Genomic DNA, 144,179 nt, shown 5'->3' on the forward strand with positions numbered 1-144,179 from the left:
GTTCCTGAGGGGGGGCCAGGAGGGCGTGTTGATCGACCAATGAAACGCAGCCAGAGTCTCTCAGGTGTTTCAGGAGCAAAGGCCCAGGTGAGCTCTCTGATGGCTGCTGGGTCCTAGTGCCCTCTAGCTTCCTCCCCCTCCACATCAGTAGCCCTCCTGACAGACTGACCCCCATCAGCCTGAACTCCTCTTCCTCCTCACAGGGAACTCTTTAAATTAACCTGCACTCTCTCTCTGCTCGCACAGCTCGGAGGCCATCTTGTTTCCCAGCTTTAAACAATCACACGTTCATCAACTCAAGCGTTTCTGCGACCACAACAATCAACAACATCAACCAATCACAGCTCTACTTACTGAACTGTTAGCCGTGAGATTCATCAGTAGCAGCCTCGTCTGAGCTTCATCAACTTCAGGGTCCATCAGACGAAGTGAAGTGAAGGCGCTTCCTATCCTGTGTGTATGTGTGTGTGTGTGTGTGTGTGTGTGTGTGTGTGTGTGTGTGTGTGTGTCCTCACCTCACTTTTTACAGTTAGCAGTCAGACTGGTTGGACTGAGTCTTAGTCTGTGCTGCGTTCACAGGATCAAATGTTTTTGTGAATAGAATTATTGGGAAGGGATCTTTAACAGAGTTTCCTGCTATACTAACCTGCAGTGCGTTTGATAAAAACAGGAAGTCATTCCTTTTTTGCAATTTTGCAGAATAATGTCCGATTGAACTCTTTGCAGCCTCTGTTGTGTAGAGTTCTGCTTCCTGGACACAGCTTGAATAACTATATTCATTAAAACGACACAAAGTGATCTCTTCACTGCTCTTTGGTGATCTGGTTTTTCCTTTGTAGAGTAACCGCAGCTGTCAGATAAGTGTAGTCCAGTAAAAAGTACAATATGTACCTCTGAGATGAGTACAGGTATCTCACACTCATTTCTGGTGTAACATCCTCTCGACCGCTCTTCCAACGTGTGTTATCTCCACCATCTCACCCACATTTCCGTTCCTATTGCCTCACACCAAAGTTCATTTTGTCATGCTGGGGATTGTCAACTTTCGGACTCTTAGACATCCATTGACCCCTTGAGCCACACCATCCGGACAGATTCCAGTCAAATTTTACCGGGTGGGGTTTTTCGTAAATTAGGGTGATGGAATGCTCCGGTTTTGGGACAAAATTAACATGGGATCACTCCGGTCATTGTACGTACTTCGTCTCACTGGAATATTAACGGACAGATTGAATACAACATCGACCCCATTTCTCCGGTCAATGACGGGAGAGTTTTGAAAGTGACAAAACACTGTTCCACACATTTAAAAACACTTAAACAATTAAACAATGTTTACCCAGGATTCAGGCACCTTCCCTGGCTTGTAAAATACGGTGATGCGCCCTGGAGGTATCAGACTATTTAAAACATGTATACCCAGGATTCAATCACTTTTCCTGGCTTGTAAAGTGCTGTGGAGCAGTCTGTTCTCTGGGTAAACTCTCTTTGCATTGGAATCACTATTTCTGCTATCACTATCACCACTTTTCCCCGCCTTTCAAAGACTTATTCCTGGGTAGAAAAGCCATGTGCTGCATGGTGCTCTGTGGGTCTCTGTGAGTCTCAGACCCTGCTAACAGCAGAGACCCTGCTGCCAGTACTATGAACAGATTGATCAGTTTCTAACAATACTTTAGCCCACATCAGAGCCCTCCCAGATGGCAAAAAGTCATTGAATCAACATTGAGATATTGTCACGCTGAAGGCTGCAATCAACATTGATGTCGGACATTGAAAATAAACTAAAATCAACAAACAAAAAAAGAGCCCATTATTTATTCAGTTTCTTTATTCAGATTCAATGATATGAACATCTTGTAACATCTTTTGTCCACAAGCACGAAAAACATTCTCTCTTGAAGGTCCCATGTCATGCTTTCCTGGTTCTTACCCGTCCCCTTGTGTGTTATGAAGCTTTTTCTGCATGTTAACGGTCTGCAGAGTCACAAACCCTCAAAGTACACCCTGTAGGGAGTAAAACTCTAACACAGAGAAGACCTGTCTATGCTGCCCCAGAACGCCTCGGTGGACATTTCTCTTTTTCCATTGTTTACTTCCTGAGTAAAGTGACGTAACGGATTTCCACACACACACACAGCCTGGCTGTGAGAGTGTGTGTGCTCAGGCTGAGTTCCTCTGTGTCTCGCAGACCCCATGCCATCATCATTTTCTGTTTAAAGCAGCTTTGCTAGACGTTGATAACATGCATTCTTCACATGCTGAAGATATGGATTTGAAAAAATGCACGTTTTGCAACATAGCACACGTTAAGGACATTTATTGACATAATAAACATCTAGCAAAGCTGTTTTAAACAGAAAATGATGATGGCCTTTTGAACACAGATTCTGAGGATCGTTTCTGCTTCTGCTTTTATCCATCAGGTCAAAATAGGATTCACACACCTGACATCAATGTGATAGATTAGGCCTCAGCCTCTTCAGCACATCACAATCAAAGAATTTAAAAATAAACAAATATAATAATTACAATCCAGTGCCTCTTGTCAACTGGCAACTCACAATTCCACACATTTCAATTTCACAGGCAAATGGGACTTCATGCTTAAAATGACTGCATGTGCAAGCATGTACATACATTGAAGTTTTATCTGATCACTAACAATGAACTTGAACAGTAGAAATACTGGATATGCCCCTCTTTTGAACTGGCAACTTACACATCCACACATTCTTTGATTCCCTATTTCAGAAGAGAACTTATATGCTTAAAATGAAATGAATGCTGTGAGGTTTTACATGAGCACTAACCACAATGCACTAGAACAGGCGAAACATAGATTAAAGTCATATCTGGCTTCCCCATTAACATTCACAGCAAAAGCTTTGTTTTCCGAGACCTTATGCGCTGCGAGCATCGAGAGCCAAGCTCGTAAAAGATCGTCTGAATGGCTTCAAAGGTATACCTCATCTCCTTTGGATAATCCATGTTCATTGCATGAAGTAGGCCGAAGAGGAAAGGCAGTAGAGAGGTCTGGCAGGTCATGCAGTACAATGGTCCCTTCCCACACAACAGCCACGTCTCGCACATTTGGCGATATGGCGGCATCATCATCTTCAATGACGGTGAGGATGGCCACAGACACACCTCTCAGCAATCGTTCTTCATGGTCAGTGTCCTGAGGAAAAGTCAAATATGCATGAATGAATGCTATGGAAAACTAAACGGCAAAATACATATCCACTGATTCTAGCTTTAGCACCAAGCTACTGAGTCTTAGCATTCAGCTTGTGGAAGTTATAATTGCAACTCAACAGCACGGCGGCTATCACCCACCAACCTTGTTGTGCCGAGTTCTATAAAGAAGTATTTTCTGATAAAGAACACCAGACAACAATGGCCAGATGTATCGGGTTGGCTGTTGCTCAAACAGCGCTGATATTTATTTTAAATTTTGGGTGAACTCATCGCGCTCGAGTTCATGAGGTGAAAACATCTCTGGGCTCAAAATAAATCTTACACAAAGTGTATTATGCATAAATGATTAGCGTAAGCTATGAAGTCATAAAATGTTTAAGCTACATTAAGCAATATTACTTGTATTGTGTTAATAAGTTTATTTCCTACAGTTAGTATTACTTACCAAACACTCCAGAAGAAACTTGGTTGTGTCATCTCGGCAGGCCTCTCAGTGCTGCTGTCTTTCGGTGAGACACAATGTCGGATGTTTAAGGAGTACCCAGTGGAAACACACAAACATATCAATGAGTTTAGTGCCGTAGTGAATTTATACAAAATCCGACGTTCTGTATAGTAATGAGGAGGATAAAGAACAGCTCAGATCCCAGTAGCATGCTTCAGTAAAAGACTGGCAAAACAAAACAAAACAAAAACTGCAATCCTGCCGTCAATTCTACTTTTAAAAATTAAAAATACTGTTATAGTTCTCAAATTGCACCAACTAAGAACACCAAGCAATGACTTTTAACATCCATTTTTACTGAAGCCTTTCCATCAAAGCGTTTTCACTCCTACAAATGTTAGGCGAAGGGCATTTCATATTTTCAAACAGGGGATAGGGCTTTGGTGGACCCGGCTCCGGCCATTCTCCCCTCAACTTTTGCATGCTCTTAGATTGAGGCACTTCACTCACTTTTTCATCAATTTTTCCAAGAGGTCTTCCATCTTCTGTCCAAAAGCTCCCTTCCTAGCCCGGTACAGTTTCAGCAGGCAAGGCACATGTTTGTCAAAGGCTGCCCCGAAGGTCCCCAGGAGGTCTTTGCTGGTGATCCGGTGAAATTCTTCAGATATCTGAAAAACAAAATAATAAAACAATGTAATTTGATTGTAACCACAATGTCATGTTTTTTCTGTGCAGCAAATTCCTGGGTAGCTGTCTTGTTCAAAGTCTGCACCATCTTAAGGGGATAGATAGTTTGGATTGTTTTGAATTGAAAAAAAACCTGGTATTACAATTTTGGGGACTGATTGGAAAGTGGGGCGTATTGTGTTGGAGGGGCCTGGAGTGGAGTGGTAGGGCAGGGTATAGTATAGTTTGCCAATTGACTGACATACACAGTCAGTGTGAATACAGGGCCAGTTCGCACCTTTTCCGTGACAAAGGCGACAATGTTTTAGAAGAGTCTCTTGATTGGAGCTTGCAAATCTGCAAAATCTGCACTGCATGTGATCCAGCCCTGAAAAACAAGAGAAACATATAGGACATTCAGTTCAGTCAGCACTCGCAGAGATATCATTTTTGAAACTTTTAATTTGTTAGTTTTCATCCTTTCCTCATATACTTAGTCGGACTTAACAAAAAAACGATTTAAAACTCAGTTAATGGGGTTAATTTTTAAATTGCTTCAGTTTATCATCGTAACAGATCAAAACGTTTGGATTCATTTTACAATAAATCAATAAATGGTATTCTTCTACAAACAAAAAACAAAACAATGAACACATTTAAACAAACCACTAATAGTATATTAACTACGTTATTCAAAATTAACATTCACTTTAGATAATAACACCGGTATAATAAACGGAGCGCTCTCTTTTCCTCTCTCTCTCTCTCCCTCTCCTGACAGCCCGTCAGTATCTCATGCAGCTCGCTACTCCAGTAACGAGTGACCCGACAGTGAAGAATAAACAAATGTATAACTAGTTTAGCTAGTTCCAGAGGTAGATAAAATAGCTAAGTGTGTTTGGTCTAACTTGAAACGTGTGTTTTGCTCCGCTCATCGGACCGTTACAGCGGCTGAGCTTCAGGTGATCACGGAGCTGCGTGACCTAATCAATAAGTGTTGCTTGGCAACGGGGTGTGGCGGCAAAGTATATATTTTTTCTCTCAAGTTTTAGATGTTTTTTACCCTCAACCAAACAACAAGACCTGTAACACAACAATGTCAGAGTCACCGGCGGCCGGCTACCCCAATAAACAGACGTTACTAACCGCTTAACAACAATGCCCCCCATTCCATGTATAGTCACACATACACACAAGTTCTTTATAAAACGTACGAACACGGCCTCTCAGCGAAAATGTATAACACATACATTTCCGCCATGGTCTACATGCGCTTGTACGTCGCCGCCATGTTTCAACGGTTAACCGTATTCAACCCAACATCGTACAAGGCTGCCGCTGGCCTGTAAAAATACATGTCAAGGCTAAGTTTCAACACAGCAGCAACGTTGTCTTATCCCAATCAATGCTGTGTGTAAAGTTATAGCGTTATACGTCTAGTTCGGTTTACTATAACACCGGTCGTCTCACCATCAAAATGCATTATAAACGCCTTCAGGTGCTTGAACATAAATTCGACGCCATCTGTAGCTAAGCTAGCAAAGCTAACTGTGGTGGGTCAACCCAGGCTCATGGCATTTTGTGTTATAGTCACAAAATGTAATCCATTGATTCGTGTTCACCAACACAATTATCAAGTAAGGGTTACGATCCACCCGCTGTGAAATGAACTTAACTTCCATATTTGCCGTACACTTGTGTTTACGGAAGTTGAGATGTTTCTCGGTTCTGATTGGTTGTTCCTCGTCACATGACGAGCGGTGCGCTCTGCTGCAGTGCACGTCTCCATTGAAACCAATGGAAATGAGCTCCCAACGCTGATGTGCATGGCTCCGTACAAAGTTGTACTCATTGCATTAGTATAGGCAACTGTAGCTTTTTACACTGGAGGCGCCCATCTCGGCCGAAGTCGGTTCATATTAACCTAAAGGTACATCATTAAATGGTAAATGTTGCCTTTAAGGAGCAGAACATTTTTGTTTTATTTGTTTGTGAATAATGAAATAATTTCAAATCAGTTTTTCTGTGATAGGTAATTGGTGTGGAGAAGATTGACCTCAGCCTTGCTTTGAACATTGTTCCAAAGGCTCCGTAGTAAATGGTGAGTATTCAAATGTTTTCTGTGATTTACTTGACTAACTTAAACTTGATCTTTAACTCATTGAAAACTGATATTAGTCTGACCATTTCTGAATATTTATTCATAACATTTACATACTGCAAACATTGCAGGGATATACACATGTTCTGATTTATTAGGCCAAAGTGATTCAGAAAGTGAGAGGCAAAAGCCAAACATTCTGCGATCAAGCCTCCTTCACAAAGTGATCATGTTTTGTTTGTTGAAATGGCTATAAGGGTGTTTCTTATATGTAGTCTTACATCAGTAATACTTATTTTAAGTCGCTTTGGAAAAAAACGTAACTAAATGAAATGTAATGTAGTCTAACCTGGTTGTTCGTACTTGATATAAAAAGTTATTCTCACTATAGAGCCAAAACAGGAGTGATGTGGTCCCTTCTCCGTGCTCTGGTCAATACATGTTGAATCAGCTGAAGCAACTTCACTGAGTTTTTGGTACACCCTGATAATAAAGAGTTACAATAAGCTAGCCTTGAAGTAACAAATGCATGGACTAGTTTCTCTGCATCGTTTTGAGGCAAGCACACAACTACAATCATGACATCATTAGAAAATGAAATGATTTCATGATTTTTATGACTGTGATAATTTGTTTTCTTTGATAAATGTGGAGTTTAAGCGTATAACAACCCTGCCCCTCCAATCAACATTTCTCTCTCAGCTGGATGTGCTGTCTGACAAACTTCTGAAGGTTTATGAGAAGAGAGGAGGACAGATAGGCCAGCGTCTGAACTGTATTATGTCAAACATGACTCAAGTAAGAATTCATTTTAAGGAAATTATACATCGAGTCAATAGTGTACACATTTCATTGAGCAAAACAGATTCTTTCTTTTCTTATTCCCCTTCACTTAGGTTGATGATGTCGATTTAGGCCGGGATTGTCTTCTCAAGGGGCTGTGTGTGTACCTCTGTGTGTGTACCTCTGTGTGTGTACCTCAATGAGAGAGTTTGTGGTCAGTAGAAGTAATATTTGACCTTTTGATTTTTTTGTTTGGCTTTAAAATATGTATTTATTGAAACACCACATAGTATACAGCCTAAAGTAAGTGAACATCCCTGTTTTTGGTTTAATAGCCAGACTACACTGAAAAGCTAGAGGCCTTTTAATTTAAAATGGATACAGGAAATGAAACATTCTTTATCAGGTCAGACAGGAGTATATCAGATAACAAGGAGGCTTAAAAGTACTGAAATCTGACCAAATGTACTTGTTAGACACAGGGACTTAGTAATGGGTATATATATGTATTGATTTGTTAGATCTCACTCTGTTCCTTTTGTGACTGTGCGCTCTGCAGGCAGAAGATGAAGACGTCATTCTGCGGTCCATTCAGGGGATTACGGTGGGACTTTATGTTGTCAAACACAATTCCACCATGAGAGCAGAGGACAGATGAGACCAGAGGACATATGAGACCAGAGGACAGATGAGACCAGAGGACAGATGAGACCAGAGGACAGATGAGACCAGAGGACAGATGAGACCACAGGACAGATGAGACCAGAGGACAGATGAGACCAGAGGACAGATGAGACCAGAGGACAGACGAGACCAGAGGACAGATGAGACCACAGGACAGATGAGAGCAGAGGACAGACGAGACCAGAGGACAGATGAGACCAGAGGACAGATGAGACCAGAGGACAGATGAGACCAGAGGACATATGAGACCAGAGGACAGATGAGACCAGAGGACAGATGAGACCAGAGGACAGATGAGACCAGAGGACAGATGAGACCAGAGGACAGATTGTCCTGGAAGGCCAACAGGTACTAACTGATGTGGACAACATTGCATTAGCTGCTACCATGCTGTTTGGACTAATGTATGCAATGAACCTGAACGACCCCCCTAAACTGAAGTGCACGTTCGAAGTGCTCCAGCAAATGTTAATGGAGCTAGACGGCAACATGTTCTCCAAGAAAGCCCAAGCGTTTAAAAACAAACTGTTTGAGTGAGCTGTTGCCATGGACCATTGTGCACTTTTACAGCATTCATACTGGACTTTCATCGATACAACTGTCTTGCACTTCTTTTGCTCATGCTTTTTGCTGTATTGATTTGCATGTTTCAGAAATGTGGGTTTTTCTTGGGGTCATGTGTTTTCAGAATGTACCACTTGTCATGTGTTTTCAGAATGTACCACTTGTCATGTGTTTCAGAATGTACTAATTGCACTACTTCAAAATGTCAGTTCTTGTTTTTATTTGTAATACTTTCTTTAGTGCATATGTGGTGAGAAACCAGGCCATTATTATACTGTCATGTATTTTTCCAAAGCAATGCCATATCTTTTTTGTATTAAAGTGCCCTTTCATATTAGCAGGGTACTATTTAAATAATGGATTTGCAAGAACGTTTCCTTTTTTCGGCTAGGCGTTGACATTTTCCGTTAATTGTTTACTATGAATGAGTTACAAAAATAAGCCTTTCTTTGCCATTTGGCCCAATAAACCTTTCTTTTGGTCGGGAGAATAGTTTCCTGCTTGCTGTGTTCTAACACAATAATGTATATGTACATGCATCACAAACTTTTTCTATTTCTTCTATTTCTTTATTTTCAATGTATTTGTTAATTCTCCTGGGGCTGCGTGATGGAAAAACCAAAAGCTCATCTGGATGTGTGGTGGTTGTTAATATTGTTTTATTTTTTGAGAAAAATACATGAATGTTGTTCAAAGAAATGTGTTTGTCTTTATTGACTATTTGTTTAAAAATGTTATGATAAATGCTGTAGATATAAGAGATTAGGATGGATCCTGTAGAAGAATGTACGACATGCCTCTATTCACATGAAATAAATAATCTTATGTACCCCTTGAGCACTAGGTAGATTAAACAGAAAACTATAGCATGGAGTTTAAACAAAACATTCATGTGGCTTCAACAGGTACAAATGAAATGAGTATATTAAAAGCCTATAATGAACATAAAAAGTCATGTTGGTTAAACATAGGGTAAATGAATATATCTGTATTAAAGGAAATATTCACATCAACATATCAATTTCATGTTTCTTTGACATAACATAGTTGTGTGTCTCTAACATAATGGAATAGTTTTGAGTACACATGATCTTAATATGTGCAACCGATCTCCATGTTTTTTATTACTTAAATCCAACAGACTTTTTACAGTGAAGCTTAAATAAAGAAATCATGTTGCTTTAACAGGTACAAGTTAAATATACTGAGCATATTAAAAGCCTAAAATGAACATAAAAAGTCATGTTGGTTAAACATAGGGTAAATGAATATACCTGTATTAAAGGAAATATTCAAATGAACATAACAATTTCATGTTTCTTTGACATAACATAGTTGTGTGTCTTTAACATAATGGAATAGTTTTGAGTACACATGTTTTTAATGTGTGCAACCGGTTTCCATATTAAAATCATGTTAATCCAACTGCCTTTTTTTTCAGTGCAGTGGTCAACTTTGATGAAACTGAAAGTAAAGATGCCAATGAACCAGATTCAGCCTTTGCTGCCGCCAGTGAGAGCTCAGATGAAGATGACCAGATGGAGCCTGAACCTCTGTCAGATTTGAATCATCCCTCTCTCCCCCCTCACAGAAGGTGCATGGCTCACACCTTGAATCTAGTGGCCAAAGATACAGAATTGAAAAATGCTACAAAGCAATGTCGAGGGCTGTTTTTGCAAAAGCATCTGCTCTGTGGAACAAGGTTAAGCGGAGTTCAAAGGCTTCTGATACTGTGGAGGAAAAGCTTGGGATTAGCTTTGTTGCGCCAAATGACACAAGATGGAACTCTGTATTTCTTTCCATGGAGCGACTGTCTCGCATTGCAACACTAACTACCAAGGCAGAAATGAATGTGGATGAGGTCACCTCTGCAAATGATGCCACTCCCCTACATGACAAGCTGCTCCTGCGCGATGTGAGTGATGAGTTTGGCTTTCGTCGATTCTCACCAGATGAAGTCAACTTCATACACAAGTTTGTGGATGTGATGAGGCCTTTGGCACTTGCACTAAACATCCTCCAAGCAGAGAAGAACATCTTTCTTGGGTACCTGGCTCCAACCATTGTGCAACTGCAATGTCATATGAATGACCTGTTGGATGAGAGCACAAAACCCACTGCTGCAGAGGGTCTCATTACATGCCGTCCCCTCATAAAGAGCATCTTGCAGTCACTGAGCACAAGGCTGGCAGGTCTTCTGGAGAACAGGGAGCACATACTGTCCGCTATACTGGTGCCAAGATTCAAGCTTGACTGGGTCCAAGATGAGGAGAAACATGTGCAGTACAGATTGATGCTGAAAAGAGAATGGCAAACCAACTCTGATGACTCGGATGCAAGAGACTCAGGTCAAACCCAGTCCAGTGGGGAAAGTAACAAGAAAGATCCTGCAGCTTCATTCTTCAGATTTAACAGAAACCCTCAGGTTCCTCAAAAATCTGATGTGGACACGTATTTGGATGCCCCAACCACAGATGGGTTTGATGAGTACATGCAGTTTCCAAAACTCAAAAGGCTGTTCATAAAACACAGCACTGCCCTCAAGCGCTCCGGTAGAGAGGCTCTTCAGCATCGGTGGTCAAATATTCAGGTAGGGATGAGCTGTGATTATATTCCTCATCTCATTATTTCAGTAATTGCCATTTGCCTCAGTACACAATTCCTTTAATACAGATTACTGTTACAATGTTTGCCACAATAATCATGATGTTAAAATGCCTTCTCTTCTTCTTCTTTCTTCTTCTTCTTGCATCTCATTCAGGCCCAGGAGAAACCGGCTGGGAGATGACAACTTTGAGAAGCAGCTGATCTTGAATGCCAACAAAAATATTTGAAGGTAGATATATTATTGTTGTGAGCTGTTTTTTGGGCTATAGAAGTACAATGTATTGCTAATGGAGATGAGTATATTGGTGTGCAGAGGTGAGCTGCATACAAATAACAGTCAGAGCATATCTTGTTTTTGTTTTTACAGGAAGCAAGAAACAGCAGATCCACCAGGGAGTGACCAGACCACTTTGACCGAAACAGAAGATCCACCAGGGAGTGACCAGACCACTGTGACCGAAACAGCAGATCCACCAGGGAGAGACCAGACCACTGTGACCGAAACAGCAGATCCACCAGGGAAAGACCAGACCACTTTGACCGAAACAGCAGATCCACCAGGGAGAGACCAGACCACTGTGACCGAAACAGCAGATCCACCAGGGAGAGACCAGACCACTGTGACCGAAACAGCAGATCCACCAGGGAGAGACCAGACCACTGTGACCGAAACAGCAGATCCACCAGGGAGAGACCAGACCACTGTGACCGAAACAGCAGATCCACCAGGGAGAGACCAGACCACTTTGACCGAAACAGCAGACCCACCAGGGAGTGACCAGACCACTGTGACCGAAACAGCAGATCCACCAGGGAGTGACCAGACCACTTTGACCGAAACAGCAGATCCACCATGGAGAGACCAGACCACTTTGACCGAAACAGCAGATCCACCAGGGAGAGACCAGACCACTGTGACCGAAACAGCAGATCCACCATGGAGAGACCAGACCACTTTGACCGAAACAGCAGATCCACCAAGGAGAGACCAGACCACTTTGACCGAAACAGTAGATCCACCAGGGAGAGACCAGACCACTGTGACCGAAACAGCAGATCCACCAAGGAGAGACCAGACCACTGTGACCGAAACAGCAGATCCACCAGGGAGAGACCAGACCACTGTGACCGAAACAGCAGATCCACCAGGGAGAGATCAGACCACTGTGACCGAAACAGCAGATCCACCAGGGAGTGACCAGACCACTGTGACCAAAACAGCAGATCCACCAGGGAGAGACCAGACCACTTTGACCGAAACAGCAGATCCACCAGGGAGAGATCAGACCACTGTGACCGAAACAGCAGATCCACCAGGGAGTGACCAGACCACTGTGACCAAAACAGCAGATCCACCAGGGAGAGACCAGACCACTTTGACCGAAACAGCAGATCCACCAGGGAGAGACCAGAACTCTGTGACCGACACAGCAGATCCACCAGGGAGTGACCAGACCACTGTGACCAAAACAGCAGATCCACCAGGGAGAGACCAGACCACTTTGACCGAAACAGCAGATCCACCAGGGAGAGACCAGACCACTGTGACCGAAACAGCAGATCCACCAGGGAGAGACCAGACCACTGTGACCGAAACAGAAGATCCACCAGGGAGAGACCAGACCACTGTGACCGAAACAGCAGATCCACCAGGGAGAGACCAGACCACTGTGACCGAAACAGCAGATCCACCAGGGAGAGACCAGACCACTGTGACCGAAACAGCAGATCCACCAGGGAGAGACCAGACCACTGTGACCAAAACAGCAGATCCACCAGGGAGAGACCAGACCACTGTGACCGAAACAGCAGATCCACCAGGGAGTGACCAGACCACTGTGACCGAAACAGCAGATCCACCAGGGAGTGACCAGACCACTGTGACCGAAACAGCAGATCCACCAGGGAGAGACCAGACCACTGTGACCGAAACAGCAGATCCACCAAGGAGAGACCAGACCACTGTGACCGAAACAGCAGATCCACCAGGGAGAGACCAGACCACTGTGACCGAAACAGCAGATCCACCAGGGAGTGACCAGACCACTGTGACCGAAACAGCAGATCCACCAGGGAGAGACCAGACCACTGTGACCGAAACAGCAGATCCACCAAGGAGAGACCAGACCACTGTGACCGAAACAGCAGATCCACCAGGGAGAGACCAGACCACTGTGACCGAAACAGCAGATCCACCAGGGAGTGACCAGACCACTGTGACCGAAACAGCAGATCCACCAGGGAGAGACCAGACCACTTTGACCGAAACAGCAGATCCACCAGGGAGTGACCAGACCACTGTGACCGAAACAGCAGATCCACCAGGGAGAGACCAGACCACTTTGACCGAAACAGCAGATCCACCAGGGAGAGACCAGACCAGACCACTGTGACCGAAACAGCAGATCCACCAGGGAGAGACCAGACCACTGTGACCGAAATAGCAGATCCACCAGGGAGTGACCAGACCACTGTGACCGAAACAGCAGATCCACCAGGGAGAGACCAGACCACTGTGACCGAAACAGCAGATCCACCAGGGAGTGACCAGACCACTGTGACCAAAACAGCAGATCCACCAGGGAGAGACCAGACCACTTTGACCGAAACAGCAGATCCACCAGGGAGAGACCAGACCTCTGTGACCGAAACAGCAGATCCACCAGGGAGTGACCAGACCACTGTGACCAAAACAGCAGATCCACCAGGGAGAGACCAGACCACTGTGACCGAAACAGCAGATCCACCAGGGAGTGACCAGACCACTGTGACCAAAACAGCAGATCCACCAGGGAGTGATCAGACCACTGTGACCGAAACAGCAGATCCACCGGGGAGTGACCAGACCACTGTGACCGAAACAGCAGATCCACCAGGGAGAGACCAGACCACTGTGACCGAAACAGCAGATCCACCAAGGAGAGACCAGACCACTGTGACCGAAACAGCAGATCCACCAGGGAGTGACCAGACCACTTTGACCGAAACAGCAGATCCACCAGGGAGAGACCAGACCACTCTGACCGAAACAGCAGATCCACCAGGGAGAGACCAGACCACTGTGAGCGAAACAGCAGATCCACCAGGGAGAGACCAGACCACTGTGACCGAAACAGCAGATCCACCAGGGAGTGACCAGAACACTGTGACCGAAACAGCAGATCCACCAGGGAGTGACCAGACCACTGTGACCGAAACAGCAGATCCACCAGGGAGTGACCAGACCACTGTGACCGAAACAGCAGATCCACCAGGGAGTGACCAGACCACTTTGACTGAAACAGCAGATCCACCAGGGAGAGACCAGACCACTGTGAGCGAAACATTAGATCCACCAGGGAGAGACCAGACCACTGCGACCGAAACAGCAGATCCACCATGGAGTGACCAGACCACTGTGACCGAAACAGCAGATCCACCAGGGAGAGACCAGACCACTGTGACCGAAACAGCAGATCCACCAGGGAGAGACCAGACCACTGTGACCGAAACAGCAGATCCACCAGGGAGAGACCAGACCACTGTGACCGAAACAGCAGATCCACCAGGGAGAGACCAGACCACTGTGACCAGTGACAGAGGATCTTCATTCAGATAAGGCCTTTTCAGGATGGACAGAAAGTAACAATGTCCTTGCCCCTGCACACTTTTGGACTCTTTTCTTTATTTTCACAAATTATGATTTGTGATTTAGTTATTTTAGTTATTTATTTGAACTGTAACCAGTGGTGACAGATCTTCACTCAGTATTTTCACTCACACTGGACAGAAAGTAATAGCAGTACTGTCCATGGGCCTTGGGCTCTGACTGACTCTTTAAGTTATTGGGTTTTTTTACCTAATTTTTTTACCTTTTTTGCCTCATTCATTTGGGCTGAATATTGCACCCAAGTTATGACCCAAGTTATAGAACTTTTTGTTCTTTGGGCAAACAAGTCAGGAAAAAAAAAGAATGCGACTGACTTAATGAAAAGAGAATTAATGTTTAAATGTTTTGCACTTTGAATATTGAACTTTGAGGTACAACCTTAGTTTCATACCTCAGCCTGGTTCCTACCTCGTGTTGTGTTAGTACAGAGTTATGTCGGCACATGTTTATATGTTATATGTTTGCACAATGACTACTTTGACTTTTGGTACTTTAAGTATATTTAGATTATTATACTTAATAAAGACCATTCAAGCAGCAGGTTTTTCCTCATGTTTTTGAAAATATAATGTGGAGATGAAAGCTGCAGCTGCTACTAGTGTGGACTGAATGGGCGGCAGCAAAGCGTTATGGAAATGCCAGTATTCTGATTGCTGTCTGTGGTTCTATATGGGTTATGGCAATCATTTTGACAAATAATAGCTCGCAGCAACGTATTGAAAAAATAACTATAAACTATAAATGAGTTCATTTTTGAAACCATGAACTTTAGTTCAACATTTTGAATTGTGAACTATGAACTGAACTAGTTCATTTAAAAATTTGTGAACTGTGAACTGAACAAGTTCATGTAGAAAGTGAACTTTCCCAACACTGCTCTCAATGCTCTGTGGTCTTCAGGACGGTTTGAAGACTTCAGGAATATCCTTCATGTGGATTATTCTTGGCCTTTCTGTGCAGATCACTTCTATTGGACGGACTCTGAAGAGCTCAGCAAGCCTTCAAATCTTCCTCTGTTTCAGAGGTTCATACATTTTAAACAGCCAACAGGAAACTGTGTTTGGAGTTCAGAGCAGAAGATTTGGAGGGTAAAAAATAAAGATGAAGAAAATAAATGTTTTTTTTTTTTTAAACGAACAATAAATTGATGTTCTGTATTATTTTAGGTCCTTTAATAAAGGAACACACTAGTAGTTTGTGATTGGACAGAGAAGAGTCTGTGAGGACCAATCAGAGCAGAGGAAGCTCCACCAGATGGAGCTGATGCAGGATTTCACTGCTGCACCTTGACTCAGGTGTTGTACTTCAGTTCAGCTTTTAGTTACTTTAGTTCACTTCATTACCTGCTACATTATTCTTCTACCATTCTACATTTTAGAAGCAAGTATTCTACTTTTTCTGCAGTACATTTAAGTGATAACTTACGTTAAGAACATGTTGTGTAAACGTTTCAGATCTAGATTAATAACACTAAATATAATCACCAAATTGTCCTGCCTTAACTATATATTAAAATATGATTCCTTGGTGAAAATCACGAGGCACAATGTACTGTATATGACCTTTATTTAAAAAAGAAAAAGCTCCTCCTTTACCAGCTGTTACATTAAAGTGAACAGACGGATTAATTAATTATTATTATTAAATAATGTGAAACATATTATCATGAACTGGTGCAGAATGAGTACTTTTGCACTTTAAGTATATTTTGATGTTTAAACTTGTACTTTAGTGAAGTGTTGAATAGAGGACCTGAAACAGATTATTATCACACTGTGGTTTCACTAATGTTTCTGAAACTAAAGATCTGAGTCCTTCGTCCTCCTCTGTGAGAAACCAGAAACCAGCTGCAGTTCCTCAGAGTGACCACTGGAGGTCCTCCTCCTCCTCCTCCTCCTCCTCCTCCTCCTCCTCCTCCTCCTCCAACACCTTTAGCTTTTATTTTTGGCCCATATTTGAGCTTCCCGACTGAATTGAACACACCTTTTCTTTTCGTTTGTTGACGTGTTTGGACTTGAGTTTTTTTTTTTTTACAGCAAAGACTAAGAAACAAAATGGCTTCCGTCCTGCTCAGCTGGTGTTTAACACAGAACACCTGAAGAGAAGACTACAACAGAGAAAGAGTCCCTCACAGTTTCATCAGAAACTAAAACCTTAATGTGCTCTGTGAAAACAGAAAACTTAGAAATATGTTAAAAGTCTGTCAGCAAAAGTAGTTAAACAGTTCCCGTTGAATGACAGTTTATAGAATATATTCTAATGCCATCAGATACAGATATTGGCTGTAAGTACATGTTGTAACTTTACAGTCTATTACAAGTACACTTCTTCATTATCAGGACACATGTAACAAGGTGAGAATACTGCATTAAGACGTTTGAGTTTCACTGTTTAGACTTTAGATCAGAGTTCCTGAGGGGGGGCCAGGAGGGCGTGTTGATCGACCAATGAAACGCAGCCAGAGTCTCTCAGGTGTTTCAGGAGCAAAGGCCCAGGTGAGCTCTCTGATGGCTGCTGGGTCCTAGTGCCCTACCGTTTCCTCCCCCTCCACATCAGTAGCCCTCCTGACAGACTGACCCCCATTAGCCTGAACTCCTCTTCCTCCTCACAGGGAACTCTTTAAACTAACCTGCACTCTCTCTCTGCTCGCACAGCTCGGAGGCCATCTTGTTTCCCAGCTTTAAACAATCACACGTTCATCAACTCAAGCGTTTCTGCGACCACAACAATCAACAACATCAACCAATCACAGCTCTACTTACTGAACTGTTAGCCGTGAGATTCATCAGTAGCAGCCTCGTCTGAGCTTCATCAACTTCAGCGTCCATCAGACGAAGTGAAGTGAAGGCGCTTCCTATCCTGTGTGTGTGTGTGTGTGTGTGTGTGTGTGTGTGTGTGTGTGTGTGTGTGTGTGTGTGTGTGTGTGTGTGTGTGTGTGTGTGTGTGTGTCCTCACCTCACTATGACAGAATGCAGTCAGACTGGTTAGACTGAGTCTCAGTCTGTGCTGCGTTCACAGGATCAGATGTGTTTGTGAATAGAATTTGTGGGAAGGGATCTTTAGTCAGGAAAAAAAAAGAATGCGACTGACTTAATGAAAAGAGAATTAATGTTTAAATGTTTTGCACTTTGAATATTGAACTTTGAGGTACAACCTTAGTTTCATACCTCAGCCTGGTTCCTACCTCGTGTTGTGTTAGTACAGAGTTATGTCGGCACATGTTTATATGTTATATGTTTGCACAATGACCACTTTCACTTTTGGTACTTTAAGTATATTTAGATTATTATACTTAATAAAGACCATTCAAGAAGCATGTTTTTTCTCATGTTTTTGAAAATATAATGTAGAGATGAAAGCTGCAGCTGCTACTAGTGTGGACTGAATGGGCGGCAGCAAAGCGTTATGGAAATGCCAGTATTCTGTCTGTGGTTCTATATGGGTTATGGCAATCATTTTGACAAATAATAGCTCGCAGCAACGTATTGAAAAAATAACTATAAACTATAAATTAGTTCATTTTTGAAATCATGAACTTTAGTTCAACATTTTGAATTATGAACTATGAACTGAACTAGTTCATTTTCAAATGTGTGAACTGTGAACTGAACTAGTTCATGTAGAAAGTGAACTTTCCCAACACTGCTCTCAATGCTCTGTGGTCTTCAGGACGGTTTGAAGACTTCAGGAATATCCTTCATGTGGATTATTCTTGGCCTTTCTGTGCAGATCACTTCTATTGGACGGACTGTGAAGTAGTGATGGCAGTTTGACACTGAAGCTTCGAACGGAGCTTCAACCTTGGACTTCCAATTCCATAGAAGCAGTGCTTCGAAGCTTGCTTCAAATCACGTGACATGTGACGTCCGAAGCAGCAACTGCTTCAAATCACGTGACATGTGACGTCCGAACCAGCAACTGCTTCATTTCCTGAATGAATCAACTCACTGGTTCGCCGTCCAATCAGGTGATTCAATGCACTGCCTCGTCTCGATTCTGACAGGTGACAGTTTCAAATTTGAGCGCTTCAACACTTTATAACCGCTCTAAACAATGCGCAATGTATGGGTTGTTGTCGGAGTTTGCATTGTTGCTGTTGAGTTGTTGTTGGCATTGCATTGGATCATTATAGCAACCCACGAAGAAAAACAGATCGTTCTGGCTCGTGAAACACTTCGAAATGTGGAGAAGTTGTGAACAAAAAGACAATCAGTAATATAAAAACACTTCAATGGTCTAAGGAATTGATAGCCCAGTGGATAGAGCTGGCGGCTAGGATGTGGCGATATCCTCTGCACAGCTGGTTCAAAGCTCGGAATAGTTTAACTTTTAATTTTAATACTTTAATAACTGATAAAGGGCCGTCTCCGCCCAAATAAATGTCAAGCACTCTCGAGTCTCTTCTCAATAACCCAAGACACACTATTATCAATCTTTAATTGCAAATAGAACATGATATTCAGTCTTAGTGTGTGTGTGTATCAAATATTTTTCAAGGCAAAGATGCGTTAAACCCACTGCAGCCTTGCACTTCGCCAGGAGAGGTCGCTGTAACTGAAGCTTCGAGAAATGAACCTATTTCCGACACAATTGTCCAAGTGGTTCGACGCTTCATTCAAAGCTTCATTTTGCCATCACGACTAGAAAGGATCTGTCTAGTGTAAATATGACGTCACGTTCTCGTTGTAACTCTCGTTGTAATCGGAGCGGCTCGGAAACACATCTTCAGCAGTAACATGATGCAACATACACATTAATGCAGCAGCAATATTAATAGAGAAACATCAGACTTAATAGTAAAACACTGCAAGGGAACATTTTATTGCACCAGGAGCTATCTTGGGACTTTTACTGCGACAACGTTGACTTGCCTGTGAATAAAAAATAAACCAGTGTTGGTGATCTACAGTGTTGTCATTCTTCTTTGAACACCAACAAGACCGCTTACATCCTATTTCAATAATCACACTCCCTGTCATTGACATAATTAATAGATAGTTTAGCTTCTCACCATCATTTGCGGTGGCCAACTGATGTTAACGATCGTAACTGAAAGGCTGCCTGCCAAACGTAAACATTCAGCCACGTGACATTCAGCCAAACTCTCCCGAGAGTTTTACACAAGACGGATCCTTTCTAGCCACAGGAGATGCGAGCGGAGGAGTGGAGGAGGGGAACCGAGGACAAACACCATGTAAACACCAGTCTTTAGTACATTAGAAGTTTATTATGTTACTGCCAACGTTAGGCAGAGGTTAAGATCTGTACAGTGGTTCCACTTCATGGGGGAGCAGACGTGTCCCCTATCCTTTTCTGTAGTTCTGGCCAGAGAGATTTTATTTGTATTCAGAGTCCAGTATGTGTTCGTCTCCCTGGCTCAGGGTTTGAGCTCTCATTCACACAGCAGCACTGGTTATGGGCTGCACTGTTTCTACTATATTCTATTTTATTTTATTTACTTGTACTTTTGTATCTGTGTTATTGTGTAGCTCTGATGGAGCAGCCTGTGACCTCAGATCTTCGTTGTCATAACTACACGGTAGCTATGCACACGTGACAATGAAAGCCTTGAATCTTGAATCTGCGCTAACCACTGAGCCACAAACTGGTTTCTGTCTCTTTCTGAAAGCAGCAGACAGAAAAGCTTTGTACACGACTGAGTGGCCAAAACACAACACATCTTTATTTTGAATGTATTTTATTAGAATGATTGGTTTTTAAATAATATTTTGTAAAGTTTTTATGTAATGTTTTATCATATTTATTTATATTTTTGTCTTTTACACTTTAAAACGAAAAAAAAACACTTTAATATTTGTTTGAAAGTCTTTCTATTTAAATGTATTTAATTTGTATTTGTATCACTATCTTGTTTTATTTATTTTTAATTGTTTAAATTCGAGTGTTTATTATTATTTTTTATTTTTGTATTATTATTTCTTACTATTATAATTGTGATTATTTTTTTATAGTATTTCTATTTCTGTTTGCTTCTCTTTAAATCTTATTTATTTTTCTGTATTTCCATGTGTTTGATTTCTATCTGTATTTGTGTGTGAAGTGATGTTTGTTGCACTTTCCTGAATCACAGTGAAGATATTGAGTCTGAAGCAAAAGCATATTTTCAGAATCAGAATTCCTTTATTTGTTCCGAAAAGTGGAAATCTACATTATTACATCAAAAGATGTATAGTGCAGATAAAGTGAAAAGAGTAGACTGTATATTCAAATATTACAAAGCAGGAAGACATTATTAATAATAAAGAAGAACAATAAGTAAAAACACATAACAAGTACACCACGGTTAAAAACAAATAGATGGAAATATATTTTTTAAACAACGTTGGTCTAACATCAGCTGTGATCCTGAACAGACTGAACTCTCTGGGCAGCAGGGAGGAAGTCTCTGGAACAGGAGGAGACTCTTCCTCCTACAGAGGAACCAGAGACGCTGAGGAACCAGGTGACCAGAACCTAAACCCAGCATAGAGAGGTTCAGTGAATGTGGTTCTGAAGGTGTGGAGGTGGATCAGTGTGTCAGAGGAGACTCTGTAGAAGGAGAGAGAGCCAGCAGGATGATCCAGATACACTGCTACTCTACCAGAGGAGGAGGAGGAGGAGGAGGAGGAGGAGGAGGAGGAGGAGGAGGTGTCTGTTACTGTGTTATTGTGATAGACAGAGTAACCACCACCAGAGCAGCTCAGACTCCAGGACTGATCATTCCTTCCAAACCTACAGTCCTCTCTCTCTCCTCTCCTCCTGATTCCTCTGTAAGTCACTGATATATGAACCCCTCCTCTCCTCTCGACCTCCCAGTAACAGCGACCAGTCAGAGCTTCTCTACACATCAGCTGACACCAGAAATCAAACCTCTCTGGATGATCAGGATATGGCTGCTCCTCTCTCACACATGTCACCTCCCTATTGTCCTCAGACAGTTTGAGTTCTCTGTTTGCTGTGTTTGTGTCGAGTGAGAGTTCACAGGAATCTGAGGAGAGGAACAGCAGCAGTTATTCATCTATCAGCTGTTCATTTATTGACACTTTGATGATGAAGGTTACATTTGAAGATGGTGGCTGCTTTGTTTTCATGAATCAAATTAAACCAAACTCACACTTCCTCAGACCGGGTCTCAACCATCGGACTCCAGCAGGCTCCATCCTGAAAGAAGAGGGGGGGGGGGGGGTCAGAGCAGCATGGAGACATGGACATCACTCTCAAACTCAGAGCTTTGTTATTCTCCACAGATGAAGCTACATGTTCACGATATCATTTTAGATCAGTCGATAAATAAAGCTCATTAACTTCAATGATTATTTCTCAGAGAATAAGATGTAAGAGTTGATCAGTGTTCAGTTAGTGTTCCCTCAGCATCTGCTAGCAGCAGTCAATGAGTGTTTCTCTTACCTGGAATCTGAAGAGGAAAATCAATGAACTTTATTTAAAAGCATCTTTCATGCAACGCACTTTGGGTTTGCTTTGAGCAATGAAAGGTGCTTTGACCATACCATTTATTATTATTATTATTATGATGAATTCACAGGACATCTGATAGTTCATCATTGTGTTTAAAAGAGGGAGGGGCCATTTAGTGCTTTAAAAATAGGAGAAGCACTTCAGAATCAATTCAGATACAGGAGCCAGTGCAGATGGTGTCCATCAGGAGTGGGATGATCTCTGCTGTGTTTAGGTTGTTGGATGGATTTTGACTCTATTGCCAAAATGATAAAAGCAGTTTTTGGTCAGCAAATTAAAATGAGCATTAAAATGGAGATCAGAATCTAAAATGATAAAGATGTATTTCTTGTTGTCGTGTCTTCTCTGTAAACACAGAGCTGCTGCCTGAGTCTTATCCCGTGTCTTTAGTTCCCTTCAATGTTTTTGTCTTGGCATACACACAGTGGAGGAAATACGTATTTGATCCCTGCAGACTTTGTAAGTTCACCAACAAAGAAAGGACCAGTCTGTCATTTGAATGGTAGGTTTATATAAACAGTGAGAGAAAGAATATCAATAAGGAAATCCAGAAATGTACATTATATAAAAGATAAAAATGTATTTGCATTTAACTGAGTGAAAGAAGTATTTGATCCCCTTGCAGAACATGTGTTAGGACTTGGTGGAGAAACCCTTGTTGGACACACAGAGGTCACACAGAGGTCAGACGCTTCTTGTAGTTGGTCTCCAGGTCTGTGCACATCTCAGGAAGGATGTTGGTCCACTCCTCTCTGAAGATCCAAATCCTTCAGGTGTTGAGGCTGATGCTTGGCATCTGGAAGCTTCAGCTCCCTCCACACATTTTCTATGGGATTAAGGTCCAGACACTGGCTAGGACCCTCCATCACCTGAAGGTGCTTCTTCTTTAGCCTCTCCTGTGTTGCCTTGGCCGTATGTTCAGGGTCCTTGTCCTGCTGGAAGACCCCTCCATGACCCATGGTCAGTGTCCTGGCTGAGGGAAGGAGGCTATCGACCAAGATCTCACGGGACATGTCCCTGTCCATCCTCTCCTCGATGCAGGGAAGTCCTCCTGTCCCCTCAGCAGAGAAACAGCCCAAAGCAGAATGTCTCCACCTCCATGCCTGACGGATGGTGTTCTGGGGTTATAGTCAGCATCTCTCTTCCTCCAAACACGGCGTGTCGAGTTGAAGCCAAAGATCAACATTTTAGTCTCATCTGACCTCATCCGCTTCTCCCAAGCCTTCTCTGAATCATTCAGATGTTCGTTGTCAAACTTCAGACGGCCTCTCGTGTTCTTCTTGAGCAGGGGGCCTTCAGGCACTGCAGGATTTGATCAACTATGGTGTAGTGTGTTACCAATAGGTTTCTTGGTGACTGTGGTCCCAGCTGCCTTGAGATCATTAACAAGTTCCTCCTGTGTAGTTCTTGGCTGATCCCTCACCTTTCTCATGATCATCAATACCCCACGGGGCCAGATCCTGTGTGGAGCCCAGACCGAGGGCCATTGATGCTCATTTTGTGTTTCTTCCATTTAGAAACACACACATTATTCTTCTGAATAATGGCACCAAGAGTTGTCTCCTTCTCACCAAGCTGCTTTCCGGTGGTCTTGTAGCCGATCCCAGCCTGGTGCAGGTCTACAGTCTCACCCTGAGGTCCTTAGACAGCTCTACAGTCTCACCCTGAGGTCCTTAGACAGCTCTACAGTCTCGCCCACGGTGGAGAGATTGGAATCTGATTGATTGATTCTGTGGACAGGTGTCTTTTATACAGGTAACAAGTTGATTAGGAGTACTTTTTTAAAGGAAGATGAATTATTTGTCTGTGGGAGCCAGAATCCTTGTTTGTTGCAAAGGGATCAAATACTTATTTCACTCAGTTAAATGGAAATACATTTTTATCTTTTATATAATGTCAATTTCTGGATTTTCTTTTTGATATTCTTATTCTCAATGTTTATATAAACCTACCATTACAATGATAGACTGTTAATGTATTGTGTGGGCAAACTTAAAACATCTGCAGGGGATCAAATACTTATTTCCTTCACTGTATATGTTTATAATACCTGAGAGTGTCCAGTCTCCAGAGAGGACCCTCCAGTCCAGCAGACAGCAGCTTCTCTCCTGAGTCTCCTGGATGATTGTAGCTCAGGTCCAGCTCTCTCAGATGGGAGGGGTTGGATCTCAGAGCTGAAGCCAGAGAAACACAGCCTTCCTCTGAGACCAGACAGCATGACAGCCTGAACACACACACACACACACACACACACACACACACACACACACACACACACACACACACACACACACACACACACACACACACACACACACACACACACACACACACACACACACACACACACACACACACACACACACACACACACACACACACACACACACACACACACACACACACACACAAGTTCAAACAAGAGTGAGTCAAAAAACAATAACAAATGTTATTGAAGCAGATGCAACAAAAGGTTATGAGTGTATCCATCATTAATGTACATCACAATTTAACTGGCTATAAGTTTAACATGTTGATGAATCCTGACCTGAGAGTCTCCAGAGTACAGTGAGGACTCTTCAGTCCAGCAGACAGCAGCTTCACTCCTGAATCCTGCAGGTCGTTGTTACTCAGGTCCAGCTCTCTCAGACTAGAGGACTGAGAGCTGAGGACTGAGGACAGAGCTGCACAGCTTCTCTCTGACAGCTTACAGCCACTCAGTCTGAAGAGAAAATAATAAACAACAACATAAAATCAATAACTTCAGGGTGTTCTTTTTCATTAATGACTGCCTTATCGCATATTATTCCTTATTCAAAATGTGCAACTCAATACTGCTTCACATCTGTGATGCCAATGTTCATGATGTCTCTTCTCCACGATGGCATTAATCAGTAACAGGATGAGTGTTTTACATCAACTGTATTTTATTAATGTTTAATACAAAAGAAGACTTTGCGTTTGGTTACCTGACTGATTTAAAAACAGGAAGAGAAAGAAGGAGATTGTAAATAAGCAGAGAGAGAGAGAGAGAGAGACAATAATTTAAGATAAAATAAGAAACCTGACCTGAGAGTCTCCAGAGCACAGTGAGGACTCTCCAGTCCAGCAGACAGCAGCTTCACTCCTGAATCCTGCAGGTCGTTGTTACTCAGGTCCAGCTCTCTCAGACTAGAGGACTGGGAGCTGAGGACTGAGGACAGAGCTGCACAGCTTCTCTCTGACAGCTTACAGACACTCAGTCTGAAGGGACAAACATTTAAATTAAAATTTCGGCATTTACTCCTTTTTACAAATTCAAAAACAAAATATTAAGACCCTATAATCATAAATACGAGGAATCCTACATTATTTGAACTGATGGCAAAGATTTTCAATACATGGTGGATTGAAAGCCAATGTTAAAAATGTGTCAAAAGTAGAAAGGGAGAAGAGTGTGTAGATTTGCACCTGAACACAACAGCAAAGAATAATTTAACTGGTTTAAAAATAGTTCATTTACTATAGTAAGTTAAATACATCCAAAAAAGGAAGCTCAACGTATTGATTTATCCTGACCTGAGAGTCTCCAGAGTACAGTGAGGACTCTCCAGTCCAGCAGACAGCAGCTTCACTCCTGAATCCTGCAGTTCGTTGTTACTCAGGTCCAGCTCTCTCAGACTAGAGGACTGGGAGCTGAGGACTGAGGACAGAGCTGCACAGCTTCTCTCTGACAGCTTACAGACACTCAGTCTGAAGGGACAAACAAATAAATGGAAGCAAATGTTAAAGTGAACTATGTTTTTATATAACATGTTTTCCTGGGCAAAACAGAAAAACTGTAAAGTATATTATGTTACACAGGGTCTGAAAATTGACGATCACAACTGGGTTGAAAAATAACTTGAGTACAGTGAACTTAGAAAACTCATCCAGTAATCATAGATGTTATTTCAGCTTAGGCTTTTACTGAAGCAACTAACAAACACTTCAATACAATGTCTAGAAAATAATTTGAGGTCAAGTATCTTTCCCAAGGACACTTTGACATGTTAACCTCAGGGAGAGGGGATCTAATCAATAACCCTCCCCTTGGTTATCGCCTATTTCCCTTCTGGGCAACAGCAGCCCAATATATCAATACATATTCAAAAGGGAGCTCAACATGTTGATGAACCCTGACCTGAGAGTCTCCAGAGCACAGTGAGGACTCTCCAGTCCAGCAGACAGCAGCTTCACTCCTGAATCCTGCAGGTCGTTGTTACTCAGGTCCAGCTCTCTCAGACTAGAGGACTGGGAGCTGAGGACTGAGGACAGAGCTGCAAAGCTTCTCTCTGACAGGTTACAGCCACTCAGTCTGAAGAGAAAATAATAAACAACAACATAAAATCAATAACTTCAGGGTGTTCTTTTTCATGAATGACTGCCTTATCGCATATTATTCATTATTCAAAATGTGCAACTCAATACTGCTTCACATCTGTGATGCCAATGTTCATGATGTCTCTTCTCCACGATGGCATTAATCATTGCTTTTCCAATCAAAAGTCTGAGTAACAGGATGAGTGTTTTACATCAACTGTATTTTATTAATGTTTAATACAAAAGAAGACTTTGCGTTTGGTTACCTGACTGATTTAAAAACAGGAAGAGAAAGAAGGAGATTGTAAATAAGCAGAGAGAGAGAGAGAGAGACAATAATTTAAGATAAAATAAGAAATCTGACCTGAGAGTCTCCAGAGTACAGAGAGGACTCTCCAGTCCAGCAGACAGCAGCTTCACTCCTGAATCCCGCAGGTCGTTGTTACTCAGGTCCAGATCTCTCAGACTAGAGGACTGGGAGCTGAGGACTGAGGACAGAGCTGCACAGCTTCTCTCTGACAGGTTACAGCCACTCAGTCTGATAAAGAAAGTACAAACAATATTTTAAAAAGATGAGCATAATATTTACTTTACATTTCATTTAGCGGACACTTTTATCCAAAGCGACTTACAATTACATTCTCCCTGGAGAAACTGAGGACTAAGTGCCTTACTCAAGGGCACACAAGTGGTGGTGTTCCTGGCGGGAATTGAACTCACAACGTTCCAATCTTCATCCCACTTCACTATCCATTAGACCACCACTACTTCATGATATTACATGGCTTAGTTGAATAATCGATTCTGATTGGTCAATTCAGAACACGTGACACGTTGTTAATACCGAACAGACAGGCCGCTTTCAAGCACTTTTTGACCGTTGTTAAGGACGCTCACATCTGCACAAACAAGTCCGTTCGATTTAACTATATACAGTTTGGCCGAAAAGCAATCTGCATGCAGTTTGCTTTCTAACTGACAAGACAAGAGCGACAAGAAAACAGCGGAGAAGTAACGGGCAGAAATCCTCCTTTTACGCAGCGGTCCAGACACAGACATCAGACGGCGACACATTTTCAGTGTGCAGTTCCTTTGGCATTAGGGCAGGGATATCTAGATACTCCCCAAGGTTTGACATCATGACTTCTGCTACTTTTAAAGCAAGCAGCGATGTTTTCAAATCTGCAATCAAAAAGCTCCTCAAAAACGCTATCGAAGCAGTTCCTGCCGTTGCTACGTTAGTTCAAACGGTAACAACGGACTATTTTTCTTAGCGGATGCATGTCAATTTAAATCAATACATACAACTACTTTTTTAAATCAATAAAATCATTTTCTAAATCCATAAAAGCATTTCAATTAATAGTGGGAGTCATAACGTTACTTTGTTGAGAATGTGGCCGTGTAATAAGCGGGATAATGTGCAGCGACTTGGTCATGATGGGGAAAAGAACACCGACAGGCCGATCAGGAGCCCGACGCGAAGCGGAGGGATCTAGATCGGCATGAAGGCCGCGTCGCAGCACATTATCCCTTACATATTTGAATGTTTCTGTACTCACAGAGCCTTCCTGGAGGCTTTGACCACTGGCAGCAGCCTCAGAAGAGCCTCCTCTGAAGCAGAGTATTTCTTCAGGTCAAACACGTCCAGATCTTCTTCTGATGACAGTAAGATGAAGACCAGAGCTGACCACTGAGCAGGAGACAGATTATCTGAGGAGAGACTTCCTGAACTCAGGGACTGTTGGATCTGCTCCACTAGAGAACCATCATTCAGTTCATTCAGACAGTGGAACAGGTTGATGCTTCTCTCTGGAGACAGATCCTCATCCATCTTCTTCTTGATGTACTGGACTGTTTTCTTGTTGGTCTTTGAGCTACTTCCTGTTTCTGTCAGTAGACCTCGTAGGAGTTTCTGATTGGTCTGCAGTGAAAGACCCAGGAGGAAGCGGAGGAACAAGTCCAGGTGTCCGTTTGGACTCTGTAAGGCCTGGTCCACAGCACTCTGGTAGAGATGTGTTAGTTCAGGTTTGGCTCTGAAGACTTTAGGACGCCTGGAGGTTGTTGGTTCTTCTGACAGCAGGTTGACACGAGAATTTATATATTTTCGATGGACATGAAGAGCAGCCAGAAACTCCTGAACGCTCAGATGGACGAAGCAGAACACCTGGTCCCTTTGGTACAGTCCTCTCTCCTCTCTAAAGACCTGTGTGAACACTCCTGAGTACACTGAGGCTGCTCTGATATCCATGCCACACTCTGTCAGGTCGGACTCATAGAAGATCAGGTTGCCTTTCTGCAGCTGCTCAAAAGCCAGTTTCCCCAGAGCCTCCATCATCTTCCTGCTCTCTGGACTCCAGTGTGGATCTGTCTCAGCTCCTCCATCATACTTGATGTTCTTCACTTTGGACTGAACCACCAGGAAGTGGATGTACATCTCAGTCAGGGTCTTGGGCAGCTCTCCCCCCTCTCTGGTTTTCAACACCTCCTCCAGAACTGAAGCAGAGATCCAGCAGAAGACTGGGATGTGGCACATGATGTGGAGGCTTCGTGAGGTCTTGATGTGGGAGATGATGGTGCCGGCCTGCTCCTGATCTCTGAATCTCTTCCTGAAGTACTCCTCCTTCTGTGGGTCAGTGAACCCTCGGACCTCTGTCACCATGTCCACACACTCAGGAGGGATCTGATTGGCTGCTGCAGGTCGTGTGGTTATCCAGAGGCGAGCAGAGGGAAGCAGCTTCCCCCTGATGAGGTTTGTCAGCAGCACATCCACTGAGGTGGACTCTGTGACATCAGTCAGGATCTCAGTGTTGAGGAAGTCCAGAGGAAGTCGACTCTCATCCAGACCGTCAAAGATGAACACAACCGGGAACTGATCAAACCTGCAGATTCCTGCGTCTCTGGTTTCAGAGAAGAAGTGATGAACAAGTTCCACCAAGCTGTACTTGTTCTCTCTCACCACATTCAGCTCTCTGAAGGTGAATGGAAATATGAACTGGATGTCCTGGTTGGCTTTGCCTTCAGCCCAGTCCAGAGTGAACTTCTGTGTTAAGACTGTTTTCCCAATGCCAGCCACGCCCTTTGTCAGCACTGCTCTGATTGGTGCATCTCTTCCAGGGGAGGCTTTAAAGAGGTCTTCTTGTCTGATGGTTGTTTCTGGTCTGTCTGGTTTCCTGGATGCTGTTTCAATCTGTCTGACCTCATGTTCATCATTGACCTCTGCAGACCCCCCCTCTGTGATGTAGAGCTCTGTGTAGATCTGGTTCAGAAGGGTTGGGTTTCCTGCTTTAGCAATGCCCTCAAACACACACTGGAACCTCTCCTGCAGGTTAGACTTGAGTTCACGCTGACACACTCCAGAACGACTTCCTGAATGAACACACAACAAATCAGATCAATGAGTCAAATACATCCTTAAAGAATGAGGATCTGAATATACTTTGTTCCATCTCTTGAGACTTTAGTCAACATTTATCCAGCTTGTTAAATCTCTATAGAAACCCTCTTACTGCTCTGCAGACGGTCAGCCAGCTCCTCCTGCTCCATGCTCCTCAGGAAGTGCAGTGTGATGTTCAGAAATGCCTCTCTGCTGCTCCTCCTCTGCTCTTCATCCTCACCGTCCAACACCTCCTCATCCTCCCTCTGACTCTCTAAGCACTCTGGGTAATCTGAACTCAGAGCCTCCTGGATCTTCTTCAGCTCGTTCTTCACAAAAGTGATGATGTTGTCCTCCAGCAGCTGGAACAGAATACATGAACAACACAATCAAACTAAAGTCACCAAACATCAGATCCATGTTGGACAGACTGACCATCCACTGATCTACAAAGTGCATCATGGAGTTGACTGTGAGCAGAACAGATGTGAAGTAGCTGTAGTTCATGTACAGACCATAAATGTGATCTTTAACTAATTGAAAACTGGTATTAGTCTGACCATTTCTGAATATTTATTCATAACATTTACATACTGCAAACATTGCAGGGATATACACATGTTCTGATTTATTAGGCAAAAGTGATTCAGAAAGTGAGAGGCAAAAGCCAAACATTCTGCGATCAAGCCTCCTTCACAAAGTGATCATGTTTTGTTTGTTGAAATGGCTATAAGGGTGTTTCTTATATGTAGTCTTACATCAGTCATACTTATTTTAAGTCGCTTTGGAAAAAAACGTAACTAAATGAAATGTAATGTAGTCTAACCTGGTTGTTCGTACTTGATATAAAAAGTTATTCTCACTATAGAGCCAAAACAGGAGTGATGTGGTCCCTTCTCCGTGCTCTGGTCAATACATGTTGAATCAGCTGAAGCAACTTAACTGAGTTTTTGGTTCACCCTGATAATAAAGAGTTACAATAAGCTAGCCTTGAAGTAACAAATGCATGGACTAGTTTCTCTGCATCGTTTTGAGGCAAGCACACAACTACAATCATGACATCTTTAGAAAATGAAATGATTTCTTGATTTTTATGACTGTGATATTTTGTTTTCTTTGATAAATGCGGAGTTTAAGCGTATAACAACCCTGCCCCTCCAATCAAGATTTCTCTCTCAGCTGGATGTGCTGTCTGACAAACTTCTGAAGGTTTATGAGAAGAGAGGAGGACAGATAGGCCAGCGTCTGAACTGTATTATGTCAAACATGACTCAAGTAAGAATTCATTTTAAGGAAATTATACATCGAGTCAATAGTGTACACATTTCATTGAGCAAAACAGATTCTTTCTTTTCTTATTCCCCTTCACTTAGGTTGATGATGTCGATTTAGGCCGGGATTGTCTTCTCAAGGGGCTGTGTGTGTACCTCTGTGTGTGTACCTCTGTGTGTACCTCTGTGTGTGTACCTCTGTGTGTGTACCTCTGTGTGTGTACCTCAATGAGAGAGTTTGTGGTCAGTAGAAGTAATATTTGACCTTTTGATTTTTTTGTTTGGCTTTAAAATATGTATTTATTGAAACACCACATAGTATACAGCCTAAAGTAAGTGAACATCCCTGTTTTTGGTTTAATAGCCAGACTACACTGAAAAGCTAGAGGGCTTCTAATTTAAAACGGATACAGGAAATGAAACATTCTTTATCAGGTCAGACAGGAGTATATCAGATAACAAGGAGGCTTAAAAGTACTGAAATCTGACCAAATGTACTTGTTAGACACAGGGACTTAGTAATGGGTAAATATATGTATTGATTTGTTAGATCTCACTCTGTTCCTTTTGTGACTGTGCGCTCTGCAGGCAGAAGATGAAGACGTCATTCTGCGGTCCATTCAGGGGATTACGGTGGGACTTTATGTTGTCAAACACAATTCCACCATGAGAGCAGAGGACAGTTGAGACCACAGGACAGATGAGACCAGAGGACAGATGAGACCAGAGGACAGATGAGACCAGAGGACAGATTGTCCTGGAAGGCCAACAGGTACTAACTGATGTGGACAACATTGCACTAGCTGCTACCATGCTGTTTGGACTAATGTATGCAATGAACCTGAACGACCCCCCTAAACTGAAGTGCACGTTCGAAGTGCTCCAGCAAATGTTAATGGAGCTAGACGGCAACATGCTCTCCAAGAAAGCCCAAGCGTTTAAAAACAAACTGTTTGAGTGAGCTGTTGCCATGGACCATTGTGCACTTTTACAGCATTCATCCTGGACTTTCATCCATACAACTGTCTTGCACTTCCTTTGCTCATGCTTTTTGCTGTATTGATTTGCATGTTTCAGAAATGTGGGTTTTTCCTGGGGTCATGTGTTTCAGAATGTACCACTTGTCATGTGTTTCAGAATGTACTAATTGTGCTACTTCAAAATGTCAGTTCTTGTTTTTATTTGTAATACTTTCTTTAGTGCATATGTGGTGAGAAACCAGGCCATTATTATACTGTCATGTATTTTTCCAAAGCAATGCCATTGCTTTTTTGTATTAAAGTGGCCTTTCATATTAGCAGGGTACTATTTAAATAATGGATTTGCAAGAACATTTGCTTTTTTCGGCTAGGCGTTGACATTTTCCGTTAATTGTTTACTATGAATGAGTTACAAAAATAAGCCTTTCTTTGCCATTTGGCCCAATAAACCTTTCTTTTGGTCGGGAGAATAGTTTCCTGCTTGCTGTGTTCTAACACAATAATGTATATGTACATGCATCACAAACTTTTTCTATTTCTTCTATTTCTTTATTTTCAATGTATTTGTTAATTCTCCTGGGGCTGCATGATGGAAAAACCAAAAGCTCATCTGGATGTGTGGTGGTTGTTAATATTGTTTTATTTTTTGAGAAAAATACATGAATGTTGTTCAAAGAAATGTGTTTGTCTTTATTGACTATTTGTTTTAAAATGTTATGATAAATGCTGTAGATATAAGAGATTAGGATGGATCCTGTAGAAGAATGTACGACATGCCTCTATTCACATGAAATAAATAATCTTATGTACCCCTTGAGCACTAGGTAGATTAAACAGAAAACTATAGCATGGAGTTTAAACAAAACATTCATGTGGCTTTAACAGGTACAAATGAAATATACTGAGTATATTAAAAGCCTAAAATGAAAATAAAAATGTCATATTGGTTAAACATAGGGTAAATGAATATACCTGTATTAAAGGAAATATTCAAATGAACATATCAATTTCATGTTTCTTTGACATAACATAGTTGTGTGTCTTTAACATAATGGAATAGTTTTGAGTACACATGTTTTTAATGTGTGCAACTGGTTTCCATATTAAAATCATGTTAATCCAACGGCCTTTTTTTTCAATGCAGTGGTCAACTTTGATGAAACTGAAAGTAAAGATGCCAATGAACCAGATTCAGCCTTTGCTGCCGCCAGTGAGAGCTCAGATGAAGATGACCAGATGGAGCCTGAGCCTCTGTCAGATTTGGATCATCCCTCTCTCCCCCCTCACAGAAGGTGCATGGCTCACACCTTGAATCTAGTGGCCAAAGATACAGAATTGAAAAATGCTACAAAGCAATGTCGAGGGCTGTTTTTGCAAAAGCATCTGCTCTGTGGAACAAGGTTAAGCGGAGTTCAAAGGCTTCTGATACTGTGGAGGAAAAGCTTGGGATTAGCTTTGTTGCGCCAAATGACACAAGATGGAACTCTGTATTTCTTTCCATGGAGCGACTGTCTCGCATTGCAACACTAACTACCAAGGCAGAAATGAATGTGGATGAGGTCACCTCTGCAAATGATGCCACTCCCCTACATGACAAGCTGCTCCTGCACGATGTGAGTGATGAGTTTGGCTTTCGTCGATTCTCACCAGATGAAGTCAACTTCATACACAAGTTTGTGGATGTGATGAGGCCTTTGGCACTTGCACTAAACATCCTCCAAGCAGAGAAGAACATCTTTCTTGGGTACCTGGCTCCAACCATTGTGCAACTGCAATGTCATATGAATGACCTGTTGGATGAGAGCACGAAACCCACTGCTGCAGAGGGTCTCATTACATGCCGTCCCCTCATAAAGAGCATCTTGCAGTCACTGAGCACAAGGCTGGCAGGTCTTCTGGAGAAGAGGGAGCACATACTGTCCGCTATACTGGTGCCAAGATTCAAGCTTGACTGGGTCCAAGATGAGGAGAAACATGTGCAGTACAGATTGATGCTGAAAAGAGAATTGCAAACCAACTCTGATGACTCGGATGCAAGAGACTCAGGTCAAACCCAGTCCAGTGGGGAAAGTAACAAGAAATATCCTGCAACTTCATTCTTCAGATTTAACAGAAACCCTCAGGTTCCTCAAAAATCTGAAGTGGACACGTATTTGGATGCCCCAACCACAGATGGGTTTGATGAGTACATGCAGTTTCCAAAACTCAAAAGGCTGTTCATAAAACACAGCACTGCCCTCAAGCGCTCCGGTAGAGAGGCTCTTCAGCATCGGTGGTCAAATCTTCAGGTAGGGATGAGCTGTGATTATATTCCTCATCTAATTATTTCAGTAATTGCCATTTGCCTCAGTACACAATTCCTTTAATACAGATTACTGTTACAATGTTTGCCACAATAATCATGATGTTAAAATGCCTTCTCTTCTTCTTCTTTCTTCTTCTTCTTGCATCTCATTCAGGCCCAGGAGAAACCGGCTGGGAGATGACAACTTTGAGAAGCAGCTGATCTTGAATGCCAACAAAAATATTTGAAGGTAGATATATTATTGTTGTGACCTGTTTTTTGGGCTATAGAAGTAAAATGTATTGCTAATGGAGATGAGTATATTGGTGTGCAGAGGTGAGCTGCATACAAATAACAGTCAGAGCATATCTTGTTTTTGTTTTTACAGGAAGCAAGAAACAGCAGATCCACCAGGGAGAGACCAGACCACTTTGACCGAAACAGCAGATCCACCAGGGAGAGACCAGACCACTGTGACCGAAACAGCAGATCCACCAGGGAGAGACCAGACCACTGTGACCGAAACAGCAGATCCACCAGGGAGTGACCAGACCACTGTGAGCGAAACAGCAGATCCACCAGGGAGAGACCAGACCACTGTGACCGAAACAGCAGATCCACCAGGGAGAGACCAGACCACTGTGACTGAAACAGCAGATCCACCAGGGAGAGACCAGACCACTGTGACCGAAACAGCAGATCCACCAGGGAGTGACCAGACCACTGTGACCGAAACAGCAGATCCACCAGGGAGAGACCAGACCACTGTGACCGAAACAGCAGATCCACCAGGGAGTGACCAGACCACTGTGAGCGAAACAGCAGATCCACCAGGGAGAGACCAGACTACTGTGACCGAAACAGCAGATCCACCAGGGAGTGACCAGACCACTGCGACCGAAACAGCAGATCCACCAGGGAGTGACCAGACCACTGTGAGCGAAACAGCAGATCCACCAGGGAGTGACCAGACCACTGCGACCGAAACAGCAGATCCACCAGGGAGTGACCAGACCACTGTGAGCGAAACATTAGATCCACCAGGGAGAGACCAGACCACTGCGACCGAAACAGCAGATCCACCAGGGAGTGACCAGACCACTTTGACCGAAACAGCAGATCCACCAGGGAGAGACCAGACCACTGTGAGCGAAACATTAGATCCACCAGGGAGAGACCAGACCACTGCGACCGAAACAGCAGATCCACCAGGGAGTGACCAGACCACTGTGACCGAAATAGCAGATCCACCAGGGAGAGACCAGACCACTATGACCAAAACAGCAGATCCACCAGGGAGTGAGCAGACCACTATGACCAAAACAGCAGATCCACCAGGGAGAGACCAGACCACTGTGACCGAAGCAGCAGATCCACCAGGGAGAGACCAGACCACTGTGACCGAAACAGCAGATCCACCAGGGAGAGACCAGACCACTGTGACCAGTGACAGAGGATCTTCATTCAGATAAGGCCTTTTCAGGATGGACAGAAAGTAACAATGTCCTTGCCCCTGCACACTTTTGGACTCTTTTTTTATTTTCACAAATTATTATTTGTGATTTAGTTATTTTAGTTATTTATTTGAACTGTAACCAGTGGTGACAGATCTTCACTCAGTATTTTCACTCACACTGGACAGAAAGTAATAGCAGTACTGTCCATGGGCCTTGGACTCTGACTGACTCTTTAAGTTATTGGGTTTTTTTACCAATTTTTTTTACCTTTTTTGCCTCATTCATTTGGGCTGAATATTGCACCCAAGTTATGACCCAAGTTATAGAACTTTTTGTTCTTTGGGCAAACAAGTCAAGAAAAAAAAAGAATGCGACTGACTTAATGAAAAGAGAATTAATGTTTAAATGTTTTGCACTTTGAATATTGAACTTTGAGGTACAACCTTAGTTTCATACCTCAGCCTGGTTCCTACCTCGTGTTGTGTTAGTACAGAGTTATGTCGGCACATGTTTATATGTTATATGTTTGCACAATGACTACTTTCACTTTTGGTACTTTAAGTATATTTAGATTATTATACTTAATAAAGACCATTCAAGAAGCACGTTTTTCCTCATGTTTTTGAAAATATAATGTGAAGATGAAAGCTGCAGCTGCTACTAGTGTGGACTGAATGGGCGGCAGCAAAGCGTTATGGAAATGCCAGTATTCTGATTGCTGTCTGTGGTTCTATATGGGTTATGGCAATCATTTTGACAAATAATAGCTCGCAGCAACGTATTGAAAAAAGAACTATAAACTATAAATTAGTTCATTTTTGAAACCATGAACTTTAGTTCAACATTTTGAATTATGAACTATGAACTGAACAAGTTCATTTAAAAATGTGTGAACTGTGAACTGAACCAGTTCATGTAGAAAGTGAACTTTCCCAACACTGCTCTCAATGCTCTGTGGTCTTTGTTTTTGAAAAGGCCCCCAGATCTCCCCATGTCGCCCGACGACTTCATGGTTATACAGAGATCCAAGGAAAGGCACGCGCACTAGAGGACGTGTCGGCTCATGCCCTAGCTCAGCATCATGACTGAGTCATAAGTGTGTAAAGGTGAAGTAGACAGAGTAATTAAGCTTGAAGGACAGAGACAGGGAGGTTAGTAGGTGGTTACCAACGGATGCCTTCCCCTTGCCGCAATGGCCGTATCTGTTTATGGCCCGTTTCCTTACGTTACACCCAAAAGGGCCTCGCCCAGAAAGGGGTTGAAAGAAAGATCAGGATGAAAAAGTGGGGAGAGAATGTGGTTTAGGTTTAGGCAAAGAGCCAGAGTGGTTAAGATTAGTGGTCAGATTAAAGGTAAAGTAATAGGCCTGCTGATGTATATTTAAAAGGAATGAGAGGCATGGACCTAGTATTTATGTTTAGGTACCAAACCCCAATAGGTTAAGTCTAGGGGTAAGATTAGGGTGAGGTAATAGGTCTGTTGTTGTATATTTAAAAATACTGAGAAGCATGGACCTAGTATTTGTGTTTAGGCACCAAATCCCAATTGGTTAAGTTTAGGGGTCAGATAAAAGGTAAGGTAATAAACCTGCTGAGGCATACTAAAAGAATGAGAAGTATGGACATAGTATTTATGTTTAGGCACCAGATCCTAACCGGTTAAGTTTAGGGGTCAGGTTAAAGGGTAAGGTGATAGGCCTGCTGATGTATATTACAAAGAATGAGAAGTATGGACATTGCAGTTATGTTTAGGCATATGACCTCAAATGGTTGAGTTTAGGGGTTAGATTAAAAGGTAAGATAATAGGTCAGCTGAAGTATACTTAATAAGAAGGAAACGCATGGATAATGTACTTATGTTTAGGCATATGACCCCAAATGGTTAAGTTTAGGGGTCAGGTTAAAGGGTAAGGTGATAGGCCTGCTGATGCATATTACAAAGAATGAGAAGTACGGATATAGTATTTATGTTTAGGCACCAGACCTCAATCGGTTAAGTTAAAGGGTACGGTGATAGGTCTACTGATGTATACTACAAAGAATGAGAAGTATGGACATTGCAGTTATGTTTAGGCATATGACCCCAAATGGTTAAGTTTAGGGGTCAGGTTAAAAGGTAAGGTGATAGGTCAGCTGATGTACCCTCACAAGAAAGAAAAGCATGGATAATGTACTTATGTTTAGGCATTTAACCTCAATTGGTTAAGTTTAGGGGTCAGCTTAGAATAATATAAAATAAAGATTTATTTTTCAAACTAAACGATCCGAAAATTGTGTTCATTTGCATGTTGTGACTCCCATCCTCAGCCACTGGAGTGGTTTGCAAAAATACTGTAGCAGTCAGCCATCCATTCGTGGTCTCCTGCCTCCATCTAGTGGTGACAGGGGGTAGTGCAAGTATCCTTTTCTCACATGGTTTGTTTATTAAAAACAATTTATTATTATTGTAAAGGATACCAGAGGGATTGTCATAAACCCTGAGTGACCGGAGAGGTTCCTTTGGATTAAGCTTGTGAAGGGGAAGAGTACTTTATTGGTTATTTTTAGTGGTTAAAATTGAAAGACAAATGGTCTTTGAATCAGAAAAAAACCCAAAATATTAGTCAAAATAATCCGTTTTGTTGTCTAAAAAAACCAGGATTATCTGAAGATCAAGTTGCCATAGTTTGTCATTCATCTAAAAACAGAGAGAGTACTATGTTTTTTTAAAAAGAGGTTTATAGGGTCATGTACTAATGACGCTCCTATTTGTCCAGTGCAATCTTCATGAACGGCAGCATAAAAAGCTCTCCAAATAGAGAGAACAATCATAGCCATTAGCCTCCCTAGGTTTTGACTCGTGTTTTCAGTAGCATCATTAGCATAGCATGTCGCTCCCCAATAGCCGTGGGCTAATGGTATCAACATCCGGTCCGGGGTCATGGTTCATATACTCCTGAGCTCATGACGGCATCCGTTAGCACTCTATTAGCTCCGTGGTAGCACGGTAAAGGTTGTTATCTGACCATTTTTGAGGGGAATAGACTTTTTATTGTTTTTTTTATTTTTATTGTTTGTGTCTATATAAAGGTGAAACCAAACGGTATCATTTATAATAAATAAATATACATAGATCCTTTTTATAGAAAAAGAATCCCAAAATTAAATAGGCTACTTCTCAGAGAGGTTATGTTTGCATTTGCGTATTACAAGTCTTTAATATTAGGAGTGAATAAAGCGGATGTTACAGCGCCTTCACTTAATAAAATTAGTTAGTCAACCGCTTTTTGTATTATTTTAGAATAAGTAAGAGAGTTAAAAAGGATTGGAATAAAGTAGTTGTATTAAGGGTTAAGCGACCCACCTATTAAAAGTTCTCTTTTAGAAATAGGGTGAAGATAGACGGAGAGAGGGAGAGAAAGAGGTGTATCTCAGGTGGGATACTGGTTAGAGAAGTTCAGAGGTCAGGAGTTGGGCAGTGCATACGTTCCACTCTCCCTTAGCCGGAATAGGCTTTCTCTGTAAACCTGCTACCCTCTGGCAGGACCCCGGAAGGCCTGAGAGGGGAAAGGTCTGGGTTAAGTTTAGTGAGCAGAGAATCCTATTATTATGTCATATGTAGAATAAGAAAGTAATTAATAAACATCATCCTACTGTAATTATTATTTGTGTTCTGTATATTAAACCTGTAGTTGAGTAAAAAATAAGCATCTTTATTCAGCATCATTACTAAGAAGAAAGGAGGGAGGGAAGGAACAAACCGAATCCAATTATTTTTGGTGTTTTTATTAAATAGAAAATGATCAATCAACGTATATATACTTTTTAAGTATTACAGAAATAACAATAACTTGTCATTCCCTAACATCTTATTTCAAAAAGGAAAACTATAAAGAAATAATCACAATAATACTAAATTCTGTCTAGTCTATCCAAGGGGATGAAGTAATAAACGATGAGGAAGATATGAGAACAAATATATATAGTGTTTATATTTTATCTTTCTCTAAAAAATATATAGGACCCCTATCAAGGATTATGTTTTTTAGTTAGACTCCCCTAACAGGAAACACTTAAAGTGATTGGTTCCTTACCAGTAGATAGATTTGGAAATATACTCAAGAAACATGTATAGTTTTAACTTTAGACACTCTAAAAGGAGTGTATATATGTACATAGAGGATTCCTAACAAAAGGATTTAAAAAAAGGAAACAAAGGGTTAGACTCCTCTATAGAGAAACCACTATGGCTGCTTAGTGCAGTTCAAGTCAATACACTTTGGAATAATAGGAAACATGTATAGTTTGACCTTTTATGTATTTTTTTGAAAATATATACAAATATGTGAAAGACCCCCTATCCAAAGGAATTACTTTGTAGTTCAACTCCTCTTGTTTTGGAGACCCTCTAGGTGCCTTGTTACCTTGAAAGGAGTAAACTCTAAAAGGGAAAATGATTATGGTCAAATTACTGTTTAACAAGTCCCGAAGTATAGTCCTGTCCCTCGGCTTATTTTATAGGTTTAGGAATGATTTCCAGTGTTCCCACATTTTTTCAGCCGTGTAGGGGGTCCAATGGATACGGTCCCCTTTGGTGGAGAAGTATTTACGCTCCAGTTCCGGTATGTAGTTTGGGGTTTGAATGATCAGTTTATTAAGGGTTCTGATGTTTCTGATGGTGCTAAATGACAGTTCCGGAGCGTAGTTGATGCTTGTCATACGTACTGTGGCATTGGGGAAGGTATCTCTGGTGGAAGCTAAAAGCTGATCCAGATTATTTGATACGATAGCTCTGTTGCTATTGTCCCTATCGTTGAGGCCAAAGCACAGAAGAACTTTTCGGACCTCTCCTGATGTTGGGGTCATGTGTTTGATAAGAAAGGCGGCCTGGCCCAAATTGGCCCCTGGGAAGCTATCCACCTGTATTTTGATATTCTCTATCGGTTGGAGACGGGAGATATTGGAGTCCCCAATTATTAGGACCTCACGTTTAGGGTTCAGGGACCGATTCTTTTTCTTATTTCCCCGGTGTTCATGGCGTGTGGCCAGACTTGTCGGAGGAGAAGGGGAAAGATTGAAGTCCTCCGTTATTAGAGGTCTGGAGCGTTCCGGTCTAGGTTCCGGAAACATGTGTGTTGTCAGAGATGTGTTGTCTAGCATCTCAGTCCTAGGAGGACGGGTGGTCGGAGTAGAGGGACTAACCGGAGTTAAATCTCGGTTAGGGAAAACCACATTCTTGGCCATTAATTGTGGCTGAGGGATTGATTGGTTGTTGGTGATAGTTAGGGGGGTAGGTGGCTCTAAGGGTGTCCTATTTTTCTCCGGAGGTTGTTCCCCGCTTAGGCCTCGGGATGCTCCAGTCTCGAGTTGGTGGACTGGAGTGGTAATGTCCCCCAGAAAGGGGGGTCTGTGTACATCGATCCTGATGTTCATCAGATTGAGGTCTTCTGCCGTTTGGATAAAAATCCAATTTTCTGTTGTGTGGAATTTTGATTTTATCCAATGACAGGCTATGTCCCAGGCCCTTTGTTCTTCTCCGTCTGTCATTTTCCTTCATTTAGACAGCAGATCTGTGATTGTTTGAGTGTGGTGCTCATCAGAAATCTGTAAGCCAGTCTGCAACCAATTAGTGGCATTGCCCTGAAGCAGATGGGAGGTTTCTACCGTTGGGGTGTAGGGCCGAAATGTAGTTGCTAATTTGTCTTTGGCCAAGAACAAATGTGGAAGGAGGTTGTTTGCGCCCTGTATGGTCTTCCTAATTTTTCCTTGGTGGTGGTAGGTACGCAGGATCCTAAAGATGATTCTTGTGAGAATCTGGAAGTCATTGTACTCCCTGGACGTCATATTGGCCGTTCTCTATTCTTTCCTTCTTTTCTTAGATTCCAAATCTATGGAAAGGATAGAGTAAATATTGTGGGTTAAAGACTGATCAAATAGGAGCTTGTGATTAGAACAGAGAAAACGAGCGATTCAATCAATCAAACCCCGGTTCAGAATAAGTCCCCCGTTTCTCCAGGCACTGGCTGGGAATCGGTTAAGTAAAGCCACCGGACCTCCCCATGTCGCTCGACGGCTTCATGGTTATACAGAGATCCAAGGAAGGGCACGGGCCATAGATAGCGTGTCGGCTCTTATCTTAGCGTGGAATCATGATTGAATCAGAAATGTGTAAAGGTACAGTAGACAGAGTAATTTAAGTTTGAAAGACAGAGACACGGAGGAGGGTAGCTGTGGTCACGGCGGATGCCCCCTCTTGCCGCTTTGGCCGTATCTGTTTATGGCCCGTTTCCTTTCTTTATCCCCACATAGGGCTCGACCGGATAGGGGCTGAAAGAAAGGTCAGAACGAAAAAGTGGGGAGAGAATGTGGTTTGGGTTTAGGCGAGGAGCCCGAATGGTTTAGTAGTTGTATTTTAAGGGAAAGATGGTTAATGTATTTTATAGAATTTGGAGTTAAGCCCCTGCTTCCAGCTCGTAAGGTTGAGGGGTCAGATTAAAAGGTGAGATCATAGGTCAGTTGATGCACACTCACAAGAAGGAAGCGCATGGATAATGTACTTATGTTTAGGCATTTAACCCCAATGGGTTAAGTTTAGGGGTCAGATTAAAAGTTAAAACAATAGGCCTGCTGATGCTTATTGAAAGGAATGAGAAGTATGGACCTAGTGTATTTAGGAACCTAATAAAGTTAGAGATCAGATTAAAGGTCAGGTAATAGGCCTATTGATGTCACTAAAAATAATGGGATTAATACAAGAGGGATAAAATAGAATAAAATAGAATAAAGAATTATAAAAAAAAATAATGATCCGAAAATTATGTTCATTTGCATGTTGTGGCTTTCATCATCAGCAACTGGAGTGGTTTGCAAAATTACTGTAGCAGTCAGCCATCCATTAGTGGTCTCCTGTCTCCATCTAGTGGCGGCAGAGGGTAGTGCGAGTATCCTTTTCTCACATGGTTTGTTTACTAACTTTAGAGGTTCATACATTTTAAACAGCCAACAGGAAACTGTGTTTGGAGTTCAGAGCAGAAGATTTGAAGGGGAAAAAATAAAGATGACGAAAATAAATGTATTGATTTTTTTTTTTTAAACAAACAATAAATTGATTTTCTGTATTATTTTAGGTCCTTTAATAAAGGAACACACTAGTAGTTTGTGATTGGACAGAGAAGAGTCTGCTTATTGTCCCGAGTCAGTGGTGAGGACCAATCAGAGCAGAGGAAGCTCCACCAGATGGAGCTGATGCAGGATTTCACTGCTGCACCTTGACTCAGGTGTTGTACTTCAGTTCAGCTTTTAGGTACTTTAGTTCACTTCATTACCTGCTACTTTATTCTTCTACCATTCTACATCTTAGAAGCAAGTATTCTACTTTTTCTGAAGTACATGTATGTGATAACTTACGTAAAGAACATGTTGTGTAAACGTTTCAGATCTAGATTAATAACACCAAATATAATCACCAAATTGTCCTGCCTTAACTATATATTAAAATATGATTCCTTGGTGGAATTCACGAGGCACAATGTACTGTATATGACCTTTATTTAAAAAAGAAAAAGCTCCTCCTTTACCAGCTGTTACATTAAAGTGAACAGACGGATTAATTAATTATTATTATTAAATAATGTGAAACATATTATCATGAACTGGTGCAGAATGAGTACTTTTGTACTTTAAGTATATTTTGATGTTTAAACTTGTACTTTAGTGAAGTGTTGAATAGAGGACCTGAAACAGATTATTATCACACTGTGGTTTCACTAATGTTTCTGAAACTAAAGATCTGAGTCCTTCCTCCTCCTCTGTGAGAAACCATAAACCAGCTGCAGTTCCTCAGAGTGACCACTGGAGGTCCTCCTCCTCCTCCTCCTCCTCCTCCTCCTCCTCCTCCTCCTCCTCCTCCTCCTCCTCCTCCAACACCTTTAGCTTTTATTTTTGGCCCATATTTGAGCTTCCCGACTGAATTGAACACACCTTTTCTTTTCGTTTGTTGACGTGTTTGGACTTGAGTTATTTTTTTTTACAGTAAAGACTAAGAAACAAAATGGCTTCCGTCCTGCTCAGCTGGTGTTTAACACAGAACACCTGAAGAGAAGACTACAACAGAGAAAGAGTCCCTCACAGTTTCATCAGAAACTAAAACCTTAATGTGCTCTGTGAAAACAGAAAACTTAGAAATAAGTTAAAAGACTGTCAGCAAAAGTAGTTAAACAGTTCCCGTTGAATGACAGTTTATAGAATATATTCTAATGCCATCAGATACAGATATTGGCTGTAAGTACATGTTGTAACTTTACAGTCTAGTACAAGTACACTTCTTCATTATCAGGACACATGTAACAAGGTGAGAATACTGCATTAAGACGTTTGAGTTTCACTGTTTAGACTTTAGATCAGAGTTCCTGAGGGGGGGCCAGGAGGGCGTGTTGATCGACCAATGAAACGCAGCCAGAGTCTCTTAGGTGTTTCAGGAGCAAAGGCCCAGGTGAGCTCTCTGATGGCTGCTGGGTCCTAGTGCCCTCAAGTTGCCTCCCCCTCCACATCAGTAGCCCTCCTGACAGACTGACCCCCATCAGCCTGAACTCCTCTTCCTCCTCACAGGGAACTCTTTAAACTAACCTGCGCTCTCTCTCTGCTCGCACAGCTCGGAGGCCATCTTGTTTCCCAGCTTTAAACAATCACACGTTCATCAACTCAAGCGTTTCTGCGACCACAACAATCAACAACATCAACCAATCACAGCTCTACTTACTGAACTGTTAGCCGTGAGATTCATCAGTAGCAGCCTCGTCTGAGCTTCATCAACTTCAGGGTCCATCAGACGAAGTGAAGTGAAGGCGCTTCCTATCCTGTGTGTGTGTGTGTGTGTGTGTGTGTGTGTGTGTGTGTGTGTGTGTGTGTGTGTGTGTGTGTGTGTGTGTCCTCACCTCACTTTTTACAGTTAGCAGTCAGACTGGTTGGACTGAGTCTCAGTCTGTGCTGCGTTCACAGGATCAAATGTTTTTGTGAATAGAATTATTGGGAAGGGATCTTTAACAGAGTTTCCTGCTATACTAACCTGCAGTGCGTTTGATAAAAACAGGAAGTCATTCCTTTTTTGCAATTTTGCAGAATAATGTCCGATTGAACTCTTTGCAGCCTCTGTTGTGTAGAGTTCTGCTTCCTGGACACAGCTTGAATAACTATATTCATTAAAACAACACAAAGTGATCTCTTCACTGCTCTTTGGTGATCTGGTTTTTCATTTGTAGAGTAACCGCAGCTGTCAGATAAGTGAAGTCCAGTAAAAAGTACAATATGTACCTCTGAGATGAGTACAGGTATCTCACTCACATTTCTGGTGTAACATCCTCTCGACCGCCCTTCCAACGTGTGTTATCTCCACCATCTCACCCACATTTCCGTTCCTATTGCCTCACACCAAAGTTCATTTTGTCATGCTGGGGATTGTCAACTTTCGGACTCTTAGACATCCATTGACCCCTTGAGCCACACCATCCGGACAGATTCCAGTCAAATTTTACCGGGTGGGGTTTTTCGTAAATTAGGGTGATGGAATGCTCCGGTTTTGGGAAAAAATTAACATGGGATCACTCCGGTCATTGTACGTACTTCGTCTCACTGGAATATTAATGGTCAGATTGAATACAACATCGACCCCATTTCTCCGGTCAATGACGGGAGAGTTTTGAAAGTGACAAAACACTGTTCCACACATTTAAAAACACTTAAACAATTAAACAATGTTTACCCAGGATTCAGGCACCTTCCCTGGCTTGTAAAATACGGTGATGCGCCCTGGAGGTATCAGACTATTTAAAACATGTATACCCAGGATTCAATCACTTTTCCTGGCTTGTAAAGTGCTGTGGAGCAGCCTGTTCTCTGGGTAAACTCTCTTTGCATTGGAATCACTATTTCTGCTATCACTATCACCACTTTTCCCCGCCTTTCAAAGACTTATTCCTGGGTAGGAAAGCCATGTGCTGCATGGTGCTCTGTGGGTCTCTGTGAGTCTCAGACCCTGCTAACAGCAGAGACCCTGCTGCCAGTACTATGAACAGATTGATCAGTTTCTAACAATACTTTAGCCCACATCAGAGCCCTCCCAGATAGCAAAAAGTAATTTAATCAACATTGAGATATTGCCACGCTGAAGGCTGCAATCAACATTGATGTCGGACATTGAAAATAAACTAAAATCAACAAACAAAAAAAGAGCCCATTATTTATTCAGTTTCTTTATTCAGATTCAATGATATGAACATCTTGTAACATCTTTTGTCCACAAGCACGAAAAACATTCTCTCTTGAAGGTCCCATGTCATGCTTTCCTGGTTCTTACCCGTCCCCTTGTGTGTTATGAAGCTTTTTCTGCATGTTAACGGTCTGCAGAGTCACAAACCCTCAAAGTACACCCTGTAGGGAGTAAAACTCTAACACAGAGAAGACCTGTCTATGCTGCCCCAGAACGCCTCAGTGGACATTTCTCTTTTTCCATTGTTTACTTCCTGAGTAAAGTGACGTAACGGATTTCCACACACACACACAGCCTGGCTGTGAGAGTGTGTGTGCTCAGGCTGAGTTCCTCTGTGTCTCGCAGACCCCATGCCATCATCAGTTTCTGTTTAAAGCAGCTTTGCTAGACGTTGATAACATGCATTCTTCACATGCTGAAGATATGGATTTGAAAAAATGCACGTTTTGCAACATAGCACACGTTAAGGACATTTATTGACATAATAAACATCTAGCAAAGCTGTTTTAAACAGAAAATGATGATGGCCTTTTGAACACAGATTCTGAGGATCGTTTCTGCTTCTGCTTTTATCCATCAGGTCAAAATAGGATTCACACACCTGACATCATTGTGATAAATTAGGCCTCAGCCTCTTCAGCACATCACAATCAAAGAATTTTAAAAATAAACAAATATAACAATTACAATCCAGTGCCTCTTGTCAACTGGCAACTCACAATTCCACACATTTCAATTTCACAGGCAAATGGGACTTCATGCTTAAAATGACTGCATGTGCAAGCATGTACATACATTGAAGTTGTATCTGATCACTAACAATGAACTTGAACAGTAGAAATACTGGATATGCCCCTCTTTTGAACTGGCAGCTTACACATCCACACATTCTTTGATTCCCTATTTCAGAAGAGAACTTATATGCTTAAAATGAAATGAATGCTGTGAGGTTTTACATGAGCACTAACCACAATGCACTAGAACAGGCGAAACATAGATTAAAGTCATATCTGGCTTCCCCATTAACATTCACAGCAAAAGCTTTGTTTTCCGAGACCTTATGCGCTGCGAGCATCGAGAGCCAAGCTCGTAAAAGATAGTCTGAATGGCTTCAAAGGTATACCTCATCTCCTTTGGATAATCCATGTTCATTGCATAAAGTAGGCCGAAGAGGAAAGGCAGTAGAGAGGTCTGGCAGGTCATGCAGTACAATGGTCCCTTCCCACACAACAGCCACGTCTCGCACATTTGGTGATATGGCGGCATCATCATCTTCAATGACGGTGAGGATGGCCACAGACACACCTCTCAGCAATCGTTCTTCATGGTCAGTGTCCTGAGGAAAAGTAAAATATGCATGAATGAGTGCTATGGAAAACTAAACGGCAAAATACATATCCACTGATTCTAGCTTTAGCACCAAGCTACTGAGTCTTAACATTCAGCTTGTGGAAGTTATAATTGCAACTCAACAGCACGGCGGCTATCACCCACCAACCTTGTTGTGCCGAGTTCTATAAAGAAGTATTTTCTGATAAAGAACACCAGACAACAATGGCCAGATGTATCGGGTTGGCTGTTGCTCAAACAGCGCGGATTTTTATTTTTAATTTTGGGTGAACTCATCGCGCTCGGGTTCATGAGGTGAAAACATCTCTGTACAGGCAACTGTAGCTTTTTACACTGGAGGCGCCCATCTCGGCCGAAGTCGGTTCATATTAACCTAAAGGTACATCATTAAATGGTAAATGTCGCCTTTAAGGAGCAGAACATTTTTGTTTTATTTGTGTGTGAATAATGAAATAATTTCAAATCAGTTTTTCTGTGATAGGTAATTGATGTGGAGAAGATTGACCTCAGCCTTGCTTTGAACATTGTTCCAAAGGCTCTGTAGTAAATGGTGAGTATTCAAATGTTTTCTGTGATTTACTTGAGTAACTTAAACTTGATCTTTAAGGCGAGACACTACAGGTGAATAGGGTAATTTGTTTAACTTAAAGATATCAGCTAGAAATTTCTCCAGTTAATTACTTACAATAAGGCAATTGTTTTTTGTATTACAAGTTTTCAGAAATAGCATGTTTAAATATGCAAATTAGCCATAATCTCATTAAATATGCGCATATTTTAACACATTTCAGGAAACAAATTTTTTTTATTGGATAAAGCCAGGTTCAAAATTCTTGTTTAATTTTGTTGTCATATTAGAATTGAAGGCTTTTACAGAAGGGATTTTTTATATCTCTTTTTATCACTAAATAAATCAGAAAATACTGTCAACAGCCCTAAAATATCAATTTTCGCCATGTTTTTAAGTATAAAATGTTATATAATTCAGGCTATGAATGATAAATGAACAAACCCTTCTGTAAAAGCCTTCAGAATATGGATAGGAATATAACTGGAAGGTTTGGTGTGTCTACGTGCTACTGAAGTGGACATTTTGTGCTCAGAGTAGGAGAAAAAACTCATTTTGAGAAAACGACCTTTAAAGATATGTATTGTCAAATTCCATATTTTTTTTATTGGAAGACACTATTTTCAGACACAATATCTAATCTAATACTTACAACAACAACAATATAGAACATATAAAACACAATACAACTGAAAACTGAGTAACACAGTATGTACCTGATGAACAAAACCACAGTAACACACACACACTACGACCACAGTAACACACGCACTGCAGAACTGCCACCCTAGTCCATGCCTGCTCCATAAGTAGGCCCCTCCTGCATCTCCTGCTGATGTCTTTTCACCTTTTTTGCTGTGCTTAGACTCTTGCGCCTATATTTCAAACTAGCAGATGTAATGGCCTCAGCTTTTGAAATTCTCAGCAAATCACTTTGTCTCATTGCGCTGACAGTAACAGCTGTGCTCTGGAGCCACAACTTCTCCATAACAGCCAGCATGGCAGAGGCACCTTCATTAAAGGTGGAGATGGCCATACTTGCAGCTGCCTCAACCCTGCTTTTCCCCACAAAGACCGTTTTTGGACACCGCGCCCATATCACAGAGTTGAGGCACTCATTGGCATTTTGAGTACCTCCATGCTGCATTCTCTGGAGCAGGCTGTCACTTGACATGCGGTGGTACACAGGGATAAGCTTCTCCCCCACCTCTCGCTTTAAAAAGTTTCCAGCATGTTCTTTGTGGCTACCAGGTGTTTCCCCATTATCCTCTGCTTTCCTATACCAACACCAGGAGGGATTGCACCTGGTGTGTAAGGGGCTGTCATCAGTAGACATGCCGTGGAGGAGACCTGCCCATATTTCTCCCTTCATTTTATCGATTGAACCCTGGTTGTTGAGAATTGCCCCCCTGTAATAATTTTGCAAAGTTTTGCATTTCTTTGCAGTCAGCTTCCCTACACCCTTCCCTCCTAACTTTTTCTGTGAACTCATTTTTGTGAGTGCTGTACCCATTCGCTTGTGGGCATGATTAATGCACTCTAATTTCACCACTTCATGCCCAGGGTATGGGTTCAGTGCAACCACCTCCCTAAATGCTGCGCTATCCCCATCTGACAACATCTCTGTGTACCGCACCTGGTGGCGATTCACAGACCTGGCCCACATCCTCTTGGCTGACTCCTGCTCCATTGCCTTGCTTGACCCTGCAAAGTTTCTTGCACAATCACTATGTGTCTGTCGCCAACTGTCATACTCCTCTTCTGTAATCTTTTGCTCTTGCTTGGCATTTCCCTTTAGAGCACAAGCATGGCAATAGGATGATAGGATTTCATAGTCTATCACCAATCCAGTAAGGATGTCAATGCACACACCGATCCCATAATGGGATGTGAAGCCTCGCTTTTGCCATGTGCCATCAAATGACACGCTGATGTTTATAACTGCCTCTGCATCCTCCCTCAGCAACTCTGCAACATCTGGGTCCACATCTGCATAAGCCTGCCTGACCTGCTCCCTTGTCCTGTGAAGTGACTCCAGGCCTCTCTCTATTTCTGCCACTAATAAGAGAAAAAAATAATTCAACTGAATGTCCTGATAAGTTATACTCTGAATTCAATAGTTCAAGTTTTCTTGGTCTCAATCCTGTTTCTATACCTGTCACTCTCTTGTCATGTCTCTGATAGGTTTTGAGATGAAGTGCAGGAATCCCCAACACTTTGCTTATTTTCTTCAGAGCTGCATAGCCCAAGCCTAACTCGTGCGCTAAGAGCACCATTCTCACATTCACATCAAAAGCAACATCCTTCCTGGTTTCGTCTTGAAGACATGTAGATGTGTACACACTTTTGCGGTACCCACCATCACACAGACTGCACTCTAAAATTAAGCTGCTACAGAAACCATGGTTTTGCGGATCGATGTTAACTTTGAGCCCTGTCCCTGCGCAATTTGGGCAAATCAACCCACTGAGCAGTTCATTCAGCCGCGCTACATGTATTATCAGCCACTGCTGTGTGGCGCTATCTAAACCCTCCTGCTCTTTGGGTGACAGCTTGCGCATTGACGCACTAAGTGAAGGTTTTTCAGGTTCAGGGTAATTTGTTTTGTCTTCTACCTTGCTACGTGCAAGTGACAATTGTTGTCCTCTTCTCTTTGAACGATTTTTTTGCGGATGTTTCGGCATTTTGAGATTAAAATTTTCAGCGCAAATATAAACAAGGAAGTGTCATGGCGCACCACGTGACGCATCTGAACGAATCACGTTGTCAGAAATTGACACCAGCCAATAAGATTCCGTTCTTTGGTCAGATGACCCCTTTGTACTTTCACGATTGGTTGCTGATACAAAGGAAATGACCATATTTGGATCCGATGAGATTGTGCAGGAGAACCTGAGCTTTCCAACGGTACCTCTCATGACATGGAGCAAACAGCGGTCACGGCACTTTATGTTACGTTAGATTGCTAACCTTTGGTGAATTTAGGAGAAATCTACCGACGGAAATAGACAAACTATAGTAAAATAAACACCTAAATGTGTATTTTGTACGTTTTCCTTCCAAAAGCCTGAAAGAAAACATCTTATTGAATCAAAATAGCACAAAATCTCAAAATTGACATGGGCATGAAAAACGATGTTTTTGCCTGCTGTGTCTCGCCTTAACTAATTGAAAACTGATATTAGTCTGACGATTTCTGAATATTTATTGATAACATTTACATACTGCAAACATTGCAGGGATATACACATGTTCTGATTTATTAGGCAAAAGTGATTCAGAAAGTGAGAGGCAAAAGCCAAACATTCTGCGATCAAGCCTCCTTCACAAAGTGATCATGTTTTGTTTGTTTACATGGCTATAAGGGTGTTTCTTTTATGTAGTCTTACATCAGTAATACTTATTTTAAGTCGCTTTGGAAAAAAACGTAACTAAATGAAATGTAATGTAGTCTAACCTGGTTGTTCGTACTTGATATAAAAAGTTATTCTCACTATAGAGCCAAAACAGGAGTGATGTGGTCCCTTCTCCGTGCTCTGGTCAATACATGTTGAATCAGCTGAAGCAACTTCACTGAGTTTTTGGTTCACCCTGATAATAAAGAGTTACAATAAGCTAGCCTTGAAGTAACAAATGCATGGACTAGTTTCTCTGCATCGTTTTGAGGCAAGCACACAACTACAATCATGACATCATTAGAAAATGAAATGATTTCATGATTTTTATGACTGTGATATTTTGTTTTCTTTGATAAATGCGGAGTTTAAGCGTATAACAACCCTGCCCCTCCAATCAAGATTTCTCTCTCAGCTGGATGTGCTGTCTGACAAACTTCTGAAGGTTTATGAGAAGAGAGGAGGACAGATAGGCCAGCGTCTGAACTGTATTATGTCAAACATGACTCAAGTAAGAATTCATTTTAAGGAAATTATACATCGAGTCAATAGTGTACACATTTCATTGAGCAAAACAGATTCTTTATTTTCTTATTCCCCTTCACTTAGGTTGATGATGTCGATTTAGGCCGGGATTGTCTTCTCAAGGGGCTGTGTGTGTACCTCTGTGTGTGTACCTCTGTGTGTGTACCTCTGTGTGTGTACCTCTGTGTGTGTACCTCTGTGTGTGTACCTCTGTGTGTGTACCTCTGTGTGTGTACCTCTGTGTGTGCACCTCTGTGTGTGTACCTCTGTGTGTGTACCTCTGTGTGTGTACCTCTGTGTGTGTACCTCTGTGTGTGTACCTCTGTGTGTGTACCTCTGTGTGTGTACCTCTGTGTGTGCACCTCTGTGTGTGTACCTCTGTGTGTGTACCTCTGTGTGTGTACCTCTGTGTGTGTACCTCAATGAGAGAGTTTGTGGTCAGTAGAAGTAATATTTGACCTTTTGATTTTTTTGTTTTGCTTTAAAATATGTATTTATTGAAACACCACATAGTATACAGCCTAAAGTAAGTGAACATCCCTGTTTTTTGTTTAATAGCCAGACTACACTGAAAAGCTAGAGGGCTTTTAATTTAAAACTGATACAGGAAATGAAACATTCTTTATCAGGTCAGACAGGAGTATATCAGATAACAAGGAGGCTTAAAAGTACTGAAATCTGACCAAATGTACTTGTTAGACACAGGGACTTAGTAATGGGTATATATATGTATTGATTTGTTAGATCTCACTCTGTTCCTTTTGTGACTGTGCGCTCTGCAGGCAGAAGATGAAGACGTCATTCTGCGGTCCATTCAGGGGATTACGGTGGGACTTTATGTTGCCAAACACAATTCCACCATGAGAGCAGAGGACAGATGAGACCAGAGGACAGATGAGACCACAGGACAGATGAGACCAGAGGACAGATGAGACCAGAGGACAGATGAGACCAGAGGACAGATGAGACCAGAGGACAGATGAGACCAGAGGACAGATGAGACCAGAGGACAGATGAGACCAGAGGAAAGATGAGACCAGAGGACAGATGAGACCAGAGGAAAGATGAGACCAGAGGACAGATTGTCCTGAAATGCCAACAGGTACTAACTGATGTGGACAACATTGCACTCGCTGCTACCATGCTGTTTGGACTAATGTATGCAATGAACCTGAACGACCCCCCTAAACTGAAGTGCACGTTCAAAGTGCTCCAGCAAATGTTGATGGAGCTAGACGGCAACATGCTCTCCAAGAAAGCCCAAGCGTTTAAAAACAAACTGTTTGAGTGAGCTGTTGCCATGGACCATTGTGCACTTTTACAGCATTCATACTGGACTTTCATCGATACAACTGTCTTGCACTTCTTTTGCTCATGCTTTTTGCTGTATTGATTTGCATGTTTCAGAAATGTGGGTTTTTCCTGGGGTCATGTGTTTTCAGAATGTACCACTTGTCATGTGTTTCAGAATGTACTAATTGCGCTACTTCAAAATGTCAGTTCTTGTTTTTATTTGTAGTACTTTCTTTAGTGCATACGTGGTGAGAAACCAGTCCATTATTAAACTGTCATGTATTTTTCCAAAGCAATGCCATTGCTTTTTTGTATTAAAGTGCCCTTTCATATTAGCAGGGTACTATTTAAATAATGGATTTGTAAGAACATTTCCTTTTTTCGGCTAGGCGTTGACATTTTCTGTTAATTGTTTACTATGAATGAGTTACAAAAATAAGCCTTTCTTTGCCATTTGGCCCAATAAACCTTTCTTTTGGTCGGGAGAATAGTTTCCTGCTTGCTGTGTTCTAACACAATAATGTATATGTACATGCATCACAAACTTTTTCTATTTCTTCTATTTCTTTATTTTCAATGTATTTGTTAATTCTCCTGGGGCTGCGTGATGGAAAAACCAAAAGCTCATCTGGATGTGTGGTGGTTGTTAATATTGTTTTATTTTTTGAGAAAAATACATGAATGTTGTTCAAAGAAATGTGTTTGTCTTTATTGACTATTTGTTTTAAAATGTTACGATAAATGCTGTAGATATAAGAGATTAGGATGGATCCTGTAGAAGAATGTACGACATGCCTCTATTCACATGAAATAAATAATCTTATGTACCCCTTGAGCACTAGGTAGATTAAACAGAAAACTATAGCATGGAGTTTAAACAAGACATTCATGTGGCTTTAACAGGTACAAATGAAATATACTGAGTATATTAAAAGCCTATAATGAACATAAAAAGTCATGTTGGTTAAACATAGGGTAAATGAATATACCTATATTAAAGGAAATATTCACATTAACATATCAATTTCATGTTTCTTTGACATAACATAGTTGTGTGTCTTTAACATAATGGAATAGTTTTGAGTACACGTGTTTTTAATGTGTGCAACCGGTTTCCATATTAAAATCATGTTAATCCAACTGCCTTTTTTTTCAGTGCAGTGGTCAACTTTGATGAAACTGAAAGTAAAGATGCCAATGAACCAGATTCAGCCTTTGCTGCCGCCAGTGAGAGCTCAGATGAAGATGACCAGATGGAGCCTGAGCCTCTGTCAGATTTGAATCATCCCTCTCTCCCCCCTCACAGAAGGTGCATGGCTCACACCTTGAATCTAGTGGCCAAAGATACAGAACTGAAAAATGCTACAAAGCAATGTCGAGGGCTGTTTTTGCAAAAGCATCTGCTCTGTGGAACAAGGTTAAGCGGAGTTCAAAGGCTTCTGATACTGTGGAGGAAAAGCTTGGGATTAGCTTTGTTGCGCCAAATGACACAAGATGGAACTCTGTATTTCTTTCCATGGAGCGACTGTCTCGCATTGCAACACTAACTACCAAGGCAGAAATGAATGTGGATGAGGTCACCTCTGCAAATGATGCCACTCCCCTACATGACAAGCTGCTCCTGCACGATGTGAGTGATGAGTTTGGCTTTCGTCGATTCTCACCAGATGAAGTCAACTTCATACACAAGTTTGTGGATGTGATGAGGCCTTTGGCACTTGCACTAAACATCCTCCAAGCAGAGAAGAACATCTTTCTTTGGTACCTGGCTCCAACCATTGTGCAACTGCAATGTCATATGAATGACCTGTTGGATGAGAGCACAAAACCCACTGCTGCAGAGGGTCTCATTACATGCCGTCCCCTCATAAAGAGCATCTTGCAGTCACTGAGCACAAGGCTGGCAGGTCTTCTGGAGAAGAGGGAGCACATACTGTCCGCTATACTGGTGCCAAGATTCAAGCTTGACTGGGTCCAAGATGAGGAGAAACATGTGCAGTACAGATTGATGCTGAAAAGAGAATTGCAAAGCAACTCTGAAGACTCGGATGCAAGAGACTCAGGTCAAACCCAGTCCAGTGGCGAAAGTAACAAGAAAGATCCTGCAGCTTCATTCTTCAGATTTAACAGAAACCCTCAGGTTCCTCAAAAATCTGATGTGGACACGTATTTGGATGCCCCAACCACAGATGGGTTTGATGAGTACATGCAGTTTCCAAAACTCAAAAGGCTGTTCATAAAACACAGCACTGCCCTCAAGCGCTCCGGTAGAGAGGCTCTTCAGCATCGGTGGTCAAATCTTCAGGTAGGGATGAGCTGTGATTATATTCCTCATCTAATTATTTCAGTAATTGCCATTTGCCTCAGTACACAATTCCTTTAATACAGATTACTGTTACAATGTTTGCCACAATAATCATGATGTTAAAATGCCTTCTCTTCTTCTTCTTTCTTCTTCTTCTTGCATCTCATTCAGGCCCAGGAGAAACCGGCTGGGAGATGACAACTTTGAGAAGCAGCTGATCTTGAATGCCAACAAAAATATTTGAAGGTAGATATATTATTGTTGTGACCTGTTTTTTGGGCTATAGAAGTACAATGTATTGCTAATGGAGATGAGTCTACCTATGTTGCAAATGTATTATCTTTTCAATTTACACACGGCATCTATTGCACGTCTGTCCGTCCTGGGAGAGGGATCCCTCCTCTGTTGCTCTCCCTGAGGTTTCTCCCATTTTTCCCTTTAAACTGTGGGGTTTTCTCTGGAAGTTTTTCCTTGTACGATGTGAGGGTCTAAGGACAGAGGGTGTCGTATTGTCATACTGATATTCTGTACAAACTGTGACACTGAGACAAATGTAACATTTGTGATATTGGGCTATATAAATAAACATTGATTGATGAGTATATTGGTGTGCAGAGGTGAGCTGCATGAAAATAACAGTCAGAGCATATCTTGTTTTTGTTTTTACAGGAAGCAAGAAACAGCAGATCCACCAGGGAGAGACCAGACCACTGTGACCGAAACAGCAGATCCACCAGGGAGAGACCAGACCACTGTGACCGAAACAGCAGATCCACCAGGGAGAGACCAGACCACTGTGACCGAAACAGAAGATCCACCAGGGAGAGACCAGACCACTTTGACCGAAACAGCAGATCCACCAGGGAGAGACCAGACCACTGTGACCGAAACAGCAGATCCACCAGGTAGAGACCAGACCACTTTGACCGAAACAGCAGATCCACAAGGGAGAGACCAGACCACTGTGACCGAAACAGCAGATCCACCAGGGAGAGACCAGACCACTGTGAACGAAACAGCAGATCCACCAGGGAGTGACCAGACCACTGTGACCGAAACAGCAGATCCACCAGGGAGTGACCAGACCACTGTGACCGAAACAGCAGATCCACCAGGGAGAGACCAGACCACTGTGACCGAAACAGCAGATCCACCAAGGAGAGACCAGACCACTGTGACCGAAACAGCAGATCCACCAGGGAGAGACCAGACCACTGTGACCGAAACAGCAGATCCACAAGGGAGAGACCAGACCACTGTGACCGAAACAGCAGATCCACCAGGGAGAGACCAGACCACTGTGACCGAAACAGCAGATCCACCAGGGAGAGACCAGACCACTGTGACCGAAACAGCAGATCCACCAGGGAGAGACCAGACCACTGTGACCGAAACAGCAGATCCACCAGGGAGTGACCAGACCACTGTGACCGAAACAGCAGATCCACCAGGGAGAGAACAGACCACTGTGACCGAAACAGCAGATCCACCAGGGAGAGACCAGACCACTGTGACCGAAATAGCAGATCCACCAGGGAGTGACCAGACCACTGTGACCGAAACAGCAGATCCACCAGGGAGTGACCAGACCACTGTGACCAAAACAGCAGATCCACCAAGGAGAGACCAGACCACTTTGACCGAAACAGCAGATCCACCAGGGAGAGACCAGACCTCTGTGACCGAAACAGCAGATCCACCAGGGAGTGACCAGACCACTTTGACCAAAACAGCAGATCCACCAGGGAGAGACCAGACCACTTTGACCAAAACAGCAGATCCACCAGGGAGTGACCAGACCACTTTGACCAAAACAGCAGATCCACCAGGGAGTGACCAGACCACTGTGACCGAAACAGCAGATCCACCAGGGAGAGACCAGACCTCTGTGACCGAAACAGCAGATCCACCAGGGAGTGACCAGACCACTTTGACCAAAACAGCAGATCCACCAGGGAGAGACCAGACCACTTTGACCAAAACAGCAGATCCACCAGGGAGAGACCAGACCACTTTGACCGAAACAGCAGATCCACCAGGGAGAGACCAGACCACTGTGACCGAAATAGCAGATCCACCAGGGAGAGACCAGACCACTGTGACCAAAACAGCAGATCCACCAGGGAGTGACCAGACCACTTTGACCAAAACAGCAGATCCACCAGGGAGTGACCAGACCACTTTGACCAAAACAGCAGATCCACCAGGGAGAGACCAGACCACTTTGACCGAAACAGCAGATCCACCAGGGAGAGACCAGACCACTGTGACCGAAATAGCAGATCCACCAGGGAGAGACCAGACCACTGTGACCAAAACAGCAGATCCACCAGGGAGTGACCAGACCACTGTGACCAAAACAGCAGATCCACCAGGGAGAGACCAGACCACTGTGACCGAAACAGCAGATCCACCAGGGAGTGACCAGACCACTTTGACCGAAACAGCAGATCCACCAGGGAGAGACCAGACCACTGTGACCGAAACAGCAGATCCACCAGGGAGAGACCAGACCACTGTGACCGAAACAGCAGATCCACCAGGGAGAGACCAGACCACTGTGACCGAAACAGCAGATCCACCAGGGAGAGACCAGACCACTGTGACCGAAACAGCAGATCCACCAGGGAGAGACCAGACCACTGTGACCAAAACAGCAGATCCACCAGGGAGAGACCAGACCACTGTGACCGAAACAGCAGATCCACCAGGGAGAGACCAGACCACTGTGACCGAAACAGCAGATCCACCAGGGAGTGAGCAGACCACTGTGAGCGAAACAGCAGATCCACCAGGGAGAGACCAGACCACTGTGACCGAAACAGCAGATCCACCAGGGAGAGACCAGACCACTTTGACCGAAACAGCAGATCCACCAGGGAGAGACCAGACCACTGTGACCGAAACAGCAGATCCACCAGGGAGTGACCAGACCACTTTGACCGAAACAGCAGATCCACCAGGGAGAGACCAGACCACTGTGACCGAAACAGCAGATCCACCAGGGAGTGAGCAGACCACTGTGACCGAAACAGCAGATCCACCAGGGAGAGACCAGACCACTGTGACCGAAACAGCAGATCCACCAGGGAGAGACCAGACCACTGTGACCAAAACAGCAGATCCACCAGGGAGAGACCAGACCACTTTGACCAGTGACAGAGGATCTTCATTCAGATAAGGCCTTTTCAGGATGGACAGAAAGTAACAATGTCCTTGCCCCTGCACACTTTTGGACTCTTTTTTTATTTTCACAAATTATTATTTGTGATTTAGTTATTTTAGTTATTTATTTGAACTGTAACCAGTGGTGACAGATCTTCACTCAGTATTTTCACTCACACTGGACAGAAAGTAATAGCAGTACTGTCCATGGGCCTTGGACTCTGACTGACTCTTTAAGTTATTGGGTTTTTTTACCTAATTTTTTTTACCTTTTTTGCCTCATTCATTTGGGCTGAATATTGCACCCAAGTTATGACCCAAGTTATAGAACTTTTTGTTCTTTGGGCAAACAAGTCAGGAAAAAAAAAGAATGCGACTGACTTAATGAAAAGAGAATTAATGTTTAAATGTTTTGCACTTTGAATATTGAACTTTGAGGTACAACCTTAGTTTCATACCTCAGCCTGGTTCCTACCTCGTGTTGTGTTAGTACAGAGTTATGTCGGCACATGTTTATATGTTATATGTTTGCACAATGACTACTTTCACTTTTGGTACTTTAAGTATATTTAGATTATTATACTTAATAAAGACCATTCAATCAGCACGTTTTTCCTCATGTTTTTGAAAATATAATGTAGAGATGAAAGCTGCAGCTGCTACTAGTGTGGACTGAATGGGCGGCAGCAAAGCGTTATGGAAATGCCAGTATTCTGATTGCTGTCTGTGGTTCTATATGGGTTATGGCAATCATTTTGACAAATAATAGCTCGCAGCAACGTATTGAAAAGATAACTATAAACTATAAATTAGTTCATTTTTGAAACCATGAACTTTAGTTCAACATTTTGAATTATGAACTATGAACTGAACTAGTTCATTTAAAAATGTGTGAACTGTGAACTGAACCAGTTCATGTAGAAAGTGAACTTTCCCAACACTGCTCTCAATGCTCTGTGGTCTTTGTTTTTGAAAAGGCCCCCAGATCTCCCCATGTCGCCCGACGACTTCATGGTTATACAGAGATCCAAGGAAAGGCACGCGCACTAGAGGACGTGTCGGCTCATGCCCTAGCTCAGCATCATGACTGAGTCATAAGTGTGTAAAGGTGAAGTAGACAGAGTAATTAAGCTTGAAGGACAGAGACAGGGAGGTTAGTAGGTGGTTACCAACGGATGCCTTCCCCTTGCCGCAATGGCCGTATCTGTTTATGGCCCGTTTCCTTACGTTACACCCAAAAGGGCCTCGCCCAGAAAGGGGTTGAAAGAAAGATCAGGATGAAAAAGTGGGGAGAGAATGTGGTTTAGGTTTAGGCAAAGAGCCAGAGTGGTTAAGATTAGTGGTCAGATTAAAGGTAAAGTAATAGGCCTGCTGATGTATATTTAAAAGGAATGAGAGGCATGGACCTAGTATTTATGTTTAGGTACCAAACCCCAATAGGTTAAGTCTAGGGGTAAGATTAGGGTGAGGTAATAGGTCTGTTGTTGTATATTTAAAAATACTGAGAAGCATGGACCTAGTATTTGTGTTTAGGCACCAAATCCCAATTGGTTAAGTTTAGGGGTCAGATAAAAGGTAAGGTAATAAACCTGCTGAGGCATACTAAAAGAATGAGAAGTATGGACATAGTATTTATGTTTAGGCACCAGATCCTAACCGGTTAAGTTTAGGGGTCAGGTTAAAGGGTAAGGTGATAGGCCTGCTGATGTATATTACAAAGAATGAGAAGTATGGACATTGCAGTTATGTTTAGGCATATGACCTCAAATGGTTGAGTTTAGGGGTTAGATTAAAAGGTAAGATAATAGGTCAGCTGAAGTATACTTAATAAGAAGGAAACGCATGGATAATGTACTTATGTTTAGGCATATGACCCCAAATGGTTAAGTTTAGGGGTCAGGTTAAAGGGTAAGGTGATAGGCCCGCTGATGCATATTACAAAGAATGAGAAGTACGGATATAGTATTTATGTTTAGGCACCAGACCTCAATCGGTTAAGTTAAAGGGTACGGTGATAGGTCTACTGATGTATACTACAAAGAATGAGAAGTATGGACATTGCAGTTATGTTTAGGCATATGACCCCAAATGGTTAAGTTTAGGGGTCAGGTTAAAAGGTAAGGTGATAGGTCAGCTGATGTACCCTCACAAGAAAGAAAAGCATGGATAATGTACTTATGTTTAGGCATTTAACCTCAATTGGTTAAGTTTAGGGGTCAGCTTAGAATAATATAAAATAAAGATTTATTTTTCAAACTAAACGATCCGAAAATTGTGTTCATTTGCATGTTGTGACTCCCATCCTCAGCCACTGGAGTGGTTTGCAAAAATACTGTAGCAGTCAGCCATCCATTCGTGGTCTCCTGCCTCCATCTAGTGGTGACAGGGGGTAGTGCAAGTATCCTTTTCTCACATGGTTTGTTTATTAAAAACAATTTATTATTATTGTAAAGGATACCAGAGGGATTGTCATAAACCCTGAGTGACCGGAGAGGTTCCTTTGGATTAAGCTTGTGAAGGGGAAGAGTACTTTATTGGTTATTTTTAGTGGTTAAAATTGAAAGACAAATGGTCTTTGAATCAGAAAAAACCCCAAAATATTAGTCAAAATAATCCGTTTTGTTGTCTAAAAAAACCAGGATTATCTGAAGATCAAGTTGCCATAGTTTGTCATTCATCTAAAAACAGAGAGAGTACTATGTTTTTTTAAAAAGAGGTTTATAGGGTCATGTACTATTGACGCTCCTATTTGTCCAGTGCAATCTTCATGAACGGCAGCATAAAAAGCTCTCCAAATAGAGAGAACAATCATAGCCATTAGCCTCCCTAGGTTTTGACTCGTGTTTTCAGTAGCATCATTAGCATAGCATGTCGCTCCCCAATAGCCGTGGGCTAACGGTATCAACATCCGGTCCGGGGTCATGGTTCATATACTCCTGAGCTCATGACGGCATCCGTTAGCACTCTATTAGCTCCGTGGTAGCACGGTAAAGGTTGTTATCTGACCCTTTTTGAGGGGAATAGACTTTTTATTGTTTTTTTTATTTTTATTGTTTGTGTCTATATAAAGGTGAAACCAAACGGTATCATTTATAATAAATAAATATACATAGATCCTTTTTATAGAAAAAGAATCCCAAAATTAAATAGGCTACTTCTCAGAGAGGTTATGTTTGCATTTGCGTATTACAAGTCTTTAATATTAGGAGTGAATAAAGCGGATGTTACAGCGCCTTCACTTAATAAAATGAGTTAGTCAACCGCTTTTTGTATTATTTTAGAATAAGTAAGAGAGTTAAAAAGGATTGGAATAAAGTAGTTGTATTAAGGGTTAAGCGACCCACCTATTAAAAGTTCTCTTTTAGAAATAGGGTGAAGATAGACGGAGAGAGGGAGAGAAAGAGGTGTATCTCTGGTGGGATACTGGTTAGAGAAGTTCAGAGGTCAGGAGTTGGGCAGTGCATACGTTCCACTCTCCCTTAGCCGGAATAGGCTTTCTCTGTAAACCTGCTACCCTCTGGCAGGACCCCGGAAGGCCTGAGAGGGGAAAGGTCTGGGTTAAGTTTAGTGAGCAGAGAATCCTATTATTATGTCATATGTAGAATAAGAAAGTAATTAATAAACATCATCCTACTGTAATTATTATTTGTGTTCTGTATATTAAACCTGTAGTTGAGTAAAAAATAAGCATCTTTATTCAGCATCATTACTAAGAAGAAAGGAGGGAGGGAAGGAACAAACCGAATCCAATTATTTTTGGTGTTTTTATTAAATAGAAAATGATCAATCAACGTATATATACTTTTTAAGTATTACAGAAATAACAATAACTTGTCATTCCCTAACATCTTATTTCAAAAAGGAAAACTATAAAGAAATAATCACAATAATACTAAATTCTGTCTAGTCTATCCAAGGGGATGAAGTAATAAACGATGAGGAAGATATGAGAACAAATATATATAGTGTTTATATTTTATCTTTCTCTAAAAAATATATAGGACCCCTATCAAGGATTATGTTTTTTAGTTAGACTCCCCTAACAGGAAACACTTAAAGTGATTGGTTCCTTACCAGTAGATAGATTTGGAAATATGCTCAAGAAACATGTATAGTTTTAACTTTAGACACTCTAAAAGGAGTGTATATATGTACATAGAGGATTCCTAACAAAAGGATGTAAAAAAAGGAAACAAAGAGTTAGACTCCTCTATAGAGAAACCACTATGGCTGCTTAGTGCAGTTCAAGTCAATACACTTTGGAATAATAGGAAACATGTATAGTTTGACCTTTTATGTATTTTTTTGAAAATATATACAAATATGTGAAAGACCCCCTATCCAAAGGAATTACTTTGTAGTTCAACTCCTCTTGTTTTGGAGACCCTCTAGGTGCCTTGTTACCTTGAAAGGAGTAAACTCTAAAAGGGAAAATGATTATGGTCAAATTACTGTTTAACAAGTCCCGAAGTATAGTCCTGTCCCTCGGCTTATTTTATAGGTTTAGGAATGATTTCCAGTATTCCCACATTTTTTCAGCCGTGTAGGGGGTCCAATGGATACGGTCCCCTTTGGTGGAGAAGTATTTACGCTCCAGTTCCGGTATGTAGTTTGGGGTTTGAATGATCAGTTTATTAAGGGTTCTGATGTTTCTGATGGTGCTAAATGACAGTTCCGGAGCGTAGTTGATGCTTGTCATACGTACTGTGGCATTGGGGAAGGTATCTCTGGTGGAAGCTAAAAGCTGATCCAGATTATTTGATACGATAGGTCTGTTGCTATTGTCCCTATCGTTGAGGCCAAAGCACAGAAGAACTTTTCGGACCTCTCCTGATGTTGGGGTCATGTGTTTGATAAGAAAGGCGGCCTGGCCCAAATTGGCCCCTGGGAAGCTATCCACCTGTATTTTGATATTCTCTATCGGTTGGAGACGGGAGATATTGGAGTCCCCAATTATTAGGACCTCACATTTAGGGTTCAGGGACCAATTCTTTTTCTTATTTCCCCGGTGTTCATGGCGTGTGGCCAGACTTGTCGGAGGAGAAGGGGAAAGATTGAAGTCCTCTGTTATTAGAGGTCTGGAGCGTTCCGGTCTAGGTTCCGGAAACATGTGTGTTGTCAGAGATGTGTTGTCTAGCATCTCAGTCCTAGGAGGGCGGGTGGTCGGAGTAGAGGGACTAACCGGAGTTAAATCTCGGTTAGGGAAAACCACATTCTTGTCCATTAATTGTGGCTGAGGGATTGATTGGTTGTTGGTGATAGTTAGGGGGGTAGGTGGCTCTAAGGGTGTCCTATTTTTCTCCGGAGGTTGTTCCCCGCTTAGGCCTCGGGATGCTCCAGTCTCGAGTTGGTGGACTGGAGTGGTAATGTCCCCCAGAAAGGGGGGTCTGTGTACATCGATCCTGATGTTCATCAGATTGAGGTCTTCTGCCGTTTGGATAAAAATCCAATTTTCTGTTGTGTGGAATTTTGATTTTATCCAATGACAGGCTATGTCCCAGGCCCTTTGTTCTTCTCCGTCTGTCATTTTCCTTAATTTAGACAGCAGATCTGTGATTGTTTGAGTGTGGTGCTCATCAGAAATCTGTAAGCCAGTCTGCAACCAATTAGTGGCATTGCCCTGAAGCAGATGGGAGGTTTCTACCGTTGGGGTGTAGGGCCGAAATGTAGTTGCTAATTTGTCTTTGGCCAAGAACAAATGTGGAAGGAGGTTGTTTGCGCCCTGTATGGTCTTCCTAATTTTTCCTTGGTGGTGGTAGGTACGCAGGATCCTAAAGATGATTCTTGTGAGAATCTGGAAGTCATTGTACTCCCTGGACGTCATATTGGCCGTTCTCTATTCTTTCCTTCTTTTCTTAGATTCCAAATCTATGGAAAGGATAGAGTAAATATTGTGGGTTAAAGACTGATCAAATAGGAGCTTGTGATTAGAACAGAGAAAACGAGCGATTCAATCAATCAAACCCCGGTTCAGAATAAGTCCCCCGTTTCTCCAAGCACTGGCTGGGAATCGGTTAAGTAAAGCCACCGGACCTCCCCATGTCGCTCGACGGCTTCATGGTTATACAGAGATCCAAGGAAGGGCACGGGCCATAGATAGCGTGTCGGCTCTTATCTTAGCGTGGAATCATGATTGAATCAGAAATGTGTAAAGGTACAGTAGACAGAGTAATTTAAGTTTGAAAGACAGAGACACGGAGGAGGGTAGCTGTGGTCACGGCGGATGCCCCCTCTTGCCGCTTTGGCCGTATCTGTTTATGGCCCGTTTCCTTTCTTTATCCCCACATAGGGCTCGACCGGATAGGGGCTGAAAGAAAGGTCAGGACGAAAAAGTGGGGAGAGAATGTGGTTTGGGTTTAGGCGAGGAGCCCGAATGGTTTAGTAGTTGCATTTTAAGGGAAAGATGGTTAATGTATTTTATAGAATTTGGAGTTAAGCCCCTGCTTCCAGCTGGTAAGGTTGAGGGGTCAGATTAAAAGGTGAGATCATAGATAATGTACTTATGTTTAGGCATTTAACCCCAATGGGTTAAGTTTAGGGGTAAAAGTTAAAACAATAGGCCTGCTGATGCTTATTGAAAGGAATGAGAAGTATGGACCTAGTGTATTTAGGAACCTAATAAAGTTAGAGATCAGATTAAAGGTCAGGTAATAGGCCTATTGATGTCACTAAAAATAATGGGATTAATACAAGAGGGATAAAATAGAATAAAATAGAATAAAGAATTATTAAAAAAAATAATGATCCGAAAATTATGTTCATTTGCATGTTGTGGCTTTCATCATCAGCAACTGGAGTGGTTTGCAAAATTACTGTAGCAGTCAGCCATCCATTAGTGGTCTCCTGTCTCCATCTAGTGGCGGCAGAGGGTAGTGCGAGTATCCTTTCTCACATGGTTTGTTTACTAACTTTAGAGGTTCATACATTTTAAACAGCCAACAGGAAACTGTGTTTGGAGTTCAGAGCAGAAGATTTGAAGGGGAAAAAATAAAGATGACGAAAATAAATGTATTGATTTTATTTTTTAAACAAACAATAAATTGATTTTCTGTATTATTTTAGGTCCTTTAATAAAGGAACACACTAGTAGTTTGTGATTGGACAGAGAATAGTCTGCTTATTGTCCCGAGTCAGTGGTGAGGACCAACCAGAGCAGAGGAAGCTCCACCAGATGGAGCTGATGCAGGATTTCACTGCTGCACCTTGACTCAGGTGTTGTACTTCAGTTCAGCTTTTAGTTACTTTAGTTCACTTCATTACCTGCTACTTTATTCTTCTACCATTCTACATCTTAGAAGCAAGTATTCTACTTTTTCTGAAGTACATGTATGTGATAACTTACGTAAAGAACATGTTGTGTAAACGTTTCAGATCTAGATTAATAACACTAAATATAATCACCAAATTGTCCTGCCTTAACTATATATTAAAATATGATTCCTTGGTGGAATTCACGAGGCACAATGCACTGTATATGACCTTTATTTAAAAAAGAAAAATCTCCTCCTTTACCAGCTGTTACATTAAAGTGAACAGACGGATTCATTCATTATTATTATTAAATAATGTGAAACATATTATTATGAACTGGTGCAGAATGAGTACTTTTGCACTTTAAGTATATTTTGATGTTTAAACTTGTACTTTAGTGAAGTGTTGAATAGAGGACCTGAAACAGATTATTATCACACTGTGGTTTCACTAATGTTTCTGAAACTAAAGATCTGAGTCCTTCGTCCTCCTCTGTGAGAAACCAGAAACCAGCTGCAGTTCCTCAGAGTGACCACTGGAGGTCCTCCTCCTCCTCCTCCTCCTCCTCCTCCTCCTCCTCCTCCTCCTCCTCCCCCTCCTCCTCCCCCTCCTCCAACACCTTTAGCTTTTATTTTTGGCCCATATTTGAGCTTCCCGACTGAATTGAACACACCTTTTCTTTTCGTTTGTTGACGTGTTTGGACTTGAGTTATTTTATTTTACAGCAAAGACTAAGAAACAAAATGGCTTCCGTCCTGCTCAGCTGGTGTTTAACACAGAACACCTGAAGAGAAGACTACAACAGAGAAAGAGTCCCTCACCGTTTAATCAGAAACTAAAACCTTAATGTGCTCTGTGAAAACAGAAAACTTAGAAATATGTTAAAAGTCTGTCAGCAAAAGTAGAGAAACAGTTCCCGTTGAATGACAGTTTATAGAATATATTCTAATGCCATCAGATACAGATATTGCCTGTAAGTACATGTTGTAACTTTACAGTCTAGTACAAGAACACTTCTTCATTATCAGGACACATGTAACAAGGTGAGAATACTGCATTAAGACGTTTGAGTTTCACTGTTTAGACTTTAGATCAGAGTTCCTGAGGGGGGGCCAGGAGGGCGTGTTGATCGACCAATGAAACGCAGCCAGAGTCTCTCAGGTGTTTCAGGAGCAAAGGCCCAGGTGAGCTCTCTGATGGCTGCTGGGTCCTAGTGCACTCCAATTGCCTTCCCCTCCACATCAGTAGCCCTCCTGACAGACTGACCCCCATCAGCCTGAACTCCTCTTCCTCCTCACAGGGAACTCTTTCCTGTGTCTGTGTGTGTGTGTGTGTGTGTGTGTGTGTGTGTGTGTGTGTGTGTGTGTGTGTGTGTGTGTGTGTGTGTGTGTGTGTGTGTGTGTGTGTGTGTGTGTGTGTGTGAGAGAGAGAGAGAGTGTGTGTGTGTGTGTGTCCTCACCTCACTTTTTACAGTTAGCAGTCAGACTGGTTGGACTGAGTCTCAGTCTGTGCTGCGTTCACAGGATCAAATGCTTTTGTGAATAGAATTATTGGGAAGGGATCTTTAACAGAGTTTCCTGCTATACTAAACTGCAGTGCGTTTGATCAAAACAGGAAGTCATTACTTTTTTGCAATTTTGCAGAATAATGTCCGATTGGACTCTTTGCAGCCTCTGTTGTGTAGAGTTCTGCTTCCTGGACACAGCTTGAATAAATACGTTCATTAAAACCACACAAAGTGATCTCTTCACTGCTCTTTGGTGATCTGGTTTTTCCTTTGTAGAGTAACCGCAGCTGTCAGATAAGTGTAGTCCAGTAAAAAGTACAATATGTACCTCTGAGATGAGTACAGGTATCTCACTCTCATTTCAGGTGTAACATCCTCTCGACCGCCCTTCCAACGTGTGTTATCTCCACCATCTCACCCACATTTCCGTTCCTATTGCCTCACACCAAAGTTCGCTTTGTCATGCTGGGGATTGTCAACTTTCTGACTCGTAAGGCCCGGACACACCAAGCTGACACCAAAGAACTGACACAGACGGACCCCCGACTGTTGTGTCTCCTCTCGTCTCCTCGTCTTGGCCATGTGTCGCACTGGAACACACCGCAAAGACTTCAGACGGCCAAGAAGCACGTACGAACTGCGCATGCGTTAGTGGCAATAACTCTCCTCACCAGCAGGCGGCGGTAGTGTGTATTCGTCATTCAAAAGACGCAACAACCGGAAGACAGACTGCGTTATAACCGAGAGAAGAAGAACAGACTGCGCGATATAAACAAATAGCGTGTTCCATTATCACTCTACAGCGAGAAGCTCACGGGGCTTTCCCCAACCTGTGAGGAGAGCTGGAGGGAAATGAAATCTTAATCGTTTGTTTGGGTAGCTCACTTCCGTTTCGCCTCTCATTCGCTGATTCGCTAAGCTGAACAGCCAATCAGAGTGATTTCTTTTGCCGACAGCCTTTGGCCGACTGCCAGTTTTCGTCCGTAAAGGTGGCCGACTGCCGGTTTTCGGCCGAAAAGGTGTCGGCACGGCTGAAAAGACACGACGGTGCGGGACACACCAATCTGAGTAGGGCGTGTCGACGCTCATCATCGGCCTGACGCCCAACGACGCCGATAATCGGCTTGGTGTGTCCCTGGCCTTTAGAATCCATTAACCCCTTGAGACACACCATCCGGAGAGATTGCTGTCGAATTTTACCGGGTGGGGTTTTTACCTAATTTAGCGTTAGGGTTACGGCTAAAAGGGGAATTGGCAGCTGATACTCTGCTTTAGTTTTTTTGGTTTATTTTCATACATAGCCTTTGACCCAACAATGATGGATCCAGAAACACACATTTCCAGTGTTTTACCTGCTATAGATGGTATGTTCCCATGCTCACTTTATGCTTACGACCATACCCTACCATACCAATACTTAGATGGGACACCTCGGTATTCCCAGTGCTGCAGTCGTTGAATGAAGTGGTTTTGGTGGCACTATCCAGTATAACAGGGGAGTTTTGAATAAGGACGCTGCATATTGGTTTGTTCTGATAGAAATAAGGTTGAAGCTCGTTGTGCCAAAATACGCCACTATTTCAACACGTTCTAAGTAAAAACTGGGTTTTTCCGCTCGTTATAGTATGGTAGTTTAAACACACTTTACATAGGAATTGAACATTGTTCTTCAGATTGGTAGACATCCATTTACCCCTTTAGATAAACAAATCATTTCTAATGTTTTGTTGTATTAGGTATTAGGAGTAAAAGTACTGCTAAGTTTTTCTTGTGTATTTTTATTTCTGATCTACAAAGTCTATTGTGTCACTTATTCTGTTAGTACAATCTGTTTTTTTGTGTTGTATTTGTTTATTCCTGAACACAATTGATCAGTTGTACTAAGTCTGTGTTCTTATTATTTCTGTATTATAGTTTAAATTATGTTTGTATTTGTTTTGTCATAATTTCTCGTAGGATTTTTGCGTTTGTCTTTTATTCTTGTTCCCAGAATTTCTCTGAAACCATACATTTCACAATTTAACATTTCTTATAGTCTTTCACAATGCATTTGTTTTGTTCCATTCTGTTTTAGTGGTGCTTATTCGCAACATAATGCTATAAAAATACGCATTTGGTTTGTATACATGGAATGTAATGAAGTATTTTCGATAATGAGATATATATAAAGTCATGCCCGATCTCGTATATCTCAGAAGCTGAGCAGGGTCGGGCAGAGACATTGTTTTGCACATTTATGACCCTGAAGGTCGCCCAGAGGTCTGAGTATTGGTTCTTGATGTGGGGGGCCAGGGTTCATCACTCAAGTGTATTTAGTCTTGGCTCAAATTGGTTTTATTCCATCTAGCCTCCTTGCAACCTATGGAGGACAGAACATGACATAGGTAAGAATAAATAAATACATGTTTGAATAAATACAGGAACACTAATATAAATAACTGTGGAAATAGATACAGAAATAAAAATAATACAGTAATAAATAAATAAATACTTTAACTAAAAATAAAATGATGTAACAAATAAATAAATATAGATTGAGAACAAACAGGACACACATTATTATATATCTTTCATGTATTTCTACATTTATGTTCACTTACATGCATTTATTAAAACATTTCTGTAAGCTAACGAGGTATGGGGATTTGGGAACTACGGACGGAGGAAACTGTTAAACAACGATGTGTTACGGTATCTGAGAGGACCCAAACGCAGGACACGGCAGAGTGTTGAAAAAAGGTTTATCTTGAGGTGGAGGAGCGGGAAGAATAATCCGGCTGGTGACGACAACACGGCGGTCGGAGAATGATCCTGCAGCTCAAGAAGAAAACATGTAAGAAGAACATCCAGGTTTGAGGAAATAGCTTAACAATGCTAAGTAGGCTAGGAGTTATACCACTGTGGTTTTACATTGATCTGGCACTGACAGGTTGTGGAGCTTCCGCTGATATGCCGTTGTAAATGGCTTGATGGGAATCAGGTGTGTAGTCGGGGAGGGTGCACAGCTGATTGCAGCAGGTGAGTGGAGGTTGAGCCGGGAGCCAGGAATGACAGCCACCACGCCCACACAAACAACACAGACAGGAAAAAGGAAAACAAACACAAAAGAGGCGGCTGGAAGAGTACAGCTGCCACACGATGGGGTTTCCCCTGATTTATACAGTACACTTGCTTATGGGACATTTACGGAATTACAACAGCAGAAGTATAGTGCAGAAGTATATTAAATATATCAAAGTAGTCACACGTTATTAATAATAAAAAACAAAATAAGTAAAAACAAATAATAAGTAGGCTACACTATGGTTAAAACAAACTAAATAGCAGTATATATTTTTAAACAAGGTGACGATAAAAAATTATAGAAGCAGCTGGTACTGTTTACAGATCCTAAATAAATTGACAGAAAAATAAAGCTTCAATTGCACGACATTTTTAAACCAATCAGTGAATTTGAACCGTTCATTTGAATCATTTGACCATTTATGTGAACATGAACTGGAAGCACTTTACTGAATAGCAGAGGGGTTATTGATCATTAAAAAAAAACTCAAATATAAACAGTAGAAATGTGGGAATGGAATTATTGACTACTTTTGAATTATAATTTTTTGGTGTTGCACTTTGTAGACGGTCCCTGCATTCAGATAGAAGTTGAGCAGCTCGGAGGACGGTGTGTATTGGCTTGTTTTGATAGAAAAGAGGGGTTAGAGCTTGTTGTCTACCTTACTGTGGTTGTTCAGAGACGACGATTGTGTTTGAGTTATTGATCTGTCAATATCTTTCTAACTTAACCAACTAGGAAGACACTCATCCCGCCCCGTAACGCTAGTCTTATGAATGAAGACTGTGAGAGGCCATTAAAGCCTGTCTCTACGACCTCTACCTGTTATCCCAATGATATTTCAAAACCTATAGCCCTTTCTCAATTCTCTCCTCGACTCCTATCCTTGCGTCTTAGTCCCGCCCACAGGAGATGCGAGCGGAGGAGTGGAGGAGGGGAACCGAGGACAAACACCATGTAAACACCAGTCTTTAGTACATGAGAAGTTTATTATGTTACTGCCAACGTTAGGCAGAGGTTAAGATCTGTACAGTGGTTCCACTTCATGGGGGAGCAGACGTGTCCCCTATCCTTTTCTGTAGTTCTGGCCAGAGAGATTTTATTTGTATTCAGAGTCCAGTATGTGTTCGTCTACCTGGCTACGGGTTTGAGCTCTCATTCACACAGCAGCACTGGTTATGGGCTGCACTGTTTCTACTATATTCTATTTTATTTTATTTACTTGTACTGTTGTATCTGTGTTATTGTGTTGCTCTGATGGAGCAGCCTGTGACCTCAGATCTTCGTTGTCATAACTACACGGTTGCTATGCACACGTGACAATGAAAGCCTTGAATCTTGAATCTGCGCTAACCACTGAGCCACAAACTGGTTTCTGTCTCTTTCTGAAAGCAGCAGACAGAAAAGCTTTGTACACGACTGAGTGGCCAAAACACAACACATCTTTATTTTGAATGTATTTTATTATAATGATTGGTTTTTAAATAATATTTTGTAAAGTTTTTATGTAATGTTTTATCATATTTATTTATATTTTTGTCTTTTACACTTTAAAACGAAAAAAAAAACACTTTAATATTTGTTTGAAAGTCTTTCTATTTAAATGTATTTAATTTGTATTTTTATCACTATCTTGTTTTATTTATCTTTAATTGTTTTAATTTGAGTGTTTATTATTATTTTTTATTTTTTTATTATTATTTCTTACTATTATAATTGTGAGTATTTCTATTTCCTTTTTATTATTATTAATTTTATTATTATTATTATTATTATTATTTATTTATTCGTCCTACGGTTAAACTAAATATCTCTCGCCAAAAAAAACTGCAAACACAACAGAAAGACGTGTTGTTGTTCAAACTAAGTGAAAGCTCAGAGAGCGCTCCAGAGGTTTTCTTTTCTTTAAATCTTATTTATTTTTCTGTATTTCCATGTGTTTGATTTCTATCTGTATTTGTGTGTGAAGCTATGTTTGTTGCACTTTCCTGAATCACAGTGAAGATATTGAATCTGAAGCAAAAGCATATTTTCAGAATCAGAATTCCTTTATTTGTCCCGAAAAGTGGAAATCTACATTATTACATCAAAAGATGTATAGTGCAGATAAAGTGAAAAGAGTAGACTGTATATTCAAATATAACAAAGCAGGAAGACATTATTAATAATAAAGAAGAACAATAAGTAAAAACACATAACAAGTACACCACGTTTAAAAACAAATAGATGGAAATATATTTTTTAAACAACGTTGGTCTAACATCAGCTGTGATCCTGAACAGACTGAACTCTCTGGGCAGCAGGGAGGAAGTCTCTGGAACAGGAGGAGACTCTTCCTCCTACAGAGGAACCAGAGACGCTGAGGAACCAGAGCTGAACCTAAACCCAGCATAGAGAGGTTCAGTGAATGTGGTTCTGAAGGTGTGGAGGTGGATCAGTTTGTCAGAGGAGACTCTGTAGAAGGAGAGAGAGCCAGCAGGATGATCCAGATACACTGCTACTCTACCAGAGGAGGAGGAGGAGGAGGAGGAGGAGGAGGAGGAGGGGGAGGAGGAGGAGGAGGAGGTGTCTGTTTCTGTGTTATTGTGATAGACAGAGTAACGACCACCAGAGCAGCTCAGACTCCAGGACTGATCATTCCATCCAAACACACAGTCCTCTCTCTCTCCTCTCCTCCTGATTCCTCTGTAAGTCACTGATATATAAACCCCTCCTCTCCACTCGACCTCCCAGTAACAGAGACCAGTCAGAGCTTCTCTACACATCAGCTGACACCAGAAATCAAACCTCTCTGGATGATCAGGATATGGCTGCTTCTCTCTCACAAATGTCACCTTCCTGTTGTCCTCAGACAGTTTGAGGTTCCTCTGTGCTGTGTTTGTGTCGAGTGAGAGTTCACAGGAATCTGAGGAGAGGAACAGCAGCAGTTATTCATCTATCAGCTGTTCATTTATTGACACTTTGATGATGAAGGTTACATTTGAAGATGGTGGCTGCTTTGTTTTCATGAATCAAATTAAACCACACTCACACTTCCTCAGACCGGGTCTCAACCATCGGACTCCAGCAGGCTCCATCCTGAAAGAAGAGGGGGGGGGGGGGGGGGTCAGAGCAGCATGGAGACATGGACATTACATCACTCTCAAACTCAGAGCTTTGTTATTCTCCACAGATGAACCTTCATGTTCACGATATCATTTTAGATCAGTCGATAAATAAAGCTCATTAACTTCAATTATTATTTCTCAGAGAATAAGATGTAAGAGTTGATCAGTGTTCAGTTAGTGTTCCCTCAGCATCTGCTAGCAGCAGTCAATGAGTGTTTCTCTTACCTGGAATCTGAAGAGGAAAATCAATGAACTTTATTTAAAAGCATCTTTCATGCAACGCACTTTGGGTTTGCTTTGAGCAATGAAAGGTGCTTTGACCATACCATTTATTATTATTATTATGATGATGAATTCACAGGACATCTGATAGTTCATCATTGTGTTTAAAAGAGGGAGGGGCCATTTAGTGCTTTAAAAATAGGAGAAGCACTTCAGAATCAATTCAGATACAGGAGCCAGTGCAGATGGGGTCCATCAGGAGTGGGATGATCTCTGCTGTGTTTAGGTTGTTGGATGGATTTTGACTCTATTGCCAAAATGATAAAAGCAGTTTTTGGTCAGCAAATTAAAATGAGCATTAAAATGGAGATCAGAATCTAAAATGATAAAGATGTATTTCTTGTTGTCGTGTCTTCTCTGTAAACACAGAGCTGCTGCCTGAGTCTTATCCCGTGTCTTTAGTTCCCTTCAATGTTTTTGTCTTGGCATACACACAGTGGAGGAAATACGTATTTGATCCCTGCAGACTTTGTAAGTTCACCAACAAAGAAAGGACCAGTCTGTCATTTGAATGGTAGGTTTATATAAACAGTGAGAGAAAGAATATCAATAAGGAAATCCAGAAATGTACATTATATAAAAGATACAAATGTATTTGCATTTAACTGAGTGAAATAAGTATTTGATCCCCTTGCAGAACATGTGTTAGGACTTGGTGGAGAAACCCTTGTTGGACACACAGAGGTCACACAGAGGTCAGACGCTTCTTGTAGTTGGTCTCCAGGTCTGTGCACATCTCAGGAAGGATGTTGGTCCACTCCTCTCTGAAGATCCAAATCCTTCAGGTGTTGAGGCTGATGCTTGGCATCTGGAAGCTTCAGCTCCCTCCACACATTTTCTATGGGATTAAGGTCCAGAGACTGGCTAGGACCCTCCATCACCTGAAGGTGCTTCTTCTTTAGCCTCTCCTGTGTTGCCTTGGCCGTATGTTCAGGGTCCTTGTCCTGCTGGAAGACCCCTCCATGACCCATGGTCAGTGTCCTGGCTGAGGGAAGGAGGCTATCGACCAAAATCTCACGGGACATGTCCCCGTCCATCCTCTCCTCGATGCAGGGAAGTCCTCCTGTCCCCTCAGCAGAGAAACAGCCCAAAGCAGAATGTCTCCACCTCCATGCCTGACGGATGGTGTTCTGGGGTTATAGTCAGCATCTCTCTTCCTCCAAACACGGCGTGTCGAGTTGAAGCCAAAGATCAACATTTTAGTCTCATCTGAGCTCATCCGCTTCTCCCAAGCCTTCTCTGAACCATTCAGATGTCCGTTGTCAAACTTCAGACGGCCTCTCGTGTTCTTCTTGAGCAGGGGGCCTTCAGGCACTGCAGGATTTGATCAACTATGGTGTAGTGTGTTACCAATAGGTTTCTTGGTGACTGTGGTCCCAGCTGCCTTGAGATCATTAACAAGTTCCTCCTGTGTAGTTCTTGGCTGATCCCTCACCTTTCTCATGATCATCAATACCCCACGGGGCCAGATCCTGTGTGGAGCCCAGACCGAGGGCCATTGATGCTCATTTTGTGTTTCTTCCATTTAGAAACACACACATTCTTCTTCTGAATAATGGCACCAAGAGTTGTCTCCTTCTCACCAAGCTGCTTTCCGGTGGTCTTGTAGCCGATCCCAGCCTGGTGCAGGTCTACAGTCTCACCCTGAGGTCCTTAGACAGCTCTACAGTCTCGCCCATGGTGGAGAGATTGGAATCTGATTGATTGATTCTGTGGACAGGTGTCTTTTATACAGGTAACAAGTTGATTAGGAGTACTTTTTTAAAGGAAGATGAATTATTTGTCTGTGGGAGCCAGAATCCTTGTTTGTTGCAAAGGGATCAAATACTTATTTCACTCAGTTAAATGGAAATACATTTTTATCTTTTATATAATGTCAATTTCTGGATTTTCTTTTTGATATTCTTGCTCTCAATGTTTATATAAACCTACCATTCAAATTATAGACTGTTAATGTATTGTGTGGGCAAACTTAAAAAATCTGCAGGGGATCAAATACTTATTTCCTTCACTGTATATGTTTATAATACCTGAGAGTGTCCAGTCTCCAGAGAGGACCCTCCAGTCCAGCAGACAGCAGCTTCTCTCCTGAGTCTCCTGGATGATTGTAGCTCAGGTCCAGCTCTCTCAGATGGGAGGGGTTGGAGCTCAGAGCTGAAGCCAGAGAAACACAGCCTTCCTCTGAGACCAGACAGCATGACAGCCTGAACACACACACACACACACACACACACACACACACACACACACACACACACACACACACACACACACACACACACACACACACACACACACACACACACACACACACACACACACACACACACACACACACACAAGTTCAAACAAGAGTGAGTCAAAAAACAATAACAAATGTTATTGAAGCAGATGCAACAAAAGGTTATGAGTGTATCCATCATTAATGTACATCGCAATTTAACTGGCTATAAGTTTAACATGTTGATTTATCCTGACCTGAGAGTCTCCAGAGCACAGTGAGGACTCTCCAGTCCAGCAGACAGCAGCTTCACTCCTGAATCCTGCAGGTCGTTGTTACTCAGGTCCAGCTCTCTCAGACTAGAGGACTGGGAGCTGAGGACTGAGGACAGAGCTCCACAGCTTCTCTTTGACAGCTTACAGCCACTCAGTCTGAGGAGACAACAAAATAAATGGAAGCAAAAGTTAAAGTGGACTTTGTGTTTGTTATATAATATGTTTTCCTGGGCAAAACAGAAAAACTGTAAAGTATATTATGTTACATAGGGTCTGAAAATTGACAATTTCAACTGGGTTGAAAAATAACTTGAGTACAGTAAATTTAGAAAACTCATCCAGTAATCATAGATGTTATTTCAGCTTAGGCTTTTACTGAAGCAACTAACAAACACTTCAATACAATGTCTAGAAAATAATTTGAGGTCAAGTATCTTTCCCAAGGACACTTTGACATGTTAACCTCAGGGAGAGGGGATCGAATCAATAACCCTCCCCTTGGTTATCGCCTATTTCCCTTCTGGGCAACAGCAGCCCAATATATCAATACATATTCAAAAGGAAGCTCAACATGTTGATGAATCCTGACCTGAGAGTTTGACGAACATAACTATTTCAAAATCATTTTGGTAGAGAAAAGTAGGAATTAAACCATTGAAATGGTTAGGAATTCAAAAGTCCATCGGTTGAACATGTTGATGAATCCTGACCTGAGAGTCTCCAGAGTACAGTGTGGACTCTCCAGTCCAGAAGACAGCAGCTTCACTCCTGAATCCTGCAGGTCGTTGTTACTCAGGTCCAGCTCTCTCAGACTAGAGGACTGGGAGCTGAGGACTGAGGACAGAGCTGCACAGCTTCTCTCTGACAGGTTACATACACTCAGTCTGAGGAGACAACAAAATAAATGGAAGCAAATGTTAAAGTGAACTATGTTTTTATATAACATGTTTTCCTGGGCAAAACAGAAAAACTGTAAAGTATATTATGTTACATACTGTATGGTCTGAAAATTGACGATCACAACTGGGTTGAAAAATAACTTGAGTACAGTGAACTTAGAAAACTCATCCAGTAATCATACATGTTATTTCAGCTTAGGCTTTTACTGAAGCAACTAACAAACACTTCAATACAATGTCTAGAAAATAATTTGAGGTCAAGTATCTTTCCCAAGAACACTTTGACATGTTAACCTCAGGGAGAAGGGATCGAATCAATAACCCTCCCCTTGGTTATCGCCTATTTCCCTTCTGGGCAACAGCAGCCCAATATATCAATACATATTCAAAAGGGAGCTCAACATATTGATGAATCCTGACCTGAGAGTCTCCAGAGCACAGTGAGGACTCTCCAGTCCAGCAGACAGCAGCTTCACTCCTGAATCCCACAGGTCGTTGTTACTCAGGTCCAGCTCTCTCAGACTAGAGGACTGGGAGCTGAGGACTGAGGACAGAGCTGCACAGCTTCTCTCTGACAGCTTACAGCCACTCAGTCTGAGGAGAAAATAATAAACAACAACATAAAATCAATAACTTCAGGGTGTTCTTTTTCATTAATGACTGCCTTATCGCATATTATTCCTTATTCAAAATATGCAACTCAATACTGCTTCACATCTGTGATGCCAATGTTCATGATGTCTCTTCTCCACGATGGCATTAATCAGTAACAGGATGAGTGTTTTACATCAACTGTATTTTATTAATGTTTAATACAAAAGAAGACTTTGCGTTTGGTTACCTGACTGATTTAAAAACAGGAAGAGAAAGAAGGAGATTGTAAATAAGAAGAGAGAGAGAGAGAGAGACAATCATTTAAGATAAAATAAGAAACCTGACCTGAGAGTCTCCAGAGTACAGTGAGTACTCTCCAGTCCAGCAGACAGCAGCTTCACTCCTGAATCCTGCAGGTCGTTGTTACTCAGGTCCAGATCTCTCAGACTAGAGGACTGGGAGCTGAGGACTGAGGACAGAGCTGCACAGCTTCTCTCTGACAGGTTACATAAACTCAATCTGAGGAGACAACAAAAATAAATGGAAGCAAATGTTAAAGTGGACTATGTTTTTATATAACATGTTTTCCTGGGCAAAACAGAAAAACTGTAAAGTATATTATGTTACATAGGGTCTGAAAATTGACGATCACAACTGGGTTGAAAAATAACTTGAGTACAGTGAACTTAGAAAACTCATCCAGTAATCATACATGTTATTTCAGCTTAGGCTTTTACTGAAGCAACTAACAAACACTTCAATACAATGTCTAGAAAATAATTTGAGGTCAAGTATCTTTCCCAAGGACACTTTGACATGTTAACCTCAGGGAGAGGGGATCGAATCAATAACCCTCCCCTTGGTTATCGCCTATTTCCATTCTGGGCAACAGCAGCCCAATATATCAATACATATTCAAAAGGAAGCTCAACATGTTGATGAATCCTGACCTGAGAGTCTCCAGAGCACAGTGAGGACTCTCCAGTCCAGCAGACAGCAGCTTCACTCCTGAATCCGGCAGGTCGTTGTTACTCAGGTCCAGCTCTCTCAGACTAGAGGACTGGGAGCTGAGGACTGAGGACAGAGCTGCACAGCTTCTCTCTGAAAGCTTACAGCCACTCAGTCTGATAAAGAAAGTACAAACAATATTTTAAAAAGATGAGCATAATATTTACTTTACATTTCATTTAGCTGACACTTTTATCCAAAGCGACTTACAATTACCAATTACAGGGACATTCTCCCTGGAGAAACTGAGGACTAAGTGCCTTACTCAAGGGCACACGAGTGGTGGTGTTCCTGGCGGGAATTGAACTCACAACGTTCCGATCTTCATCCCACCTCACTATCCATTAGACCACCACTACTTCATGTTATTACATGGCTTAGTTGAATACTCGATTCTGATTGGTCAATTCAGAACACGTGACGCGTTGTTAACAGACAGACCGCTGTCAAGGACTTATTGACCGTTGTTAAGGACGCTCACATCTGCACAAACAAGTCCGTTCGATTTAACTATATACAGTTTGGCCAAAAAGCAAACTTCATGCAGTTTGCTTTTCTAACTGACAAGACAAGAGCGACAAGAAAACAGCGGAGAAGTAACGGGCAGAAATCCTCCTTTTACGCAGCGGTCCAGACATAGACATCAAACGGCGACACATATTCAGTTGCGAGTTACTTTGACATTAGGGCAGGGATATCTAGATACTCCCCAAGGTTTGACATCATGACTTCTGCTACTTTTAAAGCAAGCAGCGATGTTTTCAAATCTGAAATCTAAAAGCGCCTCAAAAACGCTATCGAAGCAGTTCCTGCCGTTGCTACGTTAGTTCAAACGGTAACAAAGGACTATTTGTCTTCTTCTTCTTCTTCTTCTTCTTCTTCTTCTTCTTCTTCTTCTTCTTCTTCTTCTTCATCTTCTTCTTCTTCTTCTTCTTCTCTTGCTTTTGGCGGATTGCAAACAACTTAAAAGGTGCATACCGCCACCTACTGTACATGAGTATGCATCATCACATCATTCCAACTCATTAACCTATGTTCTAATCAAAATACAATTAAAATAAATAAATCAATCAATAAAACCATTAAATAAATAAAACAAAACAAAACAAATCTATGTTCTTTCCTGACCTAATGTTAAATTATTTTTCCTACCCCAGTTTCACTCAAGAATTTAAACAGTGCCTTTGTGGTAGCTTTTACTCCCTCTCCTTTTGTTCCCAAAACACCAACCACACTCCACTCCCTCTCTGCCTCTAAGACTTTAGCCTTTCATTGTTCTCTTTCCGCTTTATAGATGTCACAATTTAACAATATATGTTCTACATCTTCTTTTACTGCACAGTTCCCACACTTGTTACTGTCACTTTTCCCCATGATATACAGCGTACTGTTCAAAGCCGTGTGATTTATTCTGAGTCTAGCCATCATGACTTCCTCCCTTCTGTTTCTTTCTTTATGAATATGAATTGTAATTGTATTTTGTACTTTGTGATAGTCCTTGCCTTTCTGGTCTTTCTCCCACCTTTTCTGCCAGATCTCCATCCCTTTCTTATTCATGACTGCTTTTCCTTCTCCTTTACCAAGTTGAACTGGTAATGTTATTTGCTTTTGTAGTGCAGTTTTTGCTAATCTATCAGCACACTCGTTCCCTTTCACCCCCTCATGTGCAGGCACCCAGCAGAACTGCAGATCTATGCCGCTTCTGTGCAGTCTTAACAGGCTATGATTCAGTTCTATGAGAATGTCTTCTCTAGTAGTTGTTGTTGATTGTATGCTTTGTAATATGGGCAATGAATCTGTACATATAACCACCCTATCTGGTCTGACCTCTTCAACCCACTGCAATCCTATTATTACAGCAAGCATTTCTGCTGTATACACTGATAATTGATCAGACGCTCTTTTTAAAATAGATATTTTAAAGTCTGGGATGTATATGCCAACTCCAACACGCTCTTCCTTGTTCTTAGAGCCATCTGTATAGATTTGTAGGTAATTGTAGTACTTTTCGTTCAGATACATACTTGTTTTAATTCCCACTTCATTTATTTGCCACTCTTTTTCCCTTTCTATGATATTCATATCTATGTTAGCTTCTGGGAACAGCCATGGGGGAACACTGCTAAATGGGGTTGCTTTGGCAAACGTGATATTCTCCACTCCATATGCCCTCGTTCTCTCCTTACTCGTCCAGCCAAACCCACGTCCCTGGAATTTTGCATATTCTCAGCAATCCTGTAATATTCTGTTTGGAATATTTTCTTCTCCACTTCCTTGTAGTCTGACCCAGTATGACAGAGCAAGTTTCTCTCTTCTGATCTCCAGAGGTGTCTCTCCTGCTTCTATCAGAACTGCATTAATAGGGGATGACTTTATTGCTCCAATACACAGCCGCAATGCTTTATATTGTATTCTATCCATTTTTAAAAGCGATGTTTTTGCTGCTGCTCCATATACTATACAACCGTAGTCTATTGTGGACCTCATCATTGATCTGTAAATGTCTATTAATGCTTGTTTATCTGCGCCCCAGTTGCATCCAGCTACAGCTCGCAATAAATGTAATACTTTTTTGCATTTTGTTTCCACTTGATTAATATGCATGTTCCATGTGTATTTGCTATCAAACCACAGTACTAGGTATTTGAACTCATTCACCTTTTTCATTGGACGCTCATATAGTGTTAGCTGTTGGCCATCAATCTTGCGTTTGTTTGTAAATACCATGTAGCATGACTTGCTTTCTGACATTTTGAATCCCCAGTTATATGACCACCTCTCCACTTTTGTAATCGCTCTAGCTATATTCTCCATTACGTATGGGGCATTTCTTCCCCTCATCCAAATAGCCCCATTATCTGCGTACAGAGCCGATTGTATGCATGTGTCTAAGCATGTAAAAATATCATTAATCATGATGTTGAATAATATTGGACTGACTGCACTCCCTTGGGGAATACCATTTTCTATTTCAAAATAGTTGGAAATATCTGCTCCAACCGACTATTTGTCTTAGCGGATGCATGTCAATTTAAATCAATACATACAACTATTTTTTAAATCAATAAAATCATTTTCTAAATCCACAAAAGCATTTCAATTAATATTGGGAGTCATAACGTTACTTTGTTGAGAATGTGTCCATGTAATAAGCGGGATAATGTGCAGCGACTTGGTCATTATGGGGAAAAGAACACCGACAGGCTGATCAGGAGCCCGACGCGAAGCGGAGGGATCTAGATCGGCATGAAGTAAGGTCCCTTACTTATTAAATGGCTTAGTTGAATACTCGATTCTGATTGGTCAATTCAGAACACGTGACACGTTGTTAATACCGAACAGACAGACCGCTGTCAAGGACTTATTGACCGTTGTTAAGGACGCTCACATCTGCACAAACAAGTCCGTTCGATTTAACTATATACAGTTTGGCCGAAAAGCAAACTGCATGCAGTTTGCTTTCTAACTGACAAGACAAGAGCGACAAGAAAACAGCGGAGAAGTAACGGGCAGAAATCCTCCTTTTACGCAGCGGTTCAGACATAGACATCAAACGGCGACACATATTCAGTTGCAAGTTCCTTTGGCATTAGGGCAGGGATATCTAGATACTTCCCAAGGTTTGACATCATGACTTCTGCTACTTTTAAAGCAAGCAGCGATGTTTTCAAATCTGTAATCAAAAAGCTCCTCAAAAACGCTATCGAAGCAGTTCCTGCCGTTGCTACGTTAGTTCAAACGGTAACAACGGAGTATTTTTCTTAGCGGATGCATGTCAATTTAAATCAATACATACAACTATTTTTTAAATCAATAAAATCATTTTCTAAATCCATAAAAGCATTTCAATTAATAGTGGGAGTCATAACGTTACTTTGTTGAGAATGTGGCCGTGTAATAAGCGGGATAATGTGCAGCGACTTGGTCATGATGGGGAAAAGAACACCGACAGGCTGATCAGGAGCCCGACGCGAAGCGGAGGGATCTAGATCGGCATGAAGGCCGCATCGCAGCACATTATCCCTTACATATTTGAATGTTTCTGTACTCACAGAGCCTTCCTGGAGGCTTTGACCACTGGCAGCAGCCTCAGAAGAGCCTCCTCTGAAGCAGAGTATTTCTTCAGGTCAAACACGTCCAGATCTTCTCCTGATGACAGTAAGATGAAGACCAGAGCTGACCACTGAGCAGGAGACAGATTATCTGTGGAGAGACTTCCTGAACTCAGGGACTGTTGGATCTGCTCCACTAGAGAACCATCATTCAGTTCATTCAGACAGTGGAACAGGTTGATGCTTCTCTCTGGAGACAGATCCTCATCCATCTTCTTCTTGATGTACTGGACTGTTTTCTTGTTGGTCTTTGAGCTACTTCCTGTTTCTGTCAGTAGACCTCGTAGGAGTTTCTGATTGGTCTGCAGTGAAAGACCCAGGAGGAAGCGGAGGAACAAGTCCAGGTGTCCGTTTGGACTCTGTAAGGCCTGGTCCACAACACTCTGGTAGAGATGTGTGAGTTTAGGTTTGGGTCTGAAGACTTTAGGCCACCTGGAGGTTGTTGGTTCTTCTGCCAGCAGGTTGACTCCAGAGATGATGAAGGTCAGATGGACATGAAGAGCAGCCAGAAACTCCTGAACGCTCAGATGGACGAAGCAGAACACCTTGTCCTGGTACAGTCCTCTCTCCTCTCTAAAGACCTGTGTGAACACTCCTGAGTACACTGAGGCTGCTCTGATATCGATGCCACACTCTGTCAGGTCGGACTCATAGAAGATCAGGTTGCCTTTCTGCAGCTGCTCAAAAGCCAGTTTCCCCAGAGCCTTCATCATCTTCCTGCTCTCTGGACTCCAGTGTGGATCTGTCTCAGCTCCTCCATCATACTTGATGTTCTTCACTTTGGACTGAACCACCAGGAAGTGGATGTACATCTCAGTCAGGGTCTTGGGCAGCTCTCCTCCCTCTCTGGTTTTCAACACCTCCTCCAGAACTGAAGCAGAGATCCAGCAGAAGACTGGGATGTGGCACATGATGTGGAGGCTTCGTGAGGTCTTGATGTGGGAGATGATGGTGCCGGCCTGCTCCTGATCTCTGAATCTCTTCCTGAAGTACTCCTCCTTCTGTGGGTCAGTGAACCCTCGGACCTCTGTCACCATGTCCACACACTCAGGAGGGATCTGATTGGCTGCTGCAGGTCGTGTGGTTATCCAGAGGCGAGCAGAGGGAAGCAGCTTCCCCCTGATGAGGTTTGTCAGCAGCACATCCACTGAGGTGGACTCTGTGACATCAGTCAGGATCTCAGTGTTCAGGAAGTCCAGAGGAAGTCGACTCTCATCCAGACCGTCAAAGATGAACACAACCGGGAACTGATCAAACCTGCAAATTCCTGCATCTCTGGTTTCAGAGAAGAAGTGATGAACAAGTTCCACCAAGCTGTACTTGTTCTCTCTCACCACATTCAGCTCTCTGAAGGTGAATGGAAATATGAACTGGATGTCCTGGTTGGCTTTGCCTTCAGCCCAGTCCAGAGTGAACTTCTGTGTTAAGACTGTTTTCCCAATGCCAGCCACGCCCTTTGTCAGCACTGCCCTGATTGGTGCATCTCTTCCAGGTGGGGCTTTAAAGAGGTCTTCTTGTCTGATGGTTGTTTCTGGTCTGCCTGGTTTCCTGGATGCTGTTTCAATCTGTCTGACCTCATGTTCCTTGTTGACCTCTGCAGACCCCCCCTCTGTGATGTAGAGCTCTGTGTAGATCTGGTTCAGAAGGGTTGGGTTTCCTGCTTTAGCAATGCCCTCAAACACACACTGGAACCTCTCCTGCAGGTTAGACTTAAGTTCACGCTGACACACTCCAGAACGAATTCCTGAATGAACACACAAGAAATCAGATCAATGAGTCAAATACATCCTTAAAGAATGAGGATCTGAATATACTTTGTTCCATCTCTTGAGACTTTAGTCAACATTTATCCAGCTTGTTAAATCTCTATAGAAACCCTCTTACTGCTCTGCAGACGGTCAGCCAGCTCCTCCTGCTCCATGCTCCTCAGGAAGTGCAGTGTGATGTTCAGAAATGCCTCTCTGCTGCTCCTCCTCTGCTCTTCATCCTCACCGTCCAACACCTCCTCATCATCCCTCTGACTCTCTAAGCATTCTGGGTAATCTGAACTCAGAGCCTCCTGGATCTTCTTCAGCTCGTTCTTCACAAAAGTGATGATGTTGTCCTCCAGCAGCTGGAACAGAATACATGAACAACACAATCAAACTAAAGTCACCAAACATCAGATCCATGTTGGACAGACTGACCATCCACTGATCTACAAAGTGCATCATGGAGTTGACTGTGAGCAGAACAGATGTGAAGTAGCTGTAGTTCATGTACAGACCATAAATGTGGAGTCCAGCTGTGTCTGATGCTGCTGGGCAGACTGACCTCTGGGAACCTCTGAGCTCTGCTGGTCCTCTCTGTGAGGAATCATGAAGAAACAACTCACATTATCTCTGATATGCTTCAGTGGGGCTGGAAATGTGGATCAGGTGCATGTGTGAGCAACAGGAGAAAGGTTAGATCACTGGATTTGTCTGGGCCTCGCACGGAGTACCAACTTTAGCAGCTGTAGAAGTTATTGCCAATTTTTATTTTAAACTAAAACCTCAAAATAACATTTTATAGACACATGAATTGGTACAAAGGTTAAAGGGCAGTGATATCACTCATCCTTGACTATCAGCAACACTAAATACTAAGAAGTGCCACGCACCAAAATGAAAGTAATCAGTGACTGTAATCTTTGATTAAGGTTTAACAATTACATTTAATTTGATCAAGAGCTGTTTAATTGTTCAATAGAGCACCAGGTGAAGAGCAAAACACCACACAGCAATTACACATTTTAGAAATGAGAAGCAAAAACTGCTGCAAATACAGGGAAACATTGACCTCCGACTGACGAGGAGCAATGGGAAACACTCAGGTGTGTATTCACACAGAGCTGATCATAAGCTGGAGTAGACGTCCACACAGTTGAGTTTCCCTCCCTTTGGACGCAAGCTGCAGGATTACAAAACTCCAGCTTTACTTAAGAAGGAAAGAAATGTAACTCAGATGAGAAACACTGAAGGTAAACATGACCCTTATTTCTTTATTTAAAGAAACCTTCATCAGAATCAGAAACAGGTTTATTGCCAAGTTGGTGTTTATGGTGCTTAAAGCTTTCAAACCTGATACGCCTTATAAATGATCAAAGCTGCTTTTATTAGAAAGGAACCAGAGAAGTGTCTCACCAAGAAAATTCAACAGAGCCACACTTTCTTAGCTGGGTCAATACAACCTGAAAGCAGAGCAGCAGGTACCATGAAGGGGGTTATCAACTTTCAATCCCCACCTTTGACCAACAGAGTGTCGTCCATCTTTGAAGTGAATAGGTGTGTCCATAGACCAGTCACTCTTCATGGACACACAGCTGGGTTCAGGTTCCTCCAGCCTCCTCCTGAAACATGAGAAACAAACAGTTAGGAATCTGGACCGTCACAATGGTCCTAAATACTATTCATATTAGAATGTGTTTAATAAACAGGGGCCATGCTTATAAATACATGAATCTCAAAGAAGGGATGAGTTATGCCAGATTAAGATCATTTCTATCTGCAGTCCTTAGACAGGTACGCACATAATGGTCATCGAACACTTAAAACATCTCCTAGTCTCCATCACACTAACACTTAGTCAGATCAGAGCTCAGAGCACCATATAACAACATGAGAATACTTTATGATCAGATCAAGTCTGACATGCTTCTGGCATCACAGCAGCTCCTTTAGCAACGTCAACGAGGACAAACATCAAGACAAGAAACAAGGAAACAGATATTTACCATAACAACACAGTCACTGAAGACACCATGTTCATCTGACCTGGGATTTCACTCATTACATAATCATGGTTGGGTCAGAGATAACGTGGTTGGCCAGCCTCTAAAGGTTGTGATGGTAGGATGATTCAGAGAGGCTCTCAAATGTTGACCTACGACCTTTGAGCAGATTCTCTGATAGACTGGTGGAGCAGTTTTGATTTTAAAGAGGTGGACCTGTACCGTGTAGTATTACAGTACTGCAAAATACTCTAAAAATCACAGATGTAAAAAATAAAACTTTATCTACTCTCTACTCTATTATTTGTTTTGTCTTTTTCAGATTCTATGTGGTCTTTCTAGAAGAGAAGGGTCTGTCAGGACACCCACGTATTTATAAGAAAGTACCTGCGTGATTTTCTCAGTAAGTGTTACAACAGGGACAGATATATTTACCCTGTTTCATCAGAATACTTGAGAATATATTGATTTGGTGAGCCTGTCCGAACTCTAGTCCGGAGCTGTTTGATTGGATCTCAGCAGGTATGGTTATCTCCTGCCACCTTTTTCTTTTTCAGTATTCACTATTTTACTGATCTGCAGTAGAACACCAATATATGAGCCACAAAGACAGAGAAGTCGGCACATACAAGAGGGTACTGTGGTGAATGAAGTCATGTATTTATTTGACTACCCAATGCTCTCTCATTGCCTCCCATTTATTCCTAATGTGATACCTGCTCATTCTACAGCATTTAGGTCTGAAACTCTACCATAATGATGGAAAACCACTTTAGTTTGTGGACAAATTGAACTGTATTTATTGTTTAAACAGTGCTTTAAATATTTTACCTGCTATGGTATAGAAGGCTTCTTTTATTGAGCCTCTCTGACACGTTACACTCTGGCTTCAGGCTGAACACACCTTGGTAGTCCCTCCCTCAGCTTCAATAAGAGGTCTCTGTTCTTCAGTAACAACAAGTTTTCTACTGCTGCTGATATAATGAAGTCACATGACGTCCACTTACTCTGTCTCTGAAGGGCGGCCTTTAAAATATATTGGTTTGGACATCGATCGATCACTCTTCATGGACAAACAGCTGGGTCCAGGTCGAGGTCGAGGTCGAGGTCGAGGTCGAGGTCCAGGTCCAGGTCCAGGTCCAGGTCCAGGTCCAGGTCCAGGTCCAGGTCCAGGTCCAGGTCCAGGTCTAGGTCCAGGTCCAGGTCCATGTCCAGGTCCATGCTGCTGCTCTGGGCTTCAACACAACACACACACACAGAGTGGGAATAATGCCTGCTGAGCTCTGGAGAAGAGGACAGTCAGAGGTCTTCATCTCACCTCTGAGCTTTGGTGAGGCGTTCAGGGTCCCCACTCAGAGCGGGTTCAGTGTCCTCGCAGGGATTCATAGCAGAGCTCACGCCTTCACACACACACAACCACCTGCTGGAGAACCACACATTATCTCATCAGGACACAGAGCTCTCACACCTCCAAACTAAACACACCCATGAGACAGTTTCCATGTTGTTGGCTCTGTGAGCTGCAGCGTCTTAAAGACCCTCTCAATGCTCTGTGGTCTTCAGGACGGTTTGAAGACTTCAGGAACATCCTTCATGTGGATTATTCTTGGCCTTTCTGTGCAGATCACTTCTATTGGACGGACTCTGAAGAGCTCAGCAAGCCTTCAAATCTTCCTCTGTTTCAGAGGTTCATACATTTTAAACAGCCAACAGGAAACTGTGTTTGGAGTTCAGAGCAGAAGATTTGGAGGGTAAAAAATAAAGATGACGAAAATAAATGTATTAATTTTTTCTTTTTCAAACGAACAATAAATTGATGTTGTGTATTATTTTAGGTCCTTTAATAAAGGAACACACTAGTAGTTTGTGATTGGACAGAGAAGAGTTTGCTTATTGTCCTGAGTCAGTGGTGAGGACCAATCAGAGCAGAGGAAGCTCCACCAGATGGAGCTGATGCAGGATTTCACTGCTGCACCTTGACTCAGGTGTTGTACTTCAGTTCAGCTTTTAGGTACTTTAGTTCACTTCATTACCTGCTACTTTATTCTTCTACCATTCTACATCTTAGAAGCAAGTATTCTACTTTTTCTGCAGTACATTTAAGTGATAACTTACGTTAAGAACATGTTGTGTAAACGTTTCAGATCTAGATTAATAACACTAAATATAATCACCAAATTGTCCTGCCGTAACTATATATTAAAATATGATTCCTTGGTGAAAATCACGACGCACAATGTACTGTATATGACCTTTATTTAAAAGAGAAAAAGCTCCTCCTTTACCAGCTGTTACATTAAAGTGAACAGACGGATTAATTAATTATTATTATTAAATAATGTGAAACATATTATTATGAACTGGTGCAGAATGAGTACTTTTGCACTTTAAGTATATTTTGATGTTTAAACTTGTACTTTAGTGAAGTGTTGAATAGAGGACCTGAAACAGATTATTATCACACTGTGGTTTCACTAATGTTTCTGAAACTAAAGATCTGAATCCTTTGTCCTCCTCTGTGAGAAACAAGAAACCAGCTGCAGTTCCTCAGAGTGACCACTGGAGGTCCTCCTCCTCCTCCTCCTCCTCCTCCTCCTCCTCCTCCTCTTCCTCCCCCTCCTCCAACACCTTTAGCTTTTATTTTTGGCCCATATTTGAGCTTCCCGACTGAATTGAACACTCTTTTCGTTTGTTGACGTGTTTGGACTTGAGTTATTTTTTTTTACAGTGAAGACTAAGAAACAAAATGGCTTCCGTCCTGCTCAGCTGGTGTTTAACACAGAACACCTGAAGAGAAGACTACAACAGAGAAAGAGTCCCTCACAGTTTCATCAGAAACTAAACCTTAATGTGCTCTGTGAAAACAGAAAACTTAGAAATAAGTTAAAAGACTGTCAGCAAAAGTAGTGAAACAGTTCCCGTTGAATGACAGTTTATAGAATATATTCTAATGCCATCAGATACAGATATTGCCTGTAAGTACATGTTGTAACTTTACAGTCTAGTACAAGTACACTTCTTCATTATCAGGACACATGTAACAAGTTGAGAATACTGCATTAAGACGTTTGAGTTTCACTGTTTAGACTTTAGATCAGAGTTCCTGAGGGGGGGCCAGGAGGGCGTGTTGATCGACCAATGAAACGCAGCCAGAGTCTCTCAGGTGTTTCAGGAGCAAAGGCCCAGGTGAGCTCTCTGATGGCTGCTGGGTCCTAGTGCCCTCAAGTTGCCTCCCCCTCCACATCAGTAGCCCTCCTGACAGAATGACCCCCATCAGCCTTAACTCCTCTTCCTCCTCACAGGGAACTCTTTAAACTAACCTGCACTCTCTCTCTGCTCGCACAGCTCGGAGGCCATCTTGTTTCCCAGCTTTAAAGAATCACACGTTCATCAACTCAAGCGTATCTGCGACCACAACAATCAACAACATCAACCAATCACAGCTCTACTTACTGAACTGTTAGCCGTGAGATTCATCAGTAGCAGCCTCGTCTGAGCTTCATCAACTTCAGGGTCCATCAGACGAAGTGAAGTGAAGGCGCTTCCTATCCTGTGTGTATGTGTGTGTGTGTGTGTGTGTGTGTGTGTGTGTGTGTGTGTGTGTGTGTGTGTGTGTGTGTGTGTGTGTGTGTGTGTGTGTGTGTGTGTGTGTGTGTGTGTGTGTGTGTGTGTGTGTGTGTGTGTGTGTCCTCACCTCACTTTTTACAGTTAGCAGTCAGACTGGTTGGACTGAGTCTTAGTCTGTGCTGCGTTCACAGGATCAACTGTTTTTGTGAATAGAATTATTGGGAAGGGATCTTTAACAGAGTTTCCTGCTATACTAACCTGCAGTGCGTTTGATAAAAACAGGAAGTCATTACTTTTTTGCAATTTTGCAGAATAATGTCCGATTGAACTCTTTGCAGCCTCTGTTGTGTAGAGTTCTGCTTCCTGGACACAGCTTGAATAACTATATTCATTAAAACAACACAAAGTGATCTCTTCACTGCTCTTTGGTGATCTGGTTTTTCCTTTGTAGAGTAACCGCAGCTGTCAGATAAGTGTAGTCCAGTAAAAAGTACAATATGTACCTCTGAGATGAGTACAGGTATCTCACTCTCATTTCTGGTGTAACATCCTCTCGACCGCCCTTCCAACGTGTGTTATCTCCACCATCTCACCCACATTTCCGTTCCTATTGCCTCACACCAAAGTTCGCTTTGTCATGCTGGGGATTGTCAACTTTCGGACTCTTAGACATCCATTGACCCCTTGAGCCACACCATCCGGACAGATTCCAGTCAAATTTTACCGGGTGGGGTTTTTCGTAAATTAGGGTGATGGAATGCTCCGGTTTTGGGACAAAATTAACATGGGATCACTCCGGTCATTGTACGTACTTCGTCTCACTGGAATATTAACGGTCAGATTGAATACAACATCGACCCCATTTCTCCGGTCAATGACGGGAGAGTTTTGAAAGTGACAAAACACTGTTCCACACATTTAAAAACACTTAAACAATTAAACAATGTTTACCCAGGATTCAGGCACCTTCCCTGGCTTGTAAAATACGGTGATGCGCCCTGGAGGTATCAGACTATTTAAAACATGTATACCCAGGATTCAATCCCTTTTCCTGGCTTGTAAAGTGCTGTGGAGCAGCCTGTTCTCTGGGTAAACTCTCTTTGCATTGGAATCACTATTTCTGCTATCACTATCACCACTTTTCCCCGCCTTTCAAAGACTTGTTCCTGGGTAGAAAAGCCATGTGCTGCATGGTGCTCTGTGGGTCTCTGTGAGTCTCAGACCCTGCTAACAGCAGAGACCCTGCTGCCAGTACTATGAACTGATTGATCCGTTTCTAACAATACTTTAGCCCACATCAGAGCCCTCCCAGATGGCAAAAAGTCATTGAATCAACATTGAGATATTGTCACGCTGAAGGTTGCAATCAACATTGATGTCGGACATTGAAAATAAACTAAAATCAACAAACAAAAAAAGAGCCCATTATTTATTCAGTTTCTTTATTCAGATTCAATGATATGAACATCTTGTAACATCTTTTGTCCACAAGCACGAAAAACATTCTCTCTTGAAGGTCCCATGTCATGCTTTCCTGGTTCTTACCCGTCCCCTTGTGTGTTATGAAGCTTTTTCTGCATGTTAACGGTCTGCAGAGTCACAAACCCTCAAAGTACACCCTGTAGGGAGTAAAACTCTAACACAGAGAAGACCTGTCTATGCTGCCCCAGAACGCCTCGGTGGACATTTCTCTTTTTCCATTGTTTACTTCCTGAGTAAAGTGACGTAACGGATTTCCACACACACACACCGCCTGGCTGTGAGAGTGTGTGTGCTCAGGCTGAGTTCCTCTGTGTCTCGCAGACCCCATGCCATCATCATTTTCTGTTTAAAGCAGCTTTGCTAGACGTTGATAACATGCATTCTTCACATGCTGAAGATATGGATTTGAAAAAATGCACGTTTTGCAACATAGCACACGTTAAGGACATTTATTGACATAATAAACATCTAGCAAAGCTGTTTTAAACAGAAAATGATGACGGCCTTTTGAACACAGATTCTGAGGATCGTTTCTGCTTCTGCTTTTATCCATCAGGTCAAAATAGGATTCACACACCTGACATCATTGTGATAAATTAGGCCTCAGCCTCTTCAGCACATCACAATCAAAGAATTTAAAAATAAACAAATATAATAATTACAATCCAGTGCCTCTTGTCAACTGGCAACTCACAATTCCACACATTTCAATTTCACAGGCAAATGGGACTTCATGCTTAAAATGACTGCATGTGCAAGCATGTACATACATTGAAGTTTTACCTGATCACTAACAATGAACTTGAACAGTAGAAATACTGGATATGCCCCTCTTTTGAACTGCCAGCTTACACATCCACACATTCTTTGATTCCCTATTTCAGAAGAGAACTTATATGCTTAAAATGAAATGAATGCTGTGAGGTTTTACATGAGCACTAACCACGATGCACTAGAACAGGCGAAACATAGATTAAAGTCATATCTGGCTTCCCCATTAACATTCACAGCAAAAGCTTTGTTTTCCGAGACCTTATGCGCTGCGAGCATCGAGAGCCAAGCTCGTAAAAGATAGTCTGAATGGCTTCAAAGGTATACCTCATCTCCTTTGGATAATCCATGTTCATTGCATAAAGTAGGCCGAAGAGGAAAGGCAGTAGAGAGGTCTGGCAGGTCCTGCAGTACAATGGTCCATTCCCACACAACAGCCACGTCTCGCACATTTGGCGATATGGCGGCATCATCATCTTCAATGACGGTGAGGATGGCCACAGACACACCTCTCAGCAATCGTTCTTCATGGTCAGTGTCCTGAGGAAAAGTAAAATATGCATGAATGAATGCTATGGAAAACTAAACGGCAAAATACATATCCACTGATTCTAGCTTTAGCACCAAGCTACTGAGTCTTAGCATTCAGCTTGTGGAAGTTATAATTGCAACTCAACAGCACGGCGGCTATCACCCACCAACCTTGTTGTGCCGAGTTCTATAAAGAAGTATTTTCTGATAAAGAACACCAGAAAACAATGGCCAGATGTATCGGGTTGGCTGTTGCTCAAACAGCGCGGATATTTATTTTTAATTTTGGGTGAACTCATCGCGCTCGGGTTCATGAGGTGAAAACATCTCTGGGCTCAAAATAAATCTTACACAAAGTGTATTATGCATAAATGATTAGCATAAGCTATGAGGTCATAAAATGTTTAGGCTACATTAAGCAATATTACTTGTATTGTGTTAATAAGTTTATTTCCTACAGTTAGTATTACTTACCAAACAATCCAGAAGAAACTTGGTTGTGTCATCTCGGCAGGCCTCTCAGTGCTGCTGTCTTTCGGTGAGACACAATGTCGGATGTCTAAGGAGTACCCAGTGGAAACACACAAACATATCAATTAGTTTAGTGCCGTAGTGAATTTATACAAAATCCGACGTTCTGTATAGTAATGAGGAGGATAAAGAACAGCTCAGATCCCAGTAGCATGCTTCAGTAAAAGACTGGCAAAACAAAACAAAACAAAAACTGCAATCCTGCGGACAATTCTACTTTTACAAATTAAAAATACTGTTATAGTTCTCAAATTGCACCAACTAAGAACACCAAGCAATGACTTTTAACATCCATTTTTACTGAAGCCTTTCCATCAAAGAGTTTTCATTCCTACAAATGTTAGGCGAAGGGCATTTCATATTTTCAAACAGGGGATAGGGCTTTGGTGGACCCGGCTCCGGCCATTCTCCCCTCAACTTTTGCATGCTCTTAGATTGAGGCACTTCACTCACTTTTTCATCAAGTTTTTCCAAGAGGTCTTCCATCTTCTGTCCAAAAGCTCCCTTCCTAGCCCGGTACAGTTTCAGCAGGCAAGGCACATGTTTGTCAAAGGCTGCCCCGAAGGTCCCCAGGAGGTCTTTGCTGGTGATCCGGTGAAATTCTTCAGATATCTGAAAAACAAAATAACAAAACAATGTAATTTGATTGTAACCACAATGTCATGTTTTTTCTGTGCAGCAAATTCCTGGGTAGCTGTCTTGTTCAAAGTCTGCACCATCTTAAGGGGATAGATAGTTTGGATGTTTTGAATTGAAAAAAAACCTGGTTTTACAATTTTGGGGACTGATTGGAAAGTGGGGCGTATTGTGTTGGAGGGGCCTGGAGTGGAGTGGTAGGGCAGGGTATAGTATAGTTTGCCAATTGACTGACATACACAGTCAGTGTGAATACAGGGCCAGTCCGCACCTTTTCCGTGACAAAGGCGACAATGTTTTAGAAGAGTCTCTTGATTGGAGCTTGCAAATCTGCAAAATCTGCACTGCATCTGATCCAGCCCTGAAAAACAAGAGAAACATATAGGACATTCAGTTCAGTCAGCACTCGCAGAGATATCATTTTTGAAACTTTTAATTTGTTAGTTTTCATCCTTTCCTCATATACTTAGTCGGACTTAACAAAAAAACGATTTAAAACTCAGTTAATGGGGTTAATTTTTAAACTGCTTCAGTTTATCATCGTAACAGATCAAAACGTTTGGATTCATTTTACAATAAATCAATAAATGGTATTCTTCTACAAACAAAAAACAAAACAATGAACACATTTAAACAAACCACTAATAGTATATTAACTACGTTATTCAAAATTAACATTCACTTTAGATAATAACACCGGTATAATAAACAGAGGGCTCTCTTTTCCTCTCTCTCTCTCTCCCTCTCCTGACAGCCCGTCAGTATCTCATGCAGCTCGCTACTCCAGTAACGAGTGACCCGACAGTGAAGAATAAACAAATGTATAACTAGTTTAGCTAGTTCCAGAGGTAGATAAAATAGCTAAGTGTGTTTGGTCGAACTTGAAACGTGTGTTTTGCTCCGCTCATCGGACCGTTACAGCGGCTGAGCTTCAGGTGATCACGGAGCTGCGTGACCTAAACAATAAGTGTTGCTTGGCAACGGGGTGTGGCGGCAAAGTATATATTTTTTCTCTCAAGTTTTAGATGTTTTTTTACGCTCAACCAAACAACAAGACCTGTAACACAACAATGTCAGAGTCACCGGCGGCCGGCTACCCCAATAAACAGACGTTACTAACCGCTTAACAACAATGCCCCCCATTCCATGTATAGTCACACATACACACAAGTTCTTTATAAAACGTACGAACACGGCCTCTCAGCAAAAATGTATAACACATACATTTCCGCCATGGTCTACATGCGCTTGTACGTCGCCGCCATGTTTCAACGGTTAACCGTATTCAACCCAACATCGGACAAGGCTGCCGCTGGCCTGTAAAAATACATGTCAAGGCTAAGTTTCAACACAGCAGCAACGTTGTCTTATCCCAATCAATGCTGTGTGTAAAGTTATAGCGTTATACGTCTGGGTCGGCTTAGTATAACACCGGTCGTCTCACCATCAAAATGCATTATAAACGCCTTCAGGTGCTTGAACATAAATTCGATGCCATCTGTAGATAAGCTAGCAAAGCTAACTGTGGTGGGTCAACCCAGTCTCATGGCATTTTGTGTTATAGTCACAAAATGTAATCCATTGATTCGTGTTCACCAACACAATTATCAAGTAAGGGTTACGATCCACCCGCTGTGAAATGAACTTAACTTCCATATTTGCCGTACACTTGTGTTTACGGAAGTTGAGATGTTTCTCGGTTGTGATTGGTTGTTCCTCGTCACATGACGAGCGGTGCGCGCTGCTGCAGTGCACGTCTCCATTGAAACCAATGGAAATGAGATCCCAACGCTGATGTGCATGGCTCCGTACAAAGTTGTACTCATTGCATTAGTATAGGCAACTGTAGCTTTTTACACTGGAGGCGCCCATCTCGGCCGAAGTCGGTTCATATTAACCTAAAGGTACATCATTAAATGGTAAATGTCGCCTTTAAGGAGCAGAACATTTTTGTTTTATTTGTGTGTGAATAATGAAATAATTTCAAATCTGTTTTTCTGTGATAGGTAATTGGTGTGGAGAAGATTGACCTCAGCCTTGCTTTGAACATTGTTCCAAAGGCTCTGTAGTAAATGGTGAGTATTCAAATGTTTTCTGTGATTTACTTGAGTAACTTAAACTTGATCTTTAACTAATTGAAAACTGATATTAGTCTGACGATTTCTGAATATTTATTCATAACATTTACATACTGCAAACATTGCAGGGATATACACATGTTCTGATTTATTAGGCAAAAGTGATTCAGAAAGTGAGAGGCAAAAGCCAAACATTCTGCGATAAAGCCTCCTTCACAAAGTGATCATGTTTTGTTTGTTGAAATGGCTATAAGGGTGTTTCTTATATGTAGTCTTACATCAGTAATACTTATTTTAAGTCGCTTTGGAAAAAAACGTAACTAAATGAAATGTAATGTAGTCTAACCTGGTTGTTCGTACTTGATATAAAAAGTTATTCTCACTATAGAGCCAAAACAGGAGTGATGTGGTCCCTTCTCCGTGCTCTGGTCAATACATGTTGAATCAGCTGAAGCAACTTCACTGAGTTTTTGGTACACCCTGATAATAAAGAGTTACAATAAGCTAGCCTTGAAGTAACAAATGCATGGACTAGTTTCTCTGCATCGTTTTGAGGCAAGCACACAACTACAATCATGACATCATTAGAAAATGAAATGATTTCTTGATTTTTATGACTGTGATAATTTGTTTTCTTTGATAAATGCGGAGTTTAAGCGTATAACAACCCTGCCCCTCCAATCAAGATTTCTCTCTCAGCTGGATGTACTATCTGACAAACTTCTGAAGGTTTATGAGAAGAGAGGAGGACAGATAGGCCAGCGTCTGAACTGTATTATGTCAAACATGACTCAAGTAAGAATTCATTTTAAGGAAATTATACATCGAGTCAATAGTGTACACATTTCATTGAGCAAAACAGATTCTTTCTTTTCTTATTCCCCTTCACTTAGGTTGATGATGTCGATTTAGGCCGGGATTGTGTTCTCAAGGGGCTGTGTGTGTACCTCTGTGTGTGTACCTCTGTGTGTGTACCTCTGTGTGTGTACCTCTGTGTGTGTACCTCTGTGTGTGTACCTCTGTGTGTGTACCTCTGTGTGTGTACCTCTGTGTGTGTACCTCTGTGTGTGTACCTCTGTGTGTGTACCTCTGTGTTTGCACCTCTGTGTGTGTACCTCTGTGTGTGTACCTCTGTGTGTGTACCTCAATGAGAGAGTTTGTGGTCAGTAGAAGTAATATTTGACCTTTTGATTTTTTTGTTTGGCTTTAAAATATGTATTTATTGAAACACCACATAGTATACAGCCTAAAGTAAGTGAACATCCCTGTTTTTGGTTTAATAGCCAGACTACACTGAAAAGCTAGAGGCCTTTTAATTTAAAATGGATACAGGAAATGAAACATTCTTTATCAGGTCAGACAGGAGTATATCAGATAACAAGGAGGCTTAAAAGTACTGAAATCTGACCAAATGTACTTGTTAGACACAGGGACTTAGTGATGGGTATATATATGTATTGATTTGTTAGATCTCACTCTGTTCCTTTTGTGACTGTGCGCTCTGCAGGCAGAAGATGAAGACGTCATTCTGCGGTCCATTCAGGGGATTACGGTGGGACTTTATGTTGTCAAACACAATTCCACCATGAGAGCAGAGGACAGATGAGACCACAGGACAGATGAGACCAGAGGACAGATGAGACCAGAGGACAGATGAGACCAGAGGACAGATGAGACCAGAGGACAGATTTTCCTGGAAGGCCAACAGGTACTAACTGATGTGGACAACATTGCACTCGCTGCTACCATGCTGTTTGGACTAATGTATGCAATGAACCTGAACGACCCCCCTAAACTGAAGTGCACGTTCGAAGTGCTCCAGCAAATGTTAATGGAGCTAGACGGCAACATGCTCTCCAAGAAAGCCCAAGCGTTTAAAAACAAACTGTTTGAGTGAGCTGTTGCCATGGACCATTGTGCACTTTTACAGCATTCATACTGGACTTTCATCGATACAACTGTCTTGCACTTCCTTTGCTCATGCTTTTTGCTGTATTGATTTGCATGTTTCAGAAATGTGGGTTTTTCCTGGGGTCATGTGTTTTCAGAATGTACTAATTGCGCTACTTCAAAATGTCAGTTCTTGTTTTTATTTGTAATACTTTCTTTAGTGCGTATGTGGTGAGAAACCAGGCCATTATTATACTTTCATGTATTTTTCCAAAACAATGCCATTGCTTTTTTGTATGGAAGTTCCCTTTCATATTAGCAGGGTAATATTTAAATAATGGATTTGCAAGAACATTTCCTTTTTTCGGCTAGGCGTTGACATTTTCTGTTAATTGTTTACTATGAATGAGTTACAAAAATAAGCCTTTCTTTGCCATTTGGCCCAATAAACCTTTCTTTTGGTCGGGAGAATAGTTTCCTGCTTGCTGTGTTCTAACACAATAATGTATATGTACATGCATCACAAACTTTTTCTATTTCTTTATTTTCAATGTATGTGTTAATTCTCCTGGGGCTGCATGATGGAAAAACCAAAAGCTCATCTGGATGTGTGGTGGTTGTTAATATTGTTTTATTTTTTGAGAAAAATACATGAATGTTGTTCAAAGAAATGTGTTTGTCTTTATTGACTATTTGTTTTAAAATGTTATGATAAATGCTGTAGATATAAGAGATTAGGATGGATCCTGTAGAAGAATGTACGACATGCCTCTATTCACATGAAATAAATAATCTTATGTACCCCTTGAGCACTAGGTAGATTAAACAGAAAACTATAGCATGGAGTTTAAACAAAACATTCATGTGGCTTCAACAGGTACAAGTTAAATATACTGAGTATATTAAAAGCCTATAATGAACATAAAAAGTCATGTTGGTTAAACATAGGGTAAATGAATATACCTATATTAAAGGAAATATTCAAATGAACATATCAATTTCATGTTTCTTTGACATAACATAGTTGTGTGTCTCTAACATAATGGAATAGTTTTGAGTACACATGTTTTTAATGTGTGCAACCGGTTTCCATATTAAAATCATGTTAATCCAACGGCCTTTTTTTTCAGTGTAGTAACGACCACCAGAGCAGCTCAGACTCCAGGACTGATCATTCCTTCCAAACTCACATCCATCATCACTGCCTCCTCTCCTGCTGATTCCTCTGTAAGTCACTGATATATAAACCCCTCCTCTCCACTCGACCTCCCAGTAACAGCGACCAGTCAGAGCTTCTCTACACATCAGCTGACACCAGATATCAAATCTCTCTGGATGATAAGGATATGGCTGCTCCTCCTCCACACGTGTCACCTTCCTGTTGTCCTCAGACAGTTTGAGGTTCCTGTGTGCTGTGTTTGTGTTGAGTGAGAGTTCACAGGAATCTGAGGAGAGGAACAGCAGCAGTTATTCATCTATCAGCTGTTCATTTATTGACACTTTGAAGATGAAGGTTACATTTGAAGATGGTGGCTGCTTTGTTTTCATGAATCAAATTAAACCACACTCACACTTCCTCAGACCGGGTCTCAACCATCGGACTCCAGCAGGCTCCATCCTGAAAGAAGAGGGGGGGGGGGGTCAGAGCAGCATGGAGACATGGACATCACTCTCAAACTCAGAGCTTTGTTATTCTCCACAGATGAAGCTACATGTTCACGATATCATTTTAGATCAGTCGATAAATAAAGCTCATTAACTTCAATTATTATTTCTCAGAGAATAAGATGTAAGAGTTGATCAGTGTTCAGTTAGTGTTCCCTCAGCATCTGCTAGCAGCAGTCAATGAGTGTTTCTCTTACCTGGAATCTGAAGAGGAAAATAAATGAACTTTATTTAAAAGCATCTTTCATGCAACGCACTTTGGGTTTGCTTTGAGCAATGAAAGGTGCTTTGACCATACCATTTATTATTATTATGATGATGAATTCACAGGACATCTGATAGTTCATCATTGTGTTTAAAAGAGGGAGGGGCCATTTAGTGCTTTAAAAATAGGAGAAGCACTTCAGAATCAATTCAGATACAGGAACCAGTGCAGATGGTGTCCATCAGGAGTGGGATGATCTCTGCTGTGTTTAGGTTGTTGGATGGATTTTGACTCTATTGCCAAAATGATAAAAGCAGTTTTTGGTCAGCAAATTAAAATGAGCATTAAAATGGAGATCAGAATCTAAAATGATAAAGATGTATTTCTTGTTGTCGTGTCTTCTCTGTAAACACAGAGCTGCTGCCTGAGTCTTATCCCGTGTCTTTAGTTCCCTTCAATGTTTTTGTCTTGGCATACACACAGTGGAGGAAATACGTATTTGATCCCTGCAGACTTTGTAAGTTCACCAACAAAGAAAGGACCAGTCTGTCATTTGAATGGTAGGTTTATATAAACAGTGAGAGAAAGAATATCAATAAGGAAATCCAGAAATGTACATTATATAAAAGATACAAATGTATTTGCATTTAACTGAGTGAAATAAGTATTTGATCCCCTTGCAGAACATGTGTTAGGACTTGGTGGAGAAACCCTTGTTGGACACACAGAGGTCACACAGAGGTCAGACGCTTCTTGTAGTTGGTCTCCAGGTCTGGGCACATCTCAGGAAGGATGTTGGTCCACTCCTCTCTGAAGATCCAAATCCTTCAGGTGTTGAGGCTGATGCTTGGCATCTGGAAGCTTCAGCTCCCTCCACACATTTTCTATGGGATTAAGGTCCAGAGACTGGCTAGGACCCTCCATCACCTGAAGGTGCTTCTTCTTTAGCCTCTCCTGTGTTGCCTTGGCCGTATGTTCAGGGTCCTTGTCCTGCTGGAAGACCCCTCCATGACCCATGGTCAGTGTCCTGGCTGAGGGAAGGAGGCTATCGACCAAGATCTCACGGGACATGTCCCCGTCCATCCTCTCCTCGATGCAGGGAAGTCCTCCTGTCCCCTCAGCAGAGAAACAGCCCAAAGCAGAATGTCTCCACCTCCATGCCTGACGGATGGTGTTCTGGGGTTATAGTCAGCATCTCTCTTCCTCCAAACACGGCGTGTCGAGTTGAAGCCAAAGATCAACATTTTAGTCTCATCTGAGCTCATCCGCTTCTCCCAAGCCTTCTCTGAATCATTCAGATGTTCGTTGTCAAACTTCAGACGGCCTCTCGTGTTCTTCTTGAGCAGGGGGCCTTCAGGCACTGCAGGATTTGATCAACTATGGTGTAGTGTGTTACCAATAGGTTTCTTGGTGACTGTGGTCCCAGCTGCCTTGAGATCATTAACAAGTTCCTCCTGTGTAGTTCTTGGCTGATCCCTCACCTTTCTCATGATCATCAATACCCCACGGGGCCAGATCCTGTGTGGAGCCCAGACCGAGGGCCATTGATGCTCATTTTGTGTTTCTTCCATTTAGAAACACACACATCATTCTTCTGAATAATGGCACCAAGAGTTGTCTCCTTCTCACCAAGCTGCTTTCCGGTGGTCTTGTAGCCGATCCCAGCCTGGTGCAGGTCTACAGTCTCACCCTGAGGTCCTTAGACAGCTCTACAGTCTCGCCCATGGTGGAGAGATTGGAATCTGATTGATTGATTCTGTGGACAGGTGTCTTTTATACAGGTAACAAGTTGATTAGGAGTACTTTTTTAAAGGAAGATGAATTATTTGTCTGTGGGAGCCAGAATCCTTGTTTGTTGCAAAGGGATCAAATACTTATTTCACTCAGTTCAATGGAAATACATTTTTATCTTTTATATAATGTCAATTTCTGGATTTTCTTTTTGATATTCTTGCTCTCAATGTTTATATAAACCTACCATTACAATGATAGACTGTTAATGTATTGTGTGGGCAAACTTAAAAAATCTGCAGGGGATCAAATACTTATTTCCTTCACTGTATATGTTTATAATACCTGAGAGTGTCCAGTCTCCAGAGAGGACCCTCCAGTCCAGCAGACAGCAGCTTCTCTCCTGAGTCTCCTGGATGATTGCAGCTCAGGTCCAGCTCTCTCAGATGGGAGGGGTTGGATCTCAGAGCTGAAGCCAGAGAAACACAGCCTTCCTCTGAGACCAGACAGCATGACAGCCTGAACACACACACACACACACACACACACACACACACACACACACACACACACACACACACACACACACACACACACACACACACACACACACACACACACACACACACACACACACACACACACAGTGAGTCAAAAAACAATAACAAATGTTATTGAAGCAGATGCAACAAAAGGTTATGAGTGTATCCATCATTAATGTACATCGCAATTTAACTGGCTATAAGTTTAACATGTTGATGAACCCTGACCTGAGAGTCTCCAGAGCACAGTGAGGACTCTCCAGTCCAGCAGACAGCAGCTTCACTCCTGAATCCTGCAGGTCGTTGTTACTCAGGTCCAGCTCTCTCAGACTAGAGGACTGGGAGCTGAGGACTGAGGACAGAGCTGCACAGCTTCTCTCTGACAGGTTACAGACACTCAGTCTGAGGAGACAATAATAAACAACAACATAAAATCAATAACTTCAGGGTGTTCTTTTTCATGAATGACTGCCTTATCGCATATTATTCCTTATTCAAAATGTGCAACTCAATACTGCTTCACATCTGTGATGCCAATGTTCATGATGTCTCTTCTCCACGATGGCATTAATCAGTAACAGGATGAGTGTTTTACATCAACTGTATTTTATTCATGTTTAATACAAAAGAAGACTTTGCGTTTGGTTACCTGACTGATTTAAAAACAGGAAGAGAAAGAAGGAGATTGTAAATAAGCAGAGAGAGAGAGAGAGAGACAATAATTTAAGATAAAATAAGAAATCTGACCTGAGAGTCTCCAGAGTACAGAGAGGACTCTCCAGTCCAGCAGACAGCAGCTTCACTCCTGAATCCTGCAGGTCGTTGTTACTCAGGTCCAGCTCTCTCAAACTAGAGGACTGGGAGCTGAGGACTGAGGACAGAGCTGAACAGCTTCTCTCTGACAGCTTACAGACACTCAGTCTGAAGGGACAAACATTTAAATTAAAAGTTCGGCATTTACTCCTTTTTACAAATTCAAAAACAAAATATTAAGACCCTATAATCATAAATACGAGGAATCCTACATTATTTGAACTGATGGCAAAGATTTTGCATACATGGTGGATTGAAAGCCAATGTTAAAAATGTTTCAAAAGTAGAAAGGGAGAAGAGTGTGTAGATTTGCACCTGAACACAACAGCAAAGAATCATTTAACGGGTTTAAAAATAGTTCATTTACTATAGTAAGTTAAATACTTCCACAAAAGGAAGCTCAACATGTTGATTTATCCTGACCTGAGAGTCTCCAGAGTACAGTGAGGACTCTCCAGTCCAGCACACAGCAGCTTCACTCCTGAATCCTGCAGGTCGTTGTTACTCAGGTCCAGCTCTCTCAGACTAGAGGACTGGGAGCTGAGGACTGAGGACAGAGCTGCACAGCTTCTCTCTGACAGCTTACAGCCACTCAGTCTGATAAAGAAAGTACAAACAATATTTTAAAAAGATGAGCATAATATTTACTTTACATTTCATTTAGCTGACACTTTTATCCAAAGCGACTTACAATTACCAATTACAGGGACATTCTCCCTGGAGAAACTAAGGACTAAGTGCCTTACTCAAGGGCACACGAGTGGTGGTGTTCCTGGCGGGAATTGAACTCACAACGTTCCGATCTTCATCCCACCTCACTATCCATTAGACCACCACTACTTCATGTTATTACATGGCTTAGTTGAATACTCGATTCTGATTGGTCAATTCAGAACACGTGACGCGTTGTTAACAGACAGACCGCTGTCAAGGACTTATTGACCGTTGTTAAGGACGCTCACATCTGCAGAAAGAAGTCCGTTCGATTTAACTGTATACAGTTTAACTGACAAGACAAGAGCGACAAGAAAACAGCGGAGAAGTAACGGGCAAAAACCCTCCTTTTACGCAGCGGTCCAGACATAGACATCAAACGGCGACACATATTCAGTTGCAAGTTACTTTGGCATTAGGGCAGGGATATCTAGATACTTCCCAAGGTTTGACATCATGAATTGTGCTACTTTTAAAGCAAGCAGCGATGTTTTCAAATCTGCAATCAAAAAGCTCCTCAAAAACGCTATCGAAGCAGTTCCTGCCGTTGCTACGTTAGTTCAAACGGTAACAAAGGAGTATTTTTCTTAGCGGATGCATGTCAATTTAAATCAATACATACAACTATTTTTTAAATCAATAAAATCATTTTCTAAATCCATAAAAGCATTTCAATTAATAGTGGGAGTCATAACGTTACTTTGTTGAGAATGTGGCCGTGTAATAAGCGGGATAATGTGCAGCGACTTGGTCATGATGGGGAAAAGAACACCGACAGGCCGATCAGGAGCCCGACGCGAAGCGGAGGGATCTAGATCGGCATGAAGGCCGCGTCGCAGCACATTATCCCTTACATATTTGAATGTTTCTGTACTCACAGAGCCTTCCTGGAGGCTTTGACCACTGGCAGCAGCCTCAGAAGAGCCTCCTCTGAAGCAGAGTATTTCTTCAGGTCAAACACGTCCAGATCTTCTCCTGATGACAGTAAGATGAAGACCAGAGCTGACCACTGAGCAGGAGACAGATTATCTGTGGAGAGACTTCCTGAACTCAGGGACTGTTGGATCTGCTCCACTAGAGAACCATCATTCAGTTCATTCAGACAGTGGAACAGGTTGATGCTTCTCTCTGGAGACAGACCCTCATCCATCTTCTTCTTGATGTACTGGACTGTTTTCTTGTTGGTCTTTGAGCTACTTCCTGTTTCTTTCAGTAGACCTCGTAGGAGTTTCTGATTGGTCTGCAGTGAAAGACCCAGGAGGAAGCGGAGGAACAAGTCCAGGTGTCCGTTTGGACTCTGTAAGGCCTGGTCCACAGCACTCTGGTAGAGATGTGTTAGTTCAGGTTTGGCTCTAAAGACTTTAGGCAGCCTGGAGGTTGTTGGTTCTTCTGACAGCAGGTTGACACGAGAATTGATACATTTTCGATGGACATGAAGAGCAGCCAGAAACTCCTGAACGCTCAGATGGACGAAGCAGAACACCTTGTCCCTCTGGTACAGTCCTCTCTCCTCTCTAAAGACCTGTGTGAACACTCCTGAGTACACTGAGGCTGCTCTGATATCGATGCCACACTCTGTCAGGTCGGACTCATAGAAGATCAGGTTGCCTTTCTGCAGCTGCTCAAAAGCCAGTTTCCCCAGAGACTCCATCATCTTCCTGCTCTCTGGACTCCAGTGTGGATCTGTCTCAGCTCCTCCATCATACTTGATGTTCTTCACTTTGGACTGAACCACCAGGAAGTGGATGTACATCTCAGTCAGGGTCTTGGGCAGCTCTCCTCCCTCTCTGGTTTTCAACACCTCCTCCAGAACTGAAGCAGAGATCCAGCAGAAGACTGGGATGTGGCACATGATGTGGAGGCTTCGTGAGGTCTTGATGTGGGAGATGATGGTGCCGGCCTGCTCCTGATCTCTGAATCTCTTCCTGAAGTACTCCTCCTTCTGTGGGTCAGTGAACCCTCGGACCTCTGTCACCATGTCCACACACTCAGGAGGGATCTGATTGGCTGCTGCAGGTCGTGTGGTTATCCAGAGGCGAGCAGAGGGAAGCAGCTTCCCCCTGATGAGGTTTGTCAGCAGCACATCCACTGAGGTGGACTCTGTGACATCAGTCAGGATCTCAGTGTTGAGGAAGTCCAGAGGAAGTCGACACTCATCCAGACCGTCAAAGATGAACACAACCGGGAACTGATCAAACCTGCAGATTCCTGCGTCTCTGGTTTCAGAGAAGAAGTGATGAACAAGTTCCACCAAGCTGTACTTGTTCTCTCTCACCACATTCAGCTCTCTGAAGGTGAATGGAAATATGAACTGGATGTCCTGGTTGGCTTTGCCTTCAGCCCAGTCCAGAGTGAACTTCTGTGTTAAGACTGTTTTCCCAATGCCAGCCACGCCCTTTGTCATCACTGCTCTGATTGGTGCATCTCTTCCAGGGGAGGCTTTAAAGAGGTCTTCTTGTCTGATGGTTGTTTCTGGTCTGTCTGGTTTCCTGGATGCTGTTTCAATCTGTCTGACCTCATGTTCCTTGTTGACCTCTGCAGACCCCCCCTCTGTGATGTAGAGCTCTGTGTAGATCTGGTTCAGAAGGGTTGGGTTTCCTGCTTTAGCAATGCCCTCAAACACACACTGGAACCTCTCCTGCAGGTTAGACTTGAGTTCACGCTGACACACTCCAGAACGACTTCCTGAATGAACACACAACAAATCAGATCAATGAGTCAAATACATCCTTAAAGAATGAGGATCTGAATATACTTTGTTCCATCTCTTGAGACTTTAGTCAACATTTATCCAGCTTGTTAAATCTCTATAGAAACCCTCTTACTGCTCTGCAGACGGTCAGCCAGCTCCTCCTGCTCCATGCTCCTCAGGAAGTGCAGTGTGATGTTCAGAAATGCCTGTCTGCTGCTCCTCTTCTGCTCTTCATCCTCACCGTCCAGCACCTCCTCATCATCCCTCTGACTCTCTAAGCATTCTGGGTAATCTGAACTCAGAGCCTTCTGGATCTTCTTCAGCTCGTTCTTCACAAAAGTGATGATGTTGTCCTCCAGCAGCTGGAACAGAATACATGAACAACACAATCAAACTAAAGTCACCAAACATCAGATCCATGTTGGACAGACTGACCATCCACTGATCTACAAAGTGCATCATGGAGTTGACTGTGAGCAGAACAGATGTGAAGTAGCTGTAGTTCATGTACAGACCATAAATGTGGAGTCCAGCTGTGTCTGATGCTGCTGGGCAGACTGACCTCTGGGAACCTCTGAGCTCTGCTGGTCCTCTCTGTGAGGAATCATGAAGAAACAACTCACATTATCTCTGATATGCTTCAGTGGGGCTGGAAATGTGGATCAGGTGCATGTGTGAGCAACAGGAGAAAGGTTAGATCACTGGATTTGTCTGGGCCTCGCACGGAGTACCAACTTTAGCAGCTGTAGAAGTTATTGCCAATTTTTATTTTAAACTAAAACCTCAAAATAACATTTTATAGACACATGAATTGGTACAAAGGTTAAAGGGCAGTGATATCACTCATCCTTGACTATCAGCAACACTAAATACTAAGAAGTGCCACGCACCAAAATGAAAGTAATCAGTGACTGTAATCTTTGATTAAGGTTTAACAATTATATTTAATTTGATCAAGAGCTGTTTAATTGTTCAATAGAGCACCAGGTGAAGAGCAAAACACTACACAGCACAGTGCATGACATTAAGGATTTTGGGAGATGGCCCTGTGGGACATCTAAGCTAATTTACAGATGGCCCTGAGCCCAATAGAGATTGCCCTGAAAAATGCGCGCGGACGAAATGGCACGAAGGGTTTGGGGGGCCTCCCCCTAGAACATTTAGATTTGTGCAGGTCTTAGATGCTGTCTGGTGCATTCTCTAGACTGAATTATAAGATGAACCAGCACACTATTATATTGTACAATTTCAATTTTATTCTTCATTTCACTTGTTTGTTTGCTCTTGTTTGTGTTTGCTCTCTTGCATGCCCTGCATAGCTATACGAAATACTTACGTTTTTGGTCAAGACACTTTCCATCTGATGAAGGCAAATGCCTTCCCAGATGTAAAAAAGTAGAAAACATTACATTCAGTTGTAACTGCCAAAACAAACATTATTTACACTATTATGTTATCTGTTAAAGATGTTTGTAATGTTATCTACTGTAAGTTGGTCGAACGAATGCTTCCTCATCTGGAAGCTGACCGAGCAGACCCGAGAAGCAGTCGAGAGGAGCCGAGCGCATCCGCGAAGCACACAAAATGGCGACGTCAGAGTTCCCGTTAGCCGGCAAATCTAAATCTCTCCGGTCAAAATAATTTCCCTTTACAATACCGCTTCAGTTGCGCCACTTATGTGACAGACAAGAATAGTCCATTCTAATGTCTAACACTTAATGTGGAGAAAGAGATGTGCTGTATGGGTTGATTGTGCGTTGATCTGTTGCTAATGCCTCGGGGTTCCGGTGGGCATGTAAACAAATGCATAATGCTGCGCTATACTTTGTGGCCTCACCCAGTTGCATAGCGACACTTATTGTTTAGGTCACGGTGTCTTTTAATAAGCAGGTAGTCCTATCATTAGCTAAAACTAGCTAGATCTGATCAATATGGACATAACGCGAGTGAAGTCTAATCTGACGGGAGAGAGAGATCAGCTGCTGCTGACGAGTCGACACGCAGCACTGCATGATCACATGCAGCGGTGAGCGGAACAAAACACACACTTCAGGTTAGAATATCACTCGTAGCTATTTTAATTACCTCACAAACTACCGTAACTAGTTATAGATATGTTTAGTTTTACTGTCGGGTCACTCATTACTGGATCCGCGAGCTGCATGATACTGGCATAATAGATTGCCCGATCGGGCAACCAGCAGGTGAGGCTTCATTGCCCGAGCTAAATACTAGATGGCCCCGGGCCATCGGGCAGTCCTTAATGTCGAGCCCTGCAGCAATTACACATTTTAGAAATGAGAAGCAAAAACTGCTGCAAATACAGGGAAACATTGACCTCCGACTGACGAGGAGCAATGGGAAACACTCAGGTATGTATTCACACAGAGCTGATCATAAGCTGGAGTAGACGTCCACACAGTTGAGTTTCCCTCCCTTTGGACGCAAGCTGCAGGATTACAAAACTCCAGCTTTACTTAAGAAGGAAATAAATATAACTCAGATGAGAAACACTGAAGGTAAACATGACCCTTATTTCTTTATTTAAAGAAACCTTCATCAGAATCAGAAACAGGTTTATTGCCAAGTTGGTGTTTATGGTGCTTAAAGCTTTAAAACCTGATACGCCTTATAAATGATCAAAGCTGCTTTTATTAGAAAGGAACCAGAGAAGTGTCTCACCAAGAAAATTCAACAGAGCCACACTTTCTTAGCTGGGTCAATACAACCTGAAAGCAGAGCAGCAGGTACCATGAAGGGGGTTATCAACTTTCAATCCTCACCTTTGACCAACAGAGTGTCGTCCATCTTTGAAGTGCATAGGTGTGTCCATAGACCAGTCACTCTTCATGGACACACAGCTGGGTTCAGGTTCCTCCAGCCTCCTCCTGAAACATGAGAAACAAACAGTTAGGAATCTGGACCGTCACAATGGTCCTAAATACTATTCATATTAGAATGTGTTTAATAAACAGGGGCCATGCTTATAAATACATGAATCTCAAAGAAGGGATGAGTTATGCCAGATTAAGATCATTTCTATCTGCAGTCCTTAGACAGGTACGCACATAATGGTCATCGAACACTTAAAACATCTCCTAGTCTCCATCACACTAACACTTAGTCAGATCAGAGCTCAGAGCACCATACAACAACATGAGAATACTTTATGATCAGATCAAGTCTGACATGCTTCTGGCATCACAGCAGCTCCTTTAGCAACGTCAACGAGGACAAACATCAAGACAAGAAACAAGGAACCAGATATTTACCATAACAACACAGTCACTGAAGACACCATGTTCATCTGACCTGGGATTTCACTCATTACATAATCATGGTTGGGTCAGAGATAATGTGGTTGGCCAGCCTCTAAAGGTTGTGATGGTAGGATGATTCAGAGAGGCTCTCAAATGTTGACCCACGACCTTTGAGCAGATTCTCTGATAGACTGGTGGAGCAGTTTTGATTTTAAAGAGGTGGACCTGTACCGTGTAGTATTACAGTACTGCAAAATACTCTAAAATCACAGATGTAAAAAATAAAACTTTATCTACTCTCTACTCTATTATTTGTTTTGTCTTTTTCAGATTCTATGTGGTCTTTCTAGAAGAGAAGGGTCTGTCAGGACACCCACGTATTTATAAGAAAGTACCTGCGTGATTTTCTCAGTAAGTGTTACAACAGGGACAGATATATTTACCCTGTTTCATCAGAATACTTGAGAATATATTGATTTGGTGAGCCTGTCCGAACTCTAGTCCGGAGCTGTTTGATTGGATCTCAGCAGGTTTGGTTATCTCCTGCCACCTTTTTCTTTTTCAGTATTCTCTATTTTACTGATCTGCAGTAGAACACCAATATATGAGCCACAAAGACAGAGCAGACGGCACATACAAGAGGGTACTGTGGTGAATGAAGTCATGTATTTATTTGACTACCCAATGCTCTCTCATTGCCTCCCATTTATTCCTAATGTGATACCTGCTCATTCTACAGCATTTAGGTCTGAAACTCTACCATAATGATGGAAAACCACTTTAGTTTGTGGACAAATTGAACTGTATTTATTGTTTAAACAGTGCTTTAAATATTTTACCTGCTATGGTATTGAAGGCTTCTTTTATTGAGCCTCTCTGACACGTTACACTCTGGCTTCAGGCTGAACCCACCTTGGTAGTCCCTCCCTCAGCTTCAATAAGAGGTCTCTGTTCTTCAGTAACAACAAGTTTTCTACTGCTGCTGATATAATGAAGTCACATGACGTCCACTTACTCTGTCTCTGAAGGGCGGCCTTTAAAATATATTGGTGCAGCTATAGACTGGTCACTCTTCATGGACACACAGCTGGGTCCAGGTCCAGGTCCAGGTCCAGGTCCAGGTCCAGGTCCAGGTCCAGGTCCAGGTCCAGGTCCAGGTCCAGGTCCAGGTCCAGGTCCAGGTCCATGCTGCTGCTCTGGGCTTCAACACAACACACACACAGAGTGTGAATAATGCCTGCTGAGCTCTGGAGGAGAGGACAGTCAGAGGTCTTCATCTCACCTCTGAGCTTTGGTGAGGCGTTCAGGGTCCCCACTCAGAGCGGGTTCAGTGTCCTCACAGGGATTCATAGCAGAGCTCACACCTTCACACACACACAACCACCTGCTGGAGAACCACACATTATCTCATCAGGACACAGAGCTCTCACACCTCCAAACTAAAACACTCATGAGACAGTTCCCATGTTGTTGGCTCTGTGAGCTGCAGCGTCTTAAAGACCCTCTCAATGCTCTGTGGTCTTCAGGACGGTTTGAAGACTTCAGGAACATCCTTCATGTGGATTATTCTTGGCCTTTCTGTGCAGATCACTTCTATTGGACGGACTCTGAAGAGCTCAGCAAGCCTTAAAATCTTCCTCTGTTTCAGAGGTTCATACATTTTAAACAGCCAACAGGAAACTGTGTTTGGAGTTCAGAGCAGAAGATTTGGAGGGTAAAGATAAAGATGACGAAATAAATGTATTGATTTTTTTTTTTTAAACGAACAATAAATTGATGTTCTGTATTATTTTAGGTCCTTTAATAAAGGAGAACACTAGTAGTTTGTGATTGGACCAGTGCTTGAATTGGGCCGGTACTCACCGGTACGCAGTACCGGCACTTCTGATTTTTACCCATGTGGTACCGGCACTTCTTACTGAGTACCGGCAAGGTGCCGGTACTCAGTAAAATGCTACATGATGTGGCCTGCCGACATGGCCACTTTCATACAGATCATACTAATGCCCTCGATTGGTCCCTGTGTGTCATTCAAGCTCGGGAGGGTGTGTGTTAGTGTATGTGTGGCGCGAGACAGCGCGCGCACCGGTTACTTGTATTTTTGTTAGCATCTGGTGCTACTAGGGCCTGGGAAGTAGGGGTGCTGAGGGTGCTGCAGCACCCCCTGGTGGAGGACAGGGGATCTGCACTTCCACAAGATTACATAAAAAAAAAATGAATTTTCAGCCTTGATGTAACAAGATTCATAATTAAGTAAAGATAACACCCTTTTCACCCCGGTTACATTTTCCATTTGCCCTGTACGATGGGTGCTGTAAGTGATGAAAGTGGGGGATGTTGGCTTGTCAGGCGCCCGCAGCTCACAGCCAGCGTGAGAGAGAGAGAGATAGATAGAGAGAGGGGGTGCACCGGTACCGGCGGGGAATGTTGTTAGCTTCTGCTGCGCTAACGGATATAAGAAGCTGTTTCTACAACCAGGTTGGAGGAGAGCTCTCCTGTCAGACTGAGAGGCACAGTGAGGTAAAGGACTCTGAGTGTTTAGATAGTTAACTTAGTCTAAGTTGTCTCAGTGGGTCTCAAACGATTCGGTCACCATTTATGTAAACACATATTTCCTTTTGAGGGGGTGGTGATTAGTAAAATATGCATGAATAATAAAAATAAAATGTTAACTAGGTGAAAAATGTAAGATAAAGTTGTTGAGAGCTAAAACTAGTCTTTGCTGTTGCCTCAAAGAGGAGCAAGGGGGAGATGAGGGAGACAGGAGAGGCTGATTCAGGAGCACAGACACACTATAAATGAACCAAAAACAAATAATTAAACAAGTTTCAATGTTTTTTCATATTGGATGTTATTGGTTATGGCCATGTACTTATGATTTTATGATTATTTAAATGTATACAGTTCTGTTTCATATGGGTGTAGTCTCTTTATTTCCCCCTCAAAGTGCACCAGATTGATGCATTTAAAGGTGGGGTAGGAAAGTTTCAGAAACCGGCTCGAGTGCACTAACATTTGAAAGTACGCAGCCAAAAATAATCCGCCCCCTCCTTCAGACTTCCTTACAGAGCACCTCCTCCGCGAGAGCAGGCTGCAGTAACGTTACATATCAGTCAAAGCTAAACACATCTAGGTTAGCAATACTACACAGCCAAAGCAACTCCGATATTGACTCTGGTTTGACTTCTCCTAGTTTCCACTTTCTTTTTGTTCTTCATTTGCTCCGTTACATTTTTTCTTTTGCGACCAGTAGACGATGTTGAACCTAACTCTGCCATGGTGAAAGTGGCCGCCTGTTGATGGCGAGTCATTGAAGTACTGCTGCAATGCACGCCCAATGACGGCACGCCCAATGACGGCACGAGATACATTTGTGCGTGCACGAGATGGAAGGCTGACAGACAGGGCGGCAATCCAATCCGTTTCCCGGCTAAACGGATTGGTTGTAGTTTTTACAGTATTACGGGTTCCACAGATGACATTTTTTTTATGGATTTTTTGTCAAAGCACTTAAGATATTCATTGCTATCGGGATGTTAAGAGTATTCCATGGAATATAACAAAAAGTGTATCTCGAGCCGGTTTCTGAAACTTACCTACCCCACCTTTAAGTCCAACATTTAAAAAAAATCTTACCGGGGGAGCATGCTCCTGGACCCCCCTAGAGAATTTGAGGTCCACCCCCACTTAAAATATGTTCACATTGACAGGTTCCTAAATAGATTTGCCTTTTCTTTTTAAATAGTAAGCCATCTCCATATGTTTATTTTTGGGTAGTAGATTTAAACTAGAGGGCTATCACTATGGGCAGCAACGCTGTAAATATTGACAAATAAATCCAGCAAAATGGCACAAAAAACAGTTAGTGGCCTGGCTGGGTGTATAATTCCCGGCCTGACTTATTGTCCCAGTACGGCCCTGATTGACGCATGACAACAAATATGGTCTTTTTATTTCCCCCTCAAAATGCACCAGATTGATGCATCTACTGTAACTTCAATATTTAAAAAAAAAATCTTCCCGGGGGAACATGCCCCCGGACCCCCTAGAGGGTGACTGGACCACTCCCCACTTCTAAAAATAGCACTTTACCACTGCACCCCCTCTAATCTCAGATGCACCCTGAGTCATTTTGTTTAAGTACAGTGAGCCTTTCTAAAATATAAAGTAAAGAGACAAACACACCAGCATTATAGGATATACTATGACTTTGAACCAAATACTTTTTTTTGGGCTGTTTAAATAAATTGACTTGAAACAGTTGCTGATTTAGAGTACTGGCACCTTTTTTATTCCAATTCAAGCACTGGATTGGACAGAGAAGAGTCTGCTTATTGTCCTGAGTCAGTGGTGAGGACCAATCAGAGCAGAGGAAGCTCCACCAGATGGAGCTGATGCAGGATTTCACTGCTGCACCTTGACTCAGGTGTTGTACTTCAGTTAAGCTTTTAGGTACTTTAGTTCACTTCATTACCTGCTACTTTATTCTTCTACCATTCTACATCTTAGAAGCAAGTATTCTACTTTTTCTGCAGTACATGTATGTGATAACTTAAGTTAAGAACATGTTGTGTAAACGTTTCAGATCTAGATTAATAACACTAAATATAATCACCAAATTGTCCTGCCTTAACTATATATTAAAATATGATTCCTTGGTGAAAATCACGAGGCACAATGTACTGTATATGACCTTTATTTAAAAAAGAAAAAGCTCTTCCTTTACCAGCTGTTACATTAAAGTGAACAGACGGATTCATTAATTATTATTATTAAATAATGTGAAACATATTATTATGAACTGGTGCAGAATGAGTACTTTAGCACTTTAAGTATATTTTGATGTTTAAACTTGTACTTTAGTGAAGTGTTGAATAGAGGACCTGAAACAGATTATTATCACACTGTGGTTTCACTAATGTTTCTGAAACTAAAGATCTGAGTCCTTTGTCCTCCTCTGTGAGAAACCAGAAACCAGCTGCAGTTCCTCAGAGTGACCACTGGAGGTCCTCCTCCTCCTCCTCCTCCTCCTCCTCCTCCTCCTCCTCCTCCTCCTCCTCCTCCTCCTCTTCCTCCTCCTCCAACACCTTTAGCTTTTATTTTTGGCCCATATTTGAGCTTCCCGGCTGAATTGAACACACCTTTTCTTTTCGTTTGTTGACGTGTTTGGACTGGAGTTATTTTTTTTTACAGTGAAGACTAAGAAACAAAATGGCTTCCGTCCTGCTCAGCTGGTGTTTAACACAGAACACCTGAAGAGAAGACAACAACAGAGAAAGAGTCCCTCACAGTTTCATCAGAAACTAAAACCTTAATGTGCTCTGTGAAAACAGAAAACTTAGAAATAAGTTAAAAGACTGTCAGCAAAAGTAGTGAAACAGTTCCCGTTGAATGACAGTTTATAGAATATATTCTAATGCCATCAGATACAGATATTGCCTGTAAGTACATGTTGTAACTTTACAGTCTAGTACAAGTACACTTCTTCATTATCAGGACACATGTAACAAGGTGAGAATACTGCATTAAGACGTTTGAGTTTCACTGTTTAGACTTTAGATCAGAGTTCCTGAGGGGGGGCCAGGAGGGCGTGTTGATCGACCAATGAAACGCAGCCAGAGTCTCTCAGGTGTTTCAGGAGCAAAGGCCCAGGTGAGCTCTCTGATGGCTGCTTGGTCCTAGTGCCCTCTAGTTGCCTCCCCCTCCACATCAGTAGCCCTCCTGACAGACTGACCCCCATCAGCCTGAACTCCTCTTCCTCCTCACAGGGAACTCTTTAAACTAACCTGCACTCTCTCTCTGCTCGCACAGCTCGGAGGCCATCTTGTTTCCCAGCTTTAAACAATCACACGTTCATCAACTCAAGCGTTTCTGAGACAGACAACAATCAACAACATCAACCAATCACAGCTCTACTTACTGAACTGTTAGCCGTGAGATTCATCTGTAGCAGCCTCGTCTGAGCTTCATCAACTTCAGGGTCCATCAGACGAAGTGAAGTGAAGGCGTTTCCTATCCTGCGTCTCAGTGTGTGTGTGTGTGTGTGTGTGTGTGTGTGTGTGTGTGTGTGTGTGTGTGTGTGTGTGTGTGTGTGTGTGTGTGTGTGTGTGTGTGTGTGTGTGTGTGTGTGTGTGTGTGTGTGTGTGTGTGTGTCCTCACCTCACTATGACAGAATGCAGTCAGACTGGTTAGACTGAGTCTCAGTCTGTGCTGCGTTCACAGGATCAGATGTGTTTGTGAATAGAATTTGTGGGAAGGGATCTTTAACAGAGTTTCCTGCTATACTAACCTGCAGTGCATTTGATCAAAACATAGGAAGTCATTACATTTGTGTAATTTTGCAGAATAATCCAGAGTGTCGGACTGGACTCTTTGCAGCCTCTGTTGTGTAGAGTTCTGCTTCCTGGACACAGCTTGAATAACTATATTCATTAAAACAACACAAAGTGATCTCTTCACTGCTCTTTGGTGATCTGGTTTTTCCTTTGTAGAGTAACCGCAGCTGTCAGATAAGTGTAGTCCAGTAAAAAGTACAATATGTACCTCTGAGATGAGTACAGGTATCTCACTCTCATTTCTGGTGTAACATCCTCTCGACCGCCCTTCCAACGTGTGTTATCTCCACCATCTCACCCACATTTCCGTTCCTATTGCCTCACACCAAAGTTCGCTTTGTCATGCTGGGGATTGTCAACTTTTGGACTCTTAGACATCCATTGACCCCTTGAGCCACACCATCCGGACAGATTCCAGTCAAATTTTATCGGGTGGGGTTTTTCGTAAATTAGGGTGATGGAATGCTCCGGTTTTGGGACCAAATTAACATGGGATCACTCCGGTCATTGTACGTACTTCGTCTCACTGGAATATTAACGGTCAGATTGAATACAACATCGACCCCATTTCTCCGGTCAATGACGGGAGAGTTTTGAAAGTGACAAAACACTGTTCCACACATTTAAAAACACTTAAACAATTAAACAATGTTTACCCAGGATTCAGGCACCTTCCCTGGCTTGTAAAATACGGTGATGCGCCCTGGAGGTATCAGACTATTTAAAACATGTATACCCAGGATTCAATCACTTTTCCTGGCTTGTAAAGTGCTGTGGAGCAGCCTGTTCTCTGGGTAAACTCTCTTTGCATTGGAATCACTATTTCTGCTATCACTATCACCACTTTTCCCCGCCTTTCAAAGACTTATTCCTGGGTAGAGAAGCCATGTGCTGCATGGTGCTCTGTGGGTCTCTGTGAGTCTCAGACCCTGCTAACAGCAGAGACCCTGCTGCCAGTACTATGAACAGATTGATCAGTTTCTAACAATACTTTAGCCCACATCGGAGCCCTCCCAGATAGCAAAAAGTCATTGAATCAACATTGAGATATTGTCACGCTGAAGGTTGCAATCAACATTGATGTCGGACATTGAAAATAAACTAAAATCAACAAACAAAAAAAGAGCCCATTATTTATTCAGTTTCTTTATTCAGATTCAATGATATGAACATCTTGTAACATCTTTTGTCCACAAGCACGAAAAACATTCTCTCTTGAAGGTCCCATGTCATGCTTTCCTGGTTCTTACCCGTCCCCTTGTGTGTTATGAAGCTTTTTCTGCATGTTAACGGTCTGCAGAGTCACAAACCCTCAAAGTACACCCTGTAGGGAGTAAAACTCTAACACAGAGAAGACCTCTCTATGCTGCCCCAGAACGCCTCGGTGGAGATTTCTCTTTTTCCATTGTTTACTTCCTGAGTAAAGTGACGTAACGGATTTCCACACACACACACAGCCTGGCTGTGAGAGTGTGTGTGCTCAGGCTGAGTTCCTCTGTGTCTCGCAGACCCCATGCCATCATCATTTTCTGTTTAAAGCAGCTTTGCTAGACGTTGATAACATGCATTCTTCACATGCTGAAGATATGGATTTGAAAAAATGCACGTTTTGCAACATAGCACACGTTAAGGACATTTATTGACATAATAAACATCTAGCAAAGCTGTTTTAAACAGAAAATGATGATGGCCTTTTGAACACAGATTCTGAGGATCGTTTCTGCTTCTGCTTTTATCCATCAGGTCAAAATAGGATTCACACACCTGACATCATTGTGATAGATTAGGCCTCAGCCTCTTCAGCACATCACAATCAAAGAAGTTAAAAATAAACAAATATAATAATTACAATCCAGTGCCTCTTGTCAACTGGCAACTCACAATTCCACACATTTCAATTTCACAGGCAAATGGGACTTCATGCTTAAAATGACTGCATGTGCAAGCATGTACATACATTGAAGTTTTACCTGATCACTAACAATGAACTTGAACAGTAGAAATACTGGATATGCCCCTCTTTTGAACTGGCAGCTTACACATCCACACATTCTTTGATTCCCTATTTCAGAAGAGAACTTATATGCTTAAAATGAAATGAATGCTGTGAGGTTTTACATGAGCACTAACCACAATGCACTGGAACAGGCGAAACATAGATTAAAGTCATATCTGGCTTCCCCATTAACATTCACAGCAAAAGCTTTGTTTTCCTAGACCTTATGCGCTGCGAGCATCGAGAGCCAAGCTCGTAAAAGATAGTCTGAATGGCTTCAAAGGTATACCTCATCTCCTTTGGATAATCCATGTTCATTGCATAAAGTAGGCTGAAGAGGAAAGGCAGTAGAGAGGTCTGGGAGGTCATGCAGTACAATGGTCCCTTCCCACACAACAGCCACGTCTCGCACATTTGGCGATATGATCATCATCTTCAATGACGGTGAGGATGGCCACAGACACACCTCTCAGCAATCGTTCTTCATGGTCAGTGTCCTGAGGAAAAGTAAAATATGCATGAATGAATGCTATGGAAAACTAAACGGCAAAATACATATCCACTGATTCTAGCTTTAGCACCAAGCTACTGAGTCTTACCATTCAGCTTGTGGAAGTTATAATTGCAACTCAACAGCACAGCGGCTATCACCCACCAACCTTGTTGTGCCGAGTTCTATCAAGAAGTATTTTCTGATAAAGAACACCAGACAACAATGGCCAGCTGTATCGGGTTGGCTGTTGCTCAAACAGCGCTGATATTTATTTTTAATTTTGGGTGAACTCATCGCGCTCGGGTTCATGAGGTGAAAACATCTCTGTACAGGCAACTGTAGCTTTTTACACTGGAGGCGCCCATCTCGGCCGAAGTCGGTTCATATTAACCTAAAGGTACATCATTAAATGGTAAATGTCGCCTTTAAGGAGCAGAACATTTTTGTTTTATTTGTGTGAATAATGAAATAATTTCAAATCAGTTTTTCTGTGATAGGTAATTGGTGTGGAGAAGATTGACCTCAGCCTTGCTTTGAACATTGTTCCAAAGGCTCTGTAGTAAATGGTGAGTATTCAAATGTTTTCTGTGATTTACTTGACTAACTTAAACTTGATCTTTAACTAATTGAAAACTGATATTAGTCTGACATTTTCTGAATATTTATTGATAACATTTACATACTGCAAACATTGCAGGGATATACACATGTTCTGATTTATTAGGCAAAAGTGATTCAGAAAGTGAGAGGCAAAAGCCAAACATTCTGCGATAAAGCCTCCTTCACAAAGTGATCATGTTTTGTTTGTTGAAATGGCTATAAGGGTGTTTCTTATATGTAGTCTTACATCAGTAATACTTATTTTAAGTCGCTTTGGAAAAAAACGTAACTAAATGAAATGTAATGTAGTCTAACCTGGTTGTTCGTACTTGATATAAAAAGTTATTCTCACTATAGAGCCAAAACAGGAGTGATGTGGTCCCCTCTCCGTGCTCTGGTCAATACATGTTGAATCAGCTGAAGCAACTTCACTGAGTTTTTGGTCCATCCTGATAATAAAGAGTTACAATAAGCTAGCCTTGAAGTAACAAATGCATGGACTAGTTTCTCTGCATCCTTTTGAGGCAAGCACACAACTACAATCATGACATCATTAGAAAATGAAATGATTTCTTGATTTTTATGACTGTGATATTTTGTTTTCTTTGATAAATGCGGAGTTTAAGCGTATAACAACCCTGCCCCTCCAATCAAGATTTCTCTCTCAGCTGGATGTGCTGTCTGACAAACTTCTGAAGGTTTTTGAGAAGAGAGGAGGACAGATAGGCCAGCGTCTGAACTGTATTATGTCAAACATGACTCAAGTAAGAATTCATTTTAAGGAAATTATACATCGAGTCAATAGTGTACACATTTCATTGAGCAAAACAGATTCTTTATTTTCTTATTCCCCTTCACTTAGGTTGATGATGTCGATTTAGGCCGGGATTGTCTTCTCAAGGGGCTGTGTGTGTACCTCTGTGTGTGTACCTCTGTGTGTGTACCTCTGTGTGTGCACCTCTGTGTGTGTACCTCTGTGTGTGTACCTCTGTGTGTGTACCTCTGTGTGTGTACCTCTGTGTGTGTACCTCTTTGTGTGTACCTCTGTGTGTGTACATCAATGAGAGAGTTTGTGGTCAGTCGAAGTAATATTTGACCTTTTGATTTTTTTGTTTGGCTTTAAAATATGTATTTATTGAAACACCACATAGTATATAGCCTAAAGTAAGTGAACATCCCTGTTTTTGGTTTAATAGCCAGACTACACTGAAAAGCTAGAGGCCTTTTAATTTAAAATGGATACAGGAAATGAAACATTCTTTATCAGGTCAGACAGGAGTATATCAGATAACAAGGAGGCTTAAAAGTACTGAAATCTGACCAAATGTACTTGTTAGACACAGGGACTTAGTAATGGGTATATATATGTATTGATTTGTTAGATCTCACTCTGTTCCTTTTGTGACTGTGCGCTCTGCAGGCAGAAGATGAAGACGTCATTCTGCGGTCCATTCAGGGGATTACGGTGGGACTTTATGTTGTCAAACACAATTCCACCATGAGAGCAGAGGACAGATGAGACCACAGGACAGATGAGAGCAGAGGACAGATGAGACCAGAGGACAGATGAGACCAGAGGACAGATGAGACCAGAGGAAAGATGAGACCACAGGACAGATGAGACCAGAGGACAGATGAGACCAGAGGACAGATGAGACCAGAGGACAGATGAGACCAGAGGACAGATGAGACCAGAGGACAGATGAGACCAGAGGACAGATTGTCCTGGAAGGCCAACAGGTACTAACTGATGTGGACAACATTGCGTTAGCTGCTACCATGCTGTTTGGACAAATGTATGCAATGAACCTGAACGACCCCCCTAAACTGAAGTGCACGTTCGAAGTGCTCCAGCAAATGTTAATGGAGCTAGACGGCAACATGTTCTCCAAGAAAGCCCAAGCGTTTAAAAACAAACTGTTTGAGTGAGCTGTTGCCATGGACCATTGTGCGCTTTTACAGCATTCATCCTGGACTTTCATCGATACAACTGTCTTGCACTTCCTTTGCTCATGCTTTTTGCTGTATTGATTTGCATGTTTTAGAAATGTGGGTTTTTCCTGGGGTCATGTGTTTTCAGAATGTACCACTTGTCATGTGTTTCAGAATGTACTAATTGCGCTACTTCAAAATGTCAGTTCTTGTTTTTATTTGTAATACTTTCTTTAGTGCATATGTGGTGAGAAACCAGGCCATTATTATACTGTCATGTATTTTTCCAAAGCAATGCCATTGCTTTTTTGTATTAAAGTGCCCTTTCATATTAGCAGGGTACTATTTAAATAATGGATTTGCACGAACATTTCCTTTTTTCGGCTAAGCGTTGACATTTTCTGTTAATTGTTTACTATGAATGAGTTACAAAAATAAGCCTTTCTTTGCCATTTGGCCCAATAAATCTTTATTTTGGTCGGGAGAATAGTTTCCTGCTTGCTGTGTTCTAACACAATAATGTATATGTACATGCATCACAAACTTTTTCTATTTCTTCTATTTCTTTATTTTCAATGTATTTGTTAATTCTCCTGGGGCTGCATGATGGAAAAACCAAAAGCTCATCTGGATGTGTGGTGGTTGTTAATATTGTTTTATTTTTTGAGAAAAATACATGAATGTTGTTCAAAGAAATGTGTTTGTCTTTATTGACTATTTGTTTTAAAATGTTATGATAAATGCTGTAGATATAAGAGATTAGGATGGATCCTGTAGAAGAATGTACGACATGCCTCTATTCACATGAAATAAATAATCTTATGTACCCCTTGAGCACTAGGTAGATTAAACAGAAAACTATAGCATGGAGTTTAAACAAAACATTCATGTGGCTTTAACAGGTACAAATGAAATATACTGAACATATTAAAAGCCTAAAATGAACATAAAAAGTAATGTTGGTTAAACATAGGGTAAATGAATATACCTATATTAAAGGAAATATTCAAATGAACATAACAATTTCATGTTTCTTTGACATAACATAGTTGTGTGTCTTTAACATAATGGAATAGTTTTGAGTACACATGTTTTTAATGTGTGCAACCGGTTTCCATATTAAAATCATGTTAATCCAACGGCCTTTTTTTTCAGTGCAGCGGTCAACTTTGATGAAACTGAAAGTAAAGATGCCAATGAACCAGATTCAGCCTTTGCTGCCGCCAGTGAGAGCTCAGATGAAGATGACCAGATGGAGCCTGAGCCTCTGTCAGATTTGAATCATCCCTCTCTCCCCCCTCACAGAAGGTGCATGGCTCACACCTTGAATCTAGTGGCCAAAGATACAGAATTGAAAAATGCTACAAAGCAATGTCGAGGGCTGTTTTTGCAAAAGCATCTGCTCTGTGGAACAAGGTTAAGCGGAGTTCAAAGGCTTCTGATACTGTGGAGGAAAAGCTTGGGATTAGCTTTGTTGCGCCAAATGACACAAGATGGAACTCTGTATTTCTTTCCATGGAGCGACTGTCTCGCATTGCAACACTAACTACCAAGGCAGAAATGAATGTGGATGAGGTCACCTCTGCAAACGATGCCACTCCCCTACATGACAAGCTGCTCCTGCACGATGTGAGTGATGAGTTTGGCTTTCGTCGATTCTCACCAGATGAAGTCAACTTCATACACAAGTTTGTGGATGTGATGAGGCCTTTGGCACTTGCACTAAACATCCTCCAAGCAGAGAAGAACATCTTTCTTGGGTACCTGGCTCCAACCATTGTGTAACTGCAATGTCATATGAATGACCTGTTGGATGAGAGCACAAAACCCACTGCTGCAGAGGGTCTCATTACATGCCGTCCCCTCATAAAGAGCATCTTGCAGTCACTGAGCACAAGGCTGGCAGGTCTTCTGGAGAAGAGGGAGCACATACTGTCCGCTATACTGGTGCCAAGATTCAAGCTTGACTGGGACCAAGATGAGGAGAAACATGTGCAGTACAGATTGATGCTGAAAAGAGAATTGCAAACCAACTCTGATGACTCGGATGCAAGAGACTCAGGTCAAACCCAGTCCAGTGGCGAAAGTAACAAGAAAGATCCTGCAGCTTCATTCTTCAGATTTAACAGAAACCCTCAGGTTCCTCAAAAATCTGAAGTGGACACGTATTTGGATGCCCCAACCACAGATGGGTTTGATGAGTACATGCAGTTTCCAAAACTCAAAAGGCTGTTCATAAAACACAGCACTGCCCTCAAGCGCTCCGGTAGAGAGGCTCTTCAGCATCGGTGGTCAAATATTCAAGTAGGGATGAGCTGTGATTATATTCCTCATCTAATTATTTCAGTAATTGCCATTTGCCTCAGAACACAATTCCTTTAATACAGATTACTGTTACAATGTTTGCCACAATAATCATGATGTTAAAATGCCTTCTCTTCTTCTTCTTTCTTCTTCTTCTTGCATCTCATTCAGGCCCAGGAGAAACCGGCTGGGAGATGACAACTTTGAGAAGCAGCTGATCTTGAATGCCAACAAAAATATTTGAAGGTATATATATTATTGTTGTGACCTGTTTTTTGGGCTATAGAAGTACAATGTATTGCTAATGGAGATGAGTATATTGGTGTGCAGAGGTGAGCTGCATGAAAATAACAGTCAGAGCATATCTTGTTTTTGTTTTTACAGGAAGCAAGAAACAGCAGATCCACCAGGGAGTGACCAGACCACTTTGACCGAAACAGCAGATCCACCAGGGAGAGACCAGACCACTGTGACCGAAACAGCAGATCCACCAGGGAGAGACCAGACCACTGTGACCAAAACAGCAGATCCACCAGGGAGTGACCAGACCACTGTGACCGAAACAGCAGATCCACCAGGGAGAGACCAGACCACTGTGACCGAAACAGCAGATCCACCAGGGAGAGACCAGACCACTGTGACCGAAACAGCAGATCCACCAGGGAGAGACCAGACCACTGTGACCAAAACAGCAGATCCACCAGGGAGTGACCAGACCACTGTGACCGAAACAGCAGATCCACCAGGGAGAGACCAGACCACTGTGACCGAAACAGCAGATCCACCAGGGAGAGACCAGACCACTGTGACCGAAACAGCAGATCCACCAGGGAGAGACCAGACCACTGTGACCGAAACAGCAGATCCACCAGGGAGAGACCAGACCACTGTGACCGAAACAGCAGATCCACCAGGGAGAGACCAGACCACTGTGACCGAAACAGCAGATCCACCAGGGAGAGACCAGACCACTGTGACCAGTGACAGAGGATCTTCATTCAGATAAGGCCTTTTCAGGATGGACAGAAAGTAACAATGTCCTTGCCCCTGCACACTTTTGGACTCTTTTTTTATTTTCACAAATTATTATTTGTGATTTAGTTATTTTAGTTATTTATTTGAACTGTAACCAGTGGTGACAGATCTTCACTCAGTATTTTCACTCACACTGGACAGAAAGTAATAGCAGTACTGTCCATGGGCCTTGGACTCTGACTGACTCTTTAAGTTATTGGGTTTTTTTACCTTTTTTGCCTCATTCATTTGGGCTGAATATTGCACCCAAGTTATGACCCAAGTTATAGAACTTTTTGTTCTTTGGGCAAACAAGTCAGGGAAAAAAAAGAATGCGACTGACTTAATGAAAAGAGAATTAATGTTTAAATGTTTTGCACTTTGAATATTGAACTTTGAGGTACAACCTTAGTTTCATACCTCAGCCTGGTTCCTACCTCGTGTTGTGTTAGTACAGAGTTATGTCGGCACATGTTTATATGTTATATGTTTGCACAATGACTACTTTCACTTTTGGTACTTTAAGTATATTTAGATTATTATACTTAATAAAGACCATTCAAGCAGCATGTTTTTCCTCATGTTTTTGAAAATATAATGTGGAGATGAAAGCTGCAGCTGCTACTAGTGTGGACTGAATGGGCGGCAGCAAAGCGTTATGGAAATGCCAGTATTCTGATTGCTGTCTGTGGTTCTATATGGGTTATGGCAATCATTTTGACAAATAATAGCTCGCAGCAACGTATTGAAAAAAGAACTATAAACTATAAATTAGTTCATTTTTGAAACCATGAACTTTAGTTCAACATTTTGAATTATTAACTATGAACTGAACTAGTTCATTTAAAAATGTGTGAACTGTGAACTGAACCAGTTCATGTAGAACGTGAACTTTCCCAACACTGCTCTCAATGCTCTGTGGTCTTTGTTTTTGAAAAGGCCCCCAGATCTCCCCATGTCGCCCGACGACTTCATGGTTATACAGAGATCCAAGGAAAGGCACGCGCACTAGAGGACGTGTCGGCTCATGCCCTAGCTCAGCATCATGACTGAGTCATAAGTGTGTAAAGGTGAAGTAGACAGAGTAATTAAGCTTGAAGGACAGAGACAGGGAGGTTAGTAGGTGGTTACCAACGGATGCCTTCCCCTTGCCGCAATGGCCGTATCTGTTTATGGCCCGTTTCCTTACGTTACACCCAAAAGGGCCTCGCCCAGAAAGGGGTTGAAAGAAAGATCAGGATGAAAAAGTGGGGAGAGAATGTGGTTTAGGTTTAGGCAAAGAGCCAGAGTGGTTAAGATTAGTGGTCAGATTAAAGGTAAAGTAATAGGCCTGCTGATGTATATTTAAAAGGAATGAGAGGCATGGACCTAGTATTTATGTTTAGGTACCAAACCCCAATAGGTTAAGTCTAGGGGTAAGATTAGGGTGAGGTAATAGGTCTGTTGTTGTATATTTAAAAATACTGAGAAGCATGGACCTAGTATTTGTGTTTAGGCACCAAATCCCAATTGGTTAAGTTTAGGGGTCAGATAAAAGGTAAGGTAATAAACCTGCTGAGGCATACTAAAAGAATGAGAAGTATGGACATAGTATTTATGTTTAGGCACCAGATCCTAACCGGTTAAGTTTAGGGGTCAGGTTAAAGGGTAAGGTGATAGGCCTGCTGATGTATATTACAAAGAATGAGAAGTATGGACATTGCAGTTATGTTTAGGCATATGACCTCAAATGGTTGAGTTTAGGGGTTAGATTAAAAGGTAAGATAATAGGTCAGCTGAAGTATACTTAATAAGAAGGAAACGCATGGATAATGTACTTATGTTTAGGCATATGACCCCAAATGGTTAAGTTTAGGGGTCAGGTTAAAGGGTAAGGTGATAGGCCCGCTGATGCATATTACAAAGAATGAGAAGTACGGATATAGTATTTATGTTTAGGCACCAGACCTCAATCGGTTAAGTTAAAGGGTACGGTGATAGGTCTACTGATGTATACTACAAAGAATGAGAAGTATGGACATTGCAGTTATGTTTAGGCATATGACCCCAAATGGTTAAGTTTAGGGGTCAGGTTAAAAGGTAAGGTGATAGGTCAGCTGATGTACCCTCACAAGAAAGAAAAGCATGGATAATGTACTTATGTTTAGGCATTTAACCTCAATTGGTTAAGTTTAGGGGTCAGCTTAGAATAATATAAAATAAAGATTTATTTTTCAAACTAAACGATCCGAAAATTGTGTTCATTTGCATGTTGTGACTCCCATCCTCAGCCACTGGAGTGGTTTGCAAAAATACTGTAGCAGTCAGCCATCCATTCGTGGTCTCCTGCCTCCATCTAGTGGTGACAGGGGGTAGTGCAAGTATCCTTTTCTCACATGGTTTGTTTATTAAAAACAATTTATTATTATTGTAAAGGATACCAGAGGGATTGTCATAAACCCTGAGTGACCGGAGAGGTTCCTTTGGATTAAGCTTGTGAAGGGGAAGAGTACTTTATTGGTTATTTTTAGTGGTTAAAATTGAAAGACAAATGGTCTTTGAATCAGAAAAAAACCCAAAATATTAGTCAAAATAATCCGTTTTGTTGTCTAAAAAAACCAGGATTATCTGAAGATCAAGTTGCCATAGTTTGTCATTCATCTAAAAACAGAGAGAGTACTATGTTTTTTTAAAAAGAGGTTTATAGGGTCATGTACTATTGACGCTCCTATTTGTCCAGTGCAATCTTCATGAACGGCAGCATAAAAAGCTCTCCAAATAGAGAGAACAATCATAGCCATTAGCCTCCCTAGGTTTTGACTCGTGTTTTCAGTAGCATCATTAGCATAGCATGTCGCTCCCCAATAGCCGTGGGCTAATGGTATCAACACCCGGTCCGGGGTCATGGTTCATATACTCCTGAGCTCATGACGGCATCCGTTAGCACTCTATTAGCTCCGTGGTAGCACGGTAAAGGTTGTTATCTGACCCTTTTTGAGGGGAATAGACTTTTTATTGTTTTTTTTATTTTTATTGTTTGTGTCTATATAAAGGTGAAACCAAACGGTATCATTTATAATAAATAAATATACATAGATCCTTTTTATAGAAAAAGAATCCCAAAATTAAATAGGCTACTTCTCAGAGAGGTTATGTTTGCATTTGCGTATTACAAGTCTTTAATATTAGGAGTGAATAAAGCGGATGTTACAGCGCCTTCACTTAATAAAATTAGTTAGTCAACCGCTTTTTGTATTATTTTAGAATAAGTAAGAGAGTTAAAAAGGATTGGAATAAAGTAGTTGTATTAAGGGTTAAGCGACCCACCTATTAAAAGTTCTCTTTTAGAAATAGGGTGAAGATAGACGGAGAGAGGGAGAGAAAGAGGTGTATCTCTGGTGGGATACTGGTTAGAGAAGTTCAGAGGTCAGGAGTTGGGCAGTGCATACGTTCCACTCTCCCTTAGCCGGAATAGGCTTTCTCTGTAAACCTGCTACCCTCTGGCAGGACCCCGGAAGGCCTGAGAGGGGAAAGGTCTGGGTTAAGTGTAGTGAGCAGAGAATCCTATTATTATGTCATATGTAGAATAAGAAAGTAATTAATAAACATCATCCTACTGTAATTATTATTTGTGTTCTGTATATTAAACCTGTAGTTGAGTAAAAAATAAGCATCTTTATTCAGCATCATTACTAAGAAGAAAGGAGGGAGGGAAGGAACAAACCGAATCCAATTATTTTTGGTGTTTTTATTAAATAGAAAATGATCAATCAACGTATATATACTTTTTAAGTATTACAGAAATAACAATAACTTGTCATTCCCTAACATCTTATTTCAAAAAGGAAAACTATAAAGAAATAATCACAATAATACTAAATTCTGTCTAGTCTATCCAAGGGGATGAAGTAATAAACGATGAGGAAGATATGAGAACAAATATATATAGTGTTTATATTTTATCTTTCTCTAAAAAATATATAGGACCCCTATCAAGGATTATGTTTTTTAGTTAGACTCCCCTAACAGGAAACACTTAAAGTGATTGGTTCCTTACCAGTAGATAGATTTGGAAATATACTCAAGAAACATGTATAGTTTTAACTTTAGACACTCTAAAAGGAGTGTATATATGTACATAGAGGATTCCTAACAAAAGGATGTAAAAAAAGGAAACAAAGAGTTAGACTCCTCTATAGAGAAACCACTATGGCTGCTTAGTGCAGTTCAAGTCAATACACTTTGGAATAATAGGAAACATGTATAGTTTGACCTTTTATGTATTTTTTTGAAAATATATACAAATATGTGAAAGACCCCCTATCCAAAGGAATTACTTTGTAGTTCAACTCCTCTTGTTTTGGAGACCCTCTAGGTGCCTTGTTACCTTGAAAGGAGTAAACTCTAAAAGGGAAAATGATTATGGTCAAATTACTGTTTAACAAGTCCCGAAGTATAGTCCTGTCCCTCGGCTTATTTTATAGGTTTAGGAATGATTTCCAGTGTTCCCACATTTTTTCAGCCGTGTAGGGGGTCCAATGGATACGGTCCCCTTTGGTGGAGAAGTATTTACGCTCCAGTTCCGGTATGTAGTTTGGGGTTTGAATTATCAGTTTATTAAGGGTTCTGATGTTTCTGATGGTGCTAAATGACAGTTCCGGAGCGTAGTTGATGCTTGTCATACGTACTGTGGCATTGGGGAAGGTATCTCTGGTGGAAGCTAAAAGCTGATCCAGATTATTTGATACGATAGCTCTGTTGCTATTGTCCCTATCGTTGAGGCCAAAGCACAGAAGAACTTTTCGGACCTCTCCTGATGTTGGGGTCATGTGTTTGATAAGAAAGGCGGCCTGGCCCAAATTGGCCCCTGGGAAGCTATCCACCTGTATTTTGATATTCTCTATCGGTTGGAGACGGGAGATATTGGAGTCCCCAATTATTAGGACCTCACGTTTAGGGTTCAGGGACCAATTATTTTTCTTATTTCCCCGGTGTTCATGGCGTGTGGCCAGACTTGTCGGAGGAGAAGGGGAAAGATTGAAGTCCTCCGTTATTAGAGGTCTGGAGCGTTCCGGTCTAGGTTCCGGAAACATGTGTGTTGTCAGAGATGTGTTGTCTAGCATCTCAGTCCTAGGAGGGCGGGTGGTCGGAGTAGAGGGACTAACCGGAGTTAAATCTCGGTGAGGGAAAACCACATTCTTGGCCATTAATTGTGGCTGAGGGATTGATTGGTTGTTGGTGATAGTTAGGGGGGTAGGTGGCTCTAAGGGTGTCCTATTTTTCTCCGGAGGTTGTTCCCCGCTTAGGCCTCGGGATGCTCCAGTCTCGAGTTGGTGGACTGGAGTGGTAATGTCCCCCAGAAAGGGGGGTCTGTGTACATCGATCCTGATGTTCATCAGATTGAGGTCTTCTGCCGTTTGGATAAAAATCCAATTTTCTGTTGTGTGGAATTTTGATTTTATCCAATGACAGGCTATGTCCCAGGCCCTTTGTTCTTCTCCGTCTGTCATTTTCCTTCATTTAGACAGCAGATCTGTGATTGTTTGAGTGTGGTGCTCATCAGAAATCTGTAAGCCAGTCTGCAACCAATTAGTGGCATTGCCCTGAAGCAGATGGGAGGTTTCTACCGTTGGGGTGTAGGGCCGAAATGTAGTTGCTAATTTGTCTTTGGCCAAGAACAAATGTGGAAGGAGGTTGTTTGCGCCCTGTATGGTCTTCCTAATTTTTCCTTGGTGGTGGTAGGTACGCAGGATCCTAAAGATGATTCTTGTGAGAATCTGGAAGTCATTGTACTCCCTGGACGTCATATTGGCCGTTCTCTATTCTTTCCTTCTTTTCTTAGATTCCAAATCTATGGAAAGGATAGAGTAAATATTGTGGGTTAAAGACTGATCAAATAGGAGCTTGTGATTAGAACAGAGAAAACGAGCGATTCAATCAATCAAACCCCGGTTCAGAATAAGTCCCCCGTTTCTCCAGGCACTGGCTGGGAATCGGTTAAGTAAAGCCACCGGACCTCCCCATGTCGCTCGACGGCTTCATGGTTATACAGAGATCCAAGGAAGGGCACGGGCCATAGATAGCGTGTCGGCTCTTATCTTAGCGTGGAATCATGATTGAATCAGAAATGTGTAAAGGTACAGTAGACAGAGTAATTTAAGTTTGAAAGACAGAGACACGGAGGAGGGTAGCTGTGGTCACGGCGGATGCCCCCTCTTGCCGCTTTGGCCGTATCTGTTTATGGCCCGTTTCCTTTCTTTATCCCCACATAGGGCTCGACCGGATAGGGGCTGAAAGAAAGGTCAGAACGAAAAAGTGGGGAGAGAATGTGGTTTGGGTTTAGGCGAGGAGCCCGAATGGTTTAGTAGTTGTATTTTAAGGGAAAGATGGTTAATGTATTTTATAGAATTTGGAGTTAAGCCCCTGCTTCCAGCTGGTAAGGTTGAGGGGTCAGATTAAAAGGTGAGATCATAGGTCAGTTGATGCACACTCACAAGAAGGAAGCGCATGGATAATGTACTTATGTTTAGGCATTTAACCCCAATGGGTTAAGTTTAGGGGTCAGATTAAAAGTTAAAACAATAGGCCTGCTGATGCTTATTGAAAGGAATGAGAAGTATGGACCTAGTGTATTTAGGAACCTAATAAAGTTAGAGATCAGATTAAAGGTCAGGTAATAGGCCTATTGATGTCACTAAAAATAATGGGATTAATACAAGAGGGATAAAATAGAATAAAATAGAATAAAGAATTATTAAAAAAAATAATGATCCGAAAATTATGTTCATTTGCATGTTGTGGCTTTCATCATCAGCAACTGGAGTGGTTTGCAAAATTACTGTAGCAGTCAGCCATCCATTAGTGGTCTCCTGTCTCCATCTAGTGGCGGCAGAGGGTAGTGCGAGTATCCTTTTCTCACATGGTTTGTTTACTAACTTTAGAGGTTCATACATTTTAAACAGCCAACAGGAAACTGTGTTTGGAGTTCAGAGCAGAAGATTTGAAGGGGAAAAAATAAAGATGACGAAAATAAATGTATTGATTTTTTTTTTTTAAACAAACAATAAATTGATTTTCTGTATTATTTTAGGTCCTTTAATAAAGGAACACACTAGTAGTTTGTGATTGGACAGAGAAGAGTCTGCTTATTGTCCCGAGTCAGTGGTGAGGACCAATCAGAGCAGAGGAAGCTCCACCAGATGGAGCTGATGCAGGATTTCACTGCTGCACCTTGACTCAGGTGTTGTACTTCAGTTCAGCTTTTAGTTACTTTAGTTCACTTCATTACCTGCTACTTTATTCTTCTACCATTCTACATCTTAGAAGCAAGTATTCTACTTTTTCTGAAGTACATGTATGTGATAACTTACGTTAAGAACATGTTGTGTAAACGTTTCAGATCTAGATTAATAACAATAAATATAATCACCAAATTGTCCTGCCTTAACTATATATTCAAATATGATTCCTTGGTAAAAATCACGAGGCACAATGTACTGTATATGACCTTTATTTAAAAAAGAAAAAGCTCCTCCTTTACCAGCTGTTACATTAAAGTGAACAGACTTATTATTATTACATAATGTGAAACATATTATCATGAACTGGTGCAGAATGAGTACTTTTGCACTTTAAGTATATTTTGATGTTTAAACTTGTACTTTAGTGAAGTGTTGAATAGAGGACCTGAAACAGGTTATTATCACACTGTGGTTTCACTAATGTTTCTGAAACTAAAGATCTGAGTCCTTCGTCCTCCTCTGTGAGAAACCAGAAACCAGCTGCAGTTCCTCAGAGTGACCACTGGAGGTCCTCCTCCTCCTCCTCCTCCTCCTCCCCCTCCTCCTCCTCCTCCTCCTCCTCCTCCTCTTCCTCCTCCTCCAACACCTTTAGCTTTTATTTTTGGCCCATATTTGAGCTTCCCGACTGAATTGAACACACCTTTTCTTTTCGTTTGTTGACGTGTTTGGACTTGAGTTATTTTATTTTACAGCAAAGACTAAGAAACAAAATGGCTTCCGTCCTGCTCAGCTGGTGTTTAACACAGAACACCTGAAGAGAAGACTACAACAGAGAAAGAGTCCCTCACAGTTTCATCAGAAACTAAAACCTTAATGTGCTCTGTGAAAACAGAAAACTTAGAAATATGTTAAAAGACTGTCAGCAAAAGTAGTGAAACAGTTCCCGTTGAATGACAGTTTATAGAATATATTCTAATGCCATCAGATACAGATATTGCCTGTAAGTACATGTTGTAACTTTACAGTCTAGTACAAGTACACTTCTTCATTATCAGGACACATGTAACAAGGTGAGAATACTGCATTAAGACGTTTGAGTTTCACTGTTTAGACTTTAGATCAGAGTTCCTGAGGGGGGGCCAGGAGGGCGTGTTGATCGACCAATGAAATGCAGCCAGAGTCTCTCAGGTGTTTCAGGAGCAAAGGCCCAGGTGAGCTCTCTGATGGCTGCTGGGTCCTAGTGCCCTACCGTTTCCTCCCCCTCCACATCAGTAGCCCTCCTGACAGACTGACCCCCATCAGCCTGAACTCCTCTTCCTCCTCACAGGGAACTCTTTCCTGTGTGTGTGTGTGTGTGTGTGTGTGTGTGTGTGTGTGTGTGTGTGTGTGTGTGTGTGTGTCCTCACCTCACTTTTTACAGTTAGCAGTCAGACTGGTTGGACTGAGTCTCAGTACTGCGTTCACAGGATCAAATGTATTTGTGAATAGAATTATTGGGAAGGGATCTTTAACAGAGTTTCCTGGAAAAAAATTGGAAAAACTTCTGTCAATATCTTTCTAACTTAACCAACTAGGAAGACACTCATCCCGCACTCATCCCGCCCCGTAACGCTAGTCTTATGAATGAAGACTCTGAGAGGGCATTAAAGCCTGTCTCTACGACCTCTACCTGTTATCCCAATGATATTTCAAAACCTATAGCCCTTTCTCAATCCTCTCCTCGACTCCTATCCTTGCGTCTTAGTCCCGCCCACAGGAGATGCGAGCGGAGGAGTGGAGGAGGGGAACCGAGGACAAACACCATGTAAACACCAGTCTTTAGTACATTAGAAGTGTATTATGTTACTGCCAACGTTAGGCAGAGGTTAAGATCTGTACAGTGGTTCCACTTCACGGGGGAGCAGACGTGTCCCCTATCCTTTTCTGTAGTTCTGGCCAGAGAGATTTGATTTGTATTCAGAGTCCAGTATGTGTTCGTCTCCCTGGCTCAGGATTTGATCTCTCAATCACACAGCAGCACTGGTTATGGGCTGCACTGTTTCTACTATATTCTATTTTATTTTATTTACTTGTACTGTTGTATCTGTGTTATTGTGTTGCTCTGATGGAGCAGCCTGTGACCTCAGATCTTCGTTGTCATAACTACACGGTAGCTATGCACACGTGACAATGAAAGCCTTGAATCTTGAATCTGCGCTAACCACTGAGCCACAAACTGGTTTCTGTCTCTTTCTGAAAGCAGCACACAGAAAAGCTTTGTACACGACTGAGTGGCCAAAACACAACACATCTTTATTTTGAATGTATTTTATGAGAATGATTGGTTTTTAAATAATATTTTGTAAAGTTTTTATGTAATGTTTGATCATATTTATTTATATTTTTGTCTTTTACACTTTAAAACGAAAAAAAAACACTTTAATATTTGTTTGAAAGTCTTTCTATTTAAATGTATTTAATTTGTATTTGTATCACTGTCTTGTTTTATTTATTTTTAATTGTTTTAATTTGAGTGTTTATTATTATTTTTTATTTTTTTATTATTATTTTTTACTATTATAATTGTGATTATTTTTGTATAGTATTTCTATTTCCTTTTTATTATTATTAATATTATTATAATTATTATTATTACAATTTTTATTTATTCTATTTCTGTTTGCTTCTCTTTAAATCTTATTTATTTTTCTGTATTTCCATGTGTTTGATTTCTATCTGTGTTTGTGTGTGAAGTGATGTTTGTTGCACTTTCCTGAATCACAGTGAAGATATTGAATCTGAAGCAAAAGCATTTTTTCAGAATCAGAATTCCTTTATTTGTCCCGAAAAGTGGAAATCTACATTATTACATCAAAAGATGTATAGTGCAGATAAAGTGAAAAGAGTAGACTGTATATTCAAATATAACAAAGCAGGAAGACATTATTAATAATAAAGAAGAACAATAAGTAAAAACACATAACAAGTACACCACGGTTAAAAACAAATAGATGGAAATATATGTTTTAAACAACGTTGGTCTAACATCAGCTGTGATCCTGAACAGACTGAACTCTCTGGGCAGCAGGGAGGAAGTCTCTGGAACAGGAGGAGACTCTTCCTCCTACAGAGGAACCAGAGACGCTGAGGAATCAGAGCTGAACCAGAACCCAGCATAGAGAGGTTCAGTGAATGTGGTTCTGATGGTGTGGAGGTGGATCAGTGTGTCAGAGGAGACTCTGTAGAAGGAGAGAGAGCCAGCAGGATGATCCAGATACACTGCTACTCTACCAGAGGAGGAGGAGGAGGAGGAGGAGGAGGAGGAGGAGGAGGAGGAGGAGGAGGAGGGGGAGGTGTGTGTTACTGTGTTATTGTGATAGATAGAGTAACGACCACCAGAGCAGATCAGACTCCAGGACTGATCATTCCTTCCAAACACACAGTCCTCTCTCTCTCCTCTCCTCCTGATTCCTCTGTAAGTCACTGATATAGAAACCCTTCCTCTCCACTCGACCTCCCAGTAACAGAGACCAGTCAGAGCTTCTCTACACATCAGCTGAGGCCAGATATCAAACCTCTCTGGATGATCAGGATATGGCTGCTCCTCTCTCACACGTGTCACCTTCCTGTTGTCCTCAGACAGTTTGAGTTTTCTGTTTGCTGTGTTTGTGTCGAGTGAGAGTTCACAGGAATCTGAGGAGAGGAACAGCAGCAGTTATTCATCTATCAGCTGTTCATTTATTGACACTTTGATGATGAAGGTTACATTTGAAGATGGTGGCTGCTTTGTTTTCATGAATCAAATTAAACCAAACTCACACTTCCTCAGACCGGGTCTCAACCATCGGACTCCAGCAGGCTCCATCCTGAAAGAAGAGGCGGGGGGGGGGGGGGGGGGGGGTCAGAGTAGCATGGAGACATGGACATCACTCTCAAACTCAGAGCTTTGTTATTCTCCACAGATGAAGCTACATGTTCACGATATCATTTTAGATCAGTCGATAAATAAAGCTCATTAACTTCAATGATTATTTCTCAGAGAATAAGATGTAAGAGTTGATCAGTGTTCAGTTAGTGTTCCCTCAGCATCTGCTAGCAGCAGTCAATGAGTGTTTCTCTTACCTGGAATCTGAAGAGGAAAATCAATGAACTTTATTTAAAAGCATCTTTCATGCAACGCACTTTGGGTTTGCTTTGAGCAATGAAAGGTGCTTTGACCATACCATTTATTATTATTATTATTATGATGATGAATTCACAGGACATCTGATAGTTCATCATTGTGTTTAAAAGAGGGAGGGGCCATTTAGTGCTTTAAAAATAGGAGAAGCACTTCAGAATCAATTCAGATACAGGAGCCAGTGCAGATGGTGTCCATCAGGAGTGGGATGATCTCTGCTGTGTTTAGGTTGTTGGATGGATTTTGACTCTATTGCCAAAATGATAAAAGCAGTTTTTGGTCAGCAAATTAAAATGAGCATTAAAATGGAGATCAGAATCTAAAATGATAAAGATGTATTTCTTGTTGTCGTGTCTTCTCTGTAAACACAGAGCTGCTGCCTGAGTCTTATCCTGTGTCTTTAGTTCCCTTCAATGTTTTTGTCTTGGCATACACACAGTGGAGGAAATACGTATTTGATCCCTGCAGACTTTGTAAGTTCACCAACAAAGAAAGGACCAGTCTGTCATTTGAATGGTAGGTTTATATAAACAGTGAGAGAAAGAATATCAATAAGGAAATCCAGAAATGTACATTATATAAAAGATAAAAATGTATTTGCATTTAACTGAGTGAAATAAGTATTTGATCCCCTTGCAGAACATGTGTTAGGACTTGGTGGAGAAACCCTTGTTGGACACACAGAGGTCACACAGAGGTCAGACGCTTCTTGTAGTTGGTCTCCAGGTCTGTGCACATCTCAGGAAGGATGTTGGTCCACTCCTCTCTGAAGATCCAAATCCTTCAGGTGTTGAGGCTGATGCTTGGCATCTGGAAGCTTCAGCTCCCTCCACACATTTTCTATGGGATTAAGGTCCAGAGACTGGCTAGGACCCTCCATCACCTGAAGGTGCTTCTTCTTTAGCCTCTCCTGTGTTGCCTTGGCCGTATGTTCAGGGTCCTTGTCCTGCTGGAAGACCCCTCCATGACCCATGGTCAGTGTCCTGGCTGAGGGAAAGAGGCTATCGACCAAGATCTCACGGGACATGTCCCCGTCCATCCTCTCCTCGATGCAGGGAAGTCCTCCTGTCCCCTCAGCAGAGAAACAGCCCAAAGCAGAATGTCTCCACCTCCATGCCTGACGGATGGTGTTCTGGGGTTATAGTCAGCATCTCTCTTCCTCCAAACACGGCGTGTCGAGTTGAAGCCAAAGATCAACATTTTAGTCCCATCTGACCTCATCCGCTTCTCCCAAGCCTTCTCTGAATCATTCAGATGTTCGTTGTCAAACTTCAGACGGCCTCTCGTGTTCTTCTTGAGCAGGGGGCCTTCAGGCACTGCAGGATTTGATCAACTATGGTGTAGTGTGTTACCAATAGGTTTCTTGGTGACTGTGGTCCCAGCTGCCTTGAGATCATTAACAAGTTCCTCCTGTGTAGTTCTTGGCTGATCCCTCACCTTTCTCATGATCATCAATACCCCACGGGGCCAGATCCTGTGTGGAGCCCAGACCGAGGGCCATTGATGCTCATTTTGTGTTTCTTCCATTTAGAAACACACACATTATTCTTCTGAATAATGGCACCAAGAGTTGTCTCCTTCTCACCAAGCTGCTTTCCGGTGGTCTTGTAGCCGATCCCAGCCTGGTGCAGGTCTACAGTCTCACCCTGAGGTCCTTAGACAGCTCTACAGTCTCGCCCATGGTGGAGAGATTGGAATCTGATTGATTGATTCTGTGGACAGGTGTCTTTTATACAGGTAACAAGTTGATTAGGAGTACTTTTTTAAAGGAAGATGAATTATTTGTCTGTGGGAGCCAGAATCCTTGTTTGTTGCAAAGGGATCAAATACTTATTTCACTCAGTTAAATGGAAATACATTTTTATCTTTTATATAATGTCAATTTCTGGATTTTCTTTTTGATATTCTTGCTCTCGATGTTTATATAAACCTACCATTACAATGATAGACTGTTAATGTATTGTGTGGGCAAACTTAAAAAATCTGCAGGGGATCAAATACTTATTTCCTTCACTGTATATGTTTATAATACCTGAGAGTGTCCAGTCTCCAGAGAGGATCCTCCAGTCCAGCAGACAGCAGCTTCTCTCCTGAGTCTCCTGGATGATTGTAGCTCAGGTCCAGCTCTCTCAGATGGGAGGGGTTGGAGCTCAGAGCTGAAGCCAGAGAAACACAGCCTTCCTCTGAGACCAGACAGCCTGACAGCCTGAACACACACACACACACACACACACACACACACACACACACACACACACACACACACACACACACACACACACACACACACACACACACACACACACACACACACACACACACACACACACACACACACACACACACACACACACACACACACACACACACATACACACACACACACACACACACACACACACACACACACACACACACACACACACACACACACACACGCACACACACAAACACAAGTTCGAACAAGAGTGACTCAAAAAACAATAACAAATGTTATTGAAGCAGATGCAACAAAAGGTTATGAGTGTATCCATCATTAATGTACATCGCAATTTAACTGGCTATAAGTTTAACATGTTGATGAATCCTGACCTGAGAGTCTCCAGAGCACAGTGAGGACTCTTCAGTCCAGCAGACAGCAGCTTCACTCCTGAATCCTGCAGGTCGTTGTTCCTCAGGTCCAGCTCTCTCAGACTAGAGGACTGGGAGCTGAGGACTGAGGACAGAGCTTCACAGCTTCTCTCTGACAGGTCACCATAACTCAGTCTGAAGGGACAAACATTTAAATTAAAAGTTCGGCATTTACTCCTTTTTACAAATTCAAAAACAAAATATTAAGACCCTATAATCATAAATACGAGGAATCCTACATTATTTGAACTGATGGCAAAGATTTTGCAGACATGGTGGATTGAAAGCCAATGTTAAAAATGTGTCAAAAGTAGAAAGGGAGAAGAGTGTGTAGATTTGCACCTGAACACAACAGCAAAGAATAATTTAACAGGTTTAAAAATAGTTCATTTACTATAGTAAGTTAAATAGATCCAAAAAAGGAAGCTCAACGTATTGATTTATCATCTTAGAAGCAAGTATTCTACTTTTTCTGCAGTACATTTAAGCATAGCAGTGGGAACATGTTTCAAATGGGGGGTGCTGTGGGGATGACACCAGGGCCGGTTTTGACCAATTTGCTGCCCTATTGGCAAGATTTTAGCTGGCAATGAAAAACCTCTACAAAAGACACTACAAACAGAGAAACATATTGACATGGTGGACAGCTTATATAAAAAGGCTTCAAATGTATACTATTTAGTATTGCATGAACATTGAACATGTTTTAACTGGGGGGTGGACTTCACATCCTCTAGGGGGGTCCGGGGGTGCCCCCCCGGGAAGATTGTTTTTAACATTTTAAAGTAAAATGCTTCAATCTGGTGCACTTTGAGTGCCCAATTACTAGAGACTGATCTAGGGGATACAACTCTAAACACCCATATGAAAAAGATCGGTTTGCATTTTAATAATCAAATAAGTATGTGAACATAACCGATAACCTACCATAGCCAATAACAAATAAATGTAGGCTAACTTATTTTATTTTTGTGGTTCATTTATATCTCATCAGTTAACATTTATTTATTTATGCATATTTTTAAATCTCTCCAGTTTTAAACGATATTTTTGGTTTACTGTCTTATAGTATACATTGGAATGATTTCAAACCTGTTTTTATTTATCCTAATAATTATAAAGGAGTGCCTTGGAAATATGTTTTTACATAAATTGTGATCAAAACGTTTGAGACCCACTGAGATCATTTAGACTAAAGTGAACTATCTAAACACTCAGAGTCCTTTGCCTCACTGAGCCTCTCAGTCTGACAGGACAGAACTCTCCCTCCACATTATTGTAGAAAGAGCTTCTTATATCCGTTAGCAGAAGCTAACAACATTCCCCGCCGGTACAGGTGCACCCCCTCTCTCTATCAGCTGTGAGCTGCGGGCGCCTGATAAGCCAACATCCCCACTTTCATCACTTAAAGCGCCCATCGTACGGGGCAAATGGAAAATGTAACCGGGGTGAAAAGGGTGTTATCTTTACTTAATTATGAATGTTGTTACGTCAAGGCTGAAAATTCATTTTATTTTATTTATTATATTTGTATTTAATCTTGTGGAATTGCAGATCCCCTGTCCTCCACCAGGGGGTGCTGCAGCACCCTCAGCACCCCTACTTCCCACGGCCCTGCATTTAAGTGATAACTTACGTTAAGAACATGTTGTGTAAACGTTTCAGATCTAGATTAATAACACTAAATATAATCACCAAATTGTCCTGCCTTAACTATATATTAAAATATGATTCCTTGGTGAAAATCACGAGGCACAATGTACTGTATATGACCTTTATTTAAAAAAGAAAAAGCTCCTCCTTTACCAGCTGTTACATTAAAGTGAACAGACGGATTCATTAATTATTATTATTAAATAATGTGAAACATATTATCATGAACTGGTGCAGAATGAGTACTTTTGTACTTTAAGTATATTTTGATGTTTAAACTTGTACTTTAGTGAAGTGTTGAATAGAGGACCTGAAACAGATTATTATCACACTGTGGTTTCACTAATGTTTCTGAAACTAAAGATCTGAGTCCTTCGTCCTCCTCTGTGAAAAACCAGAAACCAGCTGCAGTTCCTCAGAGTGACCACTGGAGGTCCTCCTCCTCCTCCTCCTCCTCCTCCTCCTCCTCCTCCTCCTCCTCCTCCTCCTCCAACACCTTTAGCTTTTATTTTTGGCCCATATTTGAGCTTCCCGACTGAATTGAACACACCTTTTCTTTTCGTTTGTTGACGTGTTTGGACTTGAGTTATTTTTTTTTACAGTGAAGACTAAGAAACAAAATGGCTTCCGTCCTGCTCAGCTGGTGTTTAACACAGAACACCTGAAGAGAAGACTACAACAGAGAAAGAGTCCCTCACAGTTTCATCAGAAACTAAAACCTTAATGTGCTCTGTGAAAACAGAAAACTTAGAAATAAGTTAAAAGACTGTCAGCAAAAGTAGTGAAACAGTTCCCGTTGAATGACAGTTTATAGAATATATTCTAATGCCATCAGATACAGATATTGGCTGTAAGTACATGTTGTAACTTTACAGTCTATTACAAGTACACTTCTTCATTATCAGGACACATGTAACAAGGTGAGAATACTGCATTAAGACGTTTGAGTTTCACTGTTTAGACTTTAGATCAGAGTTCCTGAGGGGGGGGCCAGGAGGGCGTGTTGATCGACCAATGAAACGCAGCCAGAGTCTCTCAGGTGTTTCAGGAGCAAAGGCCCAGGTGAGTTCTCTGATGGCTCCTGGGTCCTAGTGCCCTACCGTTGCCTCCCCCTCCACATCAGTAGCCCTCCTGACAGACTGACCCCCATCAGCCTGAACTCCTCTTCCTCCTCACAGGGAACTCTTTAAACTAACCTGCACTCTCTCTCTGCTCGCACAGCTCGGAGGCCATCTTGTTTCCCAGCTTTAAACAATCACACGTTCATCAACTCAAGCGTTTCTGCGACCACAACAATCAACAACATCAACCAATCACAGCTCTACTTACTGAACTGTTAGCCGTGAGATTCATCAGTAGCAGCCTCGTCTGAGCTTCATCAACTTCAGGGTCCATCAGACGAAGTGAAGTGAAGGCGCTTCCTATCCTGTGTGTATGTGTGTGTGTGTGTGTGTGTGTGTGTGTGTGTGTGTGTGTGTGTGTGTGTGTGTGTGTGTGTGTGTCTGTGTGTGTGTGTGTGTGTGTGTGTGTGTGTGTTTGTGTGTGTGTGTGTGTGTCCTCACCTCACTTTTTACAGTTAGCAGTCAGACTGGTTAGACTGAGTTTCAGTTTGTGCTGCGTTCACAGGATCAGATGTGTTTGTGAATAGAGTTTGTGGGAAGGGATCTTTAACAGAGTTTCCTGCTATACTAACCTGCAGTGCATTTGATCAAAACATAGGAAGTCATTACATTTGTGTAATGTTGCAGAATAATCCAGAGTGTCGGACTGGACTCTTTGCAGCCTCTGTTGTGTAGAGTTCTGCTTCCTGGACACAGCTTGAATAAATATATTCATTAAAACAACACAAAGTGATCTCTTCACTGCTCTTTGGTGATCTGGTTTTTCCTTTGTAGAGTAACCGCAGCTGTCAGATAAGTGTAGTCCAGTAAAAAGTACAATATGTACCTCTGAGATGAGTACAGGTATCTCACTCTCATTTCTGGTGTAACATCCTCTCGACCGCCCTTCCAACGTGTGTTATCTCCACCATCTCACCCACATTTCCGTTCCTATTGCCTCACACCAAAGTTCATTTTGTCATGCTGGGGATTGTCAACTTTCGGACTCTTAGACATCCATTGACCCCTTGAGCCACACCATCCGGACAGATTCCAGTCAAATTTTACCGGGTGGGGTTTTTTCGTAAATTAGGGTGATGGAATGCTCCGGTTTTGGGACAAAATTAACATGGGATCACTCCGGTCATTGTACGTACTTCGTCTCACTGGAATATTAACGGTCAGATTGAATACAACGACCCCATTTCTCCGGTCAATGACGGGAGAGTTTTGAAAGTGACAAAACACTGTTCCACACATTTAAAAACACTTAAACAATTAAACAATGTTTACCCAGGATTCAGGCACCTTCCCTGGCTTGTAAAATACGGTGATGCGCCCTGGAGGTATCAGACAATTTAAAACATGTATACCCAGGATTCAATCACTTTTCCTGGCTTGTAAAGTGCTGTGGAGCAGCCTGTTCTCTGGGTAAACTCTCTTTGCATTGGAATCACTATTTCTGCTATCACTATCACCACTTTTCCCCGCCTTTCAAAGACTTATTCCTGGGTAGAAAAGCCATGTGCTGCATGGTGCTCTGTGGGTCTCTGTGAGTCTCAGACCCTGCTGCCAGCAGAGACCCTGCTGCCAGTACTATGAACTGATTGATCAGTTTCTAACAATACTTTAGCCCACATCAGAGCCCTCCCAGATGGCAAAAAGTCATTGAATCAACATTGAGATATTGTCACGCTGAAGGTTGCAATCAACATTGATGTCGGACATTGAAAATAAACTAAAATCAACAAACAAAAAAAGAGCCCATTATTTATTCAGTTTCTTTATTCAGATTCAATGATATGAACATCTTGTAACATCTTTTGTCCACAAGCACGAAAAACATTCTCTCTTGAAGGTCCCATGTCATGCTTTCCTGGTTCTTACCCGTCCCCTTGTGTGTTATGAAGCTTTTTCTGCATGTAAACGGTCTGCAGAGTCACAAACCCTCAAAGTACACCCTGTAGGGAGTAAAACTCTAACACAGAGAAGACCTGTCTATGCTGCCCCAGAACGCCTCGGTGGACATTTCTCTTTTTCCATTGTTTACTTCCTGAGTAAAGTGACGTAACGGATTTCCACACACACACACAGCCTGGCTGTGAGAGTGTGTGTGCTCAGGCTGAGTTCCTCTGTGTCTCGCAGACCCCATGCCATCATCATTTTCTGTTTAAAGCAGCTTTGCTAGACGTTGATAACATGCATTCTTCACATGCTGAAGATATGGATTTGAAAAAATTCATGTTTTGCAACATAGCACACGTTAAGGACATTTATTGACATAATAAACATCTAGCAAAGCTGTTTTAAACAGAAAATGATGATGGCCTTTTGAACACAGATTCTGAGGATCGTTTCTGCTTCTGCTTTTATCCATCAGGTCAAAATAGGATTCACACACCTGACATCATTGTGATAGATTAGGCCTCAGCCTCTTCAGCACATCACAATCAAAGAAGTTAAAAATAAACAAATATAACAATTACAATCCAGTGCCTCTTGTCAACTGGCAACTCACAATTCCACACATTTCAATTTCACAGGCAAATGGGACTTCATGCTTAAAATGACTGCATGTGCAAGCATGTACATACATTGAAGTTTACCTGATCACTAACAATGAACTTGAACAGTAGAAATACTGGATATGCCCCTCTTTTGAACTGGCAGCTTACACATCCACACATTCTTTGATTCCCTATTTCAGAAGAGAACTTATATGCTTAAAATGAAATGAATGCTGTGAGGTTTTACATGAGCACTAACCACAATGCACTGGAACAGGCGAAACATAGATTAAAGTCATATCTGGCTTCCCCATTAACATTCACAGCA

The 144,179-nt window shown here is 41.9% G+C and overlaps 5 protein-coding genes, 1 long non-coding RNA gene and 1 pseudogene across 7 annotated transcripts in view; all 7 read right to left on the reverse strand.

The window, feature by feature from the left end:
• Positions 1-20,898: 20,898 nt before the first annotated feature.
• LOC307044690 (uncharacterized protein) lies at positions 20,899-88,185 on the reverse strand (the record flags this gene model as incomplete). Its single annotated transcript, XM_079689999.1, has 13 exons — positions 20,899-21,688; positions 21,815-21,861; positions 24,227-24,400; positions 24,725-24,898; positions 25,246-25,419; positions 25,735-25,908; positions 26,339-26,512; positions 26,882-27,055; positions 28,080-29,886; positions 30,027-30,255; positions 85,315-85,393; positions 86,314-86,418; positions 88,118-88,185. 13 exons carry the CDS (start codon positions 88,183-88,185, stop codon positions 21,132-21,134), a joined length of 3,936 nt encoding a protein of 1,311 aa, XP_079546125.1. The 3' UTR covers positions 20,899-21,131.
• LOC307044254 (uncharacterized protein) lies at positions 39,634-44,666 on the reverse strand. Its single transcript, XM_079689341.1, has 2 exons — positions 44,622-44,666; positions 39,634-41,751 (listed from the first exon to the last, which is right to left on the reverse strand). Exon 2 carries the CDS (start codon positions 41,408-41,410, stop codon positions 40,379-40,381), a length of 1,032 nt encoding a protein of 343 aa, XP_079545467.1. The 5' UTR covers positions 41,411-41,751; positions 44,622-44,666; the 3' UTR covers positions 39,634-40,378.
• LOC307042890 lies at positions 72,600-85,306 on the reverse strand (annotated as a pseudogene). The gene is made up of 14 exons (XR_013810686.1): positions 85,235-85,306; positions 85,041-85,161; positions 82,989-84,792; positions 78,879-79,052; positions 78,274-78,447; positions 77,755-77,928; positions 77,146-77,319; positions 76,418-76,591; positions 75,583-75,649; positions 75,375-75,411; positions 74,958-75,253; positions 73,883-73,889; positions 72,812-73,455; positions 72,600-72,623 (listed from the first exon to the last, which is right to left on the reverse strand). The product of XR_013810686.1 is annotated as an uncharacterized misc_RNA (transcript).
• Positions 88,186-93,649: 5,464 nt separating the features above from the next.
• On the reverse strand, positions 93,650-94,665 carry LOC307044286. The gene is made up of 3 exons (XR_013809594.1): positions 94,589-94,665; positions 94,135-94,293; positions 93,650-93,709 (listed from the first exon to the last, which is right to left on the reverse strand). It is a non-coding gene; the product is annotated as an uncharacterized lncRNA (long non-coding RNA).
• A 7,507-nt stretch (positions 94,666-102,172) lies between these two features.
• On the reverse strand, positions 102,173-111,257 carry LOC307044691 (NLR family CARD domain-containing protein 3-like; the record flags this gene model as incomplete). The annotated part of the gene is made up of 9 exons (XM_079690000.1): positions 102,173-102,405; positions 102,657-102,830; positions 103,176-103,349; positions 103,665-103,838; positions 104,834-106,640; positions 106,781-107,009; positions 107,163-107,241; positions 109,431-109,535; positions 111,190-111,257. The coding sequence occupies 9 exons, from the start codon at positions 111,255-111,257 to the stop codon at positions 102,210-102,212; spliced, it is 3,006 nt and encodes a 1,001-aa protein (XP_079546126.1). The 3' UTR covers positions 102,173-102,209.
• Positions 111,258-128,293: 17,036 nt separating this feature from the next.
• Positions 128,294-141,618, reverse strand: LOC307044253 (uncharacterized protein). The gene is made up of 2 exons (XM_079689340.1): positions 141,574-141,618; positions 128,294-130,411 (listed from the first exon to the last, which is right to left on the reverse strand). The coding sequence occupies exon 2, from the start codon at positions 130,068-130,070 to the stop codon at positions 129,039-129,041; it is 1,032 nt and encodes a 343-aa protein (XP_079545466.1). The 5' UTR covers positions 130,071-130,411; positions 141,574-141,618; the 3' UTR covers positions 128,294-129,038.
• The window catches only part of LOC307044272 (NLR family CARD domain-containing protein 3-like), a 35,406-nt gene continuing 25,819 nt past the window's right edge, over positions 134,593-144,179 (reverse strand). The window contains exons 4-7 of the mRNA XM_079689365.1: positions 138,535-138,726; positions 137,993-138,166; positions 135,600-135,646; positions 134,593-135,473 (exon numbers count right to left, since the gene is read on the reverse strand). Of these exons, the coding sequence (XP_079545491.1) occupies positions 134,905-135,473; positions 135,600-135,646; positions 137,993-138,166; positions 138,535-138,726 (982 nt within the window). The 3' untranslated portion in view covers positions 134,593-134,904. The remainder of the gene's footprint in view (positions 135,474-135,599; positions 135,647-137,992; positions 138,167-138,534; positions 138,727-144,179) is intronic.

Source organism: Notothenia rossii (assembly GCF_949606895.1).
Source record: "Notothenia rossii genome assembly, chromosome: 6".
NCBI lineage: Eukaryota > Metazoa > Chordata > Actinopteri > Perciformes > Nototheniidae > Notothenia > Notothenia rossii.

Coding starts and splice junctions, on each gene's coding strand:
- LOC307044254 (XM_079689341.1), bottom strand. CDS start 41,410: ATGACAGACGGAGAAGAACAAAGGGCCTGGGACATAGCCTGTCATTGG.
- LOC307044253 (XM_079689340.1), bottom strand. CDS start 130,070: ATGACAGACGGAGAAGAACAAAGGGCCTGGGACATAGCCTGTCATTGG.